The following is a 135,568-nucleotide window of genomic DNA, read 5'->3' on the forward strand; positions in this document are numbered from 1 at the left end:
GGAAATTCTTGCATTTTTCACAGCTAATTTGCTTCTCCAATTTCACAGAGGATTCAAGTAATAGTGCAGCTTCAATTGTTCATTGCAAGCACTGGGGAATAAAACCCTAAAAGGATTGCCTTCACATCACTTCCAGAAGAGACTGAAAATTGCTCCACAATGTTTGCCTCTTGCGTTTGGCGGTGGAAGATAATGCACTTCCATCCAAGCTGTTAGGCTGGCTACAAAAGCACTACATCTGGCATAGCAATCCTTAAAAAAAAAAAAATCCATTTTCGTGCATTTTTAGGGAACTTGGAGGAAAGCAAGAGCTCCAAAGGTCTCCAGCATCAAGCAACGCGGAGTGCTTTTACATGCAAACACAGATTACTCTGTACCTCACAATGTCAAAACAGCAAACCCAAAACAAACCTAAAATGAAACTTAGATTCACAAGGTGCCTGAGGGCTTTCTTCTACGCACTTATCAACTAGGAACACAGCAGGAAGGTGCAGGAAGTATAGCTGCCTAAAGTTTCATACCAACTACTTACCCCAAAGCCCGAGTCCAGAGCCAGCCCACGACATTTCTGAGGTAAGGGGCAAGGTGGCATCTCCCATTCCATGCACAGGAGCTGACTGAATCTTGCTTCGACACCAGAGGGCGGAGGGGGAAACAGCATCCACTACCACACCTGAGGACATAGGCTACTTCAGGTACGCAATGCGACACACGTAGCTCTGTATTCCAACATCTTGCTGCTGTTGCTGCTCACTCTTTTCTTTTATTAATTTACATGTGCTGCTCACTCTCAAGAACCTGCTGCCAGAAGCAACCACACCTCTTTACTTGCCCTATTAGAGAAGCCCTATTATGAGGCCCACTAGAAGCTGACTAAGGACTATCCATCCACCTTATAGCACAGAGGTGGCCAGAGGAAACATGGGGCTACTTGAGGCAATGAAATCAGCAGAGCACTCACAGTCCATTCAAAAGTCCTTGTGCCACATGGAGTAGGTCAGTGTACATTAGCAGCTTAGTTCAGCTTCTTCCCATACAAGCCCAACCACTGCTCAGGCCACACCCGCACCATACATTTTACATACCCCAAAGAATCATGGGAAGTGTAGCTTGTTAAGGCTGCTGGGAGTTGTTGAGACAAAGGGCTACAATTCACAGAGTTCCCCAGGAAGAGGGATTGATTGCTAAACCCCCTCTGCTAATTGTAAGTATGTGAGGGGAATAGGGGATCTCTTAACAACTCTCAGCACCCTTAACAAATTAGGGTTCCTGTTTTTTGGGGGGAGGATGCGATGATTGTTAAAGTGCTATTATAATAGTGCTTTGAATACATTGTGTGGATGTAGCCTGAAACTTCTGCATTGTGATCACTGTTCCACATGCTCTCAGCATCTGAATTGGAAACACCTGTGCCAATGAGCAACTGCTCCACCTTGCTGATGTTGTGAGTTGGAGCAGTCCTTGTCTCTGGGGCTTTCCAAAGAAGATGCAGCATCCTACCTTGTCCAGAAGAAACTTCCTATGGCTGATGAGTGGCCCTGTGAACTCTGCTCCATTTCTGTTGGTTGCTTTTAATTTGTACCGCTGGTTTTTCAAGGACTGGAAAGCAGGTGAAAGCATGATTCTGAAAGGGGGGGGGGTGGTCAGAGAAGAAAGGGTTAAACAACACACCTGCACGCCCCACCTGCTATCGTTTCTCCTCTCAAACTTCCAGCTTTCATCGTTAAACACATATACCAGTGCAATGTTGTTAACATCAGCTCCACTCACAGTGTAACATTGAGTTTGGCTTTAAGTGGCTTTTTTAAATATTGCACAGGGTAACTAAAACGCCTTCACATTTGTAAAAAATATAAACACAAAAAACCCTGGTGGTAACATAGAACATATTTTGATAAACAAACAAGCTTCACCTATTTTTATTCTAATACGGTATTTATTTTAATACTCCCCAATGCTATTGCCAGATACCATCAGCATTACGACCCTTGGTCATGAATTGTGCTCCTGTGCCTTTAATAATTGTTTGGTAAATATATATTCAAAAGGCAAGACAGGAGCCTCTTTCAGTCCTCCTGGAGATCCCATGGACCAAAGTTAGGACCTTCTGCATGCAAAGGAGATGTTCCATCCTGAGCTGCTGCCTCCAGTACTAGGGATAATAGTTTGGAGTCATTGGTTATCTTAGGTTTAACTTTGAATCCACTGCAGAATGTAATTTCATGAGATTTTGCTCCCTTCTGTTGCAACGAGAGCAACAAGCCAGGTCTAGTCATCCTCAGGAAATTAAGTTTGTGAAATTAACTGCAAAGCTGGAATTGCCTGTTCAGGAATCTCTATGGGCTTCAGGGGCAGTTTTATTCTTGACCAATTAATTATCTCATTGAGGAAGGCTTACCAAATGCAAACAGTAATAAAATATAAATAATAGGATAGGTTTTAATTGATTCCCACCGTAAACTTGAGGGGTGGTGGTGGAATGCTTTCATGGATGCTATTCTGAAGAAAAAGAATAATTGGCTCATTAACCATAGCTGTATCAACGTGTTCTCATTAGGAAGGTCAAACAAATAAAAAGAAGTAGTTCTGAGGAGCACACCGTTCTACATAAAAGAGGGCAAAAGTTCTACAATTTCAGTCAAAGGGCTCATGTAGGACATAGGCGCTTCCTGTGTTGTTTTAGCACTGAAGCAGGGTATTTGTGGCAAGCAGTTGCAGGGGTGGCCCAAGGCATCTCAGGTGCTGGGGGGGGGGAATCCCCACCACCACCTTCATAACAAGCCATACCTACTGAAATCCCTTCTTTTTCTAACTATTAAAGGTGCAGGAGTGCTGCCCTCTCCTACTATCAAGCATGCAGAAGCCCTTGTCCATTTTAAAAAAAAAACTTGGATACCCTACTCCCCACTGTCTTGGGTTCTGGGGACAGCAGCTCTGCCAGCTTTGGGGGCACTAGAGACTTAATGCAACTGTGCAATACTGTAAGCGGGGGTGGGGGAATCTCTCCCCCATTCTATATTGGCTCCATACCAGCTAGAGACAAAGGCAAAATGAATGGGACCAGAGTCAAAAAAATAATAACGGATGGAACAAGCGATGGGTGAAGCAATGGAACAATGGGTGGACCTCTGTACAGTAGACCACATTCCATCTATAAGAAGGTCAAATGTTCCTACATCCCCAATGCCCAATCTTTATCCTAATGAGCAATAGGTATTATCCTACAGGACAGGGTGTGGCCTGAAGAGGAGATAATCACAATGGCGGCCAAATTTGGCCCTCCAAGCTGTTCTTGGACTACAACTCCCATCATCCCTAGCTAACAGGACCACTGGTCAGGGATGATGGGAACTGTAGTACCAAAACAGCTGGAGGGCCACGTTTGGACACCACTGACTTAGGAAGAGACCTGGGGGCTGCATTCAACTCCCAGGAGCCCGAGGTTCCCCAACTCTGCTATAACCAAACAGGCACTCTGACAAGGCAGGTCCCAAGATGCAATTCTCTAGGCTGCACCTCTTGCCTCCCTCTAACTCCAGCTTAAAATGTTCAGCTCCCTTCTCTTCCTTTTCTTCTAATGTCTCTCTTCTCCATGACTTCACCTTCCCCAAGCTGTCAGGGGTATCTAATTCAAAAGCAAAGAGGGATCCCCAGCCAGTAGTAGCCTAACAATTAGTGATGAAGCATTAACTCTCCACCCTGGGCTGTTAACCAGCAATCCACCCAACACAGGAAGGATCAGCAAAGATAACTCTTGTTGCAAGACCCTTTCATAGGCTCCATTTCTATGGTGCTTGTGTTATGGTGTAACAGAAGTGCCAACACCTCAGGCAGAAATACTGCCTGATCATTCACCTCCCTGATGCAAACAGTAAAAAGAAAGAAAGAAAACAATCTTTCTTTTCTTTTTAGCTGGATGCCTGTGCCATATACCTGGCCAACAGAATAAACAGCAGTCACTAACCATGCCATGTTGAAAAGAATGGCAGTTAATCCAAGAGACACCTGCAGATGTTCAGTTCACCAGGAAACCCTGCAATATATCTTTGGAGGGTGTCTGAATCCGTCTTTTATTTATGAGTGTAGTGTCTCTTTGCTTGCTTGGGTCATTATTTTCGGTGTACATTTTACAGTCTGTTTTTGCAGATGGTTTGTGTATAGCCAGGGCACTCAAGCTGAGTTATGTGGTGCTGTGTAAAAGGCTTCCCACAAATATTTTGCAGCGACTACCTAAGGGAGGAAGAGAACGTTCAAAAGAACAGGCAGGAGAGAACCAAAGTTAAAGATCAGTCGGAATCAAAGGCAATGGGCACAAAGTTACTCAACTGTTATTTGTGGTATATGAGACGCAAGGTCCTTTACACGCCTCTCCAATGTACCCTCAAAGCAATATGCTTGAAGTTTCAATTGAACACATGTGGAACTGAGCCTGGGAGAGTAATTTGCCCAAGGCCTGTCAGGAAGTCTAAAGCTAAGTGGGATTTGAAGTCAGGCTGCTAAGTCCGTGTCTACAAACATGTTGTCCTCTGTCTCTCCCCCCCCCCCCCACAAGACACACACAACCACAAACCCCTTTTGACCTAACATGACAAAATAACATAAAATGGGGGGTTCATAGAATTCCAGAAACAGACACACAGAACCTTTCTATATAATGTTTTCAGTTCAGAAGTTGGATAGTTGAAGCAATTCACCATTTCAGCAATGAGGGCTCCCATCAGAAAGTTCAGAGGGTGAGGGAAATAACAGTGTATGTTTGGGAAAACCTGCAATGTTTCTCCTGGGAGAAAGTCCCACTATTTTGTTTCCACTGGGAACAATACAGGGTGGTGTTGTAAATAAAAATATGCCCTTTTCCCTTATGGGGTATCCAAGAGCCCATATAGAGTCCTTACATAGGTTCCCTATTGGTAGGAGAAAATAACAGAGGCCAACCAGAGAATATTGAGAAGCAAAGCAGCTAGTAAGCTTGATCTTTATTGATCTGTTGCAACAGGGTGCTCCCCTCCCACGCAGGAGAGGAAGAGGACCCCCCAGGATTGCTGTGCCAGAGCTTATAAAGACTTTTGAAAATCCCATTCTCTAGATCAGGACCACCCCCAGAAACATTATGCATACATCACAGACGGGGTATAACCTAAGACCACCCCTCAGGTACATGCATACATCACAGGAATTTAAATGTTGTTTTTCTCCTCTCACCTCTACTATCTCCTGTCTAGCAAGTTACTTGATTGGATTGCCTGGGGTGCTTGGCCATTCTTTTGTAGTGTTAAAATACTTATTTCCTGGGCCAGGTCACACCTTATTCAAACAGACATATCTTGTGAGGAAAGAAGACAATGGGGAGGCTTTAAGACATATCTTGTGAGGAAAGATTTGGTCAGTTCAGGAATCAAAATGGTTCCAGGTTGGTCTTCCTGTGTTGATCTATGTATGTGCAGTTATGAACATTACCATATATCTAATACCATAAAATTCCTATCACAGTGGCAGGGATCACAGCAAGGTTGTCCAATACAAAGTTGACTGTTTTTGTGAGCACAACATCTTGCAAACCAGTCACTTCCTTCTTCCCACATATATTTGCATTGTTGCAACCACTGGCTCTAACTACCAAACAACTACTGTTCATTCCAATAAGCTCATTCAAAGAGATGCCTAACAACCAACTTGCCCACATCTTGATCTATTTCTTAGTGGAAAAACAGCTTAGGAATATTCCCCTATCTTTTGGGGGCATAAGGCCAGTCTAGCTTGGCAACAAAGAACTCATTGCCTAGTAACATTTGCATTAGTATTTATGTTGAAGCAGATCATGGAAGACCCACAGCTCAGTATATACATTCATGCAGAAGGTTCCATGTTTAATCCCTCACAGCATCTCCAGTTAAAAGGATCAGATAATAGGTGATGTGAAAAATCTGTCTAATACCTTAGAGAACCACTGTCAAAACCGACAAATACTGTAGTAGAAATTAGTTTCCTATGCTGCTGTCATGGAAAGGTGTTGAGGGATTTGCTGGTCTATCTTATGGTATGTTGAGGGTGTCTTTTTGAAGCAATGCTCATTGTTGTTACTCAGACAAACTTCAGCTATCATAGCAGATTGTCTTATGCACTATGACACACCCCTCCTTGATAACTCTGTGGTTCATGGTCTTATAATCAACAGTGCTCACTGGAGACTCTGGGTTTTAACATTTTCCAGCTGCTGATGGTTCTGGGTATGTTTCCATTGAGTCTGTGTGTATGTAAACATAGCTAGAACATGCCTGTATGTTGAAATAGTCTGGGAAGGTGCAGCAGCTTCTGTGAGGTTTCCTGTGTTCTGGTTTAGCAACAAATGGAGTTTAAGAGCATGCTCTCCTGGACCAACCCCAGCTGCTCATTCACACTGCCTCAGTAATGACCATCATTCATGGGTTACGTTGCATCATCAAAGCTGATGCTCCTCCTTGTGATTTTGTTCACTAGTGGTTGGTCTGCTACCTTGGCATCCAGGGGCCAAAAGATATCACTATATGGTCTTGGGTTGCCTCTGCTCCAGTGGCAAGAATGCATGGCAGAAAGGTGAGATGGTCATAAACAGTATGTGAAGAAATGAAGGCACACACATTTGGAGGAGTTGTGAATAGCAATTCACACACACACACAAAATGAATTTGGTTACAATGTAAGGCGCGATGTGCACTGATGGCAAAGCAACAAGCATATGGAATACAAATGCATGATCAGATACATATGCTGTCAGGGAAATAAGTAGTCTCAGAATAAGCTATGGGAACCTCCAGAAAGTCCAAATGGGGGTGGTCAGTGATATTTTAATAAACTACTAATTGCCTATGATATGGAAAATTGTGGTTGAGTTCCAGATTTAGTGGCATGTCTAACCTGTGGGGCTGCTTGAAAACAGCTGTCACTTTTGGAGGAAGGAATCCAGCCAATTTCCCCATTCATTTGTTGCCAAATGCTCCAAATCCCCAGCCAGTTCCGTGCAATGACTGGCAGGTCACAGGAAGGAAAGCCAACTGGCTGCCGTACACGATTTTTAAAATCCCAGCATTTACTGCCGTCTTACTCTCTTTGCCCTACAATGAAGGATGTCAGTCTAGCAGTGCTTTAACATTGTGATTGTTTTTTAACTGTTCAGTTTACAGCTGTCGTCTTCTATCAGGGGAAAAAATATCAAAGAGGTCAAAAGTCTCTGGTAGCCATTACCAGGCGGAGAAGAGCAACCTGTCCTGTCCCCCACCCAACACATGCAGACAGAGGCTCCTACTTGTAAGTAAGGAAGTGATCTTTATTCAGGCAAGTAATAGTACAGTCATGGCAGCAGACTCAATGTTCAGGAGTTCAAGAGCAGGGCAAGAAGTTGAGAACTAGATGGAAGCCATGAAGATGTCCCAACAAGTTTCCCCACCTCCCACCAGCTTTTAAATATGAAGTGCGGCATGCTCGTTTGCAAGACTCTCTTGGGAATGTCAAGACTGCAGGTGCAAACCTCTGACCAGGTGGGTGGGTCTTCTTCTATCCACAAAGGTAGACATTCATTCTAGGCAACAAGGCCACACCCTCCTGTTCAGTCATTGCTACCTACCTCCCTGCCACTGCCAGTCAGCCTCCCTGGCCCCATTGGCTGAACAAAACTCTCTCCAGCCTCCACCGAGGCTCTCCACTCTGCAGAATATTGGAGAAGAGAGCCATTGTCCCTTCTCCTCCTTCCAAAGCAGCTGAGGTTAGTGCGAAAAGGGAGAATTCCCCGCTCCTCCAACTTTGTTGTTGTTGTTGTTGTTTAGTCGTTTAGTCATGCCCGACTCTTCGTGACCCCATGGACCGGAGCACGCCAGGCACTCCTTTCTTCCACTGCCTCCCGCAGTTTGGTCAGACTCATGTTTGTAGCTTCGAGGACACTGTCCAACCATCTCATCCTCTGTCGTCCCCTTCTCCTTGTGCCCTCAATCTTTCCCAACATCAGGGTCTTTCCCAGGGAGTCTTCTCTTCTCATGAGGTGGCCAAAGTATCGGAGCCTCAGCTTCACGATCTATCCTTCCAGTGAGCACTCAGGGCTAATTTCCTTAAGAATGGATGATTTCAATCTTCTTGCAGTCCATGGGACTCTCAAAAGTCTCCTCCAGCACCATAATTCAAAAGCATCAATTCTTCGGTGATCAGCCTTCTTTATGGTCCAGCTTTCACTTCCATACATCACTACCGGGAAAACCATGGCTTTAACTATACGGACCTTTGTTGGCAAGGTGATGTCTCTGCTTTTTAAGATTTAAGAACTTAGGTTCCCGTATCTCCCTCCGATTCTTCCTTTTCCACCTCCTGCATCAATGTCTGCCAACCCAAGCACAGCCTCAACAATGCTCCAGGGCTCATGACACAACCCTTTTCTTTCAACATTCTCAAGGCATTTGACCATTGCTCTGTAGACAGATAATCTGACTGGCTCCTTTGTCCTTAACCCTTGGTTTTACTTAGACATGGATACTGTTCATTATCTTACATTCTTATCACCATTCCCCCCTCCCCTGATCCTTAGTGCTTCCTTTGTGCTCTACAAGTCAGCTGCATTGGTCATGATCAAGTAGCTACTGTGGTCTGTTACAAAATTATATATAACACCCTGTCCATTTTGTCCATGTTTTCATTGTTACAGATTGTGGTAATTTTTGTCCTAGATAGAGCTGTTCCAACTCATCTCTGCATTTACGGCTCACTCTCTTTCTCCAGATGAAGTATATGTCCTCTGCCTCACACATTACTTTTGCGACAAGGGATTAGCTATTTCTGGAAACTGCTCCGTTCCCTGGCTCAACTAGTCTTTTGTAGTTCAGGCTGCATCTCCCCCTACAGCTATTTATACTATTCTGATATATATGACTTCATGAAGGCAAAGGAGACAGCTGCCACAGGTGTCAAAACCACCACAAAGATTCCATAGGTCATTGGTCTTCATGTGATTTTGTTGGTTCTTTTACTAAAAGGGGGGGGGGGAGGTAGAGGGTGCAAAGAGGATTCCATGACAAGAGGATTTTGTTTGGAACATTTCACAGTTGTAATTACATTGCCCAAGAAGAGAGTTACAGATTATGCAGCTCATAATACCATGGTGTAGGTAAAGATTTCCCTCCTCTAAGACCAGTAACACATGGTCGCTCTTGGTTTTACTGATGACTGATAGCTTAGGCAGCAAACAAAGACTCAAAGCTCACCTTCCACATGGATAACAATATAAACAAGGTTCTTGCCCGTGTTTCATTCATGTGCAGATTTCACACCCACTTCCGATGGAGGGTGGCCGGATCTTGGCAAAGTACATAAAGCCCAGACATTTATTGCGAGAGGACGAGAAAATGAGACACATACAATAAAACTATTTTATTTTATTTCCTGAGAAAGGGAGAGAATAAAACATGAAACTTTCAGGCTATGAGAAGTTTTGACCAGAAAAATTGCTAGGCAAAAGACCAGGCAACCAGAACCTGAACACCCAGGTCAGCTACAGCTAGGAATGGGGGGATCTGGGTTTGCAGATTTTTGGGGAGAGGTGTGTGTGTGTGTGAAAAATATCCTAATGAAACATCATCCACATTTTGGTGTGAATTTCCCCTAATAGACACATTTTGTATTCAGTTTTGCCTAATATAGACATTTTTGCAAAGCATATTTCCCTATATAATGCATTTTCACCAATATATGCATGCATCACTCTGGTATATGCATTTATATACATAACGTGGCTGCATAACTGCCCAGCAACATCTGGAGAAGTATGAAGATTCAAGGATGACGTTTCAAGCCATTTGAGTTTGCATATTGTTTCAGAAAGTGCAGAGCAGGTAGGTTTGCCTTTAAATGCAACCTGAATCAGAGTTCTCCCCCATCCACTGCAACCAGTTAATGAACAATCTACTCTATGGTGCTACAAACATGTTTGTTTTTTCAGTCACAAGCTCAGGCAGTGAGTGCCACTCGGATTGTAGCCAAAACGGGGCCACCCCAAGGTTTAAAGGTAGTGCAATTTTTTTAAAAAAACAAAAACCTAAGGGGACAAACTTGGTAGGTGGAGGATCTAAAATTAACAGCAGGGCTTATATGGATGCAGACAGCAAAGAACAGAGAAGGTTGGAAAGAACCTGAAGAGGCGGATATCCAAAGATGAATGTGAGATACTGGAGGAGGAGGAGGAGATGATGAGAATTAAAATAAACAACAGCCCAATTAGGACTAGCAATGCATAACAGCGTAACAGTTGGAAAAGGAAGAAGAAGAAAAGCACAGCAGGGTGGGAGGACGGAAAGCCAAGCCTGGAGGGAATTGATCCTTGAGCACGTCTTTTAGACAGGAGGACAACATTTTATTGCAGCTCCCTCTTGAACAAACTGTTAGTAATAATATAAAAAGTCTGTCTATTTTTTTGTTATAATGCTTTTATTTATCATGTTGTTTTAATGTACAGTGGTACCTTGGGTTAAGAACTTAACTCGTTCCGGAGGTCCATTCTTAACCTGAAACTGTTCTTAACCTGAAGCACCACTTTAGCTAATGGGGCCTCCTGCTGCTGCCGCGGCGCCGCTGCACGATTTCTGTTGTCATCCTAAAGCAAAGTTCTTAACCCGAGGTACTATTTCTGGGTTAGCAGAGTCTGTTACCTGAAGCGTATGTAACCTGAAGAGTATGTAACCCGAGGTACCACTGCATTGTTTTCTTACGTTGTGTTTTGCTGTTGTCTTGGGATTTGTAGGAAGAGTACTATAAAAATATTTGGCATACATAAATAGGAGAAGTAGAGAGAGGGCCTGTGGAATGTAGCACAGAGAAAATCCTATGGGAGACAGTATCTTTCACTGGGTATGGCCTGAAGGCACATGAAGCTACCACTTTGCTGAAGCTAAGCTAGTCTGGGTCTGGTCAGTGCCTGGATGAGAGACTGCCTAAGAACCACATGCCTAGGAACAAAGGAAAAGTAGCTTATAACTGAAAGAAAATAAATAAATAACATTTCTGTAAGACCCTGCCTATAGGGACTGGATAACCCAATGGCTGGAGCAGGTTTTACTTCTACCTCAGGAACAGGGCCTTTGTCCTACCATGGGACAAAGGGAGGCAACTGTGTTAGGTGGCAAATGCCATGGCAGTGGCAGCCTTCCCCATTATGCCTCCTCAGGCACCAACATTTATTGGGCCAACCAATCTCATAAATACCATGACCTTTACTTTCTGCTTTGGAGGTGCTGTGAACAAATTTTATTCCAACATCAACAGTATCTCCAAGAGATGTTTATGTTGCCTTCAGGCATGATGCATTAACTGTGCACTGTTCCCTTAAGTACAACATGGACTCGGGGCTACCCACTTCTATCTATTCCTGTGAACTTCTGCTGCCCTGTGCTTTAGATTCCTGCCAAGGAGTTGTTGTTTTTAAAAAGTATGCACACATACACAGACAATTTTTATTTTTATTTTTTAAAAAACTTTTTCTATGTTACCAACCCCTACTTGGAGTACGAATGAGTAATCAACAGGCAACAAAATAGTGAATGGTGACCATTCACTTCTATGGTATAACATGCAGTGGGTATGTGCAGCCTTTAAAGTGAAGGAGAACACAGATCACCAGAAGTGAACATCAGTCAAAGAACTTGCATTATGCAGTCTAGGATGTTGTCACAACCCACATAGTCTTTATCAATCTATATACCTACCTACCAACCTGTTCTCAGTTTCAGTGCGGAAGGCAAAACTGACATTAATATTTCTTAAACACACAAAATCAAGATTATTTTGGGGGGGGTTTTGTTTTAAAGGTAATGTTGGAATTAGACTGACAAAAAGCTCATCCTATCATACCGAGTGAAAGTGCTTGCTTCCATTGATTACAAAGTGACAAATCCTCTTAAAATCCCAGCAGGATCCTAACCAATTTATGGACACCACATCTCAAAGGTCAATCGCCAAAGGACATTCGGAGAGCAGTGCAGTTACCATATTGAATGTCCTTTTCAATACAAAGAGCAACTGTAATTGCTATTGGCTCTGTAGGGGGGAGAATTCGCATTATGCCTGTGAGCCGCAAAGCATCCCTCAGCAACACCGTTGCCATGTTACAGGAAGACAAGGAGGAGGCAGCTTCACGGATACAAAGGGTTTTTGTTCTTCAAGCAACAAGTCCCCATTTCAGCACCTGGTCTCCTTAAGAAACAGTCAGGGCCTAAGCACCAGACAAAGCCTACCTAGGCAGATGCCTTTTCTAGGCTCTTATACCTATCTCTGAGACTAAGAATGGAGTAGTGGGCAGCTGGATTGCCACCATTTTAAACTCCCCACAGTGTGCCCTGGAAGGATGTTACATTGGGCCATTATTAGAATAATTAGATAATTAGAATAGTCACAGGTGCCTGTCCCAGAGCATGATGGTGGTGGTGCTTGAGGGGACCTATAGAAAGCATTTTGCCAGGCCCCCCTCACACCTAAAGCTAGCCCTGTGAGAGACATTGTCTAAGATGGAGTATATTTATAAATGCTACATTACACTGATTTGGGAACAACAGCTGGAGGTCCATGAATCAAATCTAGCTCAAGAGGTGCCCTCTCCCCTTTAAAGTTACCTAGACCGAGACCCAAAATAGGAAATTGTATTTTAATTTATTTTGCTGTCAACTGCCCAGTCAATAGAGCATGAGACTCTTAATATCAGGGTCATGGGTTTCGATCCTCACATTGGATGAAAGATTTCTGTACTGCAGGGGGTTAGACTAGATGGTCCTCATGGCCCCTTCCAACTCTATACTTCTATGACAGAAAGCCATTTTGGAAGCTGGGAACTAGGCACTGGCTGAGAGGTCACCATGTGCTTTGGTCTTCTGGTCTGAAAGCAGGCTCCTTACTAAACTACTTGCTGACAGAGAGATAAATGCCTTTCTGGAGGCTGCAAGAGCAACTCTCAGTGTGCGCCCAATTCAAAGCGATTACCAACCAAATTAAAATAAATGAGCAAACAAAATAATCAGCGTTTTCAGAAACTGCTACCAGGCAACCCTTCCCTCACATCACATCCTTTGGCACTATGTAACATAGATTCAATAAAAAAATAACCCCCCTCCCCTGCACCCCAGCTGTAGCAGTCAGGATTGCAAAAACTTGCCGCAATTTGTAAGAGAGACAGATTTAGGAAATTACATAAAAACTTCAAATTAACCAGCCATTTTTATTTATTCATCGAAAACTGGAAATGACCACGTATGCCCAATATCTGAACAAGAAGATATAATTGGGGGGTGGGGGTGAGGTAGGGAACAAAACTTCATCTTCACAAAAATGAACCTCTAAAACACCCCTAGGGTACATATATACCATACATTTAAAGCACATTCTCACTCCCCCCAAGAGGGCAGAATGGGGTCAGGGATGGAACAGGCCTATACGTGAGCACTGATACGGGCAATGATCCGGAAAGCAACCCCCGCAAAGCAACCCCCGCGCAAACGGGGAGCTGCCTACAGTTCTACATGAATGTGCCACCCGCTCAAGAATTTCTGCTTCAACGATGGAGCATTCTGCCCCTCTCTTCAGCCCACGCACCCTTAAATCTGTTCTGATACTTTGAAGCCAATGTGAGGAAAGCGTGGGATATGCACAGGGAAAGGAAGTTTGCTCGCGCAAGCATAAACCCTTGCACCAACTGAACGAGGGCACCGGATGCCGCCCTTTACCACGGCATCTTTGAATGTGAGAACAGTGAGGTGGATTTAGATGGGGCCACTGATAAGAAAATCGCAGTAGCTCCCAGTGGATTTATAAAAGGGGCCAACATGCCACTTAATACGTCATCTAAATACCTTTATAAATAATGGGAAGGATTCAAATGTAACTTGAGACTGTCACCATCACTCACTTTATGCAAAAGCCTGTAGAATACCCTGAAAAGCTCAACGGAAGGGAATCCACCTTGCATGCCAGAGGTCCCAGAGTTCCATCCCCACCATCTCCAGGTAGGACTTAGAATGTCCCCTGCCTGAAAGCCACTGTAGACAATATTGAGCTTGATGGACCAATGGTCTGACTCAGCAGCTTCCTATGTTCTTATGTAACCAAAGCAATAGGAGTGGCTCCAGTTAGAAGCACAAAATGGAAGTGCCAGAAGGCACTGGCATGGGGCTCTTTGGATCCAGGCCAATAGAGTACTTCTAAGTGCTATAGGCTGCATATCTGAGCCTCCTCCATCATATGCTGAAAGAGAGAGGCAATGAAGCATGCAATGAAATTGGTAAACAAAGCAGATAGCTTAACTACTACTGTATATCATCACAGCAATCTGTTTACTGGAACAAGATAACATTGAATTTGCATGTTTGAAGCCAAACAGTCATGCAGCTTGCAAATCAAGAATGAAACAGTGGGCAATTACAATAAAATTCATTATTCAAGAAATGTCCTTAGATGAATTCCTTATTCGCTCATTGCATTCTTTTAAAATTCCTAAGAATGTAACTGAAGTGTTTCTAACACAATTCTCTACCTAAATAAAATAATGCAATTTCTGTGAAAGTGTCAAATGTAATTGCATGTACAGAAAGCAATACTACTTGCATTCACTTAATTGAGTGTTTCAGAAACAGTTAATTCAAACAGACTCCTCTCATTACCAAATTGAGTTTTTAAAGCCAATGTGTTTTTTCTCTCCCCCCCCCCCGCTTCTCTCTTATGCACACATCCTAAACCAGAGCCCCATGAACAGCTTAATTAGGTCTTATAAGCATGAGCTATCCTATTAATTTCAACAGAGTGAGCACATCTGTGCATGCAAAGGATAGGTATACATGAATGGGGCTGTGCTTGGAAGCAGCAGACTCCAGTGGCACATCAGAGATCCCAAGTACACAAGGAACTACTGTGCTGAAACACCCTCTCAAGGTCATTGTGGACCACATGCTTCCCTGGGCAATGACCATCTTTGGTGCGACTTTCCATTTGTTCAACTTTTGAACAATATTTTTTAATCCCATTTTGTAATCTCATGTCTTTGATGCACAATTTTCAATGTAAAATTTCAATGTAAAAACTGATGTAAAATTTCGCGCATGGAACTGATCAACAACCATGCGCATGCACACTCTTTAATTTTTTTATTTAAAATGTTCATATGCCACCCAATAACTAAGGTTCCCAGACTGATAGAATATAGAGTTGGAAGGGATCACGAGAGTGATCTAGCCCAATCCATTGCAATGCAGAAATCTTTTGCCTGGCAATGTGGATCTTGAACCCACAACCCTGAGATTAAGAGGAGAAGAAGAAGAGGAGGAGGAGGAAGAGTTTGGAATTGATATCCCACTTTATCACTACCCGAAGGAGCCTCAAAGCGGCTAACATTCTCCTTTCCCTTCCTCCCCCACAACAAACACTCTGTGAGGTGAGTGGGGCTGAGAGACTTCAGAGAAGTGTGACTAGCCCAAGGTCACCCAGCAGCTGCATGTGGAGGAGTAGAGACGCGAACCCAGTTCACCAGATTACGAGTCTACCGCTCTTAACCACTACATCACACTGGCTCTTACGCTCCATCAGTCTCACGCTCTATCAGCTGAGCTATTCTAATGGACAATTACCAGTAGAAACATGAAGTCTAAACACAACAAAACCAACAAAAGCACAAATCCAAAATACAAGGAAATTACGTCAGTGCAAAGCCTTTAAAAAGCACTGGAATACTCTTAGCTTTGAAAGCTGGGGTGGTGGTCCTAGCATCCAAAAGATCGCAATGGAGGAACCAGGCAAGTCTCTCTGGTGAGGGAATTCCACAGAGGTGCACCACCACTGAAAAGGTCCTTTCCACATTTGGCAGAGGCAGCCGTAGAAGGGCCTTAGAAAATGATCCTACAGTGCACCTAAGCATACATGGGAAGAAGCTGACTAGTGGCCACTGGCTAGAGACATTTAGAACTTTTAAGGTTAATACCAGCACTTTGAATTGGACCCAGAAACAAACTGAATGCCATCACAGATGGCAAAACACTGGTGCAATATGGTTTGTGGAATGGGCAGTGGTGGTGTAAACTTTCTCCACACAGAAATCAGTTTAAATCAGGGTGGGGGAAGTTGTGATCCTCCACATGATACTGGATTACCGTACAATTTCCTTCCTCTTTGGCCATTGACCATGCTAGCTGGGGCTCCAACAACATATGCAGAGTTGCAGGTGCCCCATGCCTGATTTAAAGCAAACCCCACCCTGCCCAATATTTGTGTGCAGTGTTAAAATTGCAAGAGAAGCCATCACATCACCTGTTATAACTTGGATAGAGGGATTCTCTTCACCTCCCTCTCAGTTGTTCATGGAAATAGTTGCTAACATTCACCCTATTCATTTTTTTACAGGACAACATCATGGTGTCTATTTAGCGTGTCTGTTAAGAAGACATGTCAAAAGTAATGCTTAGTTCTCATTGAGGTGGCAAACTGCATCTTAGGTTGGAGAAGAAATTCAATACAGCTTGCGATTAAAGATGAACCTACCAAATTATCACTTTTGAAATAACCCAGCCATCCTTCAACAGTCACACATCTACAGATTTTGCAATGTAGTTCCCCAACCAAGCAATGTCTACAAAATGCATGTACTTTGGTAAAGTGTACCTTAAAATGCAGTTATAAAAAAAATAAAATACAGAAATGTCTTATATTAGGGGAAATTGCTTTGCAAAAATGGGTATATTACAAAGAATTACATTCACACACATGTATATGGGGGGGGGGGAATTGCACACAAATGCTTAAGAATTTTCATGAGGACTTTTCTTTAACACAAAGTGATATAGAGTACTGAATTTAAGACTAGCAAAATGGTAAACTGATAAAAACTGATAAATTCACCCATCCCTACTTGTGTCAGAGCCATAGCACTCTAAACAGAACAAAAGAGGACATACAGGTAAGCTCTTTGATTATTATGCTTTGGAGAAGGGAGCAGCACACAGAAAATGAGCATGTTAAAGAGAAAGCTAGACAAGTCCTTCTTCTTGAAATGCTAGCTTTCTATGTGCAGGAAATTTGGTGGGGGATGGATGAGTTATCCAAGCCCAGACATGGCTTTACCACCTCAGCAAGAAATAGGCTATGATACCTTTATACGATAAGCTTTAAAGGCATTAGTCTCGTTGTTTAAGTCAAAGAGGTGAAAACGGCAAACACAGCTTGCTTTTACCATTCACTCGTCCTTAGAACAAATTTGTCCTCTACAAGATTACAGTAAGTTGCGAGGAGTGTAAGGTGTCAAGAAAGAGCAAGAAATCCTTTATGAAAGTAGACAGGGAGACAGTGATGAATGGCAAGAAATCAAGACAGCTAAAGTGATGAGAATGTTTGCACACACACACAAAAAGGTCTCCCAGCTCTCACATAACTGATTCTGCTTTATAATGAATTTCAAGTCCACCAGCCTAATCACAGTAGGCCCATTCTGTTTCAAACTGTCCTTGTTTTATCCGAGTCAATGTCTCTCCTTATCGTCTCATATGTCATCCAGCCATAAGGCAGTTCTCCTACTGTCTCAGTACCAATCAACTGTCATATTCTGTTCTTACATCAAGACATTTCATTCTTAGTATATTAAACATGCTAAGGAGCATTCAGAGCATTCACAGGCATAAGTTTGTGTCATTAGTGTTAGCTTTTTAATACACTGCTACATATACAAATCAGCATTGTGGGTGAAGTATCGACTCTCACTGGCAAAACTTGTTAACTGTTTGGAAATGGATTCTGTGACAGCATCTCCCAAACTGTCCATTTTGGGACAACCTATTGGCAGGCATACTTTAAAGACAAGGCATCCCATATCTCTGTTTCTTTAGTCATTTTCTGTTGAAGTAATTATTTGGATTTTTGACTGACTTCAGGTGCAATATCAAGAATTTGGCAAGGCAGCAATCTTGGGCTCCCTGCAGGGTAATTTCCTAGAGATGTGTCATTAACGTAAATAAATTACTATTTTCCAATTCTATTATAATTGCTTTTTTGTAATTTATTGATTGTATGTTTTATTCATTGGCCTGGTTTGCATGTAATGCTAAGTCAACTTATGACTTAGTGAGAATGAGCAAAAATTGTGACTGTTCCCCCCACCTGCTGGTCCTGAAGCTGCCAGATTCCTAAATCCAAGTCATGGCTCAGCTTAGCAGCTTAGGTGCAATTCTGAGCTTGGTTTATTTTGCTTCCAACAAGCCATGAACTGTTATGTAGTCAAGTTTTGTTCTTGTTTAATCACTCAGATTGTCTGGGGTGCAGTTTTAGAATAACCTGAATAAAACCCTAGGTGGATTCTGATATCTCATAACTCCTAGAAAAACAAGCAGTAGGCGTCTAAACATTACAATACAGTCTGGTGGCTGTTTCTCAATAAATTAATTGCTTTTATTACCCTGAGTTTCCTGATAGAGTCCTGATAATGTTGTATCACTACTAAATGTAGGACATGGAATAGGGTTAGGTGATGCAAATGAATGCCTTCTGCACACGGTGGTCCACAAAATCACCAGGAATCCATACCCAGATGCCTGCATGTACCAGTCATCTCATTCATCTGGTACACAGCTTGCTCCCCCTGCAGGGATGACTCCTGTAAATGCACCCTATGCATATAGAACTCAATATGTGTAGGCCAAAATTGCACACTCAGTTACCAACCCCCACCCCCGGAGCATATCTGTCAACTTTTCCCTTTTCTTGCGAGGAATCCTATTCGGAATAAGGGAATTTCCCTTTTAAAAAGGGAAACGTTGACAGCTATGCCCCGGAGATGGACAGCAAAACCTCAGCCTGCGTGCAAGTTGGATTTTATGTGTACCCCGCCCCAACAGAGCCAGCACACATGATAAGTGACGAGTAAAGTCACTTCATTTTCTGATGTGTTAAATAAATGACTGAATCCCACTTAGAATACACCTATTGAAATTTATGAATCAATCTTAGTCATCTCCACTAACGTCAATGGGGCTACTCTGAGTAAGACCAGCACTGAATTCTAGCCTGTCTTGAAAGCCACCTGCTCGGTCATGGAGTATCTGCTTCAATAATAAAGAGTGTGACCCCCAGGCATGTTCAGTGTACATTTCTGCCACAGTGCAGCCACCTTCGTGCACCTGAGATTTAGGAGTCAGGACTTGAAGTCAACAAGAGTGTTTTTCAAGAAAGCTTCAACTCTGGCACCTTTGTTTTGAGAAAGCACATACTACCCTCTGATATTGACTGTTTAAAAATGTGCTTTAAGACCCTGAGAGCAAGCACGTAGCGAATCAAATATTTATAGAAGAGCAAATATTCACAGGGCGAAATATCGGAAGTCAGCTCTCAAATACTATCATGCATTAATCACATACTGTTTGATATTGTATCAAATGTCAAATGCCATAGCTGTCCACTGTCAAATGCTGTCAGAGATCCAACAGCTGGCAAACACCAAATATGATCTCATCTCTGCTATCAAAAGCTGTCAGATTTCAAAGTAATATATGACATGCTGAAATTAAATATCTCCAGATGTTAAATTATAACATCGAAATTTAATATTCAGAAGTTAGTTTCAGAAAGGATTGGGAAAATTTGGAGAACTCTCCTTCATCCTTTGTTGACCAGCAAACAAGTGGGGCTAATAATAATAATAATAATAATAATAATAATAATAATAATAATTTATTTATACCCCGCCCATCTGGCTGGGTTTCCCAGGCACTCTGGGTGGCTTCCAACAAAACACTAAAATACAATAACCTATTAAACATTACAAGTTTCCCTAAACAGGGCTGCCTTCAGATGTCTTCTAAAAGTTTTGTAGTTATTTTTCTCTTTGACATCTGGTGGGAGGGCGTTCCACAGGGCACGCACCACTACCGAGAAGGCCCTCTGCCTGATTCCCTCTAACTTGGCTTCTCGCAGCGAGAGGACCGCCAGAAGGCCCTCGGCGCTGGACCTCAGTGTCCGGGCAGAACGATGGAGGTGGAGATGCTCCTTCAGACATCAAGTATGGCACTTCCTGGTATAGGAAGTGCCCTTATAATGACTCATAATATTGGATCATCTAACTCAGTACTGCACACACTGACTGGCTAAGGCTCTCTAGGGTCTTAGAGAGAAGTATTTTTTCAGCCATACCTGAAGACACCGGGGATTGAACCTGCAACCTTTGGCAAACAAAGCAGATGTTTTACCACTGGGCTATGGTCCTGTTCACATGATCTAGCAGATACTAAATTTTTGGCCTACCCAACACTACAATGTTGTTATTAGGAAAAATGGGATAACATTGCCCATGCCAACCAGAATTCCTGAGGAAGGTTGAGATATAATTATAATAAATTCCTATGTCTAGTTTCAGGGAATTAATTCCTCCACATGTGTTGAAGGGGAAAATGTTCACATGCAGACATGCATGGGGAAGAAATTCAGTTCAGTTCTCATTTTAATGTGAATCTACCTAATTTGCATTTCCCAAAAACAACACATGCACTGAGACCAGCTATCATTCAAAATTCACACTTCTCCAAATTTTGCACCCCACCCAAAATGTGTACCAAAAAAATGGCATATGGAGGGAAAGCATGCATAAAAATGACTATGTAATTGAAAATAACACACACAAATGCAATATATTTGGGGAAATTGATTGCAAAAATATGTATATTAGGCAACACTGCATACCAAAAAAGGGTTGTGTTAGGAGGAGGAATGCACACTCAAGTGCTGACAAGTTTCTTGCTTTATTTGGGGGAAAATGAGCCTAAGATTAGAAGGGGGAAAAAGAAGAGAAACGGAAGGAAACCAAAATGGACAAATTTGTTCATCCCTATTGAGAATATACTTAGCCACCAACATTTATTTACTACTGAAAAGCAAACAGATTCCCCTTTCTCAGAATGCCTATACACATTGAATTTCTGTCCATGCACAAAATAGTTTAGCCTGCAGATGCTTGTGAATTGCTACTTAAAATACCAGCTGAGTTAGTTTACTGGGCTGACATGTGCAATAATAATTGAAAGTGATTGCTTTTCATTCTGTAACATCCTGATGGTATCATTTTACTACACTGAAACCAGGTTTCTGCCCATGTTGTAATTCTTATCTTGAATCTCCCTTTAATGGGGTAGTCACTTCCATGGTCTGTTTCTCCATGTAAAACAACCTGTTTAGTGCTTTTGGGCTCCAGAGACCCTGTAAATCACGAACTGAATATTTCCCCCTCCTCCGTGTTGCATTCCTCCTTTCAATTTATGTTCCCCTAAGAACTGCTGCTAAAGCTACATGTGTAGAGATTAAAGGCTGGTCTACTGTGGCTTACAGACATCAAAAGCCATGAGCTGTACGCGACTGGAGTAAATTGAAAGGTACTGACTTTTGTTAGGCTACAAAAGCCTCTCATTATCATGCCAGTGGCAAGTGTACCTTCCTAGTGATCGGCGATGTCCATCAAAAGTGATAAATACAACCTCCCATGAGAATAGGTAAAGGTAAAGGTACCCCTGCCTGTACGGGCCAGTCGTGTCCGACTCTAGGGGTTGCGCGCTCATCTTGCTCAAGAGGCCGGGAGCCGGCGCCATCCAAAGACACTTCCGGGTCACGTGGCCAGCGTGATGAAGCAGCAGCTGGCAAGCCAGCACCAGCGCTGCACACGGAAACGCCGTTTACCTTCCCGCTGTAAAGCAGTCCCTATTTATCTACTTGCACTTAGACGTGCTTTCGAACTGCTAGGTGGGCAGGAGCTGGGACCGAACGACGGGAGCTCACCCCGCTGCAGGGATTCGAACCGCCGACCTTACGATCAGCAGGTCCTAGGCACTGAGAATACAAGGGCTCTAATCCTTGTGGGATGTGGGGTCTTCTTGTTGTTGTTGTTGTTGTTTTCCACTTACAAAAGGAGGTAGAAAACAACATGAGGCAAGCTTTCAAGGAAACAGTGGATCCCTTTGAATACCAGAGATCTGGGATTCTGGCAAACTGATGTAGTTGCTGTACTTTCTGCATCACCATGATTGTGAAAGGAAGGAGGTGACAGTCTGTTCTCTGTGGTACTTCAGTACCACCAGACCAGAGGGCGGTACTGCAACTACCAGCTTGGTGACATAAAGGGTCAATCAGGAAATACCTCATCCTATAAAACATATGTGGGAATCCTTTAGTCAACCAATGTTCCTGAAAGACAATCCCATCACAAATGCTTCCTGGGGCTGATGGGAGTTGTAGTTCAGCAACATCTGGAGGGCTAAAGGTTCTCCATTCCTGTTATAGGGCCTCCAGTTCTGGCCTGGCTCCTTTACCCTAAGCCACTTCTTCCTTGAGAAGGGACTAGCCTTCTATCTATCTGCCCTATCTATCTAAGTGGCCCTATGTGACTACATATCCAGAAGCAACGGCTTGGGTCACCTTCAGAGTGCTCCTGAGAACATAATACACATTGCCATCGTTGCAAATAATTTGGCATTTTCTTGTTCAGGAATAATACAAGTCATACAACTTGTAGAGGGAGTCACAGAGCCAGAACTTTCACATTTTCTTTCTTTTAGCTCCATAGGGAAAAAATTCTGAACAGTGCTATTTTTCTAGGAAAAGAGGTGCCAGAAGTCACCATGAACGCCTCCCTTGTTCTCATAGAATGGCAATGGCACCCACCCAAAAGGTGCCGGAACTGAGTTCCCCCAAATTCCTGTTGGGGAAAAAACCCTGGCTCTGAATGGGCAAGGGGATCTGAGGGTAACAACCTCCTGCCCTTTGGAACAACATCCTACTGTTCTCAGCATGTTCTCCAATATTTGGTAACACCTTTCTGACATTTATAATGGCCTGAAAGAGACACATCTACTTCCAGGTTTTTGGTGACCGGGTGGTACCGATGAACTAGAATTCCCCATAATCAAATGTGCTATTCCAACATAGAAGTTTGTCACATTAATTCAAAAGTGTTGTGGACCACTTTGAAGATTGCCATGTTCCCCTTCCACCACTGGAGACAGCATTCCTTTGACTGAATGCCAGTCACTTGGGATCACAAGTGGATAGAGTGCTGTTACTCTCAAATCTTGCTTTCAGGATTTCCGTGGGCATATGGCTGGCCATTGCAAGAACAGGATACTGGGCTAGATGGGTGATTGGCCTGATCCAGCACACTCATCTTATGTTCTTATTTTGAAAAGTGGGGCACACATTTTAATAAATAGTATAAAAAAAGCTAATAAAATATTTTGAATGGGTTTGTTTTTAATTAAATAATAATTAGGTACCACCTTTGGTGGAGGGTTCAGCATCTGAAAAATGTAACAATTATATGTGAGTAAGTGATGGCTGACTTGGTGTTTATGAGAGCTAACCACCACAGAGAAGCAAGCTGGGGAATCCAGTTCCTTTATCTCCCATGTGCTGCTTAAGTTTGTCTCCTACCCATGCTGCTTATAAACTGCAGGAGGAAAAAGATGCTCTAACCGAGTGTGTGCATGTTGATGTTGTTTAAGATGCAGTGTGGGAAAAACTAGCTGAGGAAGCCTAATAAAAAGAAATCCGTCAGGAATATTGGTAAAACTGCTCTGGGGATATTTCAACATCCCCTGTCTACTTGTGGAACGAAAGTAGACAGGCGCTTGGGAATCAAAGAGCTGTTGTTTCTCACATACACGTTTAAGAAATGGGGGAGTGTTGTACCCCAAACTCACTTCTGTGCCAGGCAGAACAATTCTACTCAGTGAGGGGAGGGAGAATCAAATCCAAAGTTCTCTTAGGCAGCGGCGGGGCTACTTGCTCCAGCACTGGGAGTGGCGTACATCCAGGGGCATGGCTGGCACGTGTCCCAGACGGCATGGCACGCCGCCCACATGGGGCATGGTGCACATTAGGGGGGTGCGAGGTAAGCGTCCCAGGGGTGGGGGCAGTGGTGATGTCACCTGGGGCGGACCGCCCTGCCCCCCGATCCCACCTTCGTCCACCAGTGCTCCTAGGCTTGCATTCGCCGGGCAACAGATTGGAAGGGAGTGCTATTCCCTGTTTTGTTTCTCCCCCTTTCGGAGGCTTATTCAAATAAGGGTTTCTCCTTCCATTGGGACCAATGGAAGCTCCAGGCTTGTGTAGTTCCCCACTCCATTCCAAGGACGGGGTGAGGGGACAGGAGGACTCTGTTCTCACAGTGGCCAAGCAGATACCCGTGTGAAGCCCACAAAGCAGAACCAGAGTACACCAGTACTTCCCTCACCTGCCATTTTACCAGCAACTGGTATTCAGAGAAATACTGCCTCTGACAGTGGAAATGTAATCCAGAAGCAATTTTATATAACCTATGAGACCTTAATGAAAAATGGCAGGTATTTTAAAAGATACACACTTCTGGGTCTTTATATAAAGGTGCAGACTGAAGTTTTATATCCATTTTTTCAAATATATTATTTTGCTAGGGAGAAGAGGACAGAGGGATATGGAAAGACAGTCCCATAATTTTCTCCACGAGCAGACGGCCTAAAGCAGGCATGGAAAACTGTTGTTCTCCAGACGTTGAAAAATTACAGCTCCCATCAGCCCCAGCCAATGGCCACGGATGGTGGAAGCTGCAGTTCAGGAACATCTGGAAGAGCAAAGGTTCTCCACACCTGCTGTAAAGGGAGAATGCTATTGGGCCCTTGTCCTGCTTGTTGTGGGCATCTGGTTGGCCACTGAGAGAACAGAGTGCAGGACTAGATGGGTACTTGGCCTGATCCAAATGGGCTCTTCTTGTGTCCTTTGATTTTCAATTCACAGTGCAGACATCTGTACCAGGTTTTGTGTTGGACAAGCAACCCTTAGGATATGCCAAACTCAACAATGCTATGAGAAAGGTGGCTCTTATCTGCAGTTTATAAAGTGATAGTTGAGATACAGGGAATTGCCTAAGAGCACCTAACAAATCCAAGGTTAAACCAGGAGTTTAAACTCAGGTTTCCCACATCCAACTGCAGCCCATTATCCAGTACCCTCCATGGACTCATATGACCTCACTATAAAGTGTGTGTGTGTGTGTGTGAGAGAGAGAGAGAGAGAGAGAGAGAGAGATGAGTTCCCTGCCCTGTGCCAGTATGTTCGTACTTCCATTTCAAAGGTATCTGGCTGCAGCTAAGATTTATCAGATTGTGTCCTTTGCGGATAACTGAACCCATTTTTATTTTTATTTTTGCTTTTGAAATAGGAACTGTACATTGCGTTGATGGAAGACAGGAAAGGCATGCATTTTTGTAACACAGCTCATAAACAGCCAACCTACCCAAGAGGAATGTTGGCTGGGAAAGGTTCTGGCTGAGTTTCCTTATATTTCTCTCTACTTGAGCTTACTGTGTCTGTCCTGGCCCAATGCAGACATGTAAGACTGTTAAAGCAATGGCCTTAATCCCACCAGCATCTCTTGTCTTCCTTCCAGAGGCATGTACAAAAGCTATAATAATGTGTCACTGGCACTGCTACAGTGAGTTGTACAGAAATGGCAGTACGTTAAAAGAGCTCTGTATTTTTTTCCTCATACATCTTTCGGGGCGAAAAATGTATCTTGTTTCTCTTCTCAAGATTTCATCTTTAATCCTGCCCCATTATATTATCGCAGGGCTATTAAGGCTCTTACTACAAGGGTCATCAGTCTTGGAACATGTACAGTGATGTTTTTGATATATTTCTATAAAGCAATCTCCTTACAAATCATGGAGCATTAGCCATTAATAGTGGGGATGCAAAGGGATTTTAAAACTGAGATTAGTTTAAAATTGTGGCTAAACCCTTCCAATTCTGGTGTAGGGTAGACAAACCATTGTCGTCATTGGGGGGGGGGGCAGAAACCAGAAAGAAAAGAAAAGTTCTCTTGAGTAATTCCTCCTACCAATGCTGTCTATGGTTCTGTGGAAAAAGGAAGCCAGAACTTAAGGCACTGATGGGCAAAAGGCTTCCTATTTTTCTTCTACTCTCATCTGGGCTGGTCCAAGAAGTTTTGCTGCCACAAAAGATAAGGTGGAACCTCCCCATGCCACATAAGAAAACCAACCAGACCCAGGAGTTGAAGCTTTCTCCAAACCAAAAGCATAAAAGCATCTAAACACTATTATAAACTCATCTCTTCAACCAGGTTTCCAAAACCATCCTTTGGGAGGAGTTATCCACAGCTTGTGTTCACCACAGGGAAAGCTCTCTCTCTAATAGCCACCCATGGAACCAACCTTCAGAATATTTAGAAAATAATCCCTATCAACTTTTCCAGAAGACAAATTGGGGGAGAATGTCCTTTCTGCTCTAACAGGACCCCTGCAATATATTTTTAAAAATATTGGGCATTTTCAGGTCAAGCTGGGCGAATATTAAAAATTCACAAAGGATAATACTATTAATGTCTGCTGGTCCTGGTGGCTATATGCTACCTCTAGGTCCAGATTCAGCAGGCCTGAATCAGATAATACCAGTTGCTGAGGAATGACTGTGGGTGAGGGCTATTGCCCTCATGCCATGCTTCTGGGCTTTCCAGAGGCATCTGGTTGGCTGCTGTAGGAAAGAGGATGCTGGCTTAGAAAGAGGATACTTGCCATTGGTGTGATCCAGCAGGGCTCTTCTAATGACTCCTTGTGTGGCCCAGGATAACTGAAAAAGGGTGAACAGCCCTTTGTTTTGCACTGCATTTTGCTGTCCTGTTCTCCGCTAAAGCCGATCTAAAAATACTGGTGGTCGAATTGTTGTTGTTTAAAAAGCACATTTCTGTACCTGAAGATGTCTTTAAATGAAAGCAGTAGAGAGAGCCTTTATCCCAGTGAATAGAGGCATGATAATTTTATCTCCAGGAAACATGAAGTACAAAGAAACCTGCCAGCTTTTAAAGTACACTGAATCTGCTGAAGCCACAAATGTCTCAAGCTATTTTGAAAATATCTGCTGTGCCTGATATTTGGAAGTTCAAATTGGAAAGAGGGGATGGGGGAACTACACAGCTTTCTAGGAATGATCAGCTTTAGCTTGGAGATGAGAATCCAGAAAATGGATATTTCCCAATAAATCATTTGTGAAGGTTTATTCTTTATTGTAACCTAGATTAATTCTGACCCCACCCACCCCTTTCTGCAACAAATGATACCAATCTTTATTGGAAGGGGAAGCAAGTCCTATTTCATTTCCAGTTTTGAGATATTTCAACAGCATCTAACCTAGATATTAAACAAACTAATGGATTTGAGAGTTTCATATTAAAAATTCTGGTCCAAACCCAGAAGAGGGTTAGGCTTGCTTAAACCCATTGCAATCAAAGGGCTTGAGCATGCTTAACTCCATCTTGGATTTAGACCTCCCTGTCCCAACTTGAAAAGAATGTAACACGGAAACGACAGGGGAGCTGCATTGAATGGGATACTTCTCATTTTACACTTCATATTTACATAGATCTGGCACCCTCTGTGTTAGTCAAGAATAGAACTGCCAAATTGCAAAAGTGTATACATGCATAATCCCCATTTGTATATATTTGGTAGAGAGTCAGATTTATAGATCAGTTATTTAAGGCATTTATGTACCACTTACATAAAAAACAAAAAACCAATACGCAGAAAATGGGACAACAAACACTAGCTTGAAATGCCTGCTAGAACAAAGCCATGCACCTGAAGTTTAGCAAGGGGGGTACCTGGCTAATCTTGGTTGGGGAGGGAGTTTCAGAGGCTTGGCACCACTACACTGAATGAATGGATTTTATGATTTTTTTGAACAACAGACCAGACTTCAGCAACCTGGTGCCCTCCAGATACTTTGGACAATTCCCATCAGCTTCAACCAGCATGACTGGGAGTGATAAGCATTGGTAATCCAGCAACACCTGGAGGGCCCCATGTTGACAAACACTGCAATAATGCTGGCTGAGGTTGATGGGAGTTGTAGTCCAAAGCAAATGGAATGCAAAGGCTGCAATGGGCCCCAACCTTTCTCTTTCATTTCTGTTGTAACGAAAAGCAGAACAAAAACTTTAAAACATTTTTAGAGATAGCTATAAAATACAGTGAAAATGAAACCTGTTGGGAACCAAAGAGGCTTCTAATAATTAAATTATATCTCAGTCATTGCAGTATTTGTGGGATTATTGAATATTTAGTCTTTCAGTAGTAAGATAAGACTTTAAAAAAGGATAACTATAAAAGGCAAATGAGAGAAAGAGGATGTGAGGCGCCCCACTTATGATTCTGCACGGAAAGTCCTAGTGCATTTAGACCAGCATTCAAAACACAAAGAAGGTGCATGATGAGTAGTCAACATGGCCCTGGTGTTCAACAAGTCATCAGCCACCTTATCTTATCAGTTGCCCATGGATTCTAGTTCAGAGATAATATACTGCTGTTAATCTTATCTGCCCTGCTTGTGGTCACCTTGCTTTTCTCCTTCAGTCTCTAAGGTTCACATAATGTCTTCAAGCCAAGATGAAAACTGATCGATACTTCAAGCATTCAAAGCTTGTTGCTGCAATCCAATAAACATAGATTTTATAATAATAAGAAAGCATTCAAAGCTCTAGTCCATGGGAGTCTGCCCCAGGTTTGAAATAACACAGCACAACTCCTTGATTTAATATGTCGCATCAACATGGAACCCAAAGAATCTCTCCTTTGTTTTGCATTCTGTTCCCTTTGAGTGTTCTGCAATGGCAAAGTGTACTGCAATAAATAGGATTTCTACCATTTGAAAATTATATTCAGATGCAACGCCAGAAGATTACAATTGATTTAATGAATGTATGCCAAGCAGTTGTGTCTTTAAAGGCTTCAGTTTATATCTTTTCAGCATTCAGGACATGGATAGGCTAACCCATTTGCAAAGCCATTGCTGGAATAACTAGGAAACATAAGGCACAAATAACTAAATAGGAGTTTGGCTGCCTGGGTTACTGGGAATCGGCAGAACAAAATATCACTATTGGTTATACATTTATGTCAACAGATGTGTTGAGTAGCAGTCTCCACCTCACCATATTTCCTTCACACTATGTTTGAGGCTCAGTTATAGTGTTTGAGTTCACTTTTGGGTATAAATCTAATCAATGTCTATAATTGTATAAACATAGTTATTATAGTTTATTCCCCTCCCCTTTCTTACAGGTTTCTTGGAGCATTTTTTATTCCTTGTGTGGCTTTCTGAAGGGATTTGGACCTTGCCATAAGTAGTTGCTGCCAAACAGACAGCAAACAGAAATCCCTGGGATTGTTTCCAAATAAATCAAAATGCACCTGCACTGTGTTCCCATATATTAGCAGTTGAAAGGAAAGAAAGTATACCGGTAGAATTCCACAGTGTAAAATCCAGCTGTGTATTCATGGCAGTGACAAAAAGCAATGTTCCATTTATACCTGAAGTCAAACATATGCATCTTCCAAAACACTAAAATGTTCATTCCACTAGATTTCTTTCCTTCTTTGGAAACCTTCGGGTTTTGTTTTGTTTTTTTAAAATACAGGTGTTGTAAAGGTATAGAAATATCCCATGGGTCATCTTGCCATTCAGAAACAATACAGCAGCTTGGTGTACATTCTGAGATTCAGACAGGAGGAAGACATGTTTGGCTAGAGAACACGTTCATCTGATTCTTCCCAGAACCAAAGCTACAGTTACAAGAATGGCCCCAGTTTAGTCCACCGGGGCTGAGATTGCTTTTGTTAGACCTATATTATGAAAAGCATACATAACATTTAGGAGTCTGTATGACTCTCTGCTCTCTATAATTCAGATACAGCCATCAGAAGAACAAGATGGAGAAAGAAAGAGAGACCGTTGTAGACAGATGGATGCCCAAGGTCAGAGGTGCTCTATCTGGGGGCTGGAAAGATGCAGTAGCCTCTGTGGTCAATGCCTCGCACTTACGAATGCACTTCCTTGTTCTAGCTCTCCCCCTCCCATTTATTATTATTTATTATTATTATTATTATTATTATTATTATTAAACATGGCCCTCAACTTTTTAAAAAAGTTACTCAGCCCAACTTTAAAACAGTGCACAAATACAGAGGCTCTCATAGCAATTCCTGGCCATTTCCATAATATCTTTTTGTTTCTTAACATCTGTTTTATCTTTGGTCAGCAGTATCTCCTGGAATTATTTTTGTTTGGGTAGTTGAAATACAGTAGAGATTCCCGCCCCCCTCCAATGGAAGGCAATCCGTCCTGAAGCAAAGCTTCCTTTCTCTTTCCACACAACTTGACTATCATCAAAGCAGAATTGGAGCTGGTGCTGTAAAGCAAGCAATAAGGGAGGCAATGCTCTAATTGCTCCACTTGAAAAAATGAAAGTTGTTTGTATTCTGTACACAGCTCCCTGTGTTCTTAAAGAGAACTTGGAGGCAAGACAAACTGTGCAAGCTCTGGTAAAACTCTCATGTCCATCCATGGAGAAGGCAAGTGTGTGAAGGATTGGGCGGCTCCCAATCAAGTGTTAAAAACAGTACAGCATTAAATATTAAAAACTTCCCTGCCTTCAGATGTCTTTTAAAGATAGGATAGCTGCTTATTTCCTTCACATCTGAAGGGAGGGTGTTCCACAGGGTGGGCACCACTACAGAGAAGGCCCTCTGTCTGGTTCCCTGTAACCTCACTTCTCGCAATGAGGGAACCGCCAGAAGGGGGTGGAGACGCTCCTTCAAGTATACAGGGCCAAGGCCGTGTAGTATTTATTTATACCACTGGCTATAGCATTTGTCTTTAACAGCACAAAATTGCAGTTTTTGGAGTCACTGCATACCTAACGCCAGAAAGTGTCTCCTTTGGATATACTTGGTCTGGTCATGTGATTTTGTTTAGTCACTTAACAATGTGAGGATTATGTAGATCTCTCACACACATAAATTTGTTGTTGTTGTTGTTGTTGTTTAGTCGTTTAGTCGTGTCCGACTCTTCGTGACCCCATGGACCAGAGCACGCCAGGCACTCCTGTCTTCCACTGCCTCCCGCAGTTTGGTCAAACTCAAACTCAAACACACATAAATACAATTTCTAATTTGTCTATACAGACACATCCTTCCCACCACCTCCTGTAGGGTGGGGAGGGGGGAACAATCAAAGTTTTACTGACTTTTTTTTTTTAATGGGAAGTTAGAGTCCAAACCAACCAACTGCACAATATCTTCCCAAGGCCTACCCAAGCAGAGGTAACCATAGGACAGCCAAGGATCATTTGCAAATTACAAAGCAATTGTCCTGGCTCGCATCCCAAAACACAAAAGCAGAGGCTCTTGCTTGCAAGTAAAAAAAAAGAGAGAGAGAGATCTTTAGTCAGGCAAATAACAGTCAGAGTCAGCAGCTCTGGAGTCATGGTTCAGGAGTTCAAGTACAGGGCAGGAAGTTAAGATCTGGACAGAAGCAACGAGAACAGTCCAACAAGTTTCTATGCCTCACCAACCAAGCTTTTAAAGACAAGGTGTAGCACTCTCTCTTGCTTTACAGCAGGCATGTCCAACTCCCAAGAGACGACAATCTACTCCCACTCTTAAAAAGAACTGGCAGTGATCTACCCATTAGATTGATGAAAGTTGTTGAGCTTTTTGGGGGGGAGCATTTTGACACGGTCCTTTGAGGTGGGTGGGTTTCCTCCAACCTGTGAATGCAGTGCTTTTTTCTAGGCAACAGGACTGTACTCTCCTGTTCAAGCTCCTGTATGGTTGATGCATGGTGGCCTCTACCATTTGGCACAGTGAGGTGACTGCTTCAGGCAACTGATTTTGGGCAACAAATTGTTATTTATTCTAATTTATTCTTCTTTTTTCTAGGCAACAGGGACGCGGGTGGCGCTGTGGGTTAAAGCCTCAGCGCCTAGGGCTTGCCTATCAAGAGGTCAGCGGTTCGAATCCCCGCGGCGGGGTGCGCTCCCGTTGTTCGGTCCCAGCGCCTGCCAACCTAGCAGTTCGAAAGCACTCTCGGGTGCAAGTAGATAAATAGGGACCGCTTACTAGCGGGAAGGTAAACGGCGTTTCCGTGTGCGGCTCTGGCTCGCCAGAGCAGCGATGTCACGCTGGCCACGTGACCCGGAAGTGTCTTCGGACAGCGCTGGCCCCCGGCCTCTTTGAGTGAGATGGGCGCACAACCCTAGAGTCTGTCAAGACTGGCCCGTAAGGGGAAGGGGTACCTTTACCTTTACCTATTCTTCTTTTTCTTTTTTTTACATCACTTGCGGGATTTTCTGCCCCAGGTACTATGCATTTGACTTTGCAGGGAGGGAGAGTTGATTGTTCTGCATGAGGCATGAATATACCCCAGGGGGTGCTTTGAAGAGGAAATGGGGAGCAAGCAGGAGAACCTTACATGCTCCCTCCCTTGGAGGGAGAAACATGTTAACAGGAGCAGCCAAGCTTCTCTTATAATATCTATAGATACAGAGATACAGATATAGAGATTTCTAGCTCGGTAGGTGCGTAGATAGAAACAGTACACAGACCACTGACATATTTAGCACAGTAAAGAAATATTAAGCATGCTAATGTAAAAATAAAACCCTCTGTAAAGCAGATTAGAATATCACAACCATGTCGCCTAATAATAGGCCAAAAAGAAATAGATAATGAATGACAATAATAAGGAACGTTTAGTCCTTTTTGGTTTGCTTGTTGTAGAAAGGTGACCCTCTTTGTTTAGGGAGAACTGAGATAAGCAGACCGAGTGCCTGTCCCCATTTAATCTGCACCTTGTGTAATGCCATTGCTGATATAATCAGCTTCTTTATGTATGTGGTGGGTAAACAGTGTGCTTAATGCAGCTTGCCAGTACCTAGCAGTATCCTGCATCTGTTGGCCAATGCCATCTTTTAAAATCAAATCTATACTAATGGGGCTATTTTTCAGATACCATTGCCTGGACACGTCACTGAACCTGAGCCCCTTTTTATCAAATTGCAATCAACAAGTTGTTTATTGGTGGAGGTGTTTTTTTTTTTTAATGTTTACAGTTTGCTCCCTTTTCCTCTAAGCACTTTCCCTCTAAGAACTTTAAGAATTCTATTTACCAGGCTTTTAAAGTGGGGGAGAAAATCCATCTTTTAACTATATTACTTACTACAGGGAACTCTATTCCACTAAAATCAAAATCGATTTATCTAGCATAGGTCAATTTTGACTTTTAATGAAATCCACAAGCACGCAGAGAATTGACAAACATTTCCAAAGTCTCCATCCAAGACAACTATTCCTGAAACTGCCCACACAGCACAGCTTATATTGATGATAGTATATAGATAGAGGAAACAACACAATTTCTCCCACTGCCTTCTCAGAGGCAGCTAGGTACAGTGACTCATAAAAGTAATTGTGTAACAGGGCAGGAGGCACCCAGAGCCCTAAAATGTGAAGGATAAATACCCTGACTTGTGAGGATGCAGCATTTAAAAAAACAACAACAAAAAAAACCAGGCATGAGTAGGTCTACGGTTTACCCAGAGTTAGTCAGGTTTCACGGCTCAGCTGGAAGTGCTAAGCAACTGTGCTTCTGTTTTTCTTCTATCCTCCTGAGATGGAACCATGTCAGTTTCTCTTAACCTAAAGGCAGATTTTACCGTTCTAATGGATTGTGTTACTTAGAATCATAGAATTGTAGAATTGGAAGGGATCCTGAGGGACATTTAGTCCAACCCCTTGCAATGTAGGAATCTCAACTAAAGCATCCATGACAGATGGCCATCTAACCTCTGCTTAAAAACCTCAAAGAAAGGAAAGACTCCACCACTTTTCATGGGAGTCTGCTTCAATGCTGAACTGCTCGGACTGTCAGAAAGTTCTTCCTGGTGTCTAGCTGGTATCTCCTTTCTTTTAACTTGAATGGTTTGGGTGCTATCCTTCGGAGCAGGAGAAAACAAGCTTGCAACATCTCCCATGTGACAGCCCTTTAGATATTGGAAGATGGCTATGATATCTCTTCTCAGGTCCTCTTTTCTGGGCTAAACATACACAAATCCCTCAGCCATTCCTCATAAGGGTTGGTTTCCAGACCCTTGGTCATGTTGGTTGCCCTCTACTGCACACATCCCAGCTTGTCAATATCCAGCTTGTGCTTGGTGGATACTTTAACTCAGCAGTGCCAGCCTGCTGGGGTACTTTTTACCTTCCACAAGCAGGTACATCTACTGCTGGTACATGCTAAATTAGTTTTCAGCTTAGAAAACTACTTGGGCTGTAGTCCTGTTAAAACATATTTGGGAATGTTCTACTGAACTCAGTAACAACATATATATAGGATAGTTCTGTGAAAGTCTAAAGGTGTTATCCACAAGAACATAAGAACATGGAAGCTCTGGGATAGCTTAGCATTTATCAAGTATTAGCTAACCCAGTAGACTGTCGTTTGCCTCTGGCACTATTCACCAAATGTTTAGTACCTATCAGCTGACTGGTGAACACAAGCCTGAAAGGGCGAAGTTTTGGCCACAGTTCCAAATATCAGGTGCTCCCACACTAAGGGATACATTTCTTTCAAGTATGGCATGAACATGGTGTGGCACTTATGAAAGTGCTAGTCTTGAAGATCTAAGCAGTCAGGTGAGCACACATCCTGTCCTAAGAAGCAACATCTTCATCCCCACTAATAATAATAATAATAATAATAATAATAATAATTTATTATTTATACCCCGCCCATCTGAATTCTAGAGGCACTTCAAAAAGTTGCACCTCTGCAGTGAGGATCCTTGTCTATCCATGGAAGTTCCAGGAGAGACTGAGAACCCTGGAAAATCCTGTATTCCTCCCTATTCTTGTAGTCTAAAGAATTAAAATGTTTCTCAAGCTCTTGATGGGCCACCATGTGTTGATGGTGGGAAGATTTAAGCTTACTTTGTATTTTATTAATTGCAGAACTGTTCAAACTGATTTTAAAGTAAATACAGTACTCTTAATCAGCCACTTGGATAAAGGAAAGCATACAATTATTGAGACTGAATACAAAATACATTCTTCCCCAGTATTATTAGGTTCAGTGTGTCTGTCACACAATAACATATTAATCCTCAAAAAGGTATCTACCACCCTAACCAGTAGTTAGTTAGGTCTCGCAAAAGAATACTAATGCTATGTCTCGATCTCAGACACTCATTTAATATGCCGGAATACTTGCCAAGCTCAGATGGAGAGAAAATGGCTTTTTCAGCCATGGCTGCTAAATGAGCAGTGAGTAGCAACCTCAGATTTAATTAAACTCTTAAAATTATGGACTGCAGCTCCTAATGATAGTTATCCTAATCAAGGAAATTCATTTGGTTGCATTCCACAGTGAGCTAACAAGACTTTGCCAACTAGCTCTCATATAGCTTCCAAACTCCGACTCCTACAGACTCTGGTTTACTCATCTCATTATACGCCTTGCTTGTTTACTCATTTCACTACCATCAGCTGCTGAATCAAATGCTAGACATGATGATAAGTATATCAAGATTTTGCAAGGAACAGGAAATACACTCAAAACAGTAGAATGCCCACAGCAGAGACATAAATAAATCATATAGCTATGGAAACAGCAAGAAAGATAAAAGCATGTCCAGGATACCAAAGTATTGGAATAAAGAAGTCAGCACAAACATTTACTGCATGAATTTCTGTGTATGATCACACACCAAAACCACATCCCGGATATTTAAAAAATGCTTCTCCACACACCCTTACTGACCATAACTAAAGGCCTATTCCTACACAGTAGGGCACCATGGATGAGGACTAGCTCAGGGCTTCCTTCTCTCTCTCGGCCCTGAATGAGACACAGCCCCCTAACTGCATTGTGACCTCCCTCATTGCTGCTACTTCCACTTGCAACCACCCTTCTAGAACTGGCCATTATGTTATTAATAATAATGTCCAAACCCATCCTTCCACATCACTTTGACCTTTCCCCCATCTCTCTGCCCCTCAATTCAGAAAAAAAGCTGTCTAGATCAAAGGTGCCATCAGCAAAGTCAATAGATCACCCAATGAGTGGCATCATGGAATGGCTTTAGCAGCAGAGCCCAGGATGTGTCGACATGCGGAGGGCTGGGAGGCCAGCTGGCAAGCCCCAGCTCGGACATCTCCTTCCATTGGCCCGTGCTCTGACGTAAATCAGAGACCTGGACTTGAGAAGCCAGGGCACGCTATTAGCAGAGTGTACTGAGCACACAGAATAGGCGTGAGGCTTGTGAAGTCATGCTACAGCTACAGATTTACTAATCATAAATCAGAACAAAAAAACATGTCGTCTCTCTCTCATGTCATCTCAGAGAGAACAGCAAAAGCAAAAGCTATACACAAACGGAAGTTCCCAGCATACTGTGCTAGAATGTAAACAGACATGTGACACACAACAATTCCACATGCCTGTTCCTTAAGGTGGAATGGAAATGTCAACAGGATGATTATCCAGCTTCAGCCAATCAACAAGTTGTTTTACCTGTCCATAAGAATGTAAGAAGAGCCCTACTGGATCAAGTCAAAGACTTATCTACTCCAGCACTCTTTTCTCACAATAGCAATCCAGGTGCCCATAGGAAGCCGAAAAGTAGGACATAAGCACACTATCATACATTATACCCAAAAGTATATATATTTGTGAGATCTGCGAGTTTTCTGAAATACTAGGTTATGAAGCGATTGCTTTTTCGTATTTGCTTCATCTAGTCACATTTTAGTCTAGATTGTTTCTCTTGCTCAGCAACTTATTGAGCAACTTACACCCCTTGCTTCCCCCCGAAAAAACATGTTTTTTAGGGTCCCGCAGCCTTCTACCAAAGATTTGGAGGAGTGTGGGCATGCACAGAGGAGAGGAAGTCTTGATCTACAGGCAGAAGTCCTTGCAGTAATAGAATGACTGGATACCTCCAGTTGGTTAGAGTGTGGTGCCAATAACACCAAAGTTGCATGTTCAATCCCTGTATGGAACAGCTGTATATTCCTGAATTGCAGAGGGTTGGCCTTGATGATCCAAAGGGTCCCTTCCAACTCTACAGTTCTATTATTCTATGAACCCAAAGATTGGATGCTTTAGTTGATATACCTGCATTGCAGGGGTTGGACTCAGGGTACCTTTCCAACTTTATAATTCTATAATTTACAGCTGCTGCCGGTGTCCTATGATACCCTAGTTTGTTATTTAGAGGTCTTGGGGAAATACTGTTTGCAACTCGGGGTAGCAAACTCAGATTATGGAGCCGGGGTGGGGATTGACCATCTATTTTCTTATGGTGGTTTTATGGGTAATCTCTCTCAAAAAAGTTTCCAATGGGACTTCAAAAGGCATTGGAGAAAGGTGTTTAAAATTTCTCTAACTTACAAATATGCTGTACAGTTGTTTTTATAAAAAAAGAAAATGAGACTTTTTACCTAGTTTAAGGACCCATGCCAACATGACTGTGAAAAGAGGAATGAAGTGAAATACATCCAGTGTGAACTACCTCTAATTAACTGAATAAAACATAAAATGTGGTTTTTTATCCAATACTGGCCTATGCCACAGTCTTTCCTTCCAAACTTTTTAAATAATCAGTTTTAAAACTTCAGCAATGCTGCAAGTACACACACTGCTATGCCAACACAGAAAGAAAGAGAAAACTCCACTGCTCTGCAAAGTTGTATTTGAGATCCATTTATCCATATTATTAATGAAAGGTCAGCTGCAGTCAAACAAAACACAACAGTGCATATTTTTACCATTCTTGGGTGTTGCAATTTTCTCCTGCCACACTAGCAGCAATTCGGCTCTGTTAAAAGACCCTTGGCTTAGCTCTAATTCAGCTTGTTACAGAGTCTTTTAAATTAGTTCAATACTGATAAGAACAAAAGTTAAAAGCAAATCATCAGCTATTTCCTTAACAATCAAGCCTTTGGGGCACAGATTCTTCATGTCTAAATGGTTATTTCTTAATTTAAGGAGGCTCACTATGATTAAGAATAGACTAACTGTGGCTAACATCATCCTGGAGGAATTGAGCTATTGTTGGGATCTCCAGGTTACCTGCATATAAATTACTATACTATAATTTTAATAGAAAAAAGTTTGCTCATGGTGGGGGAGACTGGGGTTGGGTTGCCTGAATACCTGTTCAGTCTGCTGTCCAGGTGTTAGCTAGCTGCAGCTTCCAGACCAACATCAAAGGCAGTATCACATAGAGCACCTCTTCCATGCACCCAATCGCAATTCGGATTCCCCCTCCGAACTGGTTTTTCTAATATGCAGTGTTAATGGTGATGAGGCATTTAAAATAATGAGCGGTTTGATCCTAAAAAGCTGGGACAACAAACCTTCAAAATTTTGTTTTTGCTTTTCTCTTAACTAAACTAGACTAGAGAAAGAGGGGGGCCCTGACCAAATTCGCCTCTGGTCCCCTTCAGCGCCAGCATGCAGCCCTCTAGATTACCTGTGAAGGGTATGCTGCCCTTAACAGTAAAAAGATTCCCCATCACTAATGTAGACACATTTACCTCCCCTCCGTCTTTTTCTGCCCCTTGTCCCTCAATCCTTAAGTTACCCCTACTTTTCGCACTGTAACTTCAGGGCTGTGTTTGTTAGTATTCCCACCACCACCAAAATAAATAAACACATCCCCTGTTACTTATGAAAACCATGTTAGTATTTGTACTGTGTTCGTTAGAAAATGCATTTTACAGTTGCACTGGGGGAAAGAAAACATATGTAATGTAACAGCTGCAATAACTCCAATCAAGGTCACAGAAATGCTGGATCATTGCCATGTTTACTGCCTTTAAGTGTGTGTGTGTGTGTGTCTGTGTGTGTCTGTGTGTGTCTTAGAACACAGTGAGGGAGCTGGTTGTCCTCCCATTGCTTTGTTGACTGAGAACATGGGAGTGTGAAGACTTCAAGGAGGCTCTGTCTGGAAGAGTTTATGAAGACAGGCAAGCTATGGACTAATTTTTTATTTATGCATTATTTATGCATTTATGTGTGTGTTTTGGAGCAAGAAAACCAAACCCTCTTAGGCTCAAGGGAGATAAACAAATTGTATTGAATTCAATAAATATAAATAATACAGCTTGTTAAATTATTGGCCATCCTTGTGTAAGGAGTCTACTTTAATACTAAAGTTTGAGGGTGAAACTGCTGCATCACGCTGAATGACTCAAAAAAATAGATAACAAACCGCACCATGTTGGGCTACTTGCCATTTGGGGGGGAAATGCCACTTGTCTGATGTTCAGCTGGGATGCAGAGTGTGTATCTAGCTGCATGTATTTTAACAGCTTCCCGGCACTGCCATATAGATATATGAATCATAATGTGAAAAACAGCGCTATGACAAAGACTAAAATCTGCAATTGTTCAATCAGAGGAGCAGAGAGTGTGGGATATTAAATTCCCCTTACATTTAAAGGCTAACCTAACTAATTCAAATTTTATGAAACAAAATGAGAAATGAAACAGCGTCATTGTTTGAAATGCACACTACATCTGGCTAGAGCAGCTGGCATGTGGCACTGCCACCAACTGTCTGCGTCATGTGTTATGTGGTTTTCCCCTCCTCTCACACCATAGGATCATTACAATAGGGACCCATAATGTTCTCACCCCCCCCCTTCATGGATCACTGCCTTGCTGTGGGGAAGGGCTCGAATAACTCAGAGAAGCTATGAGCTATGTCATGAGGGCCACCCAAGATGGACAGGTCATACTGGAGAGTTTTGACCAAACATGCTCCACCTGGAGCAGGAACTGGCAAGCCACTCCAGTATCCCTGCCAAGAAAACTCCATGGACAAAGACAACAGGCATATAAAAGTTATGATGCTGGCGAAGCTACCAGCATGAGTTTGACCAAACTGCAGTAGGCAGTGGAAGACAGGAGTGCCTGGCGTGCTCTGGTCCATGGGGTCACGAAGAGTCGGACACGACTAAACGACAACAATGTCCTCACCAACCGATCCCATCCCAGACACATATCTTCACCCAAGAACCCAAAAACACAAAACCCCAGGTTACAACTTAGCAAGATTAGCTACAACAAGCCTCAACTGGGTCCTGTGGCAGCCCAACAGGACCATTAATCAATACTGGGTTGCGGGAGTCTCTCCCACCAATGACAGATAAAGCCGCCGTCATTCTCAAGCAGACAGGTAAATGAAAATAAGTTCAGCAAAGCCTTCAGCTGAGATCTATGTAGTTCGACTCCTCAAACCCCAATAAAAGGGGCCATCTCTCTCCTGCCAGCAGTGATGAGTTGGCGCATCTCAAGCATTCCTCAAGTTGGGAAAAGGAGGAAGGAGGAGGAGAGATGAAGCAACAAGCAGAACAAATGGTCAAAATGACATCCAGTTTCTCTGATATACAAAGGTTAAAAATTACTTCTTGGTACCCTGATGTTTAAATGCAAGCTGTTCAGAATTATGAGATCAGGTTGAATCAGGTGCCATGATGAAAAGGGTACAGAGTTCTGGGGTTAAACAATCATTGCTCTCCAAATATCAGTGTTAACACCTTTCTTTTTTTCTGATGTCGGCTTTAATGTCTTTGAGCTTCGCAGAACGAGCGTTTCCCACAGAAATAAATTGCACACCATCTCTATAGTGCAGGCGGTTAAAGTAATCACTCATCAGCCCAACTTCTCATCTGCAGCCAAGAACATTTGTATTAGCACTGATTAATCTGTGCTGGCATTAGCTGAAGTACAGAACCTCAGCCAAGATTACAGGAGGTCAAAACATTAAGCATATTTTTCTTTATATGCCACAGTATGCCTAACATTACAAAAAATAGACCTCGCTTTAATGCATGCAAGGAAGCATATTTCAATCAAGCCTAATTCCTCCTCGTTATTTTACTGTATTACCAAAACAGTAGGTCAGATCTTCATGTGAAGATTAAATCTTGTACTTGCCTCCTTGGAGGAAATTGATTCATTTTAACTAGCAAGTAACTTTTCCCCATCATCTTGGCCTGTTTTACCCAACAGTTTTTTCCTGAGACACACTTTGCACCATGCCCACTCCCCACCTTCAGATACATAGTTGCATAAGACACCCCCCCCACACACACACACACTTTGTTCAGGCGTTATTCCTGAAAGGAACATAGGAAGCTCCGTTACACTGAGTCAGCCCATTCTTCCATCTGGCTCAATATTGCCTGACCTGCAGAGGTTCTCTAGAACTTCAGACCGGGGTTCCTCCTAGTCCTACCAGGAGATGGCAAGGATTGAACCTGAGACCATCTCCATGCAGAGCAGATGCTGAACCACTGAGCTACGGTCCTTCCCTCCTCTAGAAAAGGTGTGATGGGGGCCACCACATATGATGGCCCTGCCCTCAACATCCCCTGCCCACTCCCAACCTTCCTGTGTTGAGTTGGAAGGTCGGAAGTGAGATTCTAAGCATGTTCAGTTAAAAGCTTATTAAAAGCTTGTTCAGAATCAAAATGTCTAATGACATACTGTTCAGACGTTTCTGTTCAACATGGGGAGGTAGAAGTGGAACATGTAGGGCTAGATATGTTGGGAATGGGGGGGGTGCCATGTACATCCGCGTGCTCCCTACTCTTGTCTGCATTTCTGTTCAGGCATGAGACCTGAACAGGGCTACTCTGGGTGAGCCTTTTGGGCTGGATAGAGAAGCTGTCCAGCCCCACCAGCAGTCAGAGGGTGTGCTGCAGGGCAGAAGCAGCACTAAACTGGGAGATGCCTGCAGAAGCTTTTGCTTCAGCAGCTTCTAAGCAGCAACTGAGGATTTAAGAACTTGGCCTGGCTGCCCCACTCTCCCTGAAATACTAGTGCGGCTCTGATCCTGACTCCAACACAAGTTGCTTCATGTTGCAAAGTGAGTGCTTTCAGGACCAAACTTTGCTTTGTGCTCACTGTCATCTCTATTCCCAATGATGATCCCATGGTGCTTGTAGGTTATCTGGTTCTTCAGGTTGGATTGTTGTCCTGGGATATGATTTAAGGGGTCGTTTTTAGGTGCCATGTCTTGCCCCTGGTCCTGGGTTCATGGTGGGTCCTCTGAATGTGCCTGACTTCAGTTGTGGGAGTTGGCAGGCCCTGATATTTAGTACCCACAGTGGCATTTCACACAGCCATTGTACTTCTAATGCACAATCCTTAGAAAATCAGAAAGTTGGTGAAAATATATTCCTACAATTTATTGAAAGAACTGAGAAAAAGTTCCCTTGAAAAGTAACTGTACAACATGAAATGCATTGAACTATTTCATAAAATAAAACTAATATTCTACAGCGTCTTTTGGATATTTCCCTCTTTTTTCTGTTGTGGATTAGAGCAGTTCCCTGTTTCCTGCTCATGTGAAAAACAGGCCATGTTTTGTCTATCATTCTCCACCTTCGACACAAGCCCATTAAATTCTATAGGAAAAGTAATATTACATCTTGCAGTGGAACTAATATCTATTAAGATATGGTTTTACACTTTCATTAATCACAGAGTCTCTCATTACAGAAAATGAGCCATTGCTAATATTACAAGCTAGAAAGCCTGGTGTGATATTGAACCAACCATGACATTTTCAGAGTTCTGTAAAATATAATTGCTGTCTTTGTCCCTCTAAAATAATCAGAAATAGCCCTGACTTTTCTTCCAAGTAGTATTTTAGATACGCTAAATAGATTGGAACTATATCTAATGTGATATACTAAGTTATGTTCATGGTGACAGCCTAGTGGGTGTATTTTTTTTCTTAATTAAACCAGAACCAGAATTTTAAACAAATCATTCTGTTTTATACAGTAATATAGCAAAACTGTACTAGCAGACTCTATGCAATGATTTGGGCTACAAAATCTGTTTCAACATACCTTCACAATACTTGGCAATAGTCAGCAAATCTACCTTTAATATTTGATTAGCACGTGCACATTTATAACCCCCAAACTCCCTCAGAAAGAGTGTTTTCAGTACATTGGATAGGGTTTAGCTGCATAAAAATCATTAATCACCATTGGAGCCATGCAGCTAATTCTCCATTCAAAATGCAATAAATGTAGCTTATGAGTAATAGCTGCTATAATTTCACAGTGTAGTTGGGTAGGCTTTCAGTGTTCTGTTGAGGCTTAAGCCAAATGATTCTCACACATCACTATGAAAATAATATATGTGAGGTTATCCTCCCCAGTTCATTCTTTTAACCTCCAAAAATATATCAAAATAAAAAGCCATCACCTTTTTTGTTGTTGTTGCAGCTGAACGAAAAAGCAATTGTTGGATGCTGTTTGGATATGCTTACTCAGATAGGGTCAAAAAGCATGTGATAGTGGCAAGTGCATCTTTTAAAATGAGGAACTTCCCCAGTCATATATAAACTGGTGGCATTGGAGGGTTTTGCCTTAAGAGAAAAGTGGGAGAGGGGGTGAGGGGTGCTAGACCCTCCCTCACCCATAACTTATTATTTATTTATTCATTTGAATATTTATAGGTCACCTTTTAGGGCATAGCTCTTGCAACAAAAATAAGATACGTTTAAAACATCAAACCATTTAAAATCACACTTATAAAACAACATCTCAAAAACCACGGGTCAAAAACATTCAGTATAAGCTAACATAAAACAAGACTTATCCTCCTGCAATAAATCTTCCAGCGTCATTTCCCTCTGAGTCACATTCCAATGACAGAAGGGACCCTAGACATGGGGAAAGGTTTCAGACCTCTTACCGACAGGCCCTTTTGTAAATGTGCACACACATACAGACTGACAGCATTATGTCTAGATTAACCCATGATTCTATTTGCTGATTGCATTTTAAGCTGTTCTGCTATTTTAACATTTTTAAATGCATCGTACAATGCAATCCAACCCATATCTTACTCAGACATTCCATGAGACTAACTTTCAGGTGAGTGTATAGAAGACAGCAGCCTTGTTTGCATTTATTTTCTCCCTTTCAAACTGCATACTGCCTCAGAATTGTATACAATTGAAAAGTGATGACTTCTTTAAAAAAAAACACAACCCAGGTTCACTGATGTCCCTCTTAGCATCTGAACATAGGTCGCCGTTGGAGAACAGTTAGCACTTCCACATGCTGACCTTACCTGGTTTTGAAGGTCTGGAAATGAGCTTTTATTACAAGTAAAACCACTTAGGTAGCACACAAAGCCCAACTGATGTTAATCTGACCATGATTGAGGTGCATATGCTTTGCAACCTCAGAATTTCCCAAGGGGAGCCAGGAACTCAGTTGGCTGTACTGAAGCAGCAAAAGTTCTATTTAGTGTCACAATAACCCTTCAGCTAAGATGTGAAACATGCCCTATAGTGCTTGGCATTTTAGCACAAACTCACTTGCCTTATCACAGGCTTACTGACAATTGGAATCAAAGAGATAACCACTTCAATACAAAATTCAAGCTCATCATGCACCTCATAACAACATAAAAACCGTATGTTGGCACTTGTTGTGAAATCTCACCTTACAATTTTATTTACAGATTTGGGGGGGGGGGGACTTGATCCAAAGAGATCCGGCAATAAACTTGGAAACGGGCCTGGACAGGCCTTGATTTATCCCCCCAGAGTGGACCCAAGCAATGGCTATTGGGCAATTTGGCCCACCCCCTGAGGACATCCTGTGCCTGATCCTGCCTACAATTGGTCAATCCGCAGGCAGGCCGCAATCCCCACCAGTCGACATTCCCGGATGGCAGACAAGGTCGTGGCCAGGCCACAATGCCGCCTAACCGTCAAAGGTAAGCGGACTTGTAAAAATACCACAAAAGGTGAAAATCTAGGTTTGCCTCATGTCTTTGCACTGAAAATGGTATACTCCAGGAGAGCCTGTTTTTCTGTGACAAGTCTTTGGGACAAGTTGATTTATCAAGCCCATCAGTTTACAATTGGGCTGTAATTCTTTGGAAGCCCTCACCAAATATGACTGGGAGTATACATTTTGATAACATTAGTAACAGCAACAAAAATAAGATGTGGCACAAACTGTAGCCCTATCCTGGAAGAATGAAAGAAATCACTCTTCTGGACAGGAAGGTGACAAGTGTGTTTTATCAAACTTAATTGAATTCAAGTTACAATTATTAACAGCAAAACAAAAATTTTTCACTGCTGGCAATAAAAATGCAGCATGGTTACAAGCTCAGGTAAACCTAGGGAGGAAGGGAAGAAGGACCAATTGCTCTAGAAATGGGATTGCTCCAGGTAAAGGTGAAATAGACAGGTTTGCATGATTTGTTTTAAGAGAGGAAGTAATCACTGCATGCAATTTTCTCCTTGTAAATATAGGGTTGTGGGGTTGGTTGGTTTGTTTTGTAGTTATTTCAAACATTTCTACCCTGCACCTTCTATTATTTAAGAAGGTTTACAGACACCCAGAGAAGTAGGGCTGGCCCAGTATATTTTGCTGCATTACGTATAACAGCAGAAATACAACACCATCCCCCAGTTGGTGCTTTCCTAGCAGTCATGATACATAGGAGCCAAGATCAGGAATGTTCTTTGGTGACAAAAGCACTTTCCCCCCTCTCTGGCAGCAAAAATAAGGTAAAGGACCCCTGATTATTAGGTCCAGTTGTGACCGACTCTGGGGTTGCGGCGCTCATCTCGCTTTATTGGCCGAGGGAGCCGGCGTACAGCTTCCTGTGGCCAGCATGATAAAGCCGCTTCTGGCAAACCAGAGCAGTGCACAGAAACGCCGTTTACCTTCCCACCAGAGCGGTACCTATTTATCTTCTTGCACTTTGACATGCTTTCGAATAGCTAGGTTGGCAGGAGCAGGGACCGAGCAATGGGAGCTCACCCCGTCGCGGGGATTCGAACTGCCAACCTTCTGATTGGCAAGTCCTAGGCTCTGTGGTTTAACCCACAGCGCCACCCGCGTCCCATCTGGCAGTAAAAATACAATATAATAATAAATAACGAAGAATGTGCTATCTAGTCCATGACACCAAAGATCTGCTACCTGAAGCAGCCACCTTGCTCTGCCAAATGGTAGAACCAACCCTACTGAAAAGATGTAAAAATAACAGAAACAATCTATTGTACCAACTACAAAGGATGTTCAACTATTGATTTATAAATCACACTTGGAGTTAAATAGATACAATTGCCACTTCTACATGATGACTCATTACTGGTTCAATTTAAAGGCAATGCAGGTAGCACTTATTTCAGTAAGTCAGCAGATCAAAGCAGATTAGTTAGAATCTGAGACCTCCATTTATAGGGAGGTATATAAATTCAATGGGGGACGCGGGTGGCGCTGTGGGTAAAGGCCTCAGTGCCTAGGGCTTGCCGATTGAAAGGTCGGCGGTTCGAATCCCCGCAGCGGGGTGCGCTCCCGTTATTCAGTCCCAGCGCCTGCCAACCTAGCAGTTCGAAAGCACTCTCGGGTGCAAGTAGATAAATAGGGACCGCTTACTAGCGGGAAGGTAAACGGCGTTTCCGTGTGCGGCTCTGGCTCGCCAGAGCAGTGATGTCATGCTGGCCACGTGACCCGGAAGTGTCTTCGGAGAGCGCTGGCCCCCGGCCTCTTTGAGTGAGATGGGCGCACAACCCTAGAGTCTGTCAAGACTGGCCCGTACGGGCAGGGGTACCTTTACCTTTACCTATATAAATTCAATAAATGATGATGATGATGATGATGATGAATGACTGAATACCTATTGCTTGTTTAAGTCTGTATGTGTAAAAGCTGGTTCTTTAGCAGTAGCTCCTGTCAAAAAATAGCTATTGACAACAAAACATGCCTGGCTCCTTGTTATAAAAAAGCACATTAAGATTCAAAGAACTGTATCACTGAAGAACAACAACAATAACAATAATTGTAAACCACTACTACTGCTATACTGCCAGCATGAAAAATAGAACTTGGAACCTGGATTTGGATGAGTAAGATTCAGCTAAGAGTTCAAATTAATTGGGATGAAGTTGGGGGGGAAATCACATAGCAGTTTTTAACTATTTTATTTTCTTTCCAGAAAGTAAGAGTTGAAAGCTCATGTGAGACATCATGTGCATGTCTTTAGTTTGTGCCTTTCATCAGCTTGTTTTCCTTCCGGATGCCTTTGGAAATTGTGTGTTAGTTCCATCAGAATCACTTTGAATTAAACCCTCCTGTTACCCATTGCAAAACAGGCTAAAAAGCACCTGGCAATTTTCAAGAGGTTAAGTAGCTATGATCTGCAAGCTGCCCATGCCGCAGCCTGACGAGAAGATGCAATTTGACACAATGTCTAATCTGCTGTGACATTCAAGTTTTAAGTGACGTTCAAGGAGACGGAAGGGCTGGCGCTTGAACGTATCCCAATGTGCACTGGTATTCTGTCTGTTAACTTTCTAATGAAGCATGATTGAGTAAAGTAATGAAGAGTTTACAGAGAGCCCCAGGAAACCAATTTCCAATTTTGCGACCAGCAGGCTTTAAACTTCACGGCAGCATTTGCTTATTTTGTCTAGAAGGGGACTAGGATACTAAATGCCATTTCTACTTTGTGAGTCAGACAGACTTTTCTAATCCCTACACACTTACTTTCTAATGAATGTCTCCTTCTCCTGATCCATTTTCTCCCCATCCATAGTTGTTATGTATAGGGCGAGTGGCTCTAATAAAAAAGAAAGAAAGGAAAAGGGGGGGTGGGGAGATTACAGTGAGAAATGAAATTCTAATCACTTCAAAAATCAGAAGTATTGCAAGCCTTCTGCACAGAAAGAGATTTTAATCTTCAGCCTGCCCTTGCTGAACTCTGGTGGAAAGAATATAAGAAGGACGTTGCAGGATCATTTTTATGAGAGAAAACCCACATTGATCAAAGCAGAGCTGAACATTTATGCTTTACCTTAGTTCCATGATGTTAAAGCAAATATATAACATTCCCACACAAACTCTATTTAAATATAGCTGCTTCACATGGACTTATGGGCAAATGTTATCCTTGTATTACAGAATGCTAAAGCAGAAAACCAAGGTTAATGATAAAGAAGTTATTTTCAAATATGTTCTGAAGAATTCTGGGGTGTCTTGGTAGCTCATCAGGAGTTCCTCAATGACAAGATCAGTGGCGGTGGATAAGCATTTCTGAAAGGTGAGGTGCCCATCATTTCTCTGCAATCCCAAATGGAAAACTGCACATTTCAGAATACAGTGACACACAGCCTTGCTGGAACCACTCCAGAATGCAGTTAGGGGATTGTCTGATTGAAAGCCCCAATGGTTTTGGTTGACTATATATCCATGATGGTCAGAATAAAAACACTACTTCACATAATGCATAATTAATTTATGCAACAGATGAGAAACCTGTGGCCCTCCAAGTGTTGTTGGAGTCCTGTCCCCATCAAACCCTAGACACCATGGCCAATGGTCAGGGATGATGGGAGTTGTAGTCCCAGCAACTTATGGGAGGGCCTCAGGTGACCAAAGAACTTGGCTGACCTTCAAAGAGTTATGAACAGAGTGCTTTAAAAATCAATGCCTCTTCCCAGTAAACACTGGTAACTGTAGCTTGGGGGGAAGGGATAGGGGTCTCTCAACACCTGTCAATTCCTTTAAAAAGCTGCATTTCCCGGGATTCTTTGAGGGAGGGCCATGATTGTTCAGAGTGGTATAACACTACCTTAAATGCATAGTATGGATGGGACCTAAGTGTGTGCGCAATGGAAGCAAATTGGAGAGAGACAATAAAAGGAATGTTTAAGATGTGCAAAGCTTTCAGTGTATATGAAAGCAAGTCAGTTCATTTCCACTCAGTCTTATGCACTATACCTATTTCTTAATTAAGCCCCCAGTCCCGATTTAACAGTGGGAAAAGATTTCAAGGGCAGGGGCTACACAGAGGTTCCCGAGAAAATGATGGGCAGGTCTTTGCCAGGGATACTCTGTATCTCAGATTATCTTGCCTGAGGGCACAAGGTTGTTATTAGGTGGACTGAACCCCAGCCATTATTTAAAATGGCAATCTGTCAGCTGCATGCCATGGAACGGAACATACTTCATACTGGCAAAAAACAACAACCAATGAAAGAGCTTTCTTTTATCAAGTGGAGGAAAAAGATAAAAGCATTGCCTACTTGAAAAATCAGACTTGCATTTCCCCACTATAATGTTGCTATCTCACATCCCTGTGACTTGCTGAAGATGGGAGACAACTCATAAATTTGTGTGAGGGGTTTAAGGACTTGAAGAGTATAAAAGGTCATGGAAGCACTCTGTCAGAACTGAATTCTTTTATCACATCACACTTGATTTGGAGGTGGGAAGGGAAGGAAATATTATTTGCTTTAAACAAATAGAAAGGAATCATTTAGTTGTCCTGTGAAATCCTGTGCCCATTTTAATGCTTAGTAGTCTCCCTTTGATGGTTAGGGAATGCTCCACACCCCTTGATTTTGTGACATATCCCTCCTGTTTTGATGGGAAGGGGAGGGAAAAAGAAACCCGAGGTCTTCAGACGGCTAGCCAAGAACCACTAACCCACCTTATAAGACTTCTGTGGGAGAACAATAGGATACAATGGAATAAGCCCACGTGCTGTCCTAAGATCCTTGGAGGAAGTGGACTGCATATGCAGTAAATAAAAGCATACTAGGATTTGCTTCTTTTAAACCCACAAATCCAGCAACACATCAAAAATGCCTCCTAACAATTATCTACTCACAAAAAAAGTATCAATTCAATTCCATGCATGTCTGCTCAGATGTAAATTTAAATTCTGATATGTTCAATGGGCCTTACTCTCAGGTAACTGTAGGAATACAACTGAAGGTCAGGACTAGGGAGTAAGCTCAATTGCACACAGTGGACTTGCTTCTGGATATATGCATAGGATTGTGAAGCACCAACACCACTCAAAACATGCAATCCTATCCCAGAGAGATCCATGCGCGTACACACTCACTCTTTATGAGATCATGCTTAGAACTCCTATATTCCGGAACTGCTGTGCCCATCATATTTGCAGTTACCCCAACACTTGTAGCACTGAACATCTGTATTTAAGTGGGACCACAATGCCTTGCATTCCCTGCTCTAATTATAGAGTTCAAAAATCTTTTGGGCTGCAGTATGCAGAGAAGGGAGAGGCAGCGTTTCTGACAAGAGGCTCCTGTTTTTACAACTAATTGGGCCAGCAGATTTGGGATATAGAAGATTCTGACAGCCAGCACATTTGGTAACACAAAGATGTCAAAACAAACTATAGCTAGCAAAGCCTGACAGCAACTCCCCCCCCCCACCTTATGTTAGGAAAGCAGAGGATGTGACCCATTATAGTATAACAGCCCTTCACAACTGTAGCCCAAATCATTATATTGTCTCTACTGCCAGCATCGTCTTCCTGCTGAGCAAAAGGGCAACATGAAATGCTCCTTCTGAGAATCTCTAGATGTGGAAAAAAACAAATGCCTGATAGCTTGTGATAATTCAGATATACATCAACAAAAGAACTGTCATGCAATAGGCAGCACATGGCCTTTGCATTGTAAGGATTCCTATGGATTAACATGCATAGTAAAATAAATGGAAATATGTGAAGTCAAATATTTGAGCATTTGAATAGGAGAATTGGTCCACAACAGCTCAGTGTTCACAGGAGCTGTTGAGTTTCCTGGTCACCATCAGGAAGAAAATATTAACCTAACCTGTAGCTTGAAAACCTAACTGCCCCTTCTTTGAAATACAGCTGGCCAGACAGAATAGGTTTCAAAAGCCCAGGTGGAGAACAGATCAACTCCATTGTCCAAATGTAGCTATACCATTTTTAAACTGAATGTTGTCACACACCAAAACTGATGTGAACAGGCTAAAATCATTAGTACTCATAATATGGAAGCTATGGCCAATGGCCACTGCATTGATCAAGTCTGCAAGCGAGCAGAGGTTGGCATGGGAAGAAGGCAAGGAGCTGTGGTATGGACTCCTCCCTTGTTACCATGGAGTTATAGAAGCCTACTTAGAAGCTCTGCTACACCAGCATGGAAATAGCCAGGACACAGTTTTCCAGCATGGGCAGGCTACACAATGCTCCAATTATAGGCAGTGGGGGGAAAGAGAGGCGAGTTGGGCACCTCTGAAAAAGACAATAAAATATTAGATGGATTTGCATAAAATTTCCATGTGCTGATCTATATGCGTGTTCAGAAATAATTACTATACCAAGCATCTCACCATAGTGGAGAACGCTGTGATCAGATGACCTGTTCAATCCAGCTGAGTACTGTAGCTGGGAAACTTCAAGGCCCCTGCTTTACCTTCCCTACAATTATTTAAATGAGATGTGGACCAAAAGTGAAAGATAAACTAAAATTGGTGAGAGTCAGGAGGTGGGGCTTGTGTGGCCTCCTCCTTTTACTTCCATATTTTTGAGCTCTATTGCCATGTACAATGAAATCTGAGACCAAAACCAGGTAGATTTCCTATTACCTGATCTTCTGACTGGGAACATCTATTTATTATCTGGATTAAGCTCCAGCTTATCCACCCCATAACAATTCCAGGCATTGTTTTAGAAACAATACAACTTCCTTGGACTGTGATAAAAAAATTTTTTAGCATTCCCAGATGATGTAGGTAATCGAGATCCATTTTAATACATCTTTATTAGTTCATGTTATGGAAAAGAGACAGCTGTGGTCACCTTGGTGGACAAATTATTCCTTTTGAATAAGTCCTTTAAATGTCTTTTGGCACAATAGCTGTCCATTATCCACACTGTATTTACTCAGTAAAATTAGCAGAACGAAGTGGACAGGAAAAGCGAAATGGGAAAACAAGAACTATGAAAATAATGAAATTTCAATGTACCACTAAACCATAACATGTGTAATGCCATAAACAGCCATTAAATACTTCCCAGTCCATTTCTTTTTATCTCTGTCATCTCTTATCAGTCAATTATTCCTAAGGATCTTTTCTTCTTTTGCTAAGCCTAAGGAAGCAAATTTAATTTGAGAGACTTCTTCCCTGTTATCTCCATCTAAAATGACTGATGGCATTTTTAGATTTAGTAGAAGTTTTATAGCATAGCAAAGAAATTAAAAAGCAACCATTCTTTCTAAAACTGCATTAGCCATTTTAGTTTTCATGGGGATTGGTGCCTTATTAGCCATCATCAAGTGGTATAATTAGAAGTTAAATAAACACATTTAACATGGGGTAAGTATTTAGCATGGGGTAAGCATGTCAAGTTTGTCCTCACATGGTTGTTCCCGTCATCCTCCAAATTATAGAGACTGATCTTCTGAAGCAAAAAGACTTCTGTCCTAAGAGAGACTTCCTACATGTTTGAGAATCCTGGGAAACCAGGATTCTAAAATGTTCAGGGAAACTCCTTGAGCACAGAAAGATCACCCTATCAAAGGGTAGAGCTTGTGTGCTCATCCCCACTGCTCCACCAAGTGTTTATTTACCATATTTTTTTCCGTGTATAAGACGTCCCCATGTATAAGACGACCCCTATGTTTCTGAACCCAGAATTAAGAAATCAATATTTCTTGAGTTGTTGAGCTTATTATTATTGTTATTTGCTTTTTTTGCAGAGGTCAGTCTTCAATTGTTGAGGTTTTGAGAGGGAAGTTAGCCAAAGTTATTGAGCTTTCTGGAAGGAGGTCGCAACCCGCCCACCCGCCCACTACTGCCAATCACCCACCCACTCACCACAGCCCCACCGCCCCCTCTGCATTCACTATCCGTGTATAAGACGACCCCCAATTTTTGCCTTTTTTAATAGCAAAAAACATCGTCTTACACACGGAAAAATACAGTAACTTATAGTAGTAACATCTGAAGTTTTTCAACTATCGAGAAAACACTTGAGTTCCTACTGCAACTCCTAATATGAAAGCAGTTTGTAAGCCTAAAACTTATTCCAGCAGGAATATTTTCGTATGGAACAGTGTATATCCTAATCAGAAATGGTTTTCCACTTTCAAACTCTGCTATCCACTAAAAAAGGAAGGAAATTTAAAGGCTGTGGCAGTTCAGCTGCAAATATATTTGGAATGTAATATCAGTACTGAGAAATTCCAGATGAGGTTCCAATGACCTTTGGAATAGACAACACAGTTGTCAGAATGATGGATGATAAACTGATGTTAGATCTAGGACCGTTGGTTGTTTTAGTCACTTTGGACTTGTATAGCAGCATTTGATACAATTGACTATAGGAAGCTGGCTAGGCAGCTGTTGCTTCTGCTGTGTCAAGAACTGCCAAACTGGTCATCTCAGTCATAAAAGTGAAGTCACCTGGTAATGGTGGACAAGTTATGTATCATCTTTAAGTTAAGTTGAAATTGGCATCCATGAAGGTTCCATTCTATTATCCACATTATTTGGCATTTATACAAACATACCCTGTAATGGCTAAATGTAGGGATGAGTGCCATTTTATAGGCTAATTATGCACATAGTTAAGTCATTGCACAAGTGGTGGCACTTCCACCTCTTGTCTGGAAGCAATCCTGAATGAAAACAAGCCACTAACACGTCAAAGCTACCTTGTACTGAGCACAATTTATTCACTCAGTCAGAAGGAGGCTGAGGTGCTGCTAGTAAGGCAATGTAGCAAGTAATGGGGTTGTCTTCTACATCCATGAGCCCTGCATGTTGAAGAGGTCCAAGCGTAGCTAGTGAATTTCAGCGCAATCTTTGCTTCAGAAATGTACAGGCTCACAATATGAATTCATATTTGTCATAGACTGACCTTAATACTGTTCTGTCTGGGAGCGTGAGGAACAGAAAACACTGGGAGGCATTCTCTAGCTACAGCTACCTGTAGCAGCTGTCAAAAATGATAGCTGCATGAGACTCAGACAGCCTTTAGTACATGTGCTGCTTCATTTAGAAGCTACGTTGTAAACAAAATTACCACTACTGGGGTGTGTTTTTATAATGAAAATGCTCTGCATCTGTCAATAAGAGTTCCCATTAAAGGTTAGGCCACATAGCTTCTATGTTGTTGTCTTTTATTAGTCTGATGTTAAGTGGTCCGGGTTGCTTTCCCTGCCCCACCTAGCCAAAAGAAAAGTACTGAAATGGGGAAGGACTGGGAAAATATATCCCCAATTAAGGAATGAATAAAGAAAAACTATGAGTCTGTGCAATAATTGTTGGAGAGGTTGGGGGCGGGGAATCTCCTAGCAGAATTAGCACAATGGGGATTGCTACAAAGCACATTAAACTTTGGTCAGATTTTATAGCATCCATCCTTGAACAAATGTTCCCCATAAAAAACTTAGGTTAGAATAAATCACAGACACTTAGCTTTGCAAATAAGTGAAGATTTTACTCACAAAGTTTCAGAAGTTCCAGCAAACAAGTTTCCACCTGCTGGCTGTAAAATAAAGGAAAATGTTCCAATGACTTAAAAAGAAAAGAACTTTGTTTCCTTAAAAAAGAATAATGGAATCATTACATTAGCAAAGATGCAGACAGTAAAAATACATTTTTAGAGAAATTTTCCATTCACCTGGTATTTCTTTAAGCTGGGAACTGTTGCAGATACTATAAAGAACAGGTTTTATCCAACCTTTTCTCCATAGACATTATGAAATAATTATAATGGCCATCAAGTACATGGATTCTAAGAGAAGTCTGTGTGGTTCTGGTATTCAGATGCTGGACAGATTACTTTATGGAGGGAGGTGTCATGATCCAGAGTCCAGCAGTGACCAAGACACTGCAGAGTCACCCACTAAGCACAGCAGTGCATAGAAACACAGAAGTGTCAATCTGCAGCATCTCCCTGGCAAAGGCAAAACTAAGCAGTGCTGGCTTTTGGCTCTCTGGCAGGATGCCAATTAGCAGCTACAGCAGTCTAAAGTCTCTCTCTCTCTCGGTCTATATAGCAGTCTAGCTAGCATGACACTCCTTTCCAGCTAGCAAAACACCAGACTATACTATGCTGGGTGTTTCCTTAGAAATCTCACTTCTCCTTAAACAAAAATCCCTATTTCTACTCCTTTCTCTCACCCCACAGTTCCAGCTCACTCATTAATGCCACCACTAGAAATTGTGTGGTCTTTTTTTGTTTTTAAGAAGAAGAAGAAGAGTTTGGATTTGATATCCCGCCTTTCACTCCCTTTAAGGAGTCTCAAAGCGGCTAACATTCTCCTTTCCCTTCCTCCCCCACAACAAACACTCTGTGAGGTGAGTGGGGCTGAGAGACTTCAGAGAAGTGTGACTGGCCCAAGGTCACCCAGCAGCTGCATGTGGAGGAGCGGAGACGCAAACCCGGTTCCCCAGATTACGTGACTACCGCTCTTAACCACTACACCATACTGGCTCTTTAAAATAGTTTAACAATTAAACTTTCTCTAATAACTTTATTTTTAACTTAAGATAATTTCTAGCCACCACAGCAAAGCCATGGTAGAGCAGGCAACCTCCTCCATCTTGCCCAGAATGCCTTGCTCTGAAGCCACCACCACCAGAAGAGAAGGGGAAAGGAAAACCAAAGCATAGCTAAACCTCTGACCACATTAGCAGCAGCAAAGCAATTGATGGGGGCTGACAAGGAGAGAGGTGAACAAGCAGGGTAGTAGCATTGGAATAGGAATAGGGAGTAAGGTACATTTTAGATATTCAGTTACACTGAGTTAAACAGGTTTTCCTGTGGATTCCTGTGTTCTTTTTAGCAAAATCTAACAGCCTTTATTGTCATTTTTCTTGACCTGTTTACCACCTTTTTTTTGTAGTTCCCCACCTATCACTGGAAGACTGATGAGTTGCATTTCCCCCATACAGTGGTATCTCGGGTTAAGAACTTAATTCGTTCTGGAGGTCCGTTCTTAACCTGAAACTGTTCTTAACCTGAAGCACCACTTTAGCTAATGGGGCCTCCTGCTGCTGCTGCGCCGCTGCTGCATGATTTCTGTTCTTATCCTGAAGCAAAGTTCTTAACCTGAGGTACTATTCATGGGTTAGCAGAGTCTGTAACCTGAAGCGTATGTAACCTGAAGCGTATGTAACCCGAGGTACCACTGTAATTTTCTTTTATGCAGGTTTCTAATGATCACAACAAACACAAAAACGCCGTATTATGTAAACTAGGAATCATAGCAAATATGCAAATCCAGAATTAACATAAATTCCTACTAGACTTAAAGGGAACCATGTTGTCCTGTATTTTCAAGAAAATGTCACTTCTTTCTAGTTCCCCCTCCTTTCTTTTTTCTTGGACCCATTCAGACTAATAATTTAAACACAACCTCAAGGATTTTCTAAGAAAACTTAAATTAGCAAATTGCTACTACGCTCATTTATGTTTGTGATGACTGATGACTGTGTAAATTATTTGACAAGCACATATAATAAGCAAAGCTGCCAGAAACCCCCCAGTTAAATACAAACTGACAGCATCTCTCAAAAGCCTAGTTCAAATTAACCTTGGGCTCTTTCAAAGCACACACATGCCTTTGGTGCTCTGCCAAAGGATATAGGTATATCCTTGTTTTTCTTCCATGAAAATTTGCTATATTCAGAACAATTCTGGTCTGGTGTGGTGTAGTGGTTAAGAGCGGTAGTCACGTAATCTGGGTAACCGGGTTCGCGTCTCCGCTCCTCCACATGCAGCTGCTGGGTGACCTTGGGCCAGTCACAGTCTCTCAGCCCCACTCACCTCACAGAGTGTTTGTTGTGGGGGAGGAAGGGAAAGGAGAATGTTAGCCGCTTTGAGACTCCTTAAAGGGAGTGAAAGGCGGGATATCAAATCCAAACTCTTCTTCTTCTTCTTCTTTGTCTGCACTAAGTGAATCATTATTTGTCTATGCATCTATAATTAGATAAATAATAATAATCATTTTGGTTCCGCCAATAACTTTTCCCCTACAAAAAAACCACAAGTGTCACACTTACCTTGGCTGTTAGAATAGCACTGATTAAGTCTATTGCAGGCACATTTTGGCTATTGTTTACAGAATCTGGTTTGACTTTTCCTTTCTTCATACGCTATCTAAAGAAAAAAAGAATTTTCATGGCACCAATTCCAAAACCCCAATAAATTGCAAGGAACTGTTTGGTCACATTCCACTGAAGGCCCCAGAGGATGGCCGGCTCCCTCGACCAATAAAGCGAGATGAGCGCCGCAACCCCAGAGTCGGACACGACTGGACCTAATGGTCAGGGGTCCCTTTACCTTTACCTAATCTAAGTTTATGCACCAACTACTGGTGCTGAAGAAACTGAAATTGACCAATTCTATGAAGACTTACAACACCTTCTAGAAATGACACCAAAGAAGGATGTTCTTCTCATTATAGGGGATTGGAATGCTAAAGTAGGGAATTAAAAGATAAAAGGAACAACTGGCAAGTTTGGGCTTGGAGTTCAAAACGAAGCAGGGCAAAGGCTAATAGAGTTCTCCAACACCAAAATTCGACACACGCACACCACACCTCTCTCGCTCCATTCTAAAGAATAGTTGCAGCGTCCCCTGCGGTGCCCCCAAGATTGTGGGGGGTGGGACTTCTACTTCTTGGCAAGTCCACACAAGCTTCATATTAACACGCTGTTTATTAGTGTAAACACGTTCCTTACTTTAATTCTATAAAGTCTGCAGGTTGACAATTACATTTTAAAACAAAATTAAATGTACCAAAACCCCTGAGAGGACTTGGATGTTTTAAATGATACTAGGACTATGAAAGTGTTTTGGATGTTGTTATATCTCTGGACAGCATCTTAAAAAGCAGAGACATCACCCTGCCGACAAAGGTTTGTACAGTTAAAGCTATGGTTTTCCCAGTAGTGATGTATGGAAGTGAGAGCTGGACCATAAAGAAGGCTGATCACCGAAGAATTGATGCTTTTGAATTATGGTGCTGGAGGAGACTCAAGAGTCCCATGGACTGCAAGAAGATCAAACCTATCCATTCTGAAGGAAATCAGCCCTGAGTGCTCACTGGAAGGACAGCTCCTGAAGCTGAGGCTCCAATACTTTGGCCACCTCGTGAGAAGAGAAGACTCCCTGGAAAAGACCCTGATGTTGGGAAAGATGGAGGGCACAAGGAGAAGGGGACGACAGAGGATGAGATGGTTGGACAGTGTTCTCGAAGCTATCAACATGGGTTTGACCAAACTGCGGGAGGCAGTGGAAGACAGGAGTGCCTGGCGTGCTCTGGTCCATGGGATCACAGAGTGTCGGACACAACTAAACAACTAAACAACAACAATCATGTTTTCTCCAAAGAGCTCAAGGTGACATACACACTTCTGCCTCCCATATTTTATCCTCACAACAACCCTCTGAGGTGAGGCTGAGAGATAGCAACTAGCCCCAGATCAGAATCCTGATCTACCATATGCTAATCCAGCACTTTAACCACTACACCACATTGGCTATAGTCTATAAACTTGATGGTGCAGCTATCCTGCCTCTGCTGAAATCCTGTAATTTGAATAATTTAATATTGAGAGAGAGAATAAAACATTAGGTTTATCAACGGAGGAGAAACAGTCACATAGAACCACCTTTCCTCAATCCACTTAAAATGAGGGGTGGGGATATTGTGCTGCTAGCATTTTACATGATCTAGTTATTTCTGGTAGAAGGGTGATCAGAACCATTTTTCAGGTTCTATATGACAAATTAATTGTCCCACTAATATACCCTAAATGTTAAATGATCTATTTTCCTCCTGATAAAAATTCAGATTGCTTGGAATTGCAATTTAAAGCTAGGTTTCATGTGTTTCCTTCTTACATATACATTCTGGCTATATTCTCCTCCCTGTAAAATCAGCCCCCAAAATGCATGTACACATACACTTTTCCGTTTCTCCTCCGCATAGCTGTCAACTTTTCTCTTTTCTTGCGAGGAATCCTATTCGGAATAAGGGAATTTCCCTTTTAAAAAGGGAAACGTTGACAGCTATGCTCCTCAGGCCCTTTAGTAACAGAACAAAACAGAACAAGATCTATCTCTTCACTGTAATCTTATTCCTTTGTGAGTCTTCAGCATGTTTACACCTACTAGAAGTCACCACCACAACAGAGAGCAGCAAAGGTGAGTTGTTGCAAGTAAAGATTTCTCTTCTGGTCAACTGGATGCTCCCTGGTAATTATTAATGCAATCCTCAAAAGTTTTTATTTAAAGAAAATAGTTCAAAAAGGTGAGGAGCAAAAAAAAAAAAAAAAAGAAAGTTGAGTAAAACATTAGGAGAAAAATCAGAGATTGTGGGTATCAGCAAAGTAGTAGAAACTGAAGCCCCTACTGATCTGTTATCTGCTGCAAGTTTTTTCTGGAGGGCTATCTGGATATATACTGGGGAGGCAGAGATGAATAAACAAACTACATATTACATGCAAATGTGTGTAATGAATTTCTCATAGCTACTTTGGAGCAGGTGATGTGGATAAATGAGAGGTGTGGAAATGCTTAACACTTTGTCCTCCCAGCATCTCTCTGCTCCAAACTATATGCATCCTTTCTCTCACTTGGTTCCATATGCAAGAGCTGACTGTATTCAAGCATATTATTGGGCCACAAGTGTGGCCCTATGTTATGGATGAGTCTGTTGAAAAACACTTATCATATTAAGAATTTGGGGCAGGGGCAGTGGGAGTTAGCTCTACGCCTTAGTTAGAAAATGGTTTTAGAAAAACGTGGTGGTTTTAATCTGACCCTCTTGAAATATTATCCTTAAACAAAATAATGCCATAACTTTGGATTGTGTATATCAGATAGGACAATACATGAAATGGGAGCTGCATTTGTACCTTCAAAATGGCTATTCCCTCCCTCTTCTTAAATATTGCAGCAGTTTCTTCTTAAAGCAAATAAGGAGAGGGCAGGCTTCCTACTCTAGGCAAATGTACACTAATAGATTATTACGTCAGCAATAGCACAATCCTGTAGATGTCTACCTGGAAGTAAATCTCATTGAGTTCAATAAGGGTTGCTCCCAAGTAAGTGGGCATATCAAATAGGATTGCAACCTATGAGTTAGAGTGGCAACTAATGAGATTAAATGGACTTTGCAAAAGGCAGTATAATTGTTGCCAGGCTTTAGGAGAGTGTGTTAATTGATAATAATGAACTATCTCAGCCAAAGTGAGCCAGCAGCACAAATGGATGATCCATACTTCATTTGCTTCAGGGTGGTTGTTTTCTTTAAAAAAAAAATTGAAATGGGCTAGTCAAAGTGATTTATTTGTCTAACTTGAGGTGGTTGAAAAGGCTAATTCCAATTTATGGACTACACCTATTTTGATCAAACTATGCCTTCAGGCCGGTGCATAGGTATTATGTTGCACAATTCCTTCCACCTCCTGCACAAAATTATAAATTGTACTACATTCTAAGCAACAGCAATTATCTTTCCTTATGGGTGAACCATATAGCAAGCACATTCACATCTTAATATTTAATCTAATACATTTCATAGCCACCTATTCCCACCTGTCAACTCAACAGGTCTTGCCAGTCTGCTCTAACAGACATCTTCATATATCATATTTTTCAGCAATTCACAGATAGATGATAGATAGATAGATGATAGATAAACGACCTGTAACACCTCAGTTCCCGAACCATGAATCACTGTCCAAGCCTCTCCACAACACGACATCGCTGAAGGCTCTACACAACATTTTGGATGCTGTGTTTTTACTCTTTAAAAGCTAGAAGGAGATTTACTCATTTGGGAAAAGATAAAATAGAAAAACACACGTGTCCGTTGTTCAAAATATACCTCAGCAACTATGCCCTCAGCTGCACTAGACATTTAAAGTAGTATCATACCACTTTAACAGCCATGGCTTCCCCTCAAGAATCCTGTAGTTTGTTATGAGTGCTGAGAGTCGCTGGAAGACCCCTTCTGTGACAAAAAAATAAAATTAGGTGTCTCCTAACCAGAAAAAAAGGTGCCGGAATTCACCATGAACACTTCCCTTGTTCTCTTAGAATGGCAATGGTGCCCACCTGAGAGCTGCTAGAATTGAGTTCCAGCAAGTTCCGACTGAAAAAAAGCCCTGCTCCCAATTCTTCTTAATCAACTACATTTCCCATGATTCTTTGGGTGTGAGCCATGACTGGTATAATACTGCTTTAAATATATAGTGCAGATGGGGCCTGTCTCTGTGTAAAACGGGAGGTTCTGCCCTGCACAGGGCATCATAGTTCAACAGTGAACATTAAAGATGGTGTGTCTGCTCCTCACTGCCAAGATTTAACTTCTAAACCAGCCTTCTTCAACCTGATGCCCTCCTTATGTTTTTGGGCTACAATTTTAATCAGTCACAGCTAGCCTGGGCTGGAGGGCACCAGATTCAGGGATTAAGGTTTAGAAATCCATAGGAACAGGTGAGGGAGTTAGAACACAAACATTGAAGACTGACAACTCTAGTAGGAACCCATGCTAAAGAAATGGCAAAAACTAGTGTGATAATTTACTGTGCACAGGTACTGGGAAGCAGAGACTGCTCCTGCACACAGGGCTAATTGACATCCATCATTTTAAATCATCAACTTAGCACATAGGAGTGAGAACCTGTAGTGTGTGTGTGTGTGTGTGTGTGTGTGTAGAAACCAGCAAGCCATATTCTAATCCAAGCTACAATGCGGCACCTAATGAAACTCAAGCATTTTTATGGCCCTCGTTCTGGTAGCCAAGATCCTACTTTCAGCCATAGAACCTTCCAGAGGGAAAATAATTTATCCCTCCAAATCTCTAGCTCAAACCCTGGCTCACTTTGAAGTGAGCATTGGGGAGTGTTTCTTTTTTCATGTATTTTCCTTCTTTAGAGTAAAACAGCTGCTATATGTGGATTTGTATTTTTGGCTGATAAAATTCAAGTGGAGTGGGGAATGTGAGAAGAAAACCAGCTGCTTTGCTCCTAACTCATTCACAAGCTTTGCCCCATTGTGCTTGTTGTCATGGTGGCTCCTGAGAATGAGCACAACAAATTAGGTACAGGGGGTTCCTTATATGGGCCCGACATAGGTTTGAAACACATACCTTCTTCTAACATCTAGTTATCACGTTTTCATTGTCACATGGTTTCTCAAATACTGGGCCTTGAGCCACTTTCAAGTGGGCCTCAGTGCCACTGCCTGCCCACTGCCTTCTTTCTTCCCCACCTCGCCCTCACAGCTGTGCCCTAGTTTTTTGGTTGGACTGATGCCAGTGCCAGCAACCCCATGGATGCTGAGTACAGGTAGCCCGGAGGCAAAAAAGCTCAGAGGAAGGTCTGCCTCCTCTGAGAGGGAAATGGCCAGAGCAGATGTTGAAGGAAATCAGAACCTGAGAGAAAATGTTCATTATTTATTTATTTACTGAAATAAATGCTGACATACTGAAATAACTGCAGATGAGAGAGGAAATTTGATGGCGATTTTTAAAGGAACGGGGAGTAGGGATGAGAAAACAAAACAAAACTGGCATTTGGCAGTGTGGGGATAAGGTAAAAGTTGAGTATGAAAGGAGAATGGGAACAAGAAACTAGGAACCAAAAATATATATAAGAAAATGCCTTAGAGTCTGTGAAACAGTCAATTCTGCCTAAAATGGGGAAGGTGAGTCACAATACCTCCACAGCAAATGTCTGTACAGTACTTAATTTGAGGAAAGCTCAGCTGTGGAACCCCTTGCCACGAGGAAAACACTGTGGCAGAGAATTTAGCTATTTCCAAAGATGGATTGGTTACATGGTATCAGTAACTGCCAACTGTTTATGCCAAACCCAGCCTCCATCTGCGATTATTTTGTGACTGGTTCTGCCTGCACACCACCATTATGTACTGGTAGATTGCAGTAGTTTTCTGTGGGCCTTTTCTGCCATTGCTCCTCATTTAGGGAATGCTTTCCCCAGGGAGTCTTGCATGGCGCCATCATTACATATCTTTAGGCACCAAGCAAAAACTTTCATCTGCATGAAGGCCTTTGGCCTTTAACTATTTGTGCCTTTAAGAAGTGGGTGGGATGTTTCTCGTATATTTCTTTTTCCTCCTGGTTTTAATGTATCTATGGCAGAAGAGCTGTTTGTCTGTTTTTTGGTTGTAATTTGCAATACAAAGTGAATTACAAATTTATAAAATAGTAATTCTTATTATTTCAATCTTCTCAAGTGGGCCAGGGGGCAGAAAGTTGGAGAACCCCTGCATTTACAGAAATGAATACATTGTGCCAAAACAATCAGCATGCGTTAACTTACCGGTAATAGAGAACTGTATGACGATTCAGTATCTGTTATACTGTCTTCATCTGTGGATTAAACACTGAACTACAAAACCAGAGCTACCCAAAAACATTTCACCATGCCCTCCTGGGCCTTTGACAGCTGTTCCAGGCATCAGCCGATGAAAATACTTGTGCACATGTTACATATATAAAAGGTTTGCCTACTGAATTCAGGAGATGAAGCTTATTCAAGTCTCAACAGCAGATCACGCTGGATTTTTTAAAAAAAATCTGTTGGCAACCTTACTGAAACTCTATAAAGGATGTCAAAGTATCTCTGACACAATATGAACTTATTCCCTATTCTGAGATCCATGCATAATCGTGCCTGTTTCCATGAAAACGTGCATGCAATCTGAACCCACAAAGCGGTTCAAATGGGTCTGAACTCTCTTGTGAAATGAACGGGGAAGCCCTCATAGGCAGGGGACCTCCATATAGCTCATAGGGTCACAAAATTCTATCCCCATTGAGCAGGGGTAGCCAATGTGGTGTTCTCCAGGTGTTGCTGGACTATGTCAGCCCTGACACTTGCGCCATGCTAACTGAGGCTGATGGGAATTGGAGCCAAATAATATTTGTAGAGCACCATGTTGGCTACCCCTGCCATAGAGATGAGCACAGGACAGGGTCTTTCTTGGGAATATAGGCTCACTGTAGCATAAGGAGAAAGAAATACTAAAAGAATTGAAAGTGAAAAGTGTGTTGGCTGTTAACCTTATTGAGAGTAATGTCATTATGCATGAATTCAACAGTAATGCAATCATGGACCATGGAAAGACATGATTCAATTACAAGGACTCATCTCAGACAAACATCTGGAAGTAGTTTGGTCATTTTCACACCTTTTAGTGGCTCAGCTCATCCTTTCCATCCAGGTCCAAAATGACACAAAATTCTTTAGGCATATAATTTCCCCCCTGAAAAGATTAAATAGAGCAAGCAAGTATAGGTGGCTTGCTATTCTAATCCACAAGTTGTATAAAAACGGATAATTAGTACAGATAATTCATAGCTAAAGAGCTGGTTCTGCTGTGGGTCCAGAAGCCTAAACCGAACACACATTTGTACTGAACATATTGTCCACTTGCTCACACCAATGGCTGTGCAAGTCTGTCAATGCACCAGTCTATCTTCCAGCAACCTTATTCAGGTAGGATGCTGCCATTACATCCTGCATGACAGATCCTTCACTGAACAATTGGGGGGGGGGGTTAAGATCAAAGTAAAATTACAGAACAGAATACATTTTAACATATGTGGACCATAGAACAGAGGCAGGAGTAACAAAATGTTTCCAGAAAGCAAACCGTGCTTTCTGATGTGCAGAAGGATAAAGAGGTGGCTATTTTATTTTATTTAAAAACTAAAATAAGTATGTCACTACTTTTGAGAAATAATAAGTAGTCCAACATTAATAAGCTTAAGGATTAATTCTCCCAACAAAGATGGACATAATTCAATAAGGGCCTGTTCTTAGATTTGGTCTAGTGTCACTGAATGCAATGCCTAATGAGGGTTGGTGGGGGGTGGGGGGGTGGAAAGTAGCCTGATTTTGAAGGAAGAATTGTGTCACATTAAAGTAACTATGTCATGCTGAGGTTTTAAACAACTGGAGAGCATAAATCCCACTGTGTGATTTTGATTTTTTTTTTACCTTCTGTGCTAGCCTTAACAAAACTTCCCGGCATATTCCTCACCCCCCTTTACCAAGCAGTTTAATTTTTCAATTTGAAGAGCTATTGGTATAAAGTACGCCTCATTAGCTTGTGGGAGGTAGCCGGTCTTCATTAATTCAGTTCTTCTCACTTCATTTGCTTTGCACACAGTCATAATTAGCTTCAAAATAACTTGGGTAACTTCGATAGATTTACTGCTACAATTTTACTCTGCGGTCCCGCTTTGCCTCCTGTTGTTCCAATGTTTTCCATAAAAAGTGAAGGTGGGGGATTAAAACGGCAAAGATAGCTGTAGAGAGTCATTTAGTGCTGTGCTCTTGAAAAGGGCAACGTTCTGCCTTTATCCTTCAAGAGCTCCACAAATGCGATCAAGTATAATGCTTTGTGTTTGATCCACCTTGTGGCACATAGATAAATGTTCTTCACACTTACAGAACCACAATCTATGTTCTCTTTCGCTTGCATGTGATAATAGGAGCCTCTTCTCAACTACCCCCAGCTGCCCTGCTTCCCAAAAGGCATGGCGTCAGACTGGCATGTGGGATATCGCGCATCAGGGCTGCCTAGAATCTTTCCTCTCTCACCTCCGCTGTTTCATTTCCCCCAGTGAGAGACGACACACCAGAAGTCATTTATGGTGCTGATATCACACAAATAATCTCTAATGGGCTTAGACAGTAACATAGGAAGCTGCCTTATACTGAGTCAGACCATTTGTCTGACTCACTATAAGGCAGATATATAGGGGTTGTCATATTTTATCTTCACAACAAAGCTGTGAGCTGGCTGTGTAACTGCCCTCTCATCCACCCCAATCACTGAGTGGTCTTCTTTACGAATGGGGCTTCAAACACAGTTTTCCTGGTCCAAATCATACACACTAACCATTGCACCATATTGCTGCTCATTGCCATTCAACTTCAACATGTAATCTAAAAACAAGCCCAAACCTCAGAAGAAGCTTTGGCATGTTCTTTTGGAACCAAGGCTGCACATTTCTGCAAACAGTAGCAGTAGATTGGCTAATTAATTCTTCTGAAGAAGTGTGCATGCACACAAAAGCTCATACCTAGAACAAACTTAGTTGGTCTCTAAGGTGCTACTAGACTATTTTATTTTTATTTTAAATTATTTCGACTTCGTCAGACCAACACAGCTACCTACCTGAAAGTAGGCTGGCTGTGAGGGAGTAACAGTATATTATATAAGATTTTATGTAATGCGGCAACATGTTCCATAGTATAGTTCTGAAGGGCAGGCATGCTCAGAAGAAACGCTGTCAACATGCCCAAGATAATAATAATTATTATTATTATTATTATTATTATTATTATTATTATTATTATACCACCACACCCATCTGGCTAGGCTTCCCCAGCCACTCTGTGCAGCTTACAGAATATATAAAACATAATAATAAACTCATGCTTCAAACCACTGTTTTCATGATCGTGTGCATTTAAAAAGGACAGCTAATTAGTTTCCCTCCTTGGTAAATACATTCTTCTGTAGCCAGAACCCTAATGTGTGTTGTGGGGTTTTTTTGCTGGAAATGTTGTTGGAAAACACTGTATTTGTCAGGAATACATGGTGTTGTTCAGATGCTGTCTGAGTCCAGTGCTGAACAGCATGACCAATTGTCAGGGATGGTAGAAGTTGTAATATGATAAGGGCACTGTGTTGGCTGCCCCTGCTATAATATATCCCAAGAGATGACCTATTGCTAGTATTACAAAAAGTTATTTCCAGAAAATAATCCCTACAATAATTGTATGATTTCACACTTTGGCCAAATAATCCATGGCTACTGTATCCCCAACAGAGCAAACTATCTTTACCCACCTGCATGCCCCTTCTTCACAGTCATTATAAAGTATCTGAATAAGTAATAGAATACTCTTGAGACAATTTCAGCAACTGGAATAGAAGAAGGGAAGGATGGAACAACAGACAAAGTCTGAAGAGGAGGAGTCCACGTCCATCACCACCTTATAATTGGAAAGCATTGATTTTTTTTGACTGTTCGCAGACAAGCAGGGAGCACAGCTTCCTGCTATGACTTCCAGGTCCTAGACAATTCAGTGTATTTTGTGCAAAAATAAGCAATTCAGATATGCCAACGGCTTGGGAAAGGGATAGTGACAATAAAGGAGAAATTATCTGCTTAGAATTTACAAGCACGTGGGTAAGAATCATAAATTTATAGAGTTGGAAGAGACTCGAAGGGTCATCTAGTCCAAACCCTTGCCATGTAGGATGAGACTGTTGAGATACTAGGCAATATTCAACTACGTTTTACTCAGAGTAAGTCCATTAGTCATGTCCATGCATTTAAATGGGTCTACTCTGAGTAACACTGAACTGAACACCAACCACTATGCTGAGACAATGGAATAACTTATGAATCACTTTTGTTCCAACTGCCTAATTCCTTGCTTCAATCAGGAAGGCTCTGATTTCAGCGGCTCATTATCCTGCTACAATAAGCTGACTTTAAAGGAGCTGTTGAACAACATTCTCCCATTTATGACTTCTGCAGCCTGTCTGCCAAGCGCAGATCCAACCACCAACCTGAAATAATATAAATTTCTTTCAAATAAATTGTGCTTTACATGTGCATGCACATCCACACACATCCAGACATTTCATTTTTCCTAGAAATAATACAGCTGCACAAATCTGGATAAAGCATCTCACTGTGACAGATGGAGCTGAGCAAAACAATTCACAATGAATATTTCCCCCCACAAATACATTTTCTGCTGCTGGTTTGCTCACAAGCTGATCTTAGCAATCTTTTGCTGCGACCCCACAAGCCATTTTACTTCCTCTGATGTCCATGAAACCAAGTTCCCTTAAATCTTAGCTTACATAGTTTGTCTGCATGGTACACCTAATCAAGAATGGATACTTGATGCATCAGATTAAAATGGGCAAAGGCACACCTGGCTGCAGCTTCCAGGTGAAAAGCTGAGTTCAGAAGCATCCCCAAACTGTGAACCTATTTCTTCAAGGATTCCTATTCCAGAGTCCATCTGGAAGCACCTATATCTTGTCTGGATTAGGTTTCAATTTATTAGTTCTCATCCAGCCCACTACCACCTTCAGGCACCAATTCAGAACACCAACAGCTAGTAGATGAAAATAGCACATCACAAGCCTTGGAGAATCTTTCTCAGTTTCCCCCCCTGTAGGTTTTAAATCACATGGGACAAAAGACTGAACCCAGAGAAATATCATAACTAATGGACCTGGGGAAGAACGAAAGTCCCCCCAACTTCAGCTTCTGAAGCCAACTCCCAAGAAGGACTGGAAGCGTCTTAATATGGTACTCTCCTAATCCCATTCCTACCAGATGGTCCAGGATGATACCATGGTTGATGGTAATGAATTCTGCTAAGAGGTCCAGAAAAACCAACAGAGATGTACTCCCACTATCAAGCTTCTGGTATAGATTCTCACAGCAACTGAAGTGTCAAAGTCAGTGACTTAAACTGGATGAATGAGTCAATATCAATGGTGAGGAACCACCAGGCCATCCAGTTGGTCCATATGGCTGTTTTTGGTCAGCTATGCCCACCTATCACTCACCTGGCATGTGATGTCAGGTGTGGGACAGGTAAAGCCTGTTTCAGACAGCCACAGCCAAGGCCGTCTTTAGCAGATGCGGCGCCAGGGTGCAAATATCCATCCAGCGCCCCCAAATTACCACGGATAGTGTTGGGGTGGCGCACTGCCAGCCATCCGGGGGGGGGGGTGCAACTCTCCCCCATGCCGGTGAGGGAGAGCGATCCCCGCAGAGGCTTGGGAGTGAAGTTGCACCCCTCCCAAGCCTCGGTGGGAGGAAAGCGGTCGCCGCAGAGGCTTGGGAGGGAAGCTGCATGCCCACCAGCTATATGGTTGGCAGGGCACAGCTTCCATCCTAAGACTCTGCGGGGATCACTCTCCTCCCAAGGAGGCTTGGGAGGGAAGCTGCATGACCACCAGCCTTATGGTTGGCGGGGCGCAGCTGGCGGGTGTGCAGGGAAAGGGGAGGACGCCAGCAAAGCCGCGCAGCTCCCCCACTCGCTGGGGCGCCCCTGAGAGGCTGGCGCCCTGGCGCAACGCATCACTAAGCCCTACGGGAAAGACGGCTCTGGCCACAGCTTCCAGGAATAATCAGGAGTGCACAGTTTAGAGTGTACTTACAACTTTGCAATAATGCATGCATTCAGAGCTGTTTACAGTACTCCCAAGGTTCAATCCTGCCAGGTGGTGCAGAAGAATACCATGGTTAATGGCATCACCAGCTGCCAATATGTTCAGAAGTAATAGGATTGCACTGATCTGCTCCAATGCATAGAGCATTGATCGAGGTGTCCAAAGCAAACTAAGTCACATGCCCTGGCCAGAAACCCAAATGAAATGGGTTCCAATAATCAGTATCATCCAGATGTGTTGGGAGACCTGAGGTCACCACTTTTCAATCACTGTGCCCCAAAATGGTACATTTGAGCCTGCCCCTGTTCCATAACTGAGTCCTAACTTCTGCTCTGGATTTGGGCCATAGCATCTAGTAATTGTTCAAGGGTAGCAAATAAATAGTGTACCTTTTAAGAAAACAAAGTGCTAGTTTCCAAACTCCACAAAAAAGAGTCCCCATTTTCAAGTCTGGATGAGTTAACAAGTTTAGTCATATGCCCCACTTGAGTGTGAAAATAAGAAGTGGCTCATCACAGGAAGCCTTTTAAATTTTTTGCTATCTTGCCACTTCCTGATTCTTTCTGATGCCCAGGGAGAGCCAAAATATCCGCAGAGTAACTACACAAAGTAGTAGCTGGACACAACAGGGAAGTTTCCCCTCTGCAGTTTGTACATCTGTATTTTCAGAGCATCTTTATCTGTGAAAAGCATTTCTACTTGGCTAAATGTTGGGAGCTCAATGGGTTGAAAACTAAAGATAGATAGATAGATGATAGATAGATAGATAGATAGATGATAGATAGATAGATAGATATATGCGCGCCCAATGCTTTGAGAAGTTTGAGAATCCATCTGCCGTGCAGCTACAAAGCTGTAGGACGCATTCTTTGCCAGAACCATGGCTTTGTGAATGCTTTATCAGCCATGCTCATAACAAAGATGACTCTTGCCTGCTTTGCTTGCTTGTGAAAACATACCGTTAGCATCCTTTTGCAATGACACAACTGATTCTGCGGATGAATTTTGCAGCAAAAATAAAAGAAAAGAAAAAGCCCTAGCTCCTTTTGATTTTCACCTTAAAACCTAACTGCAAAGTAATTAACTTCACAGCAGTTGCCATTTGGCAAAGCAATGCCGTGTATAGAATGAAATATTCATTAATAATTGACTCTACAAAAACTGTAGTTAAACTATGTTCAGGCAATTTAATAGCTCACAGCTATAAGGATGTAGAGGGTAAAGATCTTTGTGTGACACCGCCCCCAACCCATGGAAAAAAAATATAGCACTTTCAGTCTGTTAGGCTTTGAGAGTTGGATTTTGTGCAAAAGTGCTGAAGTAAAATTTGAAAGACTCTTCTACAATGAAGACATAAAAGGGTGAATATGGGAAATGGAGCCAGTGGCTGCTGGGATTTTTTTTTACATACATCACTACTTACCTCTGAAGAGAAGATGATTGATAATATTCTCCAAATCCGAGTAATTTATTTTTACTTTGAAGGTGTACATTGAGAACAGTCAGTGAGAAATCAAATTCTACCAGGTCTGGATAGGTGTGTGTGTGTGGAAGAATGCATTATAAGTAACAAAATCTGATAGCATCCTATGATGGAATATCCAATTAAGCAATTCTAACTGTGCATCGAATCAAGGCCTTTGTTTCTGCAGTAAAGCTCAGGTCTTATCCTTTTACTGCTGTCTCTCCACAGGGCTCTCTAATTGAATTTACTCTTTCTTAACGAGAAGCAAATTTAATGCTCTTTACAATGACTGGTTGATCGTGATGCGGCTGCCCATTCTCTCCACCCCCACTCCCGCCCCTCCCAGTTTGCATGCATCAAAACCTGCTAAGTGATTTTTGTCTGAATGCAAAGGCAAAGCTCAAAGGAGTTCCTGTCTAGCATCCTACCTTTCATCTGCAAAATGTCTCAAAATACTTTTTTTTTGTGCAGAAAAGGAAACAAAAACGGAGGAGGATGTTTTCTTCCAAGGTGATGATTTGCCACTGTGCCTTCGCAGCTTTGATGGCTATGGTGCCAACGTGAACTGCTTCCTCCGGGCGGGGGGGGGGGCGAGGAAAAACTCAGGTGCCGATTTTTATTTATTTTTATTTTCAGTGATGATAGCATGTGAGAACCAAAGGATGAAAACACCTAATTGGAAAAACAAATGAAAGGAAACTGGCGGAGTATGGCTTCAGTAAAATAGCTGGAATGTTCACATATTCATCTGCCTTGTTCCCAAGAAACAAAGCAATGCTTGTATTTATCACTAAAAACCATGCATTAAAAATATAATAACTACTATTTTTGGTCAGCCATCTGTATCCTGATACTCCCACCCAGGTCCCTCCAGATGTTTTGGGTTACAACTCCCATCGGCCACTATGAGCAGGCCCAATGGTCAACGATGGTGGTGGTTGGAATCCCAAACATCTGGAAGGTTGGAGAGGTAGCTCTCCTTGTGAGGGCACCAACATGGCATCCTCCAAACATTGTGGACTATCATTGTCACGGATTGCCTGGGGCTGTTGGACGTTACAGTTCACAACATCTGGAAAGGACTCCATTAGCTACCCCTGCTCCAGTCAGTTATCCATACTCTTCCCACAGTTGCCTGCCCTTTCACAAGATCATCATTCTCCTTTCTATGACCATCCTGCCTGACCAGAAATCATGCTAAATTCAACACAAAGCAAATGATAATGGCAAGTGGGAGAAAGCTGGCTAGGTCCTCCACTGAAAGTAATGAGGCACAGATAGGAAGCTCCTTTAAAAGGGGGGGGGGGACGCACAGCAATTTTTAATCAAGTTATGTTGTTCTTCAACCCACAATTTTATACCTACTCCATGCTTAATCAAAGGTCACTTCCACACCATACAACTGAAGTGCATTAACCATCTTTTTCCTTCCCAAAGAATCTTGGCAACGGTAGTTTACGCTTCACAGATCTACAACTCCCAGCACCTTAACAAACTACAGTTCCCAGGATTCTTTGGAGGAAGTCATGTGTTTTAAACATATGGTGTGGATGTGACAAAGTTACATGAATCAGAAGCATACAGCAGTTTAATGAAAAACGCATGCGTTAATTCATCCTTAGGCAAATCCAAATGGGTTATATTTCTCCACAGGCATGAGGAGAGAAACACACACACACACACACACACACACACACACACATCTTAGCAAACAACAATGAAAATGCAGTATCTGACAGCGAAAGCATAAACATCAATTTCAGCAGTACAAAGCATTTTCATATGACTTTGGAGCCATATAAATACCTACATGGCTGGTTAGTTCTCCGGTATTAAATATAAATGTACAGAATCATCTACAATTCAAATCTCATGGGAGAAAGCCTATGAATGAAAGAAACCATCCAGAGACGGAGGGGCGGAGGAAGCCTTTGATTTCAACAAAGCATTACAAATAACTTGGGGGCAGAAATGACCCTCTGGAATTTTTAAAGAATACAGGCAGGTGGGCTAGAGTGGTTCACCAAACCCATAAAATATGACCAATTATCTCACATAGTATCCTTTCAGGGTTGAAGAAGATAGGGAACTACAGGGTGCGAGTGCCTACAGGCTATGTTGTGAACAGGGCAAAATACAAAAAAGGTGATACTCCAACATCAGGTCCAGCCACCAAGGTGGTTTACGGTTTAAAATCTCCACACAAGCAAATGGTACAAAATATTCAGGCTAACTCCGGAATTGATGGCTCTGATCCCTGGCCTGGGTTTGTTCTCTTCCACCTTTCCTCAGAGAAGTTTCAGGGAAGATGGGTGAGGAGCGGCCCCTACAGTTCTCTCAGACCACTGATGGTCCCTTCACAAGTTGACTGTTATACTTGGACACTTCCATAAATAAGAATTTGAAAAACAAATACAGAGGCTTTGTGTGTCCGAGATCAAGACATGTGGCCACATTCGGCCAAGTATGATGAGCTGTTCCCTTTTTTTTTTTTTTTTTGTAAATGTCACTACTACAATATGGTCATTACTGACCAGCAATTAAATCTTGCCACACAATGAGGCAATCAAAAGAGCTTACCTAGTATGCATCCACTTCAGAAAATAGCTAGATACTGAACCAAAGTGGGCCACTTTGGAAGTACTCAGACTTGCTCCAAAATGAAGTGGGATTTGTCCAAAGTGGTCCAAAACAAAGCAAGCTGCTCCAAAGCATCATGGACATTTTGGAAGGGTATTTGTATCCTTCCACTCAGTTCTCCTGACTGAGCCAGCCCCTCACTGGCTGCCAAATGTACAAATGAGCACGTATGTCTGTGATGGACTACCTGTTGGCAGCAGGCAGCAGAAGGTCCCCAAACAGGGTGTTTGCACGGCAGGGAGGTTGTTTTGCTGAGTTGGCCTGGCATCTTCTGAATTCCAAGCTGTCACATAATGGCATTGGGCCCGATCCAGGTCTGAATGATGCACCTGCCCTGTCCCACGCCTTTCACCACAGTGGCCACAAGCAGCAGGGCTGCAGATGCAGCAGTGGCACCACCAAACCCTGCCCCTACTTGCATTTAAGTTCAGTGTTGAATATTTTGTTGGTCTGTGTCTCAATGAATAATAGTGTAATATAGAACTATTCTGTATATTGGTCCAAGTACTACTTTAGTGCACACTTCCAAATTTTTATAAATAAAATGTTGTCTACTCCATCAAGAATGCAGCAGGAATGTGAAACTCGTGCTGTGGATTGGGGTGGGTGCGTGGGTGTGGATGGAATTAGATACTCATTGATCCACATTACAGTCAAGGAGGGGCCATACAAAGCTTCAGAAAAGTGAACCAAGGCCCCACTTTAGATGTGAAGTCTAATCCAAAGTGTTTGGAATCAAGCATCTCCTTGTCTGTAACACTAAATCACTTTCTAAAGCAATAAGTAAATAAATTCTGTCCACACTCATATCACATATCCTGTGCTACAGGCAGTTCATGTACCTGGGAACCAGACAGGTCTGTTGTCCAGTTATAACACCTGAAGGCCCCACATGCCAATCAGCTGTGCAAAGTTTTGTTTAGTAATCAAAGCAGGAGTTACTCCAAAGGGGGGGGGGGACAACATCAGGAAGTCAACACAGGTTTTCAGCGGCACTTGACATGAACAGCTGAAAGGAACCGGCAACAGGAAGAAGCTGTTCAAAGTAGTGTTGAACAAAGCCAAAAGGAAAGGCGATGATTCAAATTCTAATGTGACCTTGTCACAAGAGTGAGCATTTTTGCAATGAAATCACCCCAAATGGAGATTTAGGATTATTTCCTTATCAGCATGTTGCCTGACCTTCCTTTTGGCTGGTTTCTGACTATTCGTGCATGAAGTCAAATGCGACTAAAGCCATTACAAAGCACTGAGACTGCACTGCCTGGCTCATTAGCTAAAATTGCAACCCACCCACCACAAAAGCCTATCCAGCAGCTCAGATCCAAGAGGGGGACCTTTTTAACAACAAAAGCAATTGACTTGGCTAAATAGTGAGATAATACTTACTTAGCATTGGCCAAAAAAGGGGCTGTTTCTGGCATGAGTCGTCTTTCTTTTTTTTTTTTTATATTACGGTTCATAATTCTCCTTTGTGGAACCAAAGCCATCTGAGTAAATTATCCTTCTGAGGAATTCTGCATGATAATTATTTGATAGGATATCAAAGATCTGGAATAAAGGAAGGTCACACTTTAAGCGACTTCTTTTCTGAAACCTTTCAAAGACTTCAGTGACCTTTTATCTCAGCATTCTTACCGCTGTCAAGGTTTGATCTTACAGTCACTGCAAGCAAAGTTCCCTCGGTTTCACAGAGATGTCATTGTCAAGACATCAATCACCTGGGAGCAGGCGCCATTGAACTCAACAGCAGTAGACATGGGTAGGGTTACAACGCATAAGGCATATCTGGCTGACATCCGGAGAGATTGTGGAAACCAACAACATTTTCTAAATGGAAAGAGATGGAGCAAAAGTTAGTTGACTGAGAGAAAATAAATAAAGTAAACTAAAACATAGTTTCAAACCTACCAACCAGGACTGGCGAAGAGGAGATCCTGAGTGCATTCCTTAGCTATACAAATCTCTTGGGTAGCAAACCACTTTGGGGAAGAAGCAGAAGCAGGTTGGCCGTTCATCAGCTGGGTTGATATTTACCAGGGAAATGAAGGTTATTTCTCTTTGAGTCCGTTTCAGTCCCCCAACCTGGAATTAGTGTCCATTTCCCTAATATAAGAAAGCTTTGCAATGGAGAATCGATACTTTGCAACAAAGCAGCTCAGACTGAGAGTTTATAATGGAAGCTGGAGGTTTCCTTCCTGGTTCTCTGCAGGGCCTTGATAAAGGCAGGTGCTTACATGTGCCTCTCCCATGTTCCGAATAGCTGCACATGCAGCAACTGGGCATGTCACTGGTGGCCCTGAAGCTTCTGTGTGGCTCACCATCCCTTCTGTTCCTGTGGTCCTGGAGGTGATGGGAGAGACAGGGGAACGTGTCAGACAGGAATCCAGGTAATATGTAAGGAGACCTCTGATTCTGCAGGAGAGATTGTGATTATGAGGACACCTTTCCTTTAAGGAGCTCAAGGTGGCATCCATAGTTATCCTCCTCCTCCTTCTCCATATATTATCATCAAAACAACCCTGTGGGCTATGTTAGGTTAAGAGACAGTGACTAGCCCAAGGTTAGCCATAAGTCTCATGGCTGAGTGAGGATCCAAACCCTGGTCACTCTAAACACTACACTAAACTGGCTATTCAGAGCTGCTGGCACAGTGGAGATCTTCTCCAAAGAATCCCCTGGTTCCATATCTGGGCATGGCTGAACCCTGACAAGCAGATGCCTGAAACAGGGCCTATTCTGCTTTAAGCCTCAATATTTAGAATAGTCTCATCAGGAAGGACCTCTTGGCCTAACTGCTGCTTGCTTTCAGATTGGCGATTAATAATGTTTTGTTTCAGTGAGACTTTGCAGAAATTTCTTAAAAAGTTAATTTCATGCTGCTTCTGCCTTTAAGCAGGAATTCTAATATGTTTGCATCAATGTGCATTGTCTTATCTTTCTGGGTTGTAAACTGCCATTAATCTTTTGTATAAAGTTAGGATATGCATTTTGACAGATAAATAAATACATATTTGGAAGAAGACGTCTTCTGAGCCTCAAAAAGATTCGAATATATAGTGCAATTCTCTAAGTGCAAGTTGAAAACCCAAGTTGAAGTTATCAGACATCTGGTCTCTTTCAGAACCTCTGATGCCCAGTTTTGCTATCAAGCCACAATTTCAGCTGGGCTTCAACTGATCAAACCTATTTTGAATGCCAAGCTTCAACCATGGAATATGTGATATAGAATATATGTGTGGGAAACATATATAATTATTATATTGGAAAGTGAATCTTTGAACAAATGCAGAACTCGTTTTCTCTCACCACTGTATATCCATATAAAAACTTGGGAAGCTGCCTAAACCTTTTCCATACCTAAAATATTGTTGACACTGACTACAGGGTTTCAGACAGGAAATTTTTCTTATCCATTATCTTGAGATGCCTGGGGCTGAACGTGGAACCCATTTTTTCATGAAAAGCATATGCTCTGGCGCTGCGCTACAGTCCATCTCTGCACTGGAAATATGCATGTGGGATTAGAGGCAATTAGATTCATGTCAGGAACTGTGACATGTGTTATGTACTGAAGTTCTCATCCTGGGCCAGCAGGGGGATACTGTAGATAGTTTTCACTCAGGTCCACATATGCAAATAAGGGATTGAAAGTGATGTTCAGTGATTGGATAGTTACAGAAAATGGCTACTGTTGCATTCTAGTGGAGCTCTATATAAGCAGGCTGGCTGAACCCTTCAGTTCAGTTCTGTTCTGGCCTGTGAATAAAAACAAGAGCTGTTTGAAGAATCGCTGTGTTGTCTGATATGTTCACCCACAACTTAACAACATGCAAGAAATGTAATCCTTGTGCCATGTGCCAGGGGCGGGCAGGAAGAGAAGTGAGCAGAGCAAAGGACATAAATGTTACAGTAGGGTAGTTTCTACACATGCCCCAGTCTATTCCTCCACCCACAGAAGCAGGAAGAATTATCAGAGTTCCAGGGCACATTCATTCCAGACTGGCAAAAACACTCCAGGAGGACGAGGAGCAGGGCCTGTGGAGGTGTGGCTTGTGGAGAACGGATGTGGCCTGGGGACAAATCTGAGGTTCAGATAGAGGGGTCTGGAGGGCCACATCTCCCCACCAGATGTGAGATTCCCCATCCCTGCGGTAGAGCATTCTCACAACATTGGGCGAGTTAAATCTGTGCATGACTAAAGCTATGCTGCAATAGTAAACCTCCAGTTCTACACAGGCTTACATACCTTCCTCATGGAGTGTTTCCTGCACATCAGTATGTTCAAGGTTGAGACCTCCCATCTGATTTCGCCCTTAGTTTCAAATAAATATGTCTCTGCAGGCTGCTGCAGCTCCCTTTTATTCAAGCAAAATACAGCCCAATGCCAACACCTTTCCAAAGTTTCAAAGAAGTGCAAATTATATATATATATATATATATAGTATTTTTAAAACACCTTTTCACTTGAGCGGTTGCTGGGAACAAATGTTGGCTCCCAGCATGCAGGCTGGATGGTAAAATGACAAGGCCCAGGGTGCTGATTTACTGTTCTCACAGCCATCTTTTCCAACTGATTTATGGCAGTGCAGTGGAAAAGCCTTTGTAAGAAGTCAATTCACCTTAACAAGTAAAAATCACCCATCTGCCAGTTGATAAAGTGAGAACGAGCAGGGGAAAGGAAGAGCCTTATGTTGTTATTGTTTTAAAGGCTAATATAGAGACATCTGAAAGGTTACGTTCTGTGGTCTGTACTAGATGTATCCCATCACATTACTTTAGTCAACCCAAAACTCTAATCAACTTAAATGAAGCCTGCATTTCAGGTAAGCTGCCAGGTAATTCACTCTCAGCAAAAACAAAATGCCTTTCAAAATTTCACATATTTCCCTTTTGTGAGAACCTTGGTCCTTCCCGCTCTGCTCTGGATACTGAGCACGAGGAGATCAGAGCAGAAGTATTGTACTGGTCATATAAAAACTGCCAACTTTAAGAATGTCAGGCTGCTGTAGAATCCACAAGATGCAGCAAATTGTACTGTATTGTATTGTACTGTTGTTGGCATCCGTCTGTCTCGGGAGATGATGGAGCAGTGTGCCTTTTGGGGTAAATTTGATCTGTTGGAGAGTTATAGTACCTGCTCTGACTGTAGAGACTGATATGGGAGAAACATGTTTTGTTGCAGCTGGGGCAGATGAAGGCATCCAGTTATGCTGGCTGCAGATACACCGTGGCATTTATTCTCTCTGCACTCCTTCGCAGCGGTCATTTCTCCTCTGTATCATATAGCCACAAGGAAATAAGCTATGCTTTCCTTAGCAAAAAACAACAACAATCACAGAATAAACAAAAAGGGTAAAATGCTCAGTAGGAAGTTACAAACATAGCAATAGATATTTAATATTCAATAAAATCCAAACTACAAACACATATTAAAGCATTCCTACACTCTATTTATAAGGCACATGCCAATTGAAAATGGGTGCTCCTTGGCCAGACTTGTTTCAGCTTTTAGCCTTCATCAGTGGCCAAGTGTAGATGATCTACTATTAATAAAAGTAATAATGGTTAGTACCTCTGATAGGGGGGAAATTATCTATAAATCAATAAATTACTGTATGATAGTAACACTTGCCCTTAGGCTTTTGAGTAATGAATTCCTAACTATGCCATGAATGAAACTCATCCAGATGCAGGGTTTTATCAATCCCACATAAGAAATAAAAATACACATTCTTGAATTATAGAGATAATATCTAAAGTTTTGTTCTACATCCAGGTATGTCTGCCACTAGTTCCAGTGTTTAAGTATGGCTCCCTGTATTGGGCCATTATATCTGTCAAAAGTCAATGGCACCAACTTCCAAGGTTCTCACTGTTCCCCACCCCTTAGGTTTAAACTATTTTCCCATTCCATCCTCCTAGCCATATACATGGTTTCAAAATTCTTCTAGGGTATTGACAGGTCTGAAGTTGTCCAAATATAATTTTAGACGGTTTAGCAAAATCAAATGTTACCAAATGATCAGCCTAAGTAGGAATTGCAGTACATTCATATGTCTTATGAAGGAGGAAAGAGGAATATAAAAATGAAGGCTTTTCCCAATGTCTTAAACAACTGGTGTTAAAATGTCATTGAATGATGAGGCTGGCGCCCTACAGTGATTGACATTCGAAGGGGTCAACAAGACTGCTGCCGCAGGAGATAAAAAGTGCAACATATGAAAATGACCAAAGACCACTGAGATATTATTTAAAGTTCCATTCACAGAAGTCTCTGTCTGATTTCATCAAGGGCATGCATTGAACCAGTAGGGTTTTTTCACCTGTTAATTTTTCACTGACATAGATAAAGTCTAGTTGAACAAGTTTTCCATTCTGGCATTGGAGGGGAGAGAGGTATATACTTCAAATGTTTTTACAATGTATTTTTTCCCCCATTGTGTGCTGCAGGAAAGTCTTATGTGGAGCTGACTGTCAGTTCCCTAGCAGCCTTCTTGTTTTATGAGTTCTGGGCCATAAATATCCCACAAAAGTAGAAAGAGCATCCCCTCTTCTGTAGGATTAGTTCATAGACAGGCCTTGCTAGGCCACAGTTCAAGTTTGTCCATGATTACCATTGGATTTATGGCCTAGTCCTCTTCTCAGGTCACATCCACACATACATTTAAAGCACATTTAACACACATTCAAAAGTGCATGCCTTTCTACAAAAAATCCTGGTAACTGTGGTTTGTTAAGGGTATTGGGAATTCTAGTTCCATGAGGGGTTAATGGCAGTTCCCAGGATTCTATGGGGGAAGTCATAGAATCATAGAATTGTAGAGTTGGAAGGAACCCCGAGGGTCATGTGATCCAGCCCCCAGCAATGCAGGAATCTCCAATAAAGCATTCATGACAGGTGGCCATCCAACTTCTGCTTAAAAACCTTCATTGAAGGAAAGTCCACCACCTTCTAAAAGAGTCTATTCCACTGTCGAACTGCTTTTACTGTCAGAAAGTTCTTCCAAATGTTTAATAGGAATCTTCTTTCTTGTAACTTGAATCCATTGGTTCAGGTCTCCTGCACCTTTCAGTGCAGAAGAAAACAAGCTTGCTCCATCTTCTATGTGACAGCCCTTTAGATATTGGAAGATGGCTATTGTATCTTCTCTCAGTTTCCTCTTATCCCAGCTAAATATGCCCAACTCCCTCAACTGTTCCTCAGAAGGCTTGGTTCCCAGACCCTTAATCATCCTGGTCACTATCCTCTACACATGTTCCAGCTTGTAAATATCCTTCTTAAACCGTGGCACCCAGAACTGGACACAGTAGTCCAGGTGTGGTCTGGCCAAGGAAGAATAAAAGGTAAAGGTAAAGGTACCCCTGCCCGTACGGGCCAGTCTTGACAGACTCTAGGGTTGTGCGCCCATCTCACTCAAAGAGGCCAAGGGCCAGCGCTGTCCGAAGACACTTCCGGGTCACGTGGCCAGCGTGACATCGCTGCTCTGGCAAGCCAGAGCCGCACACGGAAACGCCGTTTACCTTCCCGCCAGTAAGCGGTCCCTATTTATCTACTTGCACCCGGGAGTGCTTTCGAACTGCTAGGTTGGCAGGCGCTGGGACCGAACAGCGGGAGCGCACCCCGCCGTGGGGATTCGAACCGCCGACCTTTCGATCGGCAAGCCCTAGGCACTGAGGCTTTAACCCACAGCACCACCCGCGTCCCCAAGGAAGAATAGAATGGGACTATTACTTCCTTTGAGCTGGACACCATGCTTCTGCTGATTCAGCCTAGAATAGCATTAGCTTTCTTTTGCAGCTTCATCACACTGCTGCAGCAAAAATAAAAATAAAAAAAAATGCTAATGCTATAATCATATGCCTTTAAATGTGCATTAGATGTGTTTTTAAAGTATGGTGTAGATGTAACCTCAGATTAGTAGCCAAACATGTAGCAAAATAATTTGACAGGCCCAGATTAATTGCAATGCAAAACCAAAGGAATTTCAGCAACCGTGTTATGCTTCCGCCCGGCTCACTTTCTCGCCATTTAAACAACCTCCTACTTCAAATCCATATTAACTATAAGTGTTTAGATATTGTTTCATTCCTTTTCAGAGCACATGTGATAATATTCATTCTTCTCTCCATTGTTGCATTCTGTGACATGAGCCAAAAGGAAGATCGAAACTCAGCAGCTTTGTGTCAAGGCGCACAGAGTATGAGAGCAAAAAGCAGAAACTTTTCTGCTTCCCTTGAGTTCAAAATAAGTGAATTCCCTCATTCTTCTCTGCTGGAGATTTGTTCCTGAACACCCACAGCAATATTCCAGTGCATTTGCACCAAAAATAAAAGCTTTTATTTATTCTCACCTTCAGCAGAGCAAAGAACATGAAAGAGCTATTTAGATAAAAACTAAAAAACCCACTAAGAATATTTGTGTTACCAGGGAGATAACAGATACACTTCAAAGTTCTTTTCCATGCCATATATATTTTTCTATTATTGGGCTCTATGTAACTGTGCAAGCATGCTTACATAGAACAGGGGGGAATCCATCACTTAATACTAATTACACAATATATGGGAGATTTCTACCATCAGCTATCTAACGATTACTGTGCATTCAATAACTTTTATTTGATTAACTCCCTTGGCTGTAAATGGGACTTATTGCTCCTCTGTTGGGCACAAATGTTATAATTTGGAGAATAACATATTGCAGTCCAAAGTATCACTGTGTTTGTTCCCTTTGAGATATCTCAGGCAGACTAATGATTTTCATTTCAGATTTTCATTTCAGTGTCTACTTTTCATTGCTATGAGGCTTTTGTGGCAACCACAAAATGCTAACCAAAGCAAAATGCAGTTTTAATACTGGGTGAATCAAATATAACAAGGCCTAGAAGGTATACAGTTTTGAAAAATCATGCTATTAGGCGAGCCTCAGCAAATTATAAAATAATGCATTGAGTAAACCTATACTTTTTTTCATCCTTCAGCCTCTGGTTGCACTACAAAACAACTTCTGAGGTGGTAGAGGTTTTTTTTTTTTTTTTTACTTAAACAAACATAATTCTTTATTCTTTAATGCTGTAAAAACAGCCTAGAACTAAAAACAGGAAGAACTGGGAGAATTCATTATCTACCTGTGGAAAGAAGGGGTAAGACCAGCTTACTGTTTCTGGCCCCACCCCACCACCCAAGACACACTGCATCTTTGCCAACTGAAATATACTCAGAGTCCTGCAGTGATTTCATGCTCTTTATTGCAGCTTGTAAAACAGTGATTGAATTTCCCCCCAAACCTCAGGCTTTTATATACATTATTTACACAATGAGTCCCATCTGATTGTCTGATTCAGCCTCCGTCCTGGAGCCTGATTGGTCTTCTCCAGCAGGCCAATCAGTTGTTGCATTCTACGATTCTACCAGCCTAATAGGCTGATTAACTTCCTCCTAGAGCCTGATTGGTCTTCTCCTGCAAGCCAATCAGTTGCTGCATTCTAGGATCCTACCTGCCTATTGTTCTAGGCTCCAAGCTTAGTACATAACACCAACCCTAATTACAATGGTAATTCCAGACCTCTCTGTGGTAGGAATTCAGAAATTAAGGTCAATAATTTAGTATGATATCATTCATATAATATTTTTATAACAATTCTCTTGGTTGATTTTTACAAACTCACTTTTCATCACTGATCTCCGTCTTAAATTCCTTCTCCCAGTTTTCTTTTAATTGGCTATATATGTTCGTGCATTTCTCCACCAAGATTTTATATACTTTGGAGATGAGATCCTTTTGTCCAAATAGAAAAAGAAAAGAAAAAGAAAAAACTTGCACATATTGTTAGATCTCTACTTATCTTGTGACACTTTTTTTTATTTAACACAATTTATAGGCTGTTTATTTTTTATTTTTTATTAATCTAAGCAGTTTACCTAAAACACTATAAAATACTTACTCAAAACTACAAAAAACACACAACAAATTTTAAAAACAAATAGACATAATTAAACAATCAGAGTACAGATAAAATCAGCAAAATTTAAAAATATGGCTGGCTAGGAACGTTTGCTGAAACAATTCAGTGTTTAGCAGGCATTGAACAGTCCAGGGCACTGGGACTGCCACCCTAAAAGATTTATTTCTGACATGCTATATATACTATATATAACTTCTAATTTGTATATATACGGGGCCGGGGGAGAGATAATGGTTGTGTTTTTTCACCTATCTGATCATATAATAAAATGATCCCATGTGATAGAAAATCCTTATATTTAGCAAATCTATATTTAAAACTAGAGTAACCCCTTAATTATGTTGCGGACCAGAAACACCCATTATTAACAGGAGCCAGTGGAGGGATGATCGGAGCTGTTGTTCCAGCAATACTTGGAGAGCCACAGATTTCCATCCCTGTTTGGGGAGGTTCACCAATGCCAGGTTCAAAATGGGAAAACACAGCTTCTGAGAGGAAATTAAGCAGCTGCAGATGTTCCTGTCCATTCCCCCATCCCTATCTCAGTCATCTAACATCCCACAACCTGATGCAAATGGTCAGAGCTCCTCCAGGTATGTAAAGAACAAGCAGGGTAGAAAGGTGGATGTCAAGATCAAGGAGGCAATGGGCTGGGAAAACTATATCCATCTTATATTTTGCCACATTTGGGATATTTAGAGGTGTATAGAAACATCATCCTGCTTTGAATCGAAAATCCTAGCCTGTTGAATTTTTGTGTGTTTGTGTGTGTGTGTGTGTGATTTCACAGAAGCATTCATCTCTTTGGGGGGGGGGGGGCCTCTGTCCTTTTAATAACTTCTGCTTGCTGCTTTCATTCTCTCCTTCAAATGTGTTTTCTGAATCTAACCAAGGAAGGCCAGCTGACCTATACACAGCAATTTCACCTATACAAACAGGAGATATAAAATGTTGACATAGCAATATCACAGGTGTCAATAACTGTGTCAGGCAACTGAGTCACAAGTTAAATCTAACAAGATTTATCTTTATAATGAAAACATGCACAACTACTGCATCACTCAGTAAGGCCAAACTCCATCCCGTTCCTGTTTCCTGTGCTGTCTGTTATACTTTATCTCTCAGCAAGAAGTGTTCCAATGCTATTGTTTATGGGTGTTACTATATCTAATAACCACACTTAGGCGACCTATGGACTTTTGGCAATCTAGGAGAGCACTGGGCATCTTTCTTTCAGTTGACAAAATGTCACCCTGGCAAACTAGAGTATCTAAAGTTGGTGAAAGATAGGCATGTCTGGCACCAGTGGTAAGTCAGATCGGGTACTACTGAGGGCCTCAGGTCCAGAAGGGCCCTTCACCTGTCTGATCTGCCTGTTTACTCACCACCTGGCCTGGGTGACGATGTGTGGGTACCATTTGGGAGTCCAACTCAACCTCCATCCGCAGAAGTCATGTAACCATCCACCTCCACTGTCCATCTCAATGCTGCCTTGCATGGAGGCCAAAGGCTTCTCGGAGCAAAGCATTCTGCACAAGGAGTCTATATCAGTTTGACTTCTTTTGATCAAGATGAAAGACTTTACCTCTAGCCACTAATAACTTCAGGTTGAATGTTGTAAAATACGTACTATTAATTTCCATTTTCATCAGCTGTCATGTGACCCAGCCAAACAAAAAAGCAGAGGGATACCTGGCACTTGAAGTCTTATGACTGAAAGACGCTTCAAAGACTCATTTTTTCAATTATATATATTTTTTAAAAAACATGCAGGTCCTGCTATCCAAACACAATGCATTCTCAGGAAATCATTTATTAGGTGAACGGCCGCATAGCAAATCAGCAATTTCCAGTGATTCCTATGAGGAAATTTCAAATGTGTTCGAGACCATGGAATTTTGACTCCAAAACAATGGAGAAACCCAGGAGAACCCAAGAAATGAAAGCTTGCAAAAGCAAATAAATAAAGAAAATAAGGTTCTCTATTTGTCCAATCTATCCCTCTTTCTTCCCACTCCTTCCTACCATGTTTTTCAGAGAAACAGCTGCCGCTGACCAGCAAAACACAAAAAGTAAGGCTTGGTTAAGGTTGCTTATTTGTTTACAGTGCAAAAAAAAAAAAAGGATAATGGGTAAAGGACCCTTGGATGGTTATGTCCAGTCCAAGGCAACTATGGGGTGCGGCGCTCCTCTTGCTTCAGGCCAAGGGGGCCAGCCGTTTGTCCACAAACAGCTTTCTGGGTCATGTGGCCAGCATGATTAAACCACTTCTGGTGCAACGGAACACCATGATCGAAGCCAGAGCGCATGGAAATGCTGTTTACCTTCCCACCACAGCAGTACCTATTTATCTACTAGCACTGGTATGCTTTTGAACTGCAAGGTTAGCAGGAGCTGAGACAGAGCAACAGGAGCTCACCCCGTCAGTGGATTCAAACCATCAACCTTCCAATTGGCAAGCCCAAGAGGCTCAGTGGTTTAGACCACAGTGCCACCCAGTACCTGCGTGTAGTTGTTTCTATATTTCCCAGTATAAAACAGTTTAAGGAAACATATTCTAAATTAGATAGTATATTAATTAGAGGTGTGTCACCATATTCTGTCATCAGCAACATAGTGAATCATTTGCATGTAAACTAAGTTCACTGTCTATAAGGGTGAAACCTAAGACCAGACTTTCCAAAAACTGTCTTCCTTTCACATGAAGCCACGGGCAGATGTCTTATATTACCTAGCTGTTTTTCCATCATAGATATGCTTTCATTGTTCCTGCATAATAGTTGTGCAAGTGTCCATCTGCATAGTCAATAAACCAACACACATTTTTTCTTTTCTTCTCAGATTGCCAAACCACAGTCCTATAAGTATACTGAAAAGTCATTTAGCCCAATCATATGAATCATTGAAGGGTCCACTGTAGCTAAACCATGTCAGCCAGTGATGTTCAGCCTCATCTTAAAAACATCAAAAGCTGATTTTAAAATTCCCCAGGTAAGCTTGTCCCATTGGTCAACTTGTATCACTGCTGAGAATTTCTTATATAATCTAATCTAAATCTGCCTTCCAGCAGGGAAAATCTACGGCTTCCTTCTTGTAGGCTGCTGTAGAAGCTATAGAGAGCAATTATTCTCCATCTTCTTTGAGGCAATCTGAGTATCTGGGGGTTTTACACCAAAAATATACCCACCAGTCAACATTTCTCTACTTTATAATAAAAAATAAATCAATGTGCAATCACGACTTATCGCAAAACTTTTCTGATATGGAAAGGAGAATAAAAATAAAAATCAGTAACCATAAAATAAGAATGGTTTCCCCAGATATCCAGGTCACACTAACCTGGCCTTATTACCCTGATCCCTATTGTCCTTGCTCTCAATAAGCCCCATGTTTCTGCATTCTGTAGTCACTGACTCCTGAATTCTTTAGCACCTGTGGGTGTGATGCATCAAATCCTGCTGATTACGATTCATTCCATTTGGACAAATTATACAGTATTCATTGGCTGTTCTTTTTCCTGTCTGTTAAATTAACAGTGAAATCCTAAGCTCACTTACTAGAGAGCAACCTCCAATGAGCTTAGTGAGACTTACTTCTGAGTAAGCAAGCTTAGGCTTTCACTGCACTTGTCATTTTGAACTGCTTGTTAAAACATGGTGTAGCCATCTTCTCTCGTTTTGTCATTTATGAACGAGTTCAGCTTATTTTCTTCTGCCTACTTCCCCCCACTGCTACAGCATACTCGCAGAACATATTTGTCACATGCCAAGCATCCTCTGCTGAATCCAATTCCTTCTGTGGATTTTCTACATTGCGGGCATTTTCCTCCCTATTAATAAGTCATTTCGTATATGGAGAGACTTGTATGATAGCTTGATTTCTAGAAAGCATTTTATATATGCAAAGAAAATTGGGTTCTTCGTGGCCTTGTCAAACAACATGGAGCTCAAGCTGAACAAAGACTTGCTTAACATTTCTATCCTACTTTCTGCTAATGTTACTTGACCTTTCTGGAGCTAAATCTAAGGTCCTATTTGACATTGTCTTTCTACTCCGTCAGCCTGGGCCTTCAGTGCTGTCAGTCATTCGAAGCTCCTCGACTCCCTCTTCTCTTTGGGCTTTAATTGACACCATCCTCTTTTCCGACTATCTAGCTTCTCTTTATTTCTACCATTTTCTAGTAATCCTACAAAGCTCTGTCCTTCAGCTCTTGTTTTTCTCCTGAGTACCCACATTCACATTCATGGATTTAACTATCAACTTTGTAAAATAATAGATACATCAGCAAGTGCCCTTTTCCTATCAATGTTGGCATAATCCCAAGACATTTAGGAATATAAAGAAAAGCCAGCCGGGAGCTCTGAACAACAATTCTTTTCTGTGTGCTTGCAATAAATGCAGGCACTGAATAGATGCAAAATAGTAGGCAGGTATTCTGAGGTAGGAAGAGACAACAGAATAACTGGGGAACATTCAACATGATAAAACATTTATACCAGGGGGAGCCAATGTGGTGGCCTCCAGATATTGTTGGACTACAAGTCCCTTCATCCCCGATCATAGGTCATGTTGTGGCTAATGGCCAATTGGCTGTGGCTAATAGGACATCGAGTCCAACAACATCTAGAGTGTGCATGTGGGTGTGCCGTGTGATCCTCCCTGACATTAGTCACCTACAGTGCTGGAGCAGATGGAGGACTTGTTAATGATGCCAACTGCAACTCACCATTGGATGACTGGGAGTTGCCCTTGGTACATTTTTCTGCTTTGCTGATTCCTGGAGGTATGCAAGCAAGGCTCACCAAAACTATTTAGAAGCTGATCACCCAAGCAATTCAGAATCTTATAGAGTGCTTTGCCTAGTCAGTCCTTGATTATAGCAATTGCCTAAAGCTTTTTTTATGCATTTGGTTTGAAGTAATCTGAAAATACCAAGCGTTTATATGAGAACATAAATGCAAGACAGAGTATTTATTCACTATTCAATACAGCGGTACCTCTGGTTACGAACTTAATTAGTTCCGGAGGTCCGTTCTTAACCTGAAACTGTTCTTAACCTGAGGTACCACTTTAGCTAATGAGGCCTCCTGCTGCTGCCGTGCCGTCGGCGCGCGATTTCTGTTCTCATCCTGGGGCAAAGTTCTTAACCCAAGGTACTACTTCTGGGTTAGCGGAGTCTGTAACCTGAGGTGTTTGTAACCTGAGGTGTTTGTAACCCAAGGTACCGCTGTATTCAGGTCATTCAAATAAAAAAGGAAAAACTTCTGTGTTTACCAACTCTCTTTAATTAAATTAAGACACAGCAGATTAGTTCAAAACAAACCACTTGAATTGAACCACTTGGATTGAATCTGGTTTGCAAACCTAGGTTTAGAGTGCAAGTGCAAACCAGAGTTCACCAGTTTGGATGCAACTAACTGAAGCAGCGCATAGGATAAGAGGCAGGCATAGGGCTCATTTTCATTGTACCAAACTATACCACCCCTAAGCCACTGTGGTTCCTAGCAGTGGGTGTTCAATAGCATACTGCCATGGATCATTTAAATATATTTTGCATGTTACTTTTATGTGATGTAGAACAAGTTCTAGATTGGTTCAACATGAGGAGTCCATGGACTAACAATGTTACTCCAAAGCCAGGCCATGTTATTTGTCAGAGAGGGTAGATGTAACGCCAAGGTAATTGCATTTTACTCTTTCATGTGAGCTGACTTGAGGTTCCTTCTAGTTCAAAAAGCACATATAAATCAGAACAATAAGTAACCTCAAAAAGATGCAAGCCCTGCCTAAAACAGTACTGCAAAACTTCTGCGGAGATGGGACTAGAGGAGGTGAAGAGAATTAACCAATTTCTCTCTTTTTGAGAACCTTGGGTAATTTACATAGCAAAGCACAGCTGTTCAGTGCAAACCTCTTTACCCTGAATGCATCTTAAGAAAACTGTAGCAATACATCAATGTTGTGTCCACCTAATACTAATGGAAGAAGTACAAATCATCAATTATATATGATTTACTGCATAAATCATAAAACTATTGAGACTGAGAGAGTATTTTTGAACAGGAAATCTGTTCTCTATTAAAGCTATGTTCTTTCCCTAGATAAAAGCAGACAGAAGACCCTTGCTGAGATCATGGGGAGTAGCTGCATCAAGTCAGAATAGGTAGCATCGAGCTAAAAATATACATAAAGAAATTTCATATGTTCAAAATCAGAACTGCTACAATTTGTGAAATTGCTTCGGTTTCCTTAGACAAATGTGATTTTTAAAGTGACAAAGGTTGCAATCCTATGGTCCTTACGAGGGCATGCCAGGGGCCATATGCTTCATTTAATTCCCCTTCTCAAGGGTGGATGAAGAGGATCAAACTTCATTTGTGCCTTCTCCATCAGCCTGCAGAAAGCTGCAGAGGCTGGGATAGACCCCCTGTCTGTCTGAAATCCTGGGGAGATGCTGCCAGTCAGTGCAGAAAATCGTGAGTTAGATGGACCAAGGGCCTGAGTCAGTATAAGGTAGCTTCCTATGTTCCTACATTAGTGCAGGTTTCAGAATATGAAATCATAAAAACTCACTATTCCATGTATGTTTGAAATTTGGTTGTGTGCTCTCTTTCCCTAAGATAGTTTAAAATGAAAACTGCTAACCTTCAAAATAAATAATATCTAGAAACATAAAATGCAAATCACCCAATCTTGAATGATATATGAAATTGATAAATGAAATCAGATCCACTTTTCATTCAGAGGTAACCAACCCTAGAAATGCCCTTCTGAAATCAAGTCGAGTAGCGGTTCGAAGTGGAAATTTGGTCTATTTTCTGATAAGTATGTTATCAGAAAAACAAGCTAAGTATATCTTGTCCCCCCCCCCCAAAAAAAGTAACATATGAAGAAAACTTAACCAATATGGGTTTGATACAAGGACTGCAGAGGTCATTGTAAGCACCACATGTAGGCACGTAATGTACATTTATCAAAATAGCATTGGTTGATCTCTATATGGCAATTAATCAGTCCATCAGTCATCACAAAGATGTGACTGAATAGGCATATGGCCTTACATTAGGGCAGACTGCCAGTGCTGAAACATGGGTTGCTTTCAGCTTTGTGACTGTGATGCTATGAGGTGCATCACACTGGAAACTACGGAATAAGGAAGAAGCAACAAATTGATGTGGAATATTACAAGACATCTGCCTGAGACCTCTAAAACATAATGATTATACTATAAAAATTGGCCATTCTAGCTAGGTCTGGTGGGAGCTGGAAGTCCCATAAGATTCCCCTTCCTTGGCTCAGACATCAGAAACACAGACTGGTTCTATACAGTCTTCTTGGATAACATGTTTTCTGTGCTTAACTGCCAGCAAATAGGGTTTGTGGTTTACTTGTAGTTTGGAAACGTGTTCCTTTAACTATTATCTGTTTCTTTGGCAGTGTCAGCATATTCCATTTAGTTCTGCTCATAGCATTTTGTGCTGTTCTGGGGGAAAAAACAAATATGCAATGCAGGAGTCAAAATAAAACTCTCTCTCGTTAAATCTGATGTAATTCCTTTGCTTTGACATAACAGCTAGTGCTTCCTAGGTTTCCAAAGATTCTGCAACGAATAAAGCAACATAGACAGGGATTATATATTACACAGCAGCACATATCAGGCCCCAACTCCATCCTTTACCATTCATTATTCACTAAGGCAGGCTGGTAAGTAGCAAGTGCTTATTGCCCAGCAACACCAAGTATGGCTGGACAGACAGATATATTGCATTTGTAAAATAAAAATTAAAAAAATAGTCATATGGCAAATGCACATTGTTTATTGGAAAGAGGAACCACCAGTAGCTTAGGTCCAAGATACTAGTTTATTCATTACGCACTACGGTGTAATGAGGTGTTTACAGGCTGGCCTACGCAGGTGTATAACTGTATATAGAAAGTGTCAAATCTCACTGTAATTTATCTTCTCTGTTGATGAGATGTGGCATGCAATTTTGTACACTGACAGCTCAGTTAGCTAAATGTCATTGGCCTGCATAAAAATTGAAACAAGAAGGGTTAACACCCACAATATCAATCACTTGCGTTTCTGCAAGGCGATGGCTCATATGCATACTTCACTTCTGCTTTACCAGTGTGAACATGCCAAGGAAAGAAATAATGAGCAAACAGGGATGCAACCTCCAGAGACTGAATTGTCGGATGGATGGATGGATAGATAGATAGATAGATAGATAGACAGATAGATGATAAATAGATGTGGACTTAACCCACAAAAAATAAGTGGAACTCTGATAACAGAGTTAGGATTGTGCTCTCCACTCCACAGAAGGAGATTTAAAAAAACCCCAGCTGTGATTACCAATATCACATTCATGCTATCACTTAACATCAAACCTAATAATACCAGAATATTTTAAAAATATTTTTGGAATAGAGTATTTTCCATTATATCTGCAATTACAATCCATCTCCTTTCTCCAAATCCTGCCTTATCTTTGGACATAGAATTAGGCTCCACCCTGCACCACAGAGAACTAGTAGGCTTCTGACTGACTGCATGATTAGCGATAGCTCACCAATGGAAGAACCAGATTGAAATAACACTGAATATAGCAGAATGCAGTTATCACTAATAGGGAGAATCTCGGCGATAAAAATGACTATTTCCCCCAAAATGCTATTTTTATTCCAAACGATCCCGATACTTAATGATACATGATGTCTGAAAGACTGGTGAAAAGATCTGTCTAGGTTTATGTGGAGGGGGAAGAAACCTAGGATAAAACACAAGATTCTCATTGATATAAAAGATAGAGGGGGTTTTGCACTTCCAGACTTAGAATTGTATTTCGAGGGTGCCTGCTTGTGTCAGATAAAATAATGTGTAAAGCTTCGCTGATTAAAACTAACACCTCAAGTAAGGACTTTAGTTATTTAAAAGATCTGTTGGGTTCAGGTATGCTGAATCAGAGTATCCAGTCTCCAACACAGAGAGAGGTTGATAATCTCTTGCTAGTTCATATGGCAGACTGATGTTGATGAAGTTGTACAACACCAGCATGCTTGGCCAGGCTGGCACCCTGCAGTGATTGCCCCTGGCAGTATTCTGAGGGGTCGACATAACAGTTGCAACAGATGAAAGGTGCATGTGGCATAAGGACACATCAAAGACTTCAAGGTGAATGACTGATGTTTTGTTTAAATTTGAAATCACATGGCCTTGGTCTGTGGCAATTTTTGACACACCAATCTGAGCATCATCTCACTAGCAATGCATGTTGGTCTGCAGGATTTTTGAGTGGGTGGGTGTAATTTAAATGTATGGTGTACCCCTTGTATAGCCAGCTAGCCAGTTTCCTCTGTAAGTCTCACATGCAATAAAGTTGCCAGTTGGGTATGCAATGCACTTCTGTCTGGCTTCCTCTTTGAGATACTTAATACACATTACAGTACTCTACTGCTGGACCACCACACAATATACTGCAATATCATAACAAGGTACTGGACAATCCATGTATTGCCTAAAGCACCAAGAAAAAAATACTGCTAGCTTGTTTTACAGTGTCTTTGAATTTTGTTTGTTCCTGATTCACTTCACAGCTAGCAAGTGTCTCCATGCTGAATTTGAAATGGTTTACAAATGTAATGCAACAGCAAAATAACTGGGGGTGGATGGGATAAACCAAACCAACAACAACAGAGCAACAAGTAGGAATCAAAACCACCTTATTATGTATAATTCTCACACAAGTCCTCTATAATTGTAGACACCAAAGCTGAAGGACACTCTTGAATATTCTTTTCACAGCTCTTGCGGTAAACAGAGGCTTCCCCTTGTTATTACAATGCAGCTCCATTTGTTATTATTCCCTGTTCATGTGAAATCTAAAAGCCAACAAGGGAATTTAGAAAGACAAATGTGACATTCAGGAAGAAAATCCAATGTAATTTTATTTGTGGAGTTTCCCGCATAATGCATTCAACTCCCCAGGTACATCGAGTAATTTAGACAGAAGATGTAAGTAAATTCTAACAAATGTACAGGTACTTTCGAAAGCGGGTGCTTTCATGCCATATCCCCAGGTTTTATTATTAGCATGACTCTTGTCCTAATTGCAGGGTATAAAAACAAGGCATGCCACAGACCTGCTGAGGAGCAGCGTAGTGCCTACAGGCTGCATTATAAGGGCAGGCCTTCACATTTGTGCAACATGTGATCTTTTTATCACTCTCCTGGCAATGAAGGGGGGGGGGATCAGTAGTAAATCAATTAAAAGTGTTAGCGCTATTGGCAGGCTAACAAGTAAATACTGACAGTGTGGTAAATTGAAAAAGCTCCTCCTGGCATGAAAGTGAGAGCGATGGCGTAATTTAAGGGTAGCAGGAGGTTGAAAGCCACAGTACAAAGAGACCAGGGTAGAGTCGCCATGTGTGCAGAGTTTAACAGGATGTTAATTGTGAATTAAGAGTACATAAATAGGCAGGAGCGTGGCAGGGGCATTTTGTTCTTGAAACAAACAACAACCTCCACTGCAGAGTCGGAACGAAGGACGGGATGAATGCCAGCACGTTTTCTTTTAGATAAGGTGGGATTCTATAGCATCTTAGAAGATTCCATTTCAGAAAGACTTAAGAAATCTGGGGCAAAAGCAAGTATCCTGGCAGAGGCATCTGTTAGTAGAAGAGAAAGTATGTGTTCCAGTGACTTGTTCCAACTGGAGTGCCAAAATAAGACATATGAAGGTGCTAAGGAAAGACTTTTGGCCGAAACTCACAGGGCAGTCTTCAGATGATAAGTTGCTACTTCCAGGAACCAACATGAGGCTGGCATCTCCTTTTATTCTTCTGGTCATTGTTGGCCACAGAATGCCAGGCTAGATTATAGAATCATAGAGTTGGGCTGGATTCAGAGGTAATCTAGGCCATCCTCTTGCCAACGCAGGAAGTCCATGTCTACAGAATCCTCAGAAAGAATCCCTGATGCACCTTTGCTCTGAGCTGAAAGCATTCTCTCTGTGTTCTTGATTCACCAAGCAGCACTCTTTCACTTTACTCTTCCTGTTATAGTAGGTTAACTAGACAGTTAAAGCAGGATAAAGCAAACCTGTAGGTGGGTTGCTTTGTCTCTCCCTCCTCAAACCAAATAAATAAAGTAAGAAGAATATTGCATTTTGTTACATTCAACCTACTTATCTACTTGCACTGGTATGCTTTCTAATGGCTAGGTTGGTAGAAGCTGGGACAGAGCAATGGGAGCTCACCCTGTCATGTCGATTCAAACTGCCAACCTTCCGACTGGCAGGCCCAAGAGGCTCAGTGGTTTAGACCACAGTGCCAACTGTGTCCCTTACAACCTCTATGGATAGTGATGGGCTATGAGTTGGGGAGGAAATGAAGGCTATCCAGCATACTGGTATTCACAATTCCTAACATCATGTATTTTCAGAATAAGATTCATTCAGGCTGCTTTGCCCTCTGAATTATAGGCTCTCCTTCACTCTAATTTGTTGTGCTTCTCAATTGCTGGCAAGTTGGCAAGTAGCTATATCATTATTTCTTTAAACATAAGCAACAAAGTCCTGTTACTAGAGCCAGCAATTACCAGTGAATCACATTGTTTGAATTCACTGTTAATTGAAGTCTTGCCATCTGCTATTGCTCGGAATAGGATGGGATACCTTCTTAGAACCAATTCCAACATAATATGAGAAGTGTATGCGGTGAATTTATGAAGCAATCCCATGAGAACATATAGGTGAAAAGATGACCCTGAGATAGATTAAGCTTTTCTGGGGGGTGGCTTAAAAAGCAATATCTTAGTTTCTTGTTGGAGCTTGCTCATAGGATTATGCCTGGCAAGTTACAAGAACAGATAGTCTGTGTGTGCATATTCATAGAATCATTGCAAAGAATTATTGTTGGAGTTAAATCAGTAGCCTTGAGCACCATTTGGTGGAAACACAGCAGACAAATTTCACAAGCAACCAAACAATAATAGCCAAATTTTCCAACAAGTGTGCTGCACGTAAAATCCAAAAATTGTGCCACTGTAGTGTGCACTTATGCTACAGAGAAAGAGAGAAACCGGTGCCTACATGTAGTTTTGCTTCCAGCCTGCTAAGCCCAAGAGTAGACAGATTTGTGGCATGGAGTGCAAGCAGAAGGGTGCCCCTGAAGATATGCTTTAATTAAGTGCATGCATTCCAACATTTGACAGATGAAAACAGGAGTATCTCTGTGCCTGAATCTAGGAACAGAGTCTAGCAGTCCAGTGGAAAGCCTGTTGCCTAATGGTGGGTCCACACAATCCAGACTCAAGTGAACCAGAAGCAAAAAGTATATATTAAAACTGCAGGCAAGCTCAGGCCTCTAGGTAAGAAATGCTTGTGAGACATACCACAGAGAACAAAGACATGTAACATATATAAATGCAGCTCTTGAGTTAGAACCAAAGTCCAGCTTCAAAGTGCCCAAAACACAGGAGAAAAAACTGGCAATGCTCAGAACCCTAAGTCCTAAGTAGATAGCACATCTAAACACCATCCACCCCCAAAATAGACAACCTGCACAACAAAACACCCCACCCTGAATTAAAATGAATAAATAAATAGGGAGGAACAGGGTGCCAAGGCTATTGTGCTGCCCACAGCATTCTGGAATCCCAAGTCTATGAGCTATTTTCCTTCTTTTACTCTGTTTTGACTTGAGTCCCCAGGCAGAAAGGCTTTGAATCCCCAATCTCAATGCCTGGAAGTCATTTCATCCAATCATAGTGTTATGAGTTAGGATGGTTAAACTGTGTATGTGAGACCCCTTCTAATTCCTGGATCCAGCACAGATTCAATTCCTGAAATAGCCAGGCTAGCTTCCTGGTGAGGTAATAGCCCTCTAAGAAAGGGCCATTAAGGTAACAAAGGAAGTGGCTCTGTGCCAGATATAAAACCAACTCACTGGTAGTTAGAAAGACAAAGGCCAGAGTTGAGAGGTGAGCTATGTGAGCTAGAAGCTGTGTGCTGGGCAGCTGGAGACAGCGCGATGCCTGATTTCTGTTGGAATCCAAAGCTGTGGCTATAGGAGAAGGAAAATCCTCTTGGGGTATTAATGCTGTGAACCCCCTCCCTTCATTGTAGACTCAGGTTGTGTATATGTGAAACCCTGGAATCTCACACTGTTCAGAGATTGGGGAGGCAAGCAGCAATGCAAGTGTGTGATATGCAGACAGGCAATAGTATTCACTGAAATTAACAACAATACTCCTGATTAACTGGTTAGTCCAGTTAATCAGGACAGCTGAAGGGTAAACCCATCTCATGACCCTGGTGCTGCTGCCCAGCTGTGCTACTTACGGCACACATGCCACACACCGACCATGTGACAGTTGCATTTTACACACACTAGTTCCGTATCTCACCAATCAAGTCAGTATAGAGACACCAAAACTAAACACAAGCTCTATTCAGGTATTAGGCTTGAACAGGGAATGTAAACACAAGGAAGGGTGTAGAGTGACATTCTGTGCATGCAAGCCCTTTCCCCAAGTCCCCACACGCAATGGCCTTTATGCACTCCACCCTTAAGCTTCTTGCATCAAGCAAGAAAGGTCCCAAGGGATCTTCTAAATGCACTTGGGTGAAAACATTTTAAAGTTTCCTTTGACCTTCCTACTCAATGTGGTAAGGCCATGGTAGAGCACGTGGGAAACTGGGTGTGCAAAGGTATGCTGGGGGTGTAACCGGCATGCAGACACTTACATATAGCCCTACTTACATACTCTAGTCAAACACTGCACCTGAATAAGGGAACAGATATGAAGAGTACAGGTGAAAGCAACATGCAAAATACCAGCCCTCTATCTAGCTATAGGGTGCTATGATGCTTTGGGCTAGCGCTCTGGAAGAGGCAGCTAGCATCTCATCAGCAGGAACACTGTAGTTCTGTAAGTACATTAACATACATTTGACTATTTGCAACTGTTCCTTTTCTGCTGATGTCCCATCACAACTGTCACCACTTCTGGCAAATTGTTGCTTCCTGCTGTCTCTGAAACTTTGCTTGTTCAAAATGGCTCTCCTCTGCCCCTTACAGGCCTAATACTAGCATTGCTACTGCCATGCATGGATATCTCAGCATCACGATTAGCCTAAATAAATGCACACGCGCACATTTACAAACACAGACACATAGTATCTTCCAAGGCGTCTATGAATTGCATTGCTAGATCCATTATTCAACAGCAAACACAATGGAGTACCCTTCATTTCCATAGTAATTATGTAAATGAGTTCACCTTTGTAGCAATCTGTGTAAAGTTTATGGAAATCATCCACAGTTGAGTTATAGGATGTCCTTGAAGCTGCAGGATATGGGGAGATACGTATGTACAGGAGGAGGGCAGACACTTTGGGTCTTAGCCTCACTTGTCCTCTACGGTTGCTCAGCAACTTCCATGGATGGAATGCTTAGAGATTTTTGAAATATTAAGCAGTGCATAAGTGCTTTTAAATAAAAGAGTGCACAATCATATATTTCACAGAACAGATGTCTGAATCCCTTGCAACAACTCAGCAAGAACAGCACATTACTGTGCAACAAAATTATTACATGGAGTAGCCCTTAGTCCACCTCATTCACTCACCCTCAGTACAATACCTAAACCAATTCTTTAGCCGTTCGTCTTGTCTGTTTATCAAAAGCACTTTTCTGTGTTTGAAAGGACTGGGAGCATCTGCTCACTGTGATCCACTTTGCTTGTCACCAGCCCACAATTTTAAAGAGATTATTAATCAATCATTAAACAGTAAACAAAAGCATGTGGCAAAATGGTGGGAGGGCAGTGATCATTTAGCTCATGGTGCCATGGCTCTCTGCTTCGGATAGCAATCACTCAGGTGGCCAGATGGCATAACATTGCTGCTGCTGCTGACATAAGCACAATGAACTGTGCAAGGGCATACGGAGGTATAAATACTCCAGTACTGTTTAAGTGGGATGGTGGCAGACTAGCCACGGTCTTCCCATATTGCACTCCTGGATATGAATTCATCTGACTGGGAGGAATTAGTTTATTTTGAATTTGTCATTGGAGGCTTTCCTAAATTCAGACTAACCATGCCTGCCTACAAAAAAGCAAAGATCGTATCTAATGGCAGCCTTGCCTGAACAAGTGCTACCAGATTAATAAAAAGAAAGACCACAAGGTTCCACCGCCTTCCCAAAAGGTCCTGAACAATGGGACCTGTGCTCTCAGCTGTTCTCAGGGAAGGAACAGTTTGACCAAATAGATGCCGGGATTACAATGATTACAAAGGAGTGAGAATTTAAAACACACACACACACACACACACACACACACCCTGCATAATAATAAAGGCTTGACAAACAATTATGAGCAAAAGGGGTGACATTTAGTCCCAGCTAAAGACCTGGACACGGGTGGCGTTGTGGTCTAAACCACTGAGCCTTGGGCTTGACGATCAAAAGGTCAGAGGTTCGAATCCCTGTGACAGGGTGAGCTCCCGTTGCTTAGCCCTAGCTCCTGCCAACCTAGCAGTTCGAAAGCACGTCAAAGTGCAAGTAGATAAATAGGTACCGCTCCGGCAGGAAGGTAAACGGCGTTTCCGTGCACTGCTCTGGTTTCGCCAGAAGTGACTTAGTCATGCTGGCCACATGACCCAGAAAAACTGTTTGCGAACAAACGTAGGCTCCCTCAGCAAGTAAAGCAAGATGAGCGCCGCAACCCCAGAGTTGTTCGCGACTGGACTTAACTGTCAGGGGTCCCTTTACCTTTAAAGACCTGAAAGATTTCTTCTGATCAGCACAATATAAGGTGGACATGGCGGAGAAAAGCTGCTGACAGCAGAGGTGACATGCCCTTTAAGGATCACTACTCTATGCCTAAAGTGAGATTTGAGCTTTGGATTTGCAGATTACATATTACACACCTCCACCAAAACATACACCAAAACTCCTACAAATTTAAATCAACCAAGAGTTAGAGTTAGCAACCTTCAAAAAACAGACCTGGAACTTTCTCCACCCTATACTTTTGTTTTCTGCTTGGAACTTCAACATTATTTCTAATGAGTCCCCCAGGATCTGAAAGCAATACTTATTGATTAAGGGTAGTCACACAGGAAAGTCATTAATTCTTGACTGTTAGTGAAAGAATATGCATATGCAACTTTACACTTTTATGGCTTCTTAAATATTCTAAATTGGGGATGGGGGAAAATTAAAGGCGAATCTACCTATACTTGAAACAAAACAAAACCATCATTTAAAATTTATGCTTCTCTGAATTTTGCAATGCAATTTTCTAGACAAGTAGTGTGCATAAAAATATGTATATTAGTGAAAATAATGTACAAAATGCATTATATATGGGGAAATTGCTTTGTAAAAATGTGTAAATTTAGGCAAAAATTGCATACAAAAATACTATATTAGGAATTTGCCATTTAAATGGTGAGTAATTTTCATGGGGACCTTTTAAAAAATGCAAATGGCCATGGAAATGTAGGGAACTAGATTTAACATTAGAAAAATAAGAAATGGAGAGAAATAAATTTATATATTCACTGATTCCTACTCCTACTTCATACCCTTTAAACATCAAACCACAAGAATTTGATTTTTATTTTTTTTAGATGACAACTCTATAAGTAATTTGTACTATAGATCAAATGTAATCTGGAGAGAAGAGGGCACATAAAAGTAAACTTAAACTTTTGTTTTACCATACACAGAAGTCTTTTGCTCACCCCTATTGATTTTAGCCTGATCAAATGGGAAATAAATCTTTAAAAAAACCAAAAACCCACCCATGGCTGTCTTGTCAGTCTCTCAGATCTTTTGAGAAGTGGGAAGGCCCTTAAAACTTAAAAGTGTTGTTTTATGGTTCGTACATCTCTCCATTCCCCCTCCCACACCCCAGTATCGTGGAGACTGGAGGGAAGAGTTATCAGAAAAAGGAAAGACAGAAAAGTCTTATTTTTCAACACATCTGTGGTGTTAAATAAAGGCAAGCTTGAAGACGTTGACAGAAATAGCAGGAAGAAGCCTTGTCATGGCAGTTCAGTCTTTTCATTTTTGCACCATGGTAGAAATACACACAGGGTGGTACCAAAAAGTCCAGAGGCCCCATTCTCTTTCTTCAGTGACACAAAAGAGAAAAGGCATGGAAGCTGGGGAGGGGGGAGGAACCAGCTGGCAGAAGACCTACACACATAAGATTGTGCCAATGTCAAAACAACTGGACAAGTCTTGCCTCTCCTTATCTTATTGCATTTGACACAGAGGAGAAATTAAGTCTTCAGACCAAAGGAAAATATGCCCATGTGATGATTGGGATAATCATTGGGATAATCACTGATGGATCTCCAGAAATGCCCATTTTAACAATCAGATGTGCTCATCTAGTGCTTTCAGCCTCTAAATGATACTAGCCAACAACGGCCTCTTGCCTATCTGGTTTTATTATTTCTGTAAATAGTGCCTGTTAGAATTCCCGCTCCATGATTGCAGTCATGGAATTTTTGTCTATCACATGACAATGTATGTTTCGACTCCACAGAGTGGGAAGTGACGGAGACAGGATGTTTGTGTTACTGTGTTCTGTGAAGTGGGATTGTTGTTCTTTTTCTGTTTGCTGTCTGATGCTAGAGAGAGGGAGCCATGTTACAGTGCTCTGTGTGTGTTTATATCTAACTAAAGTAGATTAGCCAAAATGCTGAGTTGCTGAGGTCTGTTACGTAAGCTGTGAAGACACTGCCAATGTCTGTTGGCCGATGTGTGCCGATGTCTGTTGGCATCGGTCGCTGTGATGTTCGGGCAGAAGAAAGCTTTTGAAACTCCCGAATGAATTACCAGGAGGGAGAGAACATGCCAGTCGGGCATGTGTCTCTGCCAGGGATCTACTCGAGTGTAGGACGAGCTCCTGACAGTACCATCAGTATCCCCAGTGCTTGCCATGCAGTGTAGCAAACAAAAAGGATACATTACTCTCTTGAGCGGCTTTACAATCCAAACTTCAACATGGAAAAGCAGAGGGAGCATGAGGAAAACAAGGGATGATGATGAACAAATGCACTGGTATCTACATAGGATGTAATACCTGATATACATCTACTTGGAGCCAAGTCCCATTGAACAAAATAAGGCCACATTCACACCACACAGTTAAAGCACTATGATTCTACTTTAAACAGCCATGACCTTCCTCAAAGGATTCTGGGAACTGTAGTTTGTTAAAGGTGCTGGGCATTGTTAGGAGCCCCTTATTCCCCTCCTAGAGCTACAATTCTCAGAGTTGCCTATAAAGAGGGATTGACTGTTATACCACTCTAGGAATTGTAGGAAGGGATGAGGAAGGGCATGAGAAGCCCAGGTAGATATTTGAAGCAGAGAACCATATAGTCTGAGCAACCAAGAGGCAAATGGACTACCTGTTTAATACTGAACTACAGTACTGAATCAGATGTATGGAAAGCTTCTATGTAGAAAAAGCCCTGGGGAAACCTAGCAAACAAAATGTTACTCCTATGAGAAAGATTAGGAGGACATCTAAGCTGCTTTTACCTCAGGCCAAAACAAAACATTTCAGCTGAAGGCACCACAGGGCATGTCAACCAATCCCACACTTTCATATTCACCATCTCTCTCAGGTAATTGTATGCTGAAACAAATTGTACAAGCTCATATAAAAACTGTGAAAGGAAACAGATAAGAGAAAGAAAAACATTGGCACCTATAATATACTTCCCTAGAAAAGTACCCAGGAAAAATGTGGCTATTCCTTCTTCCTGTCATTGTTGTCCTTAAATGCTGATTTTAATAGGTTTTTTTATTGTCTTTCTCACAGCGAGCACTAAAAGAAAAAAGTGCTGCATTGAACAGCACACAAAAACACACCTAAGGCCAGAGACAGCTTTTTAAATGTTCATCTCTCTGGTGTCCAGCTAAATAATAGTAAAAAATGTAAAGGACCCCATGACGGTTAAGTCTAGTCAAAGGAAACTATGGGTTGTGGCGCTCATCTTGCTTTCAGGCTGAGGGAGCTGGCATTTGTCCGCTGACAGCTTTCTGAGTCATGTGGCCAGCATGACTAAACCGCTTCTGGTGCAACAGAACACCGTGATGGAAGCCAGAGCGCAAGGAAATGCCGTTTACCTTCTTGCCACAGTGGTACCTATATATCTACTAGCGCTGGTATGCTTTCGAACTACTAGGTTGGCAGGAGCTGGGACAGAGCAACGAGAGCTCACTCCATTTCAGGGATTCAAACTGGTGACCTTCCAATCAGCAATTTTTTTCAGAATAAATCCATTGAAGTTAAGGAACATGACCAAGTTAGGTCTGTTTATGTCAACAGGTCTACTTTAAGTAAAACTTAGTTGAACACCATCCTCTTATTTTTTTCAACAGAAGTACCCTTGTTACGGAACCTCATTCTCAAAAAGGCTCCTTGACTTTTCAATGTTTCAGCAAGCTGACCAAAGCTATATTATTACAGTGGTACCTTGGCTTAAGAACAGCTTAGTTTATGAACAACTTGGATTAAGAATGCTGCAAACCCAGAAGTAGGTGTTTTGGTTTGTGAACTTTGCCTTGGAATAAGAACATGTTCCGCTTCCTGTTGAGTGTGTTCCATTTGTAAATTGAGTCCCCTGATGCTATAGGAAAGCATGCCTTGGTTTAAGAATGCTTTGCTTAAAAATGAACTTCTGAAACTGATTAAGTTTGTAAAACAAGGTACCATTGTATTATTATTATTATTATTATTATTCCTCAAGGTTTTGGAGGTGGAAAATAGGTAAATGCTTTTAAAATAATATTTGCCACCTGCTATATTTTAATTGTGGTTTAGATTTATTGTATTTCCCTACCATTTGTCTTTGTTTAATTTTTTTTAATTTTATTGCACTGTTTATTCCCCCCCCCCCCCCACTGCCTTAAGGACCAGTTTGGTCCAAAAGTGCCACAGAAATTTAACACATCAATGAGACGTTCAAACAAAGCCAGTTGACTGCGCTGCAGGGCCTTAAGCTGCACAAGTAACCAGAATGACACAGCATTATAAAATTGACTGGGTCACCAGCTGTGCTACTAGGAGGCACACTGTAAAACCTGTGCAGAAGCGTATTACACTGTGATGTGCAGTGGGGGAGCCAGAAAAGGCAGCCAGGGAAGGAAGATGCTGAGGCATCCAACAGAGAGAAGGAGCTCCCTCCCTATCATTAATGGCTTTTATCATTCTAACCACTTTGGGGCGGGGGGGGGGAGGGAAGTAAGAAGAAGAGGGCGTAGTGTCAGATCTGTGTCCAAAGTACTCTACTAGGGTAGAAAAATCACAGTCTGTCAGTAAATTTAGTCCAACATGGATTGGCCTCTCAAACTTATTCCTGCATCCCAGAGTGGTCCATACTCTGTGCTGTCATACATGAACAGTGCTAGGGGGATTCCTCCCAGCCAGTTGGTCCTGTTTTACAGTTGCATAGATCTGCAGTAACTTCAAGTTGATGTAAAAACCAGATTGATGTGTTAATTGCTGGACATCAGTGTTTGCCGAGGCCTTTACTTACAATACGGTGTTTCTCACATGAGCACAGAAATCGGTGTTTAGTCTCAGGCTTGGCAGCAGAAAAAAGCCTCAGCTTCCCAGGGTCATAACAGAAAATTTGGTGTCAAGATAAATACATAGCTGTTGCAGAAATAAGACATTGAGCAGACACTTCAGGCAGACAATCTCAGCTGAGTTTCAAAGGAACTTATGCTCTTCGGTTCAGTCTGAAAGCCTTTCTACAACTAACAGGCAATTCCTAAGTGAATCACACAAGCCGTCTTAAACTGCTAGATTCTCACAATATGCACTCTGGTTGTTTATTTACAATTCGTGGGTTTTTTTAAAAAATGAATGCTTTAGTTAAATTTCTTATTAGGCAGTTTTTCAAAGACTGTCAAAACTTATTATTCAAAACTGAATTTTCTCTAGAACAATCCTGCACCTCTTTTGACCCACCAAGACAAACGCAAGCCACTAGCTAAATATCACCAAATATCCTGGCCTTGCTACCTTTCTGTGACTACAAAACCAGGTGAGCTGTCAAGCTTTGCGCAAGTCAGAATATATTGCTGTTGTGCTCAGCTTGCTGGGATACAAACTGTGCAGGCCTGATTCAGGCAGAGGTTTTCAAACATTTTATCTCAAGGGGATCCTTTCCACAGATCCTCTGTGAGTCACAGAAGATTCAGAGGCATATTTTAAGACAGAGACTCTACTTTACACAGCAGGTTGGCCCAACCACCTGGAGCCCCACTGAGAAGATAGAGGTTTCTATGGAATAGTGGACAGCAGGACAGGTAACATAGTATTTGGTATGAACAGAACTGCAGAAGAATAGAACCAGCACTGATTGTAATGAAACAGAAATCACTGTCTTCCTACATCTGGGAATTCAAACTTTCTCAAGTAAAGTATAGTTCCACCCTAAGAAATCAAGAATATTTTCTGCAGAGGAGAAAAATAGTTTTAAAAGTAACTCACCTTTCATCTAGTGAGATATACTATTTATCATAACAAGGATTTTTTTGTGTGCATATATGATAAATATCATCATATCAAATATGATAAGTATCAACAATAGCTATGTGCGCTGCATTATCTTAATCCTTGGAGGGTTTTGCACATAAACATGAATTCCTTGGTGTGTGGTTTATTCATTTGTTTGCAGATTTACAACAGAAAGCTTCCAAAGCAATAAAATGAAGTAAGATAAAATATAAAATACAAAAAATTACAAACTCAGTAAACTAAAGACAATAAAACAATTTCTACAATTATACAGTTATTATTCTATAAAATGCCTGGGTCACACTTCAGGGAAAGCCTTCCTGGTAAAGGCTGTTATAACCAACTTCTGAAATCCAAACCATCCTGCCACTATATTTCATATCCCCTTAGTCCTTTTTTACTCAAAACCAGGAAAACTGAAATGGCCAATATATATAACATTATCCACTCTTCACAATGGTCCTTTCCTGATATAGTGCAGTTATTCTTTCAACACGCACAATCATGCTGCACCCTCAGTGCTTTCAAGGACATTTCTGGCAGCAGAATTGGCCTTTAAATGACTGTTTAGATTGCAGGCTATTTGCCTGAGATCACAGCTTTACCCATGGTGCATGCTGTCATATGTGAAATGCTTCAGTTGTCTTTGCATAACTCAAAAAGTTTGCCTGCTGGCTATTCCTAGCAAAGAGTACACTGCAATATTCTTATTACCCTCAAAACTGGTAGGATTGGTGGGGCAGTCAGTACCTACCCATTTTGGACATAAGCCTGAGGGGGGTGTATTGACTTGCTGTGATTATAGTGTGACTTTTCTTGTCAAGAACATCAAGGTTGCTTTGCTCTGTGCTGTCTGGTTATTCTGCAATGGTAAATATATGCACCTAGTAAGAATTGGCATTTCAGTTTATTCTTCTTAGAGACTTAGCCAAGAAAGACAGGAATTAAAATTTTGTGTGTGGTTTATTTTATAATCCTACATCAGCTCTTGGAAACTGGATTTTATGGCAGCAATCTACAAGCTACCAGTTAGGGATAACTTTACTATGAAGTAGCATAAATGAGATTCCAATAGGGGACCATTTTTGCTGCCTCAACTCATTCTCTCTCTCTCTCTCTCACACACACACACACATACACACAAGCACCGAGACTCAACCTCACCACCCCAAATTTGGTGCAACAATAGGCATAAACACTGTTGGACCAATGTTTTTCAACTAGGCTACACACACATGAGCCTTTCCCTATGCAACAGTGGTAGCTGTGAGAATACTAGAGCCATGTGGCTGTGTCTAGTTGTCCCCACCCATGTATTTTCAGTATTTCTTCCTGTGGCCACTTTGGATTGCAACATGTGAAACTGTCTTCCATGCTGTCAAGGGGACTACAGAGTTGTAGTTTTCGAAGGGTGTGTTGTGGGGGAGAGTCAGCAGCACGGTATGGCATCTTATCAAGCTATACACTGGATCCAGAGCTGGGACCAGAAGACATTTTATTGCAAACGGGACAGAGCAAAACATCACTGCCCTGCTTGTCATTTATAGCTGCACTTTTCACTGCAGGGGCATAATCTACTAGTTTCATTTCAGCAATAAAAGCTGATTAAATTATCTTGTATGCAAAGCCTGTATGCCAACTGGACTCCCATCTATAGTATATATACTGTGGTAAGTAAACTTTGTCAGTCTTAGTTCTTCCATTGTGATGCATGGGTTTACAAATACAGTTGTACCTTGGAAGTCAAACAGCCTACTTCTCAAACATTTTGACTCCCAAACGCAGCAAACCCAGAAGTGACTGTTACGGTTTGCGAACTATTTTTGGAAGCCGAACATCCATCGGGGCTTCCGCAGCTTCCGATTGGCTGCAGGAGCTTCCTGCAGCCAATCAGAAGCCGTGCTTTGGTTTTTGAACGTTTTGGAAGTCGAACAGACTACCGGAATGGATTCTGTTCTACTTCCAAGGTATGACTGTATCCCAGATATTTTTAGTTATTAGATCAAATGTAATTTACACTTCACGGTCCCAGTAGCATATTCCACAGTAAACTCCAGCTCTTATGGGAATTATGCTGACTCCTTGTTTCTTTTGTATTCATTTTACTTTTCTGCTGATAAACTCATTAGGAAGGAAGGAAGGATCAAATTGAGGCTTTCCGTTGCAACTTTCCACACTGTTCATTATTCTGTAAATTGGAATAGCAATCCTTGTTGAAAAGAAATTAGTGGTGTTCAACATTATGAATTTCCTGAGAGCCTTTAATAGAACGCTACAATTGCTGCAGGTGGTTAGGCCAAAATAATATGGATTATTTCATAATTTTTAAAGTCCCCTTGCAACATTCCAGTGGATGATTCAGCGCTGAGAGCGGGTACAGAACAAATACAATCAGTAACAGAGTATGTCCCCTTTCGACCCTATATTCTGTAGCTACAGCTGTTCTCTTTTGACCCATGATGAAATAATTCACCACCAGGCTACTTGGGTCTGTTGTGCCCAAAACAATCAGTGTGTGTGTGTTTTCCTACAGAAAGAGCAATATAGTCTTTAAGTGCAAAGAGCACATAAGCCAGAGTTAATTGAGCACATAACGATTCCTGAGCCATAAGGTTAAGTATAAAAAAATAATAATACAAAGACAAACAAATCCCAGACAGTGCATGACATATATTAACTGATGCAATGCCCTGTTCAGTGTTTCCTTGGGATGAAAGAATGCCAGGAAGTGAAGTGTAGCAAATAATGCAATATGCTACATGAAACAGGAGTGGGTGCTTTAATTTGATAAAGTACACTTGCAACAGCAGGCATCCTTTCCAGTGAGCAAAATAGCTAGCACAGAATTAATACATGAAATTGAAACCAATTGGCTTTACACAAGCACTACAGTACTACAAATAATAATTCTGCATGGAGGTGTCCATTTCTGCACTGAACTTTGGGATATGGTTTTTTTGTTTTTGTTTTCCTAGTACCGTAATGAGAATGAGAGAGAGAATCATAGAGAATAAGGACATCACCTCTCCCTCACTGTACCAGAAGTCCTTTTGTGTACAAGACAAGGCTTAGTGCAGCTGGGAGAGCATCATCAGGCTGTGGTTAGCCTTACTCATGTGCTCCCAGGCCTGCAGCATACCAAAGGCGTACGTACTGCTATTATTGAACTAGAGTACTGCAACAATGAACTCTGCTCATTGTATCAGAGGAAGCTGAACATGGGAGATGGGTGCAGTGCAGTTCAGGAATACCACCAGTCGTGCTATGCCAACTTTCCTTTTAGCTTCTGCAACAGGTCCCAGAAAACCATCCAAACTGAACAAGCCCTGAGTCCATTCCAGAACTGCTTCCACCCTGATTAGAACCCAAAATTCTGTCCCAGATCCTGGATGGGCTAAAACCTCATCCCATCCCTAGGAAGAATACACATTTTCTATAAAATTAGCGCATAATATTATTACATTTATCATACCTACATTTTCTCTCAAGCTACTGATTCTACATGGAATCTAATATGCATTATCCCACCCTTTTGGCATTGTTCACTCAGCTGCGAGATGAAACTAATTAGACATGCTTCTCAGGAATATTGCAATAAATTAACTGGAGCCTGCATTCAGGTTGTGTAGAGCAACTAAGCATCTTCTGACAGTCTGTACAGACATCATCCAACGGCATACTAATTTATTAATTTCAGTACACACACACCTTTGAACTTAGAAAAGACAACAGCATCGTCTTAAAATTAAGAAAGATAGCCACAACAATAATTGAAACATAAACATTAGAAATTAGCGCCTCATCTGCCCAGATGCATGTTGCTTATTCACTTAACTTTCAAACCATGATTGAAGGAGGATCTGTGCTAGAGAGGATGTAAACTGAAAGGGACATTTTTTCACATGTGATGGGAATGTGAGAACAATTTACATTTAATTTATCATCCAGAATACAGGAATTATCTCCTCCCCAGTTTTCTATATTGTATCAGTGGAGTAGCACTCGGCTCTAGCTTCTCTCTTCTCGGTGATTCTTGGCAGCAATAATAAACTAGCTGTGATAATGCAACTGACAGGCATTTGTTGTTGTTGTTGTTGTTGTTGCTTAAATAGCCATGGGGGAGCCTGAATAGCATTGGGACCACAACGAGTGAGGAGAGAAAAAATAATATTTCCCCACCACCACTCTCCAGGGTCCCAATGAAAATCCCTCCCCTGACTGCTGTTTGCCTCAAGAAGGAAGCCTCCATTGGTGACTGGAAACCCAGAGAAGGAAAGGATTCTGATTTCATAGTAAAAGGCTTCCCCCTGCCCCACTGCTCACAGCCCAAAATTAATCCCCATTCAAGAATTCATCTAACCTATAATTAATATGTTAACTGATGTTAACGTATTATCATTTTCTGTACTGAATGATCCCACTTCTGAGCACATGCTCAATGAAGAATGCTTACAAATGCTTACATATTATCAACCCCATAAGCAGTATCAATGTCCCATCTATCTTACTTGTGCTTTCTGCTTACTATCAGCAAGCAACCTTCCTTTTTTATGGAGTGGTACAGATTACGTTTACCAAGAAACAAAACAAATAACAGTTGAACCACTCCATCAAAGTGTACAGTGTTTTAGCTGATACAGCTGTAGCACCAATAACAGCAGCAACAACAACAAAAATGTGATAGGGCCTGCAACTGGAGCAAAATGTATTTGCAAGACAATACTCAGCCTCCTGCATGCTAAAGTACTCACTTGAAGCAGATAACGGGTGTGCATGATTATTGCTTGGAGCATGTCACTGGTGAGAAGGTATTACTGGGACCTCAACCCTAGATAGTAATTGAAAATGCCTGACTCATTCATAGTCCCTTTTGAGAGAGCCCAGCTGTGATATGCGTTCCAGTTATGCCCTTCGGAGCCAAGTCATTCTTCTCATTAGCTTCTCTAAACACCACCTGCCCTCGCGGAGAAATTATTCTGGAACTACCAAAACCTTAAAGTATCATGTGGAAAACTCTGGTTTAAAGGGTAGAGAAAAGCGGTAAGTGTGAGAAAAAGCTAGTGGCATTTCACAGCAAGATTATTTATTTATTATTCTTATTATTTGTTATTGCTATTACTATGACTACGCCTACTATTGCTATTACATGCTTGCCATCCTGTCGTCTACTACCAGCTGAAACCCAACACAGTAGAAACAAATAGGTCATATAGTCAATTGCATTCGCAGGACACTTTGACGACCACCACAAAAATAGATGAATGAAGTCTTTCCCAGAGCAGTAGCAAAGCTCAGTGGGTTTTTCTTTTGCACTGCACAGGCAAAAGTGTTGCTAGCTTATTTCATGCCACTGATACATTCTGCACAGTGTCTCAATGCTCCCGAACAATGGTTTCTCTTTTCTTACTTCAAATCACACATTCGTACAGAGAACAGCTACACCAGAGTTAAGTTGTAAGTCAAGTGGCCTACCAGTTGGCACAAAGTAAGAAATATAGGGATGTACAAAGAACAAGCAACTAAAAAAACCAAAACACCATCCCAGTAGCCTGGAATATAACTAAATTTAGAATGACCGCTTTCCCCGCATCACCTCAGTAAGAACTGTGGCATCACCTTCCAGCTATATATAATTGTATAATTATAAAACTTTATATAATTGTAGCTCTCTGTCTTCATTCCAGCGTGAGAGCAATTATTGTCTGAGAGGAAGTTTGTGAAAGATATATTTAAAGATAAGCTGAAAGGAATAATCAAGGGATTATATAAAATCAAAGTAAGCAAAGGATATTAGAACAAATAACATTTAGAGCAGTGGGTTACCTCATACGTTTCCAGGCAGCTGCAAATAAAATGCTGCTTTGAACAACTCAGGAGCAGTTGTGGTATAGTACTTGTGATGAACCTTGTTGACTGGCCACTTCATCCACCAAAGTAACTAAATGTCATTTGTAAGTAAACAAAAATGCATGTGGTCTCACAGTGCCACCAGTACCACATTCTCCCCTCCTCCCATTATTTGTTTTCATTTGTTTCCCCCCAAAAAATGAAACTCAGAGTAACTTACAACAAATGAACATTAACAAGGATAAAACACAAAAATATACAATTTTCAAAAAAATTAAAATAGACCCAACTCTTCCCCACCTTGCTAAATTTATGTTCCAAAGGCTTAGGTGAATAATATTGTTTTTGCCTCACAATGGTGCCTCTCTGGGGAGAGCATTCCATAAACAGGAGGGAGTCCACCACTCAGAGGGGGAACATGGAGTGAGAAGTAACTTCCTATCAGTTGCATTCTTCTGTGGAACTATACTTAGCGATCTAGTTATTGAGCCACTTCCAAAAACAAATGTGAAGGTGGAGACATGCAACTTATGAACCTCCATTATCAAAGGGAATATATCTGTGAACACTAATGAGGGACAAAAATCAGGGGAGGGCTATTGCCTTCATGTCTTGGTTGCTGCCAGAATACAGTGGTACCTCGGGTTAAGTACTTAATTCGTTCCGGAGGTCCGTTCTTAACCTGAAACTGTTCTTAACCTGAAGCACCACTTTGGCTAATGGGGCCTCCTGCTACCGCTGTGCCACCGCTGCACGATTTCTGTTCTCATCCTGAAGCAAAGTTCTTAACCCGAGGTAATATTTCTGGGTTAGAGGAGTCTGTAACCTGAAGCATATGTAACCTGAAGTGTATGTAACGCGAGGTACCACTGTAATGTGTCCGGCGACTGCTGGAAAACAGGATGTTGGATTAAGATGGGCTCTTACTCTGAGGCAGTAAAGGCCACGCTTATGTGCTCTCTGAAAGTTAATGTCACTTTAACTTTTGCAGACACTAGGGTTAACAAATTAACACTGCAATGCTATCTGTAAAATATTCTTCCTGCAAAGAAAAGAGGCATCTTTCCATTGCCTGTTCTATCCCTATCAACTGATAGAAATGCAAAGTTAAACAACAGAACCCTCCTTTAATTTCACAGTCTGTGATTCCTTCATGAAACTTTTAAAGATCAATTATGTCCTATCAGTGTTGGATCCAGGCTGAACTAAGTGATTTATGCATAAATAGCCTCAACACACTACCCTACTGTAGATTGAGTAACTTATCTATATTAAATGTGAACTCAAAGGATTGTTATTTTTGGCACTGTTTAAACCTTCGTAGTTTCTGCCCATTTTTCTTTCCAACATCCTACATTTTCTTCCATTAAAGGTAGGTCGTAATATATGGCAGATGTGTGGTATTGTGAGACTTTCATAAAGAAAATGTGGCTAGAATCAATCTCTTTAATGATGGGACTACTGCTACCTGATGGGGTTAGTGAGGTAAGAGAAGGGGATGAAATTGCATTTTCTAAACCAGGCTCTGGTCACAATCCTGAACTGAAGATCCACTTGCTTATTAAGAGGATGTCGGATCTGGCAGAAGGCATGCTCCATTAGCATAATGCAGGATACACCTCCACTAAGAAAGGAACACTGGTGGGGCGGCTAAAACAGGGTGGAGTTGTGGGCAGAAGAGGTGAGGGGCACACCTAGTCACATCCCTTGCTTTTCTTGACCAGGGGTGGCCAACATGATAGCCTCCAGATGTTGATGAACTACAACTCCCATCACCCCTGACCATGTGGGCTGGGCCGATGGGAGTTGGAGTTCAACATGTGAAGAGCCACAGGTTTCCCTCTCATGCTGTAGGCTCTCTCAGGCACAGAGTCTTTCACATTATCTACTATCCAATCCCTGATTTTGACTATGTCAACTTTACACCAGAGCCAAACCCAACACAATAAATTTCTCCCTAAATGACTTCAGGTAAAGGAGGGGATTACATCAACAACCTCTCCACCCACGTCACCATGACAGGGCATAAGACAAAATGTAATTCAACACCTCACTCACCACACACCACCACCAGTATATAAACTCCTCAGTCAATCATAGCTCAGTATGATAGTGTTGCAGTAACTGGACATGAAAAGGGGTTAATTTCCTTCATGAGTGTAAATCACCCCATGGATGGACTAATTGCAAGTGCAACTCAGCCAAGCCAGTTGCTATGGTAACAACCTTGTGCCCCGACTATATCTGTGATTCAAGCAAGTCCGCTCAGGGTGAGTGACTGTTAGCCTGCAGTTAGTATGTCAGTTAGCCATTCAGTGCTACTTGTCCAGTGTTATGTCTTGAATTGCTGAACTTATTTAGAGCAGCAATGTACTTGTATGTATCTGAATACAGTGGAACCTTGGTTTTTGAACGTATTCTGTTCCGGAAGACTGTTCGACTTCCGAAACGTTCAAAAACCGAAAACTGAAAGTGGAAGCCTCAATACAATAGGGAAACTCAAAACAGAAGCCATGTAGTACGTTTGACTTCCAAAAATTGTTCAAAAACCAGAGCAGTTACTTCCGGGTTTTCAGCGTTCAAAAGCCGAAACGTATGACTATGGAGGTGTTTGACAACCGAGGTTCCAATGTATATCAGTATCTGCAAAAACCTACAAGCTGTATATATCTACATCAAGAACTGCTTTACTGAACCTTATCTTCTGCAACAGTAAACTATCTGAACCTTTCTCTGCTTCTGTGTGGAGACTGGTATAGAGAGCAACTTCCACTGTGTGGGTATCTCACCTGAAATTCCAAATTAATAGGGCATCTGTTCTACCTCTATGCTACCCTTCAATAAAGCAACAAGCCAATAAAACAATAACAGTGTATAACAATAACAACATAAAATATCCTTAAGACACAAGATCAGCAGATGACGAACAATTTCAAATTGAGCAAATTGAGCAACTCATTACAGTTCACACACGCACACACACAGACACACACACACACACACACACACAGTAGAGGGTGTGTCAACAGAGAATTCTGTTAGGCAATCTCCTACTTAAAAGGTTATTGGGAACCAGTCCAAATAATTTTGTATCTCGTTATTTCATGTGTAACAAGGTCCACATAGAAGCTGAAGCTGTTTGTCTGAACAGATCTGATGGGGAGCAGTTTCCCCTGCAATCACAAATCTGCCTTGCCTCTTGTGCTACAGCCCATCTTATAAAAATTCTATTCATAGTGTAGAGCAATGGCTATGATTCACAAACTGTTTACTTGTGAATAATCCTTTCTGAAATCAAAACATATATTCATAAATATTTGCAGTGCTGAAGGAGAAGAAAAAACATTAAGTATTTTTTCCGCTTTGCCATGGAACAGACCATTGTCACTCCTAACTCAAAGTAGCACAAAGTAGAAGGAAAAACCTTAAGCAATGTAGAGAAATCGCATTAAAGCCAAGACGGATTGGGAAACAGCTAGCTAGCCAACAACCTGCACTGTACGACATCTACATTCTTAAATCCTCCTAGAACTTAGCCCTGCTGTCATCCAGTGGCATAAATGACTTGAAGTATATCTCTAAAATCCTTGTGTAGAGACAAATCAGATTACCGAGAATGTACTGCTGGAGCACACAGCAGAAATAAGCTTACTGTTCATCTCCCTCTATTATCTGCAAGCACAAGGAGAAGCAGAAACAACATAGCAGCAATGAATAAAGCCACTCAGGAAGAGATGCAAAGTGGATAATGCCACCAGCTTTTAGGTGAGGTCACGGGTGACAGAAAGGCAAAAAAATAATTCCATTGCCATCTAAGAAGCAGCTATGTGCATTGTGCATCAACATCAGACACTGGCCCTTATTCCTTGCCACAAGTTTTCACGCAGAATGAAAATACACGTCTGTGTTACTACTTGTTGAAGTCTTTGTGCGTGCTGTATTGCATTTGTGTTGTGTTGTTTGGTGCTTCATTGCATTTAGATGAGCACTGCTATGGAAGCTTATTTTATTTGATCCATATTCTAGTACATTATTGCCTAGGCTAGCTGCCTCTCCAGAATTTTGGACAGATCTGTTTTCCCTGGTGTACCTTGAGATGCCTAGGATTAAACCAGATTTTTAAAATTTTATTATTGTATGCAAAGCATCTGTTCTGCCACAGCGACAGGTTCATTGCTCCCATTTTATCATATCACTCAGTTCTTCCATCTAAACAGTTGTATCACTAGTACACATGACGCTTTACAGCAGGGAGCCTTCTTGTCTTTGTAAAGGAATAGAACACTAACCATCTCCTGAGGATTAAAAAAGAAAAAGAAAACTTTAAAACCCCTGAATTGAAAGGACCTCTGGGCCAGCTGCTTGGCTACTGCAGGCAGCAAAAGATTTGATGCTATTGAATCACAATCTACTACTGTGGCTGAGGGAGGCAGCAAGGGAAATGCCAAACTTGCAAGCTGATACCACCAGTTGCTGAAACATCCCTTTGCAGGTCTTTCATATCAACTCCTTGCTTCCCTCACCCATTGAGAACATTATAGCTAAATTAAGTACTGTAGATCAGTTTTTTAAAAAATGCTTATTACATATATTATATTAACTTTATCTTAACTGGCATGTTGACCCTGGAAGGAATTGTGTATTTCAATTATGTGTGCTTACAGTAATTGATTTTACACTCGGTAAGCAACATAGAAGCCCCCTTGGTAATTAAAGTGTGTGTGTGTGTGTGTGAATAAATAAATAAATAAATGTTTACAACAAAGTGTTGTGGATGTGGTACATAGTTCCCCTTCCCCAAAATGGAACATACTTGTGGAAAATTGTAAATAGACTGTGCCTAGTTGCAAGATGCATATTTGCTTAGTGACCAGTTTAACTGCTAGTAGCACTAGAAATTTGTAGCGTGCAGGCACAGAGGGGGCAAAATGCATTTCTGGGTAGGCAACCTATGTGCCACATTAGTTCCCAAAAGAGAAATAGATAAGTAAGAATGTGAGTGACCAGCCCAAATGAGTGGGAATCTGAACCCTGGTCTCTCAGGTCGTAGTCTGACACACTGTCCACTACAGAAAACAACAGATTTGTAGAACTGGTGGTGAAATCTATACTGTTACCCAACTTCTTGGTTAAAAAAACATCCAGGGGTACTTCAAGTTCAAATCTTTCATCATTGTGAGCAAACCAAAATGCTAATTACAGCTTCAGAATAGCAACAGCGCATTGTGGGAGGAGCTTCATGACTCATTAACAATGGACATTCTACTTATGTAATGTTGGAAGGAAGGGTCTGAACACTTAACTGCTCCTGTATTTGAGGATTTGTTCATTTGGTTTCCCTCACCAATCAGTGTCAATCTCAGCAACAGTGGGAGGCCTTCCCCCCTTCTTGTGCTATCTGAACTTTACAATCATAAGCTGGTTGCAGCAACCTTTGCATTTTTCTTACCGTGGTGCATTTGAGCAGCCAGAGCTTAAATAAAGAATGTGAAGTAGGGAAACTTGTGTTTTGCTGAGCCTGCATTAAAGCCCTCCTATATAATCAATCTACTTTTGTGTGCCTCAGTAACTTTTCTTTTCTCCAGCATTCCAAATTCATATTCCCCCCCTCACTCTCTCTTTATTTGCTCGGTATCTTTTAGGCCTTAATAACAGCACGTTTTTAATCTTCCCACTATCCCATTTTGTGAGGGCCGTTTAAAAATCAAGTAAACCTATTGTTAACCTGTGGACTCCATTGGCCACCAGTTCTGAGGGCTCTCTCATTCTGCCTGTAAGAGACTTTACAAAACTGATGACTCTCCCAGGTTTATTACACGGAGGGTTAGAGTCACTGAGTTAAGATCCAGATGGAGAAATATGAAGGTATCCATAGCAAATCAGAGGAGAGGCAAGGAGGAGGAGGAAGAAAGCATTTAGCAGAAGCAGTGGCAAACTTTGAGCTTTAAAATGTCAGCAGTGCCCTGTGCAATGCCAGAATTGGCTGCCAACCTCTCACCTTCCACTGTTTGTCATTGTTGCAGTGTCCCCTGCAATGCCTTCTTGACTCGGTGCCCAGTGCAGGTGAACCGGTCACTCTCCCCTAAATCCACCTCTGAAAACACAAGTAGGAGAAGAGAAAGGAAAATGAAAGTTCATGCTACCACAAAGGGCTGTATCAGCTCCACAGTGGGTGACACGTAACTTCACTATCTGATATATCTTTCCAGTGCCTGTTGATATTCCATTAGAGTGGAATTGTGAGAACTAAAATAAAAATAATTATTAGGAAGTGGTTTCTCTCCCACTTTCTTTTCAAAAACAAGGAACACACACACACACACACACACACACACACACACACTTTGTGGTGTGGTAAGGCATTTTAGATTTAATGCAGAAAATAGTGCTTTCAGTCCATATTGTGTGGAACCATCATTTTAATTCAGTTTCCAACACATCATGGGACAGGAATTTATTTTCAGTGCTAAAAGGTCCAGTTATGGAGCCAGCCTAAGCCTTTGCTTTTCAAATTGCTGAGGTAGAAAGGTTTTTAGAACGAATGTAGCTTTTGGTCCATTTGCAAATTACACACATACACTTACATTGTATGCTTTATTATTGAAAATTGTGTTCTTACTACGCTGCATACCACATTGAACAAGCATCAAAGAATGAGCTAGAAACTTAAACAAGAAAGCAGAAAACATTCCCATCACACAGATGTCCAGGTTCACAGAGTCCTTTATAGCTGTCAGTAGAAGGTGTCCGCAGACCAGAGACCTCCCTAATGCCAACCATCAAAATTACTCACACAGTAACAACTTCAATTTAAGCTCCTATTTTTATTATAAGGTTAAGTGGGGAAACTGCAGCTTCGCTACGGTTAAGTACAACCATTTATTCAGTAGTTTGATCTATACACGATTCTCATACGCACAGGTGATGCTTTTACAAAGGACAAGTTCTTGAAATGATGTCACTCTTATACAATTAAACCGTGCATTTCACAACATGTCTCCCCCTCCCCTCCTTAAATTTTAATGCTGTCTGTTGTATGCATAATATTATTTCGTTGTGTTAAGATGTTGGTGTTTCTTCTATTTAGATCTGTAAGCCACTCTAACTGGACGGAAAAGATGCAGAACACAAGTGATATATTGTATAACAGATAAACAAAACCTGTGGTAAATGCCACTTATATATATATATTGTTACTGACCAACCCACCTCTACTGAGTGGTGCACGAGATTGCAAGGGGTCTTGGCACTTAACTAGGGTCTGGGTTCCTTTGGGGGAACACAAGCCACAGTGGAGTATGCAGTGTCTTTGAAATATGATTTATTTACACATATCGATTTTCACAGTATTCACATCTCAGAGGGAGCCCGTCCTTCACAGCAGCCCAGCATTAGATTCTCCCCCTCCTTCCCCAACCTCTAAATTTCAAAAGGATACACCCCCCCCCCCCGTGTGACATCCTGGCTTCTGTAACATCCCCTTCCCAACTCTGCTATTTACCCCGTGCTTAGGCAGAGTGTCAACAACTGGCCATTGTCCGGTAATTACACCATGGTGGCCCGCCTCTCCAGGCAATTTCCTGCTTTAGCCTGCATTTTAAATCTAACACCTTGCATCTTTCCTTCAATACTTCAAATACTATCTAAATTCTACCATTTATTCATTTCTAACATTCCCCAACTTTAGCAGTTATGGGTGCCCTTGCACTCCTAAACTCTGTTACCCTGGATCTGCAAGGATATATTGCCAAGCTCCCACCGCACCTTTGGTGCCAAAATACTCCTTTCATTTCTATACCACTTCATATTTTAAAGAAACATCGCAAAGTGGTTTACGACACATTGAAACATGAGATAAAACTTGATTTATATTGCTGCCCCGTAGCAGGAGGAAGACAGTGTGGTGCAGTGGTTAGAACAGGCTTCCTCAACCTCGGCCCTCCAGATGTTTTTGGCCTACAACTCCCAAGATCCCTAGCTAGCAGGACCAGTGGTCAGGGATGATGGGAATTGTGGTTTCAAAACATCTGGAGGGCCGAGGTTGAGGAAGCCTGGTTTAAGGTCAGACTAGGACCTGGGAGATCAGGGTTTAATTACTGGACTAACACGTCAGCCAGCTGGCTGAATATGTCACCTTATTTAAAACACTCCCTATACATATAATATTAGCACACCAGGAGGAAGGTTCTAGGGTAGCCTCCTGGCATGTTAATTTTTCTGTGTGCAGAGGGGCTTGCTTAAAATCATGGAACAAAGTATTCAAATATTAAAACTTCCCAACCTGCTCTCACAAATAGCATAGTCCTATCAAATTAGTTTGCTGGTCATGTGTTTCAGCAATAAAGTTTTTTATGTAGACATGCCCTTAAGAGCAGATTTGGTAAATGCAGAGTGGGGAAAACCATTGCTGCTCCCAGAACTAAGTTCCAGCCTGAGTTCAACAGAGCAATAAAGAAATTCCCGTATCGCCTGCCAATGAATTAGGTTAAAGTCTGTACTGAGCACAGTTAAGAGGCACCAGAAAACAAAAAAATGGCTGTTAAGTTTTAAGAACGTAACAGAGTTCTCTGCTACCCAGCCAACGGTGCCCTCCCACCCTGGCTGTTCTTCCCCGAAAGGGTGGGCTTCTTTGTCCTCAGATCCCATCCCTGCAAATAGATCCAGCACTTCTGCTCTAATGCCAGCTCCACTGCCCAGTTTTGTGAAGCGAGACACTTAATCCCTCCACCACTGTAATAAAGAACCCATCAAATACAGCCTGGCACATTCAAAGCACTGCACAGAGTTCGTATTTTATTTGCCTCAGCATTGCCATCTAGTGTACTACTGCGGAAAAGCACTGAAGATGTTTTTCAAGAACCAACAATCATTAAATATATATATATTTCTGAGCTGTCAGGAGATTAGAAGTTTCTTTTCACTGATTTTCTCTTTGTAAGGAGTTGGGAATCTTCAGCCTTGCAGGTGTCGTTGGAGTGTTGGCTCCAGACAATGCAACAAAATACCTAATGTTATGTTCCGTTATTGAAGAACACCCAGTGGTGATTTGTGCAGCCTGAAAGCTGCACACACACACACACACACACACACACAATACTTTGCCAGTGTCATAACAGCCATTTCTATGCAGGGTCGGAAAGCAAACCTCCCACTTGTATATAGAATCATAGAATTATAGAGCTGGAATGGACCCCAAAGATCACCTGGCCCAACTCCTTGCAATGCAGGAATATGCAGCTGTCCCATACAGGGATCAAACCTGCAACCTTGGTGTTATCAGAACCACGCTCTAACCAACTGAGCTATCCAGACTCTTTAGCATACACACCATGTTAAAACTAGAGAGAGTTGGGTATAACCCTTTCAGGACACTGCTACTTAAATTCAGAAAGTCCTCTCACTCTCCAGATAAACTGTTCCTCTTCAAATGGTCCCTGCACAAAGCAAAGGCAAAAACAAAACAAAAAACCCTCACCCCTGATTTGTCATTCTATATTTCTGATGTCAGTCTTTGTTTGGAGTAGGGAGGAAGAGTTTATGTAAAAGCGGACTAATGTTGAGAAAGAAGGAGGGCTTTACATTTGCGTTTGAGGTCTGTGGATTCACTGATTTTCCTTCAACCTCTAAAATGCGTCAAATGTATTTTATATGTAATTCCTTTACCATATGCTGCATGTGTCTGTGAGACTTGCCCTGCAGCCTACAGCATGGTTCATTTTCTTGAGCTATCTGCTCTATGTGGACTTCTAGTTCTGTCTTTCTGATTGTAGCAGAGTTGTGGACCAGATTGTGTCATGATCTGGGGGCAGGAGGAGGGGGCTGATAAAATATGTAGGTGGTTTTGCTTAATGCCAAAGGACTTAAAAAGAAGATGCAACACTATGCAGCTTAGGTGAATAAACACGCTTTTGTGCTAGGTTCTGAACCTCCTAGAAAATCACAGAACTCTGCTCACCTACCAACATTTTTTTATTTCAAGTGTTAGTAATCTTCTAGTCAGCTTATATTGCTATATGCCCTTACTTTGCAAAACAATACTACGTACTTATGAATGCATATAAATCCCCATCCAGGATTTGTCTCTACTGGTGGAGCACTTTCTCCTCCTACTATTACTTTAGACCCAAATTTATCATGTCATATATTATACATCTGCTCAGCAGGGAGTTGTGTGGGGAGAGACCACATTGCCTATGATAAACTGGACTATGTCTTTGCTAATTGAGAGAGCCCCTTCAGGCATTTGTTCACTGTTAGAAAGTCAAAAGTCTTTAGCAAAGCAAATCCGTGATTATTCCACAGACTACGTGGAAGGTGCGAGCAATGATTACCTAAAGGAGGGATGGGGAACCTGCAGCCCTCCAGATGGTTTCTGGATTCCAGCTTCCATCATCCCCAGCCAGCATGGGCAATTGTCATAGATGATCGGAGCTGGAGTCCAGCAACATATGGAGATTGGACAGTCACCTCTCAGGGATGCTGTACTATTGGGTTTATCCTATTCCAGCATCACAGGAGGTTACATTAGAGGACCTTTGGGGTCTCCTTGCAATGCTATGCTTCTTTGGTGACATGTTTTTCTTATACAGTGGTACCTCAGGTTACAGACCTTCAGGTTACAGACGCTTCAGGTTACAGATTCCACTAACCCAGAAATAGTACCTCAGGTTAAGAACTTTACCTCAGGATGAGAACAGAAATCGCGTGGCAGCGGTGCAGGAGGCGCCATTAGCTAAAGTGGTACCTCAGGTTAAGAACAGTTTCAGGTTAAGAACGGACCTCCAGAATGAATTAAGTTCTTAACCTGAGGTACCACTGTAGTTCCATCCTATATACCAGGTTTGCTAAAAGATGCAGGTGGGATGTGGGGCTAAATATATGAGCACACAGCTTCCTGGGGATGAACTCGTCATTCTTCCCTCTAATAGCATTGATTTCCTATTCATTCTCACTATTGAAGAAAAAGAGGGAACGGTAAATAAGAGAATAAATGCTACTTCTACATTGGCACACAGTGATGAGTGGTCCGATAAAACATGAATGAAAAGCAAAGAGATTCTATTTTTAGAAAAACAGTAGCCAGCATGCCAAAGTGACTGCACTTAACTTAGGAAGTTCAGATTCTCCTTTGCTTTGTCCCACAGTGCACTGCAGCCATCAGCTTGTGACACAAGACCCATAAGCAGCCAGCAAGTCTTTGCTCCTCTCTTCCAGGCCAGGAGTGGACATAGATCCATGCTGGAGACAGAATTCCAGGGAATCACTGATTTGGTGAACAGGCAAAGTGTCAACACTCATAGCAGCTTATTAATAATTTGTGTTGTTTTGGTGCTTGTTTTACAGATCTAGAAACTAACGGAAATAAGCTTCCATGTTTTTTAAAAATTGATTAGGTTTTTCCCCCTCATACGGAGAAAGGTTTGAAAATGCTAGGTGCATGTGTGCACATGCACAAACAGTGCCACTTCACAACTTTCAAGTTATTGGCATTACACAAACAGTTGTAGTCTGGCAACACAGACTCCCCAACCATATTTTAAAGAGAAATTAGTTTCACGACTTGCCTGTCATCAAATATTAGTCACGATAGTTGAATTAAACCTTTCTGTACAGAAGCAATACCCCTATGTAGATCAAATGCTGGAAATCAACTACAGAGATTTTCCATTGTAGTAACTGCATCTAAGTTATACTGTATGATAAACAAAGAATGCCCAGAACCTTTGTGCCTTGTTTATGAGCTTCTAAAGACACCTGGCTGGCTTAAACTGCCCTAGAGTCATATTGCAAAAGGGTCAGAAGGCACAGTTTGGTCACCATACAATAAAGCTGATCAAGGCAAATGCTTGTAAGACAAGGTGAAGACAACTACATTTTTTTTTGTTTGTTCATTTTGCCTCGCACATTTTCAAAATAATTTTTAGCACCCAGGAAGAAAGGGGTATTGGCAAGATAAACCTGTCATCATATGTAATGCCAGAGCCCCCAAATAGCAGGAGAAAGAAAAATTCAAATACTGTACTTTTTCTTGGGGGAAATATTAACTTTCATGTCTCAGAAGGAAACTTCTAGTTTTAGAAGAGTCATGAAAAACTTAATAATGAGTTTTTTGAATGTACAGGGAGCGTCTTTTACAGACAGATATATGTTTTGAAGTCTAGCAGAATTTCCACCCCCCGCAGTACTGTGAAGAAATTCTTAACAAACACTTCTTCGTTCCACAATAAAACAAATAAAATCTTAAAAGGCTGCAGAAACCCAAGGCAAATTTCTATCTTTCTTTTTTTGCTTTATTGAACCCAGCCGAAAATCTATTTGGATAAGTGGCGCAGAAGCCAATTGTCTCTCTTTTTTTTTAATAAAGTAATTGCCTTCCCAACCTTCTGAACAGTTGTTGCTAGTTACTTGTCATAAATTGTTTGTTCTCTGTGAAGACATCTTAATGGGATTTTTGAGTTGTGATAAATAAATAAAAAATGGTCCGACGAGGACTGAAGTATTTTTTGGCCTGCATAACAGCCAGAGCACTGTTATAGTCATGTTTTGTGAGTATTACCTCAGCAGTTCCCCAAGCTAGATTGTTGTGAAGTAGATGGACAATGCGGCTCAGTCTGTGTCTGATATAGGGACTGGCCCAAGACATTTTGGCACCTGAAGAGGACACCAAAATGGCATCCTCCCTCCCCACCAGAGAAGATGGGGTAAGGGAAGATCTACATCAGGAACAAAGGGGGGAACAAAGATCAGCATGGGGAGCTGCTGCCTCACTGGACCGTGGGGCCTGAGGCTGTCGTCTCACTTGCCTCATGGGTGGATTGGCCCCGAGACCAGAGTGGGAAACCTTTTTTCTCTTGAGGGCATTCACACCAGCAGTGGGAAGAATTAGACGTAAAAGTGTTGGGGACTTAATAATTCAGAATAAAGTCTGTCTTGTTTCAGTCTTCAACATATCGACTTGGGGATTAGAATATCCCAGTCCTATGCATGACTTACTCTGAAGTAAGCTCCAACAAATTGGACTTTTTCATTTTCTTTAGTACAACTGACCAATACAGCTACTGTTCTGGAAAGCAAATAAAATTCCTTTCTGATTTAAGTGTCCTGCACACACACAAGTATTTCAACTTACATTGTTAATTTAATTTAGTTTAATTTATTAGATTTATACACCACCTCTCATCATAAGATCTCAGGGCAGTTCACAGGATAAAAACAAGTAAATAACTAAAAAGAAACCAGCAAAACAGTAGCTTTTGGCTTGGCTGGTTAGTACATTTGGGTGTTTCTGGTGCTATTAAATCTGTGTTTTCTGTATTATTTAAGTTTTGTTTTGAACAATTAACTCAAGACACCTTAAACCTTGGAAAATCAGCTAATAAATGCCTTTCATAATACTTCCTTGGTTATATTCAGTACAAAAGGCATCAATTTAAAATATCCTACCACTGGGTGTGGAAGTAATAGAAGCATGATTGAAGACTGATATATAAACATATATTGAAATCAAACATTTTCATACTCAGAAATCATGATGACAATATTAAAATAATAATTGTTTCTATTTAACATCCAGGGACCCAGATGTTCAAATTCATTTCTTTACTGGCAGGCTATACATTCTTATAACAGGAAGAGGAGAATGTAAGTTGAGTAGTGAATGTGACTGCATAACAACTGGCCACAGGCCACTAGGCGGAGCTGACCCCAGGAGGAGCATCTCCTTCTGAAATGAGTGGATGCAACAACCTTTTCTTTACCTGGAGAAGCTCTGATGGACAACACTGCAGGGATGCAATGGTGGAGGCAAAAAAGTGACCTCCTTGTCACCAACTCTAGAGTAGGCTTTAAAACTTTATTTTCCCCATAAACATTCTAAAATGCATGTTACGAGTCAGTTCTGGCCTATGAAACCAATAATCAAATTGTCTGATAATCAGTACCACTTGGGAGGCTCTGAAGCAGAAATGCTTTATCAACTTGGGAGGAAAAATCACCCGCTTCCAAAAGGGAAACACTAAGATGTTTGCTTCCACTTGTACAAAGGGCAAAGATATTGGACCATAAAACCGTGACATTTTAGGTATCCCACCAAAAATCCATTTTAGATCATTTTTAGATTAGTTCACCATTCCATCTGAAGTTAACTCTAAACAGGAGTGAGATGAAAAATAAACTCTCTTATGCTGCTAAACTAGTTTGACTGGAAATCAACAAATGCTGGCCCCAGATGAAGAAGTAGTTTTAGAGACCTGTGTTTTATAAGTTTTAAAAAATAGAATTTAATGAACTGTTTCTCCAGACAGCTTCAAACCAATCCATAGTCCTCAAACCATTCCTAATCCCATCTCTAGCCAAGGTGCGAACACCTTTCCAAAAGCCTTCACTTAAGCTGGAACTGGTCCTACGTGGGTGATACCAACGCGGATGTGCCTCTATAGCTAGTTTTATTGTGTTTCTTTCCCTTGCCTGCTTTGCATGAACCCTGATTGGAGCTCAATTAACTCTGACTGCCTCCGCTGTCAGTTTACTGGTAATCAGTGTCTGACCAATTAGATTAATTTATTTTCAACAGTGAATGTCTGCTATTAACCAAGTCCCTTGCATTTACTACCTGATGCCATTTGAGTTGGGTAGGGGACCCTCTATGCATGACACCATTTGAGTCCTTCTGCTTTGCAGCCACCATTTGAGTCCTATACAAGTTAAACTGCTATGTTACCTACGTTTTCTGCAATTCATTTACTTGGCCCCTGCTTAATTACCTGTGTTTTGAGCCATAAAGATTACCTGAAACCTGCCTCATTGGTTAATAGACATGGCACCAATGTGGCCACATTGCCCCAAACAATTCAGTGCATCTTTCATGGCTGCAGATTTACCCATAAAAAAGGAAACATTTTGTAGTGGGGGTTCCATATATATATATATATATATGAATGAGACAATACTTTAATCAAATAACCAGATGGTGAACATCCTCACAGCATGAATAAAAAGCTGTCACGTTAAGTGATCTACGTCACAGGCGCCTTCTATTACTACTACTTTTGATCCACAGGCTCCTGCAACAGTAAAAAGCATGATTGAAGTCAGAGTTTCTTTTGCTGTGGGAAAATAAGAGGTCTGAATTATTTAGCATACAAGACTGAAAGGGGAGCAGTGCAAAAGGCCAGCAAATGAGATCAATTACAATATTAAGCTGCAACACAAGCTGTCAAGGATCCCTCGTCCCTGGGGGCATGAATAAATCCGGTGGTCTCTTAGTTCATCAGGAATAAAGCTGCCTATGGTGTTGCTCTCCCGTTCTCACACCTAAATGCAGTGCTAGAAATAATCAAAAAGCGCAGGCAGTCATATTATAAAAAAGATGTATGTCTCTCCCACAGCTTGAACACTTAATTCTGATCAAATGGTATTTCCTAAAAATGAGGGGCTTCAACAACATGGCCGTTCTGGGCAAAGCCCCCTCTATGTATTCTAAGTCACTCTTGTGTGAATGAACCTGGCATTCCCCTTTTTGTTGTAGGATTCCACTTCCGGAAAGAAACAACAGGGGAGGAATTCTGCATCACGCTCTTCTGATTGTTCCAAGAGGGCAAGTGTCTTGACTTGCCAGGCAGCGTGCCCTCCTTCACTCCCCCCCCCCATGCACTATGGAGGGGATGTCCCCCTCCACAGCCAATTGTAGGGTTCGGGGGGCGGGGGTGGTGAAGTGAAGAGCCCTGTTGCACAAGCAGCAATATTTGCACAAAGCTTCCATTGACAGAATTCTACATTTGAATCTCCAGCTATGGAAATTATCATCATAATCGTCATCATTTACCAGCCCTTCATCCTAAGGTCCCAGAGAAGGTCACAACATCAAAACACAATACTGAAAATAGTTTAAAACACCTTAAAATCACAGATTGTGAGGTTTTATACACATAATGTAACTGTTCCAACCAACCAAATCAAACTTTACCGGCATGTCTCGCATCAGGCACCTGCTTACATCCAGGCTGCTTGAACGCTCTGGGATTCTGGTTTGTTTGTTTTAAGCCTGACTAATTGTATGCAAAATTGTATGCAGAAATATACACGTGTTGTACATATAAAAAGAGTGTACTATATTTCTGCAGAACTGTATAAATATCTGTTTAAGAAATCTGGTGTGTATATGCATCTAATATGGATAAATGTGCATATGATGTTATACTGATAAGAATATGTGCCTAATAAAGTGTATAACATGCAGAATTCGAGCACACTTTCAATGGAATTAGTAAAATAAAATATGCTTCTGACCAAGATCAAGGAGTGAGATAAGCAGGCTGGATCCATCAGCCCAGGAGCACTGTAGACAGATCAGTGTCAAGGACACTGTCCTAAGCAACAGTTGAGGCTCCGACTCAAGAGGGACCAGTCCAATCCATCCATCGAACAGCAATGAAGGACAATCCAGTAGCAAAGTCTGAGAAAGTATGGCCAGCCCTGAGCTCTTGAGCCTCGTGCCTCTGTGAGTATTATTAATTGACATGCTGCTCTTAAAAAAACCCCAAAAACTTAATTGTGTTTGTTGCTTGTAATCACCGTAATTTGAATATATTTTCATGCGAGTAAAAACAACAGCTCTAAAGGAAAACAAAACAAAGCATAGATGATGCTTGCATGCATTATAACAGGGCACCCTCAAATAAGAGACATTCCTTCCTGTATGAGACAGAAAGGGTAACGCCTTTTAAGACGGTGCTTTCCATCTATGCCAGGGTTTTTCTGGATGGTTGGCAACAGTGAGAACGGCATACCTTGCCCAGGGTTTATCACACAATGGGGGCTCTGTGACCCTCTAGATTTTGCTGGACTACTGCTCCCATCATCCCCTGACCACTGAGTCATGCTGGCTATAGCTAAAGGGACTTGGATTCCAACAACATATGGAGAGTCGCAGGTTCGCTACCCATGCTTTAGTGGGTTTTTGCCGATCCTTTAACCTTACAGCCAATTGCAAATGTAGATCGGTATAGCTAAGCATCGGAAAAGACGTCAGCATGAGGGAAAAGTGTAGGTTTTATCACCTAAATTTCACCTTGAAGTGTTTAACTTTTCGAAACAATAAAAGTACAGATGGAGCTGCTCTTTTTGTACAGCACAGCATAAGGCCAGTGCTCTGGGAAGAAGAAAGGATAACTTGCACTCAATACAGATCAATATTCAACTGAACAATAAAAAGGGGGGAAACTGTAAAGGAGGGGGAGAGTGTGACATTTTACAGCATCAAATAAGTTAGCTGTAAAACAGTGGATATCAGTGGAAGAGCGATGTTGCAACCCCCTACTCAAACTAGAAAGGTCACAGAATAGCTGTAGAGAATATTCAATGGGAACCTTGATTAATTATACTAATTAGGCATACTGAAAATCCTAATTTAATATAAATATAAATAAACCGAGCCATAAAGCACTCTCTTTTTCAATTCTAAACTACTTTGCTTAGGGAATGTGAAAGCCCTTTTGTTTCTAAACTGTGATTAAAAGCCTCGCAGGAATGAGGGAACTGATAAACCCTTGGACAGAGAGGAAAAAGTGGAATATCCTTGTGGAAGGTTTCCCAATCACAAATTCTAGAGATTAGCTGCTTTAGCTTTTCTGGAATTCTTAAGATCGAATGACAATGCTATTCATTCGATCTGTGCCCTAATTCAGCACTGTTTTTAAAATAATAAAAACACAATATGAAGAGATTCCCACACAGCATCGGTGGGGGGTGGAAATGTAAGAAATGTACAAACAGTAACATCCTGACACACACAAAAAGCTGTAATCCCCCCCCCCCCCACATATACACCTGGATTCAGTGGGGCTCACTTGAGGGTAGGCACACATATGTAAGAATTGCAGGAAGGAGCGCTGGTGCAGCCAAACCCTGGGAATGACTGATGGACCTCATCATAATTACCCTTTCATGTCTGGTAGATTTTCTTGTGAATCATCCAATATTGTTCATAGACAGACGAAGGAATACAGCTTAGGGAGTCATTCATCTGACAGATTTACGGGACATTCTCCTCTCTGGTGTGTAAGTGGAAAGCCAGACCTGTTTTCTGCTTCTCTGTTCATTTTTAAGTTAAACTGTTGTAATTCTCATTCACAAAGGAATAATAGCTTCTCATGCTTTGCTTAAAATGCATCCGCGCAAGGGAGCGGGTGAAGGAAGCAGCACAGCTACAAATATCATAGCACAGGAAGGCTCCATTATCACCCTCAATGCACACCACTTTGCACTAGCCCATGTACAAGAGATTTTCATTGATTTGTCACTGAATACTCCCAGGAGCCCAATGAACGCACAGATATTGTAACCATATGTTTCAGGCTTGCCCTTGGTTGGATAGCAAGTGACATTTTTCCTGTGCAAGCTTTGGAATACAGACACACACAGAGAAAGAGACTGTATATGTCTCAAAGCCTTAAATTGATTTAAAGTAATTGACTGAGATGGTCTCTGTCGTTAACAAAAGGTGTGCTCTGCATATGTAGTCAGCCATAAACTAATGACATGTAAACACTTTTTTTTTTAACACTGCAATGGTAATATGCTATGAAATAGTGACTCTGTTATTATGACAAAGGAACAGAAGCAATGTATGTAAAGTAATTCTCTTTGAAACCATTTTACTTTGCTAATTAATTCCCACATCTTTGATCCTGCATTTTCTAAAACCCAGAAAAAGGCAGAGATTTGCAGATCACGGGCAAGTATCTGAATTTATTCTGTTACAGTCTGAAAGGCTGATCTCTTTTTCCTGTTGCATCAAATGTCATATCAAAAACTTGGATAAGCAGAGCAAAGCCACTGGAATTTCTTAACTCACTGAAATACATTGCTGTTTCTCTTTACTCTTTATAGTTTTTTTGATGCAAACAGTATCAAGTTTCTTTTCCTAAGACTGTACCAATTCAGATGGGAGGCGAGGCTTGTGTTTATTGCTCACCAAGGTAGTAAATCTGTATGTGGACTGTACTTTAGACTGCAAATTAGACCTCTTCTCCAAAGCATTCATTTTCTGTATATATGTATGTTTTTGTGAGGAAGCATTTCAGCGTATGAGCTTCCATCTGCGGTTTGAAGCAACCTGATGTCACTGTCCAAATAAAAACGGTTATCCAAATCTTTCACTAGTCCAATGTGGCATCTCTGGCTGCAAGATCATGCTAGTGCACATCACCCTCTCCCAGAAAATAAATATAGATGCATAAGAGCTAGCTCTGAGGACCTTCTAGCATTACCCTCACTGCAAGAAGTGAGGTTATAGGGAACCTGGCAGAGGGCCTGCTTGGTAGTGCTACCCACCCTGTAGAATGCCCTCCCATCAGATGTCAAGGAGATAAATAACTATACAACCTTTAGAAGACATCTGAAGGCAGCCCTGTATCAGGTAGTTTTTAAATGTGCAATGTTTTATTATGTTTTTATATGTGCTGGAAGCTACCCAGAGTAGCTGGGGCAACCCAGTCAGATGTGCGGGGTACAAATATTTGTTGTTGTTGTTGTTGTTGTGCTGCCTTATACCGAGTTAAACCATTAGTTATCTAGTTCAGTATTGACTGGCAGCAAAACCCAACATCTTGTGAATGCAAAGCAGATGTTCTGCCAATGAGCTATGACCCTTCCCTAGATATGCCCCCCAAAATGTTCATGTTCCCATAGACCAAAAAAATGTAATATGGCATGCCTGCTGGTGGTGAGGCAAAACACTAGCAGATTCAACATAAACCAAGCACGAACTTGTACATGCCACAATCGACTGGGGTCCTCAGCATTTTGTGTATTACTGAACGCCTTGCCTAGAGCAAGTGACCCAGATTCTAAATTGTACATCCTCTCTAGGCAGGATAGGAAATGATTCTGTTCAAGATAGGACATTTAATTCTATGCAAGGACTTTAAAATAAATAAGTAATAACACTCTCAATGTAAGACTGAAAAAGGTTACTTTTTTTTTTGCCTCCATCTCCTCCAGCTGAGAATCTGTTTTGGAACGAAAGAAGACGCTGTCAAAGGAGATCACTGATGCTCACACAAAAGTTTGCCAGTGTGCACAGGAATTGCTATCCCGCAGAGTCAAAATTGCATTGTTCTGGAAAATATAGGGCAGCAATATTAAAGCAGCTCACCTGGAAACAGCATATCTGGATGTAGCCTGGATACTAGCTAGAGAGTACTTCAACCTTCCTCTAAGAGGGTCACATGAACCATTTTAGGTGGTGATAAGTGCACTGATCAAATGTCATTTAGAGATTTCTCCGTTCCCACCTCCCGGCACACTGTGATATGGTGGCAACTTATCACTTCACAATCACGTTTTACCATGCCATCCACCAGCCCATATTCCAGATACTTCTTTTGACAATGCAAGTCAAAGCCTGAAGTGTTTTTTTATTAAAACAAAACAAAACAAAACAAAAACCACACAGGCAGAGAAAGCCATTAGCCGTAATAGTTCTCATCACCTAAAAAGAGCTAGATAGCTAAGATCTGAGAGCTGCATTTCAAAACAAGCATACCAAGGGCCTATCTATTTGTTTATTAGACTAGAGACTGTCCCCCACTCGCCTGCTCTGCTTGCCAGCCCTGCCAACACTCCTTCACTTACACCTCTGTTAACACATTTTATGTCCCAAGCTCTTTTCCTCACAGTTCACAACAACCACCTTATTTTAAAGGGAGGAGGAGGATGGGCCTGTCAGGCGCTCGTCCTACACCCGAGTAGGACTGAAAGTGTAATAGTGGCCTAGTGTCAAGGCTCTGCTTACCCACAGGACAACTAAAAGATAAATGGCCCCAAACTATCTTTTTTCACCACAACAATTGCTAAGAGGGCACATTTCTGGAACTCTGCTAAAATCCCTAGGCTTGTAAGTTTTCTGACAGAGAATTTCCAACCCAGTCAAGGCAGCAGGTGGTGGCAGGCGGAGGCCTCCTGAGTATCCAACAAAGAGTTGCATACAGTACTCGGGGATAATATACCATTGGTTTGATCCATTATGGACAGTGCCACCAAGAAACCTTGAATGGTTCATTATTAAGGTAGCAAATAATATACAACAAAACAGGAAAGACTCTGCATTGTTTTACATGGGATTTGATGGGTAAAACAAACGGCAAAAAGAGTATGGGAATAGTGTTCCTTCTCTCAAGACAGTGGTTCCCAGAAGTATTCTGAGGTAAAATGACACATTTATCTTAGTTTGGGGCTCACCCACCAACATCTGGCACCATTTTTGGTGCCTCACTGCCCCTGTACTACTTCCTGCCAACCTAGCAGTTCAAAAGAACGCCAGTGCAAGTAGATAAAATAGGTACCGCTGGGGCAGGAAGGTAAACGGCGTTTCCGCGCACTCTGGTTTCCGCCACTGTGTCCCGTAGCGGTTTAATCATGCTGGCCACATGCCCCAAAAAGCTGTCTGCAGACAAACGCCGGCTCCCTCGGCCTGAAAGTGGTGATGAGCGCCACACCCCATAGTCGCCTTTGACTGGACTTAACCATCCAGGGGTCCTTTACTTTTTTTTACTTTACTACTTCTTAAGCTTGCAGCTCCCAGTGGCACTAATGCACACCCAATTGCATACGTACATGCATGCTCGAGGTTGATCCTGTGGAAGATGGATTTGAGGATTAAATTTGTAGATTTAGCTCTAAACCTCCTACCCCACATTGTGTGGGAGAGATACAAAAGTAATCTGACTGTGAAGCCTTTTTAGCAGAGTAAAGCGATTACAAGTTTTGCAGCTTATTAAAGGTAAGGAATTAGGCAATTGCAACCTTCTACCCCTTTCATTTGTGGCCCGCTGACCTCCCCCCTCTTTACCCCCAGTGCAGAGAGCAAACTACACGTTTTTAGTAAAATACGAAGGGGGGGAAGGGGAGTTTGCTTACATTTCGAGGCAGGAAGCAAATATAGCAAGGTAGCGTGCATAAAAATACTTGTATGTTACAGTAAAATAAAAGTTGGTAGTCTTAGCTCACATGGCTGAAGACCAGGGTGAAGAGTGCCTTCCTCACAGGCAGAAGGACTTATGAAGTTTTGTTGTCCTTGTTACACAGTTCCTGACTAGAGGTGGCAAAGGAAGTGACTTCACAGAGTCCTCTCTAGGAAGTTCAAGAACTCTCTGTGTACTAGTCATGTGCTTAGCTAAGCAAAACATGTGTTTGTGATTTTGGCTGCAAACCTCACAGATCTAAGTATCAGAATGTATCTGTAGTGGGACCTGTGCTTTTAAAGTTCTTTCTAAACGATCTGGAAATAGGGGTGGCTGAGCAGTGACTCTGCCAAATTTGTTGATGACATCAAATTGCTGAAGGTGGTAAAAATGTAAGGGGCTTGTGAGGAGCTATAAAAGGAGCTTACCCTAAAACTGATAGGGTTGCCATATTTCAAAAGGTAAGATTCTTGACACTCCCAGAGAGTGAGCTTTTTGAACTTTTTTTAGGAAACCGCCAAAATTGTTGAGCTTTTTTGGGAGGAAAACCCAAAATAGTGATTTTAAGCTTTTGGAGCTGTTTCTGCCGCATTGACATACATCCAGGTTTTCCCCAAAACCAGGACATGTCAGGAATTTTCGTAATGTATGGAAAGCCTGAAACTGGAAAATGCAATTTAATGATGTAAAGAAGTGTAAAGTGAGGCACTTGCAGCAAAAATATTAATAACACATGTGCCAATAGGATTTGAAATGGCAGGAAAGGAATCTGGTAGAGGTTGGCGCAGTGTTTGGTAGCTGAAAAAAGAATGAATCCCATGTTAGAGATAATTAGGAGAGGGATTGAAAATAAAACTGCCAGAACCACCATTCTGTTATACAAATAAATGGTGCAGCCACACTTGGATACTGTGTAGAGTTTCTGGTTGCTGCACCTCCAAAAAGGATACAGTGGTACCTCGGGTTACATACGCTTCAGGTTACAGACTCCGCTAACCCAGAAATAGTGCTTCAGGTTAAGAACTTTGCTTCAGGATGAGAACAGAAATTGTGCTCTGGCAGCGCAGCAGCAGCGGGAGGCCCCATTAGCTAAAGCGGTGCTTCAGGTTAAGAACAGTTTCAGGTTAAGTAGGCACCTCCGGAACTAACCAGAGATACCACTGTACTACTGAGCTGCAAATGGTGCAGAAAAAAGGCAACAGACATGATAAAAGGGTTGCAACTCCCCTATGGGGAAAGGTTGCAACATTTGGGACTTTTCAGTTCAGAGGGCGGGGAAAAACAATTTACTGTTTCTTTTCCCTTTGACTTCATTGTTAAAGTTTCTCTCTCTCTCTGCAACGTAGAGAACATGAGAAGGAATAATTAAAATGAGTGTGCCCCTGTGTGTGTGCAGAGTTGCCTTCCTTGACAATAGACACCTTCCAGGCAGACCTGAGTCCTCCCACTACCTCTCACTACCTCTTGGCAGGGGGTTGGACTCGATGGCCCTTGTGGTCTCTTCCAACTCTATGATTCTATGATTCATTTTGGCAATTAACATGGATTTTACGCACCCGGATGACAAGTTTACAGGATATGTTTAGCATACAATTTTAAAGAAAACGAGGCTCCTGCAAAAAAGCAAATCACAGCTGAGAAACATTTCCTTGCTCAGCTTTTCCTCTGCGTCCAAATTTAAGATTTCTATTTCACTTCCCATTATATAGCATCCAGTATTGCTGAATACAAAACAAAAGGGATAGGAACACATACATACACCAAAAGAAAAAAAGGGAGTGGGGAGCTTGCATATAGCAATCTTGAAGGCCAACATCTGACCACCACTTATCAAAGCATCAACCCAATGGGGCTTAATGATAGCAATACAGAAATATTACAGAGAGCAGAGGCCAATTGCTTCACTTTCATTCTGGAACAATTTGCAAATATTAGACATTGCATTTCACTTGCACTTGAAGCTTTCACATCTTCAATAAATAAAGAACATTGCAGCTAAGAAATCCCCCCTGCCTTTTTCCCCTTTTGTAAAACACTGTAATTTCGACGTAAGGAAAAGAATTGTGTGGCCATTTGGAAGCGGGCCATTGTATAAAGCTGTTAGCTTTCCCTGCAGCCCATCAAATTGCATGCTGCCCTAGAAAAAGTGTTTAACATTGAGCCAGTCCCATATTATCTCCTGCTTTCAAAGGCAGATGCTGAACTGGAATCATTTGTCAAACATTAAGAGACTCAGTTAAACTATCAGACGTCAAGCGCTTCCTTACAATGTCAGCGCAATATGTTCCTTTTTTAAACACACGCAGTCTTTGCAATAAAGTTAAGGTGTTCATTGTGTATGCACTGGAGTGTCGTGACCCATCTATGACATTTGTAAAAAGATTTGTTTGCATTTGAAAGCGGTGGGGGGAGGGAGGGCTGGCCATAAGGAATAATTGCTCTTCAGAGAGAACAGCCCACTGAACTTCAGAAGGGCAGCACCTGATATCCTTCAGCTTGGTCGATTTTTCTGTCTTACATGCATACCAACATCTTGCGGGATTCCTAGAACAGGTGGTTCATCATGGGCTCTGGGAATTAAACTGTTCGGTGGGAGGCAGATGTCTTAATGAAGCACAACTGAGTATAATGCAAAAGACCTCAGAGATGCATCCCCTTGGGCCAACGTTGGATGCATCCGTCTAACATTTTGACCTAGTAACATGGCGCAGACATGGCCCCAAGAACATTAGAGCCCTTCTGGATCACACCAAAGTCCAGCATGCTGTTCTCATGGTGGTAAACCACAAGCTCACAAGCAGGACCTGAAAATGCAACACTGCTCTCCTCACTTGTGATACTCAGCAGCTGGTATCCTGAGACATACTGCTCCCAACAGTGGAGGTAGAAGATTTTCATTAAATGCACAACATGGTTCTGTTGCTGAAGGTAAGAAGGTCTGACTCTGTAAAGCTTTCTGGGTGGGAATCACATGAAAGTTCTCTGAAGTTGAAAGCATAGACTTGGATCCAAAAGTGTTTTGCATGAGCAGAAAGGCTGTTCTTCTCGTGCAGGCAACCATATCACATTCTTCCAGTTTCCCCATCTCATCTCAAAGGGTCCTTTGGTCCTCAGCAGTGGCTTTTGGAGGACACAGGAGACTGTAGTCATGGGG

At 41.7% G+C, this 135,568-nt stretch overlaps 1 long non-coding RNA gene across 2 annotated transcripts; it reads right to left on the reverse strand.

Annotated features, from left to right (window-relative positions):
- Positions 1-573: 573 nt before the first annotated feature.
- On the reverse strand, positions 574-90,639 carry LOC310673429. 2 transcript variants are annotated; one of them, XR_014508997.1, is made up of 10 exons: positions 87,764-87,898; positions 82,741-82,850; positions 78,207-78,383; positions 74,791-74,899; positions 74,459-74,620; positions 56,763-56,855; positions 54,200-54,240; positions 47,445-47,517; positions 1,501-1,624; positions 574-673 (listed from the first exon to the last, which is right to left on the reverse strand). It is a non-coding gene; the product is annotated as an uncharacterized lncRNA (long non-coding RNA). The 2 variants fall into 2 exon arrangements; XR_014508998.1 differs by lacking the exons at positions 574-673; positions 1,501-1,624; positions 47,445-47,517; positions 87,764-87,898 and adding exons at positions 51,763-51,837; positions 90,565-90,639.
- Between the last annotated feature and the right edge of the window lie 44,929 nt (positions 90,640-135,568).

This window comes from Podarcis tiliguerta, assembly GCF_965153285.1.
Source record: "Podarcis tiliguerta genome assembly, chromosome: 3".
NCBI lineage: Eukaryota > Metazoa > Chordata > Lepidosauria > Squamata > Lacertidae > Podarcis > Podarcis tiliguerta.